At 40.3% G+C, this 144179-nt stretch overlaps 2 protein-coding genes across 2 annotated transcripts; both read left to right on the forward strand.

Moving 5' to 3' along the window:
* Positions 1-20213: 20213 nt before the first annotated feature.
* Positions 20214-105264, forward strand: LOC142143482 (alcohol dehydrogenase 1-like). The gene is made up of 9 exons (XM_075201357.1): positions 20214-20281; positions 29082-29183; positions 43934-44075; positions 54614-54701; positions 60870-61089; positions 68061-68321; positions 74616-74751; positions 85488-85626; positions 104991-105264. The coding sequence occupies exons 1-9, from the start codon at positions 20264-20266 to the stop codon at positions 105013-105015; spliced, it is 1131 nt and encodes a 376-aa protein (XP_075057458.1). The 5' UTR covers positions 20214-20263; the 3' UTR covers positions 105016-105264.
* On the forward strand, positions 48940-52784 carry LOC142104499 (uncharacterized). The gene is made up of 4 exons (XM_075189208.1): positions 48940-49137; positions 49343-49426; positions 50020-50259; positions 52645-52784. Exons 1-4 carry the CDS (start codon positions 48975-48977, stop codon positions 52782-52784), a joined length of 627 nt encoding a protein of 208 aa, XP_075045309.1. The 5' UTR covers positions 48940-48974.
* Positions 105265-144179: the final 38915 nt, after the last annotated feature.

The raw sequence follows: 144179 nt of genomic DNA on the forward strand, positions 1-144179 counted from the left end.
GAGGACAGATGGCATCAGAGGGGGACAGAGGGCAGCAGAGGAGGACAGCGGGAAGCAGAGGAGGACAGAGGGCATCAGAGGAGGACAGAGGGCATCAGAGGAGGACAGGGCAGCAGAGGAGGACAGAGGGCATCAGAGGAGGACAGGGCAGCAGAGGAGGACATAGGGCATCAGAGGAGGACAGGGCAGCAGAGGAGGACAGAGGGCAGCGGGAAGCAGAGGAGGACAGGGCATCAGAGGAGGACAGATGGCATCAGAGGGGGACAGAGGGCAGCAGAGGAGGACAGAGGACAGAGGGCATCAGAGGAGGACAGAGGGCATCAGAGGAGGACAGAGGGCATTAGAGGAGGACAGAGGGCATCAGAGGAGGACAGGGGGCAGCGGGAAGCAGAGGAGGACAGAGGGCAGCAGAGGAGGACAGAGGGCAGCAGAGGCGGACAAAGGGCAGCAGAGGAGGACAGAGGGCAGCAGAGGAGGACAGCAGGGAAGCAGAGGGGGGCAGCGTGCAGCAGAGGGGGCAGCAGAGTGACAGAGGGCAGCAGAGTGACAGAGGGCTGCAGAGGGGGGCAGCATGACAGAGGGCTGCAGAGGGGGCAGAATGCCTGGATGCAGAGGGGGCAGTGTGACAGAGGGCAGAGGAGGGGGACAGAGGGCAGAGGAGGGGTACAGCGTGACAGAGGGCAGAGGAGGGGGACAGCGTGACAGAGGGCAGAGGAGGGGGACAGCGTGACAGAGGGCAGAGGAGGGGGACAGCGTGACAGAGGGCAGTGAGAGGTGACAGAGGGCAGAGGGGGCAGCGTGAGATGGGACAGCGTGACAGAGGGCAGTGAGAGGTGACAGAGGGGGCAGTGTGAGAGGGGGCAGAGTGACTGGATGCAGTGGGGGAAGTGTGACAGAGGGCAGAGGAGGGGGAAAGTGTGACAGAGGAGGGGGACAGAGGGCAGATGAGGGGTACAGCGTGACAGAGGGCAGAGGAGGAGGACAGCGTGACAGAGGGCAGAGGAGGAGGACAGTGAGAGGGGGCAGAGGGGGCAGCATCAGAGGGGGCAACGTGAGAGGGAGCAGAGTGACTGGATGCAGAGGGGGCAGTGTGTCTGGATGTAGAGGGGGCATTTTTGCATACAACTAAATAAGTATTTCTGCCCTGAACTAAATACTTATTACAATTTTTTGACCTAACTACTTCTAAAATAGGACTGCTCAGTAATTATTTTGGAGGGGTGCCTTGAAAAAATTTGGAGACTCTAAGGGTGCCGTGAACTGCAAAGGTAATGTTCTTTTTTTAACATGACTCCTCTTCCTGCCTCATATGCTTCTTGATTACAATGGACTGGTCATAACTAAATTCCCTTAAGGGTTTCTATTCTTTCCTAGTCAACTTGTTTCCCTTACCCTTAATAATTAAATCCATATCTTACAAGTCATCCTTTATCAGTTATTGGAATATATTTATGAAGTTCCCTTTAACGTAAATAGTAAAAAATTTCCATATGGGTCTTAAATTCTTAATAAAATACTTTTTTTAGAGTTAACTTCCAAGTAACCCTGTGTAGGTCGATATATGTCTAAAATGTATTCACCCTATTTGTTGGTGCAAACTTAAGTCATTTCTGCAGAAAATAAATATGTGCAGAGTTCAAGTTAACATCACTAAGTTTGAAAATTCCATTGATATCTAGTTGGTGTGTGAGTGCATTTTGGGATTTCTGAGATTTTCTGAACTTATCCTCCCTCATGTTCCTCATCTAACCGAGAGACCCCTCCTTCATTTTAGTGATGTAATTCCTTTTATTGTCAGGTTTGGTGAAGTGTCCTCTATCAGGCTTACCCTTAATAAAGTGATAGAAGTGGTGTATCTAAATCATTATGTTGTTCATCAATATTTCTGTTTTGTGTGCTTTCTTGCACGTGTATTATAGGTGTAAGGAAATGTTGGGACTTAATGTGGGTATGTTTCCCTTTTGATGGTACATGTGCAACTTTTTCTTTAGAACTACATTATTTCCCCTTATTGTGGATCCCTTTCCTGAACTCCAATTTCCTATCCAATTATCCTAGTTAATCTGTAATGAAAAAACTATAATTGTTTTTATTTTTTTATTTCCAATCAGACACAGGGTTTGGCCATTACTAATTAAATCCTAAATATCTGTATTAGGCAAAGTGAATCAACCACTTTTCTTTGCCCCTTTGGCATATTGTATTTTCTTACTTGTGCTGACAGTTTAACTTCATTTATCTTTTAATATATACTTTCTGTCCTGAAACAAAGCTTTGACATCTATGAAGAGTTATACAAGGAAAAAAACAGAACAGGAAAAGTGTGAATAATTGAGGCACTCTGTGATTCACACCTAAATCTAAGAAAATATTAATCTTTATTGGTATACATAGAAAAATATTAAAATTGAAGGAAATCTTTATTCACCCCTTAACCTTTGGGCTCCTTAATTGACACATAATCTCAATTGCAGACTTATAGTGAAATATTAAAAATGTAATTTTGAAAAGGAACTGAATAGTAATGTTAACAGCTAAAATGGTAGAAAGAAACTGCCAAGCCACTTCGCTGTTACTCCTTATTTTTGTAATTATTTGTAATACAGTATTGCTGTTTATTTTACTGCTTTATATTAATAGCTTCCAGCTAACCTGTATGTGCATTCAAACATCAAAACATTATTTAAAGTCTATAGTGTTCTTGTCATTAAGCAATTGTTTGATTCCCTAGGTAATGTTCTTTTTTTAACATGACTCCTCCTCCTCCCTTATATGCTTCTTTATTACAATGGACTGGTCATAACTCAATTCTCTTACGGCTTTCTATTCTTTCCTAGTCACATTGTTTCCCTTTCCCTTAATGGTTAAATCCATTTCTTATTCTCCTCTCGGGGTTAATTGGTGAATGGTTTGGGTTTATCAACCTAATTCTGGGAAATTATGCCATTCATTTCTGACACATAGTCTTGATTCCCATTTTTATCATGCAGCTGGATATATGGTTATTATTAATCTACCAGCTTGAATATGACGATCATTCATATATGGCAGTCATTCAGCTAGAGTGGTTATTCTGAATAGCTGGAAATTCTAAATGTACACATATAGAATTCACGTTTTAATTCTGTACTTCATCCAGAATGAAGGTTAACTGCCTTTAGTTACATTTGATCAGCCTAAAATCAGGCTTGCTAGCCACCATCTTCAATAGCCCTGCATATGATATATAGCCCCTGAGTATTCGCTCTATGGAAACTTTGTTTACATAGTTCTGACTAAATCTATGTTTGCTGCACCTATCTCTATAATCATATAACTATAACTGAAGGAGAGCTGGTATTAGGAAATAAGATGGAGCAGAGCAACAGCAAGCGTGGTGGTACTCACATTTTGCTATGTGCTTAATAAGTGTTCTGTGGAGTGATGAATCGCGCTTCTCTGTTTGGCAGTCAGATGGACGAGTCTGGGTTTGGTGGATGCCGGGAGATGTTATTCTGCCTGACTGCATTATGCAAACCGTGAAGTTTGGTGGAGGAGGGATAATAGTATGGGGCTGTTTCTCAGGGTTTGGGCTAGGCCCCTTATCTCCAGTGAAGGGCAATCATAATGCTTCAGCATACCAAGTCATTTTGGATAATGCCATGCTTCCAACTTTGTGACAGCAGTTTGGGGAAGGTCCTTTTTCATCTCTGTTTCATACCCCATGCTAATATGTAACATAGCTTTCCTGGGGATTGTCACACAGATCCAATTTTATTATTAATAAATCCAATTTAAATTTACGAATGTATTGATACAAATTGACATAGGTCCAGTGTATTAGCTGAACTTATACGGATTTCCTCATGGCAGACAGCTTTATTTGATGTATGGGCTTCCCTTCTTCATGCTATTTATGAATATGTGGTTGATTACTAATTATATTTATTTTAAGCAGCATTTTTGAAAACTGAATTATATTTGTCTATATACAATATTGCAGGCCATGGTCACACAGCTCATGTCTCTTCGTGTGAGACTCCTGCTTAGGTGTCAAAAAACACTGCTTATGCCAGGATATAGTTCACCCCATGAGGTCTTTAAAGCTGTCCAGTTCCCTAAAGGTGACGAATGTATCTAGTAACACAGGGGTGTGCAGAGCCACTGAATAAACACCATTTGAGAGCAGGGCTCTGCACTGAAGTCATTTGCATTTAAGTTACAGAGAAAAACAAAGGATAAACGGCTTCATTTGATACACAATATTTACATTGCAGCTATGATTAGGCCTTATTCCCCACAATTATGTTATTTGTTAATCCTTATAATTGTAATTCCCCTATGTTCACTATAAACACATTAAGATATGAGGCATGGGCCTTGCAAGAGTGACATGGACAGCCTTGCAAAAGTGACAGTGCTGGCTATAGCTGACTCACTTTGGGAACCAGAATCTCTAAAACACTCTAGTTTCCCAGCAAAGAGGCAGAAGTGGTCATTTTGCAGCCAGGATCAGGTGAAGGAGTGAGGTCCCAGGTCCCCAGCAGAGGGGGAGCGCTGAAGATGCCACAAGGCCACACACTTATGACTCCAATAGGGTCTAGACCCCAATAGCCCCAATAACCCATTAGAATAAGGGGGGTGCATGGAGGGTTCCATGGGGGCACAATAAGTACCGCTACAGGCTACTTTTACCCTGCAATGATAGAAGTAAAAGATTAAATATCTGGGGTATATATCACCTCCCAGTACAACCAGCTATATCAAGAAAAATTCCCCAACCCCTTAACTAGAATTAAGCAAGACCTCAGGGTCTGGCAGGGATATATTCTCTTGTGGCTGGGGAGGATCTTTGCCGTCAAGATGAACCTGGTCTCTAAACTCCTGTATTGGTTCCAGACTCTCCCGGTGAAAGTTCCTAAATCCGTCTTTCGAGATTTACAATCTTCTTTCTTGAAGTTCATCTGATGTGGCAAACCTCCCAGAATTTCTGTAATAGTCCTTAAAAAACCTAGGATCCGTGGCAGCAGAGGCTTCCCGGACATCAAGTTCTATTACCTGGTGGCCTGGTGTTACCTACAAGAGCTTGTTGTTTACATATTTGTATGAACTACCCAAGTTGAGTCTATTTTTGTATTTTTGAACTTGACTGATCTTATCTTGTTGGACTTCCATACCTATCAAAGGCCACAGTCTGATGTAAGGACAGAATAGTTGCAGCATCACTCATCTAACTGTTGCATTTTTCTCATGCTGATGTTTGTGTAGGTAATCAAATACAATTTGTAAATACTCTTGCTACAGTTTACAGTTTATTTTTTTAATAAAAATGTTGCATTCCCAATAACAGTAAAATGTATCTCAATGTTCTGGCACTTGTAATAGTCTTTGTATTTTGAGCATACAGACAGAAAACAGATTAGAGTATTTTAATCTGCTAACTAGTATACAGTTCTCAAGCCTCAAACTTTTAAAAATATTTTACGAATGCTGATGAAACAGTCATACCAGCTTCTTTATTCATACTCAGTGCTGTAAGTATGACCTTATTGTTAGAATAATTGAGCTTGGAGTCATGTTGATTTCTGTATATTGTACAATATACTTGTTAAACTATCTCTATTTAATGCAAATACTGGGAGTATAACTGTGACAGGATGGAGTGGACCTCCTATGCCACCCTGTCCTGGCACTGGGGACCGGCTGGGCCTCCCTTGCCACTGTCCTCTTTCTTTATCCCCTCTAAATGCTATAGGAGGGGCTCTGCTGTCACCACTAGGCTCCTTCAATGCACCTAGAATCGCTTTCTTCTGGGTAACTCTTGCTGCTAGTGCACCCCCTTGCTGGGCACCTGGGCTGGCACCTCTGACTTCTTCCTTCAGATCAGGGTTGCTGTGGATGGTTCTTCCTGGCCTCACACTGGCCAGAGCTGCAAGGTAGCAGGCAGAACGTTGGTACTAGATGCTGGTCGCAAACTCAGAACAGCTGCATAACGCATTAAATTGGTCTAATCAGTAGGTCACATGAATTACAGCAGGTAAGTGTTTTGCGAGCGGCGGCTCAGGTCCGTCCGCTCTCAACTGTGTACCCGGTGTCATGACAATAGCCGGGATGTTACTTCCGGTAACACTGTCCCGGCCGTCATTAAGGCAGCCTCCGAGACACCTTTGCAATCATCATCATCATCATCATCATTTATTTATATAGCGCCACTAATTCCGCAGCGCTGTACAGAGAACTCACTCACATCAGTCCCTGCCCCATTGGGGCTTACAGTCTAAATTCCCTAACACACACACACACACACACACACACACAGACTAGGGTCAATTTTTGTTAGCAGCCAATTAACCTACCAGTATGTTTTTGGAGTATGGGAGGAAACCAGAGCACCCGGAGGAAACCCACGCAAACACGGAGGAGAACATACAAACTCCACACAGATAAGGCCATGGTCTGGAATTGAACTCATGACCCCAGTGCTGTGAGGCAGAATCAGCGCCGCGTCCCGGCATTTGTGGCAACCAGGCGCGTGCGCACACCAGTATAATTAATGAAGCATATTCTGGAGGGACGATTGGTACCACCTGAGTCCTTAAACTCTGATTGTCCACTTCATGTATTAATGGCAGGGAGGGCTGTGTGCTGCACAATCACTTCCTGTTTCATTTTTCAAATTGCTCCCTATCTTTTTAACAGGATAGGACACACAGGAGAAAAAAAGATAATGAACCCCTGCTGTATATTCAGGCTAAAAAGATGTCTTGATCACTGGGATGAAAATACTTAATTAGCATGGGATTTTCTTCAGCAAGGTTACAAAACATATTTCCTCCAGCATGGAATACTGCCAAATCAATACTTTTGCAATACAACAATCCGTACATTCTCAATAATATACTAATAACACTTAAAATATACTAATTTCTATAAATGTGTACAATAAGTTATTTATAAGTGATCAAGCTACAATAACGCAAAGTACAAACTTTTTTTATTTTTAATTTGCATTTAAAATGCCTTTGTAATGCAAGTTATGCTTATGAAGGTCATACGCCAATATGAATGGTTCTACTAACTTAAATGGTATAGTGGATTGTTGTCCTCCTCTCGTGACAAAACCTAAAATTGCCTCCCACCGCTGGCAGAAAAATAAATTTTTTGGTAAAATGGAAAAATGTTAAAGCAAAAGTACTTATATTTGATAAATCATTATCACGTTATCAGGTATTAGTGTTTTTTAACATTTTGTAACAAAACTTATCACTATGCCAAACTCCAAGGATTAACAAAACTGCTGAATTCACAGGAATGGCAGTGTGATCGCAAGCTTTTTTTTAATCCACAAATTCCTACTATTGCATTATTGCATATTGCATAGAAAGTAATGATGCATCAAGCTGTGCAGGTATTAGTTAAATGTGCTTACTTAAAATATATTCTACATAAATTTCATTTTGTTTGCATATCCTTTACCATTCGATGAATATTGTTTTAGGAAAGTAGGAAAAGAAAACACCTGGTACAGTTTATACACACATGAAATTACAGTTACCAGTATTTTTACCTTTATTGTAAATATATCCAAGAAACTCTCCCAATAATATTTAAATCAAGTGGTCGGTATGTAAATTTAGAAGTGGTAGTCTCCATAGCCAAGAGTGTGAGCTCCTCCCAGACAATGGTGAGGGTACAAGGTAAATAGGGTATTAAAATGCTCCATTAGCATGACAAAATATGGGCAGGGGCGCACTCAGGATTGTTCCCCCCTGACCCAACAAAAACCCAAAAAAACCACGCAAGACAGCTGCTGCGCATGTGCCCGTGCAGCAGCTCCGTTTCGGCAGTGCTGTCCTATACAGCTGCCGCGGCGCTGTCAAAGTAGCGTCCGCGGCTGCTGTATAGTACAGTGCCGCTATGGTGGGCACTTAGTTAGCGGAGGGGAGGGGGGTTTCTGGAGACCCAGAAACCCCCCTGCGTGCGCCACTGATGGGTGTGGTGTAGAACCACCCCCAAGCTACCAGACCAGAAATACGGTAGTGTTTTGTGTAACAAAGGAGGAAGAATGCAGATTTTAAGTGGCCATATAGGTTAAATGTGGGGTTACTTCCAGCTAGATAGGTTATTGGCAAATAATAGTAAAATAAACCAAAAGTGGCACTGCATCCCGCAGAGCAAAAACAAAAACAGATTTCAGCTTTTATTCTTATTATTTATCAATGTCTACTCAAATGTCATCCAAATCCATCCAGTGGAAGAATCAGAACAGTCTCCCCGGTTCAAAGTTCTGTCCAGCGTACTGTCCAGTGGAGGAGGCTACAGATAACAGGAGGGGACGGGGGACGGATGCTATACATAGGGGGGAGAACGGAAGCTACAGAAAGAGGGGGGAATGGAAGCTACAGTAAGGAGGGAGAATGGAGGCTATACAAAGGGGGGAGAATGGAGGCTATACAAAGGGGGAGAATGGAGGCTATACAAAGGGGGAGAATGGAGGCTATACAAAGGGGGGAGAATGGAGGCTATACAAAGGGGGGAGAATGGAGGCGAGAATGGAGGAGTTGACGAGGAGGGTGTTGGTGGTGTGTATCCAACAGGACCAAGGGATTTAGGTGTCCCTGGACTGATGACGGTCCTTGCCCCAGTTCCTGAACTAACCACTGAACTATGAAGGTTATTCAGGTGACGTATAACGGAGGATGTCCCTAGGTGGCCAAGATCCTTACCCCTGCTTATTTGAGCTTTACATAAGCTACATATGGCCATACATTTGTTATCCCGATTGGGGTAAAAATAACTCCAGACAGAAGAGGTGCATTTCTTGGTCTTCTGACCAGGCATGACGATGGGCTTTTTCATCCCATGGACATCCACTTTTTCCCCCCTGGTGCCTCATTTAAAATAACCACATCAGCATCCTCCTCATCAAGTTCCTCCACAACGCCAGCTACATAAATAGCCCCCTTGACACCTTGATTATCCAAATCTGGAGCGACACTGTGGGTCATCCTTACAGCATATGCAGAGGGTGTGCTGCAAATGGTGGATGGAGTCACCTCTTCCCGTACAGTGATGGGAAGGTCAGGCTTCGCAACCACCAACAGCCTTGGACTCGCCTTGGGGATTTGTGATGTCATCTGTCAATTTTCTTTTTTTACTAATTGTAGTGAACTTTTGCTTTTTGGATTTTACATGCCCTCTACTAGGCAATTGGCATTGGCCTTGGCAGACGACGTTGATGGCATTTCATCGTCTATGTCATGACTAGTGGCAGCAGCTTCAGCATTAGGAGGAAGTGGGTCTTGGTCTTTCCCTACTTTATCCCCCAAATTTTGGTACTCCATTATATGCAGCACACGTTGTATTACAGTACTATTTTTTAAATACTGCAAGAACAGTGAACAATTTTTAATAGATTGCAGTATTAATGTTAATGGACTGCAATAATTTTTTTTAGACTTTTTAGAATATTTTTTTATATTTTTTTAAAAGGATTTTTGTCGAATTATAATTTTTTTGGAAGATTTTTTAATACTTTTAAAATAAAGATACACTTAGCAAAACAAAGCACAGGACAAAAGCACCGCTGGACTCAGCAAGGACAGAGCACTGGACTGATGCACCACTGGACTCAGCAAGGACACAGCACTGGACTGATGCACCACTGGACTCAGCAAGGACAGAGCACTGGACTGATGCACCACTGGACTCAGCAAGGACAGAGCACTGGACCGATGCACCACTGGACTCAGCAAGGACACAGCACTGGACTGATGCACCACTGGACTCAGCAAGGACACAGCACTGGACTGATGCACCACTGGACTCAGCAAGGACTTTTTTGATTTTTTTTTAATATTAATTTAAAAGGATTTTTGTAGAATTTTTCTTTTTTTTTCTTATTATGGAAGAATTTTTAATACTTTTGAAAGAAATATGCACTTTGCAGAACAAAGCACAAGACAAAATGCACCGCTGGACTCAGCAGGACAGAGCACTGCCAAAAGCACCACTGGACTCAGCAGGACAGAGCAGAGCACAGCATGAGAAATAGCAGGACAGAGGACCACCTAACACACCCTCCCTCTTCCCTGATCAATGCCCGAGTGAAGATGGCGGCGGCAAGCGGGGAATTTAAAGGTTCCGAGTATCGCGAGATCCGACAGCGGGATTATGACTCAGAGCCTCGTTTTAAGTTTCGGAATCGGCGGGAATACCCGGACAGTGCTCGGATCTGACTCGGATCCGCAATGTTCGGGGGGGCTCGGATTCCAGGAATCATCCTTAATAATTACCCATGTTGGTCACAAATTTGTCTATGAGATCACTGAGCTCTATATGAGACCAAGAGAAAAATAAATTTAACACAGCTTTCCACAATATTTTCACATATTTTATTTCAATATTTTGCATTTTAGCTTTATTGTTTTTTAAGGATGTTCAAAAAGAGTTACATTTTATGGGTGTGTTAATACTTTTATTTAGTTCACTACATGGGGCAATTTAGTGGCGACTTGTATTCCCCTATTAGGAGTCAGGACTGTTATAGTTCATTCACATTTAGATGTTACAAGTGTTTAGGTGTGCCTCTCTTAAGTAGTGTAGTATCTTTATCTTCTTTGAGTAACTTATGCTGTATACAACTAATTTGCAAATCAGATTCCTATATATGAAAAATGACATAATTTAATGAATGATAATAGTATTATAACTTCTTAGTGCATAGGGTTTTGCACTTTGGATTTGCCTGAATGTGCAAGATTTGCTTTCTGATCTATTGCCCAACCAAACTACTGATTAAATACAATCTATTAAACATAACTTGTGTTAATTATTATACAGCTCTGTCAGAAACAAGTGTTACAGTATCTAACTGTGCCAACTTTTAATAGTTTAAAAAAAAAAATTAAATACACCATGCAATAATTACCATTTCTCTATTATTATTTGCTTTGGAAAATAGTGGTATGTAAAATGATAGTATATTTTGTTATTCTCAAACTACATTTTCTCTCTCTCTAAATATATATATAATTAGTGAGATTTTATACATAGGTGTGTTGCTGTTTCAATTATTATACTGTACTCAATGAGTAGATGGTCATATGTAAGCATAATATATATAATACAATAAAAAGTAATAACTTGTTCTGTACATGCTCATTTTAAAAAAAATAAAGAGCACATTCACAACACTGCCACCTACTCCTTGTATTTCCTGCCATTTTCTTTCCTTTCTTTAATCTTCCTAAACATAGATCTCCTCCTCCATCCCGTTCCCATGATTGCACTCTTCCTCTCTGTGACACAATGGTGGTAGTTCCATGACAATGCAGACACAGCACGCGCTACAACCACGTAGCTCACGAGTGGTTATATCACTTCCCTCCCACTATGAGGGGGTGGTCTTGGTTGGAGTGTGAGACATAGTGAAGGGCCCATTTTACTCTCTAGGCCTCAGTGCATGTACACTGCCTAGACTTTAGATAGTTCCCTCCTTATACTGTATATGAAAAACAATCTGTTCATATAATAGATTTAAACACATGTAAGTGCTGTGCCATCAATGAAACAAGAGAACTACATTGCCACATATTGCCACCAGTGTGTAATGAGGCTTGTCACAAAAATGTATTTCATGGTCTTGTGTTGAAATCCTCCTACTGTTAGAACTCATTTATTTCAGATGCTTTCAATGGTGTACTTGACTTATTATGAACGAAGAGGAACGGAGTATTGGGAGTGTAATAATAGCTAAAAGAGATGAGACATGACTGAATGTAACAGGGGAGAGGCCAGGGTAAGTGTGGGATCAATTAACATTTTGGAATGTTGGGCGGCATGAGATGGATGAGAGTAGACATGCATTTACTAGGGCTCAACAGCACAAATACAGCTTTGGGCTCACTGTGTGCCTGGATATGTACAACTGTGCCTAAATGTACCAGGGTGAGGGGAAAAGAGGTTAACAGAGCTAGATCAGACTTGCCAACTCTCCCGAAATATCCGGGAGACTCCCGCATTTTGCGAGAGTCTCCCGGGCTCCCGGGCGAGTGTGGCAATCCCCCGCATCTGGATAATTCTGCCCACTTCCTATTGAAGTGGGCAGAATTAAGTCCCAAACGCCGTGATTCCCGGTGAATCGCGACGTTTGGCCCCGCCCCTCACTGTCAAATGACGCATTTTGCGTCATCACGTCATGGGGGCAGGTCCAAAATGACGCCACTTGGAGCCCCGCCCCCCCGTTACGCCCACCTCCTCTGCAGGCTCCCGGATTTCACCAACAGAAAGTTGGTAAGTATGAGCTAGATGGGATTGTGATCTTCCTGGTGAACTGGCCACTCACCTTAGGATTGCTTCAAATTGTTTCTTGAACACATACACCAGGTTTTCACCAATATTAAGCTTTTCTGACGAAAAATAAACCTGTTCTTTGTTTTTGGGAGGACATTACCAAATACACATTGCAGATAGTGGATTTATATCTCTGTGTGTTTGTTATCTGCTTTATTATTGTTATTGTGATGTATAATATTAGATGATGAATTATAAAAAAATAAAAATAAAAAATATTTAGATTCAAACTCCACAATTTCAGTATTGATGCCCAAGTAAGTCTGTATCATATCTCTCTAAAGGAGCCCCTTTCTTTATATATTTTTGGATTCTTGCACTATTGTAATAATGTTGAAATAGGAGCAGATTTCATTTTCACTGAGATACAGTGGTGATCTAGTGTATCATAACTTACTAAGAAGACACTTATTTCATTGCCCAGCAATGCAGTAAGTGCTGCCCTTATCACCAGCCATGTTACATTACAAACATCAATTTAGCTTGATAGGTTTGTTACTATATACCAAACACACGTCAGAATATATGTTCATATACTGACAGAACCGAGATGTTTTAATCAATTCCACATGCAATATTCTTTGTTAAAAGTAAAGATTTCTGATATTTTGTAAAATCCTTGTGGAAAAAATAATGTCATATATTGCTCTATAAATTACATTATTGCAGTAAATTTAAAAGGGTCATATAAAAAATTGCATATGATTTGAATATAATGATGTCTACGATGTTTGTTCGAACATTCGCTACATAATTTGTAAAATAATAATATTAATAAAAGAAAAACCACTAACAGTGTATATTATACATATATTTGTTCACGTTCAGAACATTTTGTTCTTCAGAATAAAAACAGAAACTAATTACTAACATGTGCTAGATTAAATAATAAACATGAAAACAGATGTTTTCTTTTAATCAAATACCATAGTAAATTGAACCTGTTTTACTAATGTGACATATTTTTGGAAATTGATGTTGGAAAAGATTTCAAAGGGAAAAAAATCCTTACAAAACACACAGTTAGAATACAAGATGGGTTAAGCTATAATTATTAGAAAGACAAAAAATTGTTGGGCCCTGTTTGTAAAACAAATACTATTCACCTCTTGGAAAGCTGAGCAACGAGTAAACAGTGCAAGACTCCATCTTTCCAACCAGAAATTTAAATTATTATCATTTATGTTTAATGAATAGGTGCCATGTCCTTACTATTTCAGTCCTTACCAGGTGTCTTATACACCGCAGGTTGAATTCCCAATATTTGACAAAATGGTTCATGCACTTTTCTGCCTTAGGCTTTCTTATGTCTCCTGACATTGCTGTTGCAAAATTGCACCGTGAGCTTTGTGTTGCAGTAGTGCAACCTCTACGTAGTTAATAACCACTGCACACTTTTTCGTTTTCATCTATGAAGATCTGCTTCAAAGAGTGGTCTATTGACTTGCTGTTAGTAATTAGTTGCAGGCACCTGAGGCTTGTTTAAAACCTATATAAGCAGCTTGTTGAGAACCACACATTACCAGTTTGTTAAGTTTTGTCTTTGTGAACCACATGCTCTGAACCTGTGTTCCAGACCTTACTGGATTATTATCAGTATTTTGACCTTTGGCTTTGTAAGATTACCCCCTCTGGACCTTGACTATTTTGGCTGTGTCCAGCTTTCCTTCTGGCTCTTAGCCCTTTTTGGCTTTGGTCTATTATCATTCGGACTCTTAACCCCTCTCGCTCTGGATGACTACCCTGCTGGCTCTTATCCCCAGGCAATACTCTGGACACTTCTACAGACTGAGTTACTTTCTCCTATATGGAGAAAACATCTTGCTCACTAATAACAATGAATTTTCTCATGCTACTGAAATCCAACCAATTGAACAGAATAAACTGGCTAATAAAGATGATTCTGCATGATACAGGTCATCCAAAAGATGCAGGCTCAGATGTCTCTGATACAGGAAAACATGGCCAAACTGTTGCCTGATGATCTAATGGTCTCGAGTAAGAGTTGGAGTCCAGTGGCTGGAAAGGAAGGCAACCTATATAGGCTCAGTAGAATTAGAGCTAGCCATGTTTAGTACACAGTATACAGATCAATGCAAAGGGTTGAGAAGAGGTGAAGTCAAGGATAAGTAAAATATTCACTATTTACGCATATTTCACATAGATTTTTTCACTTGAGGTTAATTGTATATTTATTATGCACTTTATACATAATTGGAGATAATTGGAATACTTTAAAATAATCTGACTACCACTGTATTGTAATTTTATCATTTATATGTCTAAAAATATTAAAGGGTTAATTCATGGTAAATAATGATATTTATAATTAATTGTTTATAATTTTAATCCAAATTTTATTTATGCTTGCATAGACTTAGTTTCCTTTTTGCATATAATCTTTATCTTGATAATTGTTAGGCATTTATTAATATCCTAAACTTGTTATTATGAAGGACTGTACAAAAATCACATATTAAATCTTAGAATCCCCAGTACATATTAAACGGAAGAGGATATCTTAAGATGACACACGATCATTACAAAAGATATAGACAAATAGTAGCACTATAGCGGATCAATAACCAATCAGGAGAGATTGCATTTAGCAATCACCTATTGGCTAACCAGAGTTTAAAAACCCCGCTCATACAGAGTAACGGGTTTGCCGTGAACAAGCATATCAGCGAAACGCGCGTTGGTTTCACTGACTATGCCTAGGGAAATGTCTCAATAGATTCAGTAGCAGCTGCAGCTTAGATATAAGATCAGATCCTTTAAAGATAATTTATATGGAGCAATCCTCTAACAGAATATCTGCTAGTCATTGCTGTGGCTCTGTTAACATTTAAGTGGGTCAGTCCCGTTGGGGATAGCACAGTGATTCTAGCTTAAAGCTAATAAAAGTATTCACTACAATAATTGTTAAGATCGAGAGCTTCATAACGAGGACACATAAAATATGTGCTAATTCTATTGCCGTGGTTTTGTTGGCATAATATCCAAACGGATTAGTTCTTTGGGGACAATACATATAGATAAAATCTACAAATTAACCCAAACAAACCAACATAAAAACGACATACTATTTATAATCTTATACTAGCCTAGAGCCTCTACTTCATTGAGAATCTATTCATCCCTGTTATCTTTCAAAGTGATCTTAGTTTAAAGCCGTTAATTGCATTTTATTAGAACAATTGAAAAAGACTCAGGGCTTTACAGGGAGGATATACAAAATATGCAAAACGGGTTAAACATAACACAGAAGCATGTATAAATAACCCTGCCAAAGCACAGCCCTGATAGTAAACTCTGAGCTCGTACGGCACAATAGATAAACTGCCGTCTTTTTACTTCTCATCTCTCTCAGATGACTTAGACTTCATGCTGTTTGATACAATCTAGCATAGCAATTGTAACAAGTGAGAGATTTGTATCTATTTACAAAGTGGCTCTAAATCACAGTGTCAATACAATTAAATACGATTCCACATGAAAAGGATCTGTGTATAATCTGCTCAATAATCTGATTATAAGAGTGAAGCTGCAACTACACAAGAATAAAGGGGTTTTTGTACATTTGAGAAGAGTTAAACGCTCCATTATTATTTATCTATTAGCAATATTTATTGCACTTTATTCTACCCCTAGTGTTTGAAGAACAAGAGACATACAAGGCATAGCCAGTTTTTATACAATATTTCACTTTCACTATTTTAATCTGTTTACATATTTCGCTGTTTAATTTGTCAACCTATAAATAAAGGTTAAGTTTTAATAATTAGACATACTACTGGATAATTAATGCAAATACGGAGTGATTAGTGCATCATACTCTAAACCTCTTTTCTCTTTCCAGTTGTTCTAATGCATAGCATTTTGCCAGGCCTTTCTGTTAATTGTATTGACAGGGAAATAAATTCTTAAATGTACCTAATGCCTCAAACATCTGTGCTAACAAATATGGTTGCCTCGTCCATTTACAAATGTATTTCATTATTGCCAATTGCCTTGGGTGAAATAAAGATATTTTACAAAAATTGTTTATCTAATAGAGGGGTCTTCAACCGTTTAAGGCTACCGCCTACTTTTGTATCGTTGTTGACTGTAAAATTACCTTACCGCCTACCAGTACCGCAGTAACTCAATTTAGCGTAAGTGCAAAGTAATTTTTAGAGGAGGGTTATTGTATTTAACTATATAAGCAGCAAAAGCCTATTTGAAATAGTCAAACTCTGCAGTCTTGCATATACAGGTTACTGTATTCACTTATATACAACATGTGCAGGTTGTTGGTATGTACTGTAACACCCTGTGACATAGTCTCTGTGCAGGATACACTTCTTTTTGTGGTGGACAGGCTCTCTTATACTTATATTAAGTATAAGTATAATATACTTTTTAGGTGCCTCCAGGCTGTACTTATGACTATCACTGATTAAAGGGAAATCCTGCCAAAACTGTAAATTAAGTTAAAGCCAGTCATAAGGAATATGTACGTAGCAGCTACTAGATGCATCTGTTCACTGCAGGCAGTAATGCAAGACTCGGCGCAAAAGCCAAACTCAGGTGCATGTGCAGTAGCGCTTTTCAGACACTGGAGTCCTGCCCCAGTTCCGCCTACCACTAGACCACCGGGCTGCCATGGAAACGGAGTGCTACTGTTTCTAGTACTTACCAATGTAGAACATTGTACATTGTAAAAAAATGTAGAACATTGCTAAAAAACCCCACTGCCCACCATAAAAACTGAATCATCCACTAGTGGGCAGTAGGGACCAGGTTGACTACCACTGATCTAATATAACAAAGTCATTGATGGCTTTTCGTTACTCATAGTGTCTTTCGTTAGTCTCTTTAGGCTAACTTTCGTTAGTCATGGTCTCACTCTCACGAGATTTCCTCACTAAGAAGATTACTGCGCACTTACAGTGACAGCAGGCAGCTAACATAAATTAGATTTGCTGTTAGCTGCCTGCCAGCCTCTCTAACGTGACAGTCGGAGCCGGGGGCGGGACTGCCCCCGACCCAATGAAGAAACAGCCGGGTTTTTTGTTTGTTTTTTTAAAAAAAAAAAAAAAAAAGAGAGACCCATTTTAAAATCTCTAGGGCCCGAGGCCCCTGGCTGTAGTCCAGAAAGCCATTGGGTAAATCCGGCCCTGTATTTATATATCATCATCATCCATTTATTTATATAGCGCCACTAATTCCACAGCACTGCACTCATTCACATCAGTCCCTGCCCCATTGGAGCTTACAATCTAAATCCCCTAACACACACACACAGACCGAGAGAGACTAAGGGCAATTTAATAGCAGCCAAATAACCTACTAGCATGTTTTTGGAGTGTAGGAGAAAACAAGCACCCAGAGAAAACCCACACAAACACGGGGAGAAACCTGATTTTTATACTTTAAACTCTTATTAGGGGTCTATTTATGACCCTTCGTTTTTTTCACTTGATACTTTTCAATCCTTATCTCCTTGATAAGGATTGAAAAGTAACGGCAATGTATTAAAAAACTTCTAAGGGACAGCAGTGCCGATAACCTGCTGTCCCTGAGAAGTGACTCACCTGATGATCGCAGTCTTTTCTCACTTTTGAAGGCTGCGGTGATCTTCTCTTTTTTTCTTTCCTTTTATTTTTTATCTTTTTTGTTAGTGTCCATGCACTGACCGAAAACTTGGTGCATGCACACTAACATACTGGAAGGCAAACTGTACGATGAGTGACAGTGAGGGATCACATGATCCCTCCACACATGCGCTGTCCAGCTCTGCTCTTCAGAGCAGAGCTGGACAGCGCAAAAGTTTTCAGATATGTTAATGTACGCCAGCTTCAGATGGCGCCAGCTTCAGATGACGTACATTAACATGTAAAAAAAGAGAACATTTTCTCTAGTTAGCCTTTCATACATAGCGGTTCTAAGCACTTCACATACACTGCTATGAGGAGTGCTCAGAAAAACGACAGGAAATGCAAAGCTGCAGATATCTGAGATATCTGCTGCGATGCTTCAATAATACATAGTAATTTCACGGTAAACCCCCGAAAACAATAGTTTTCGGGGGTTTAACACAGAGTGAATGCTTGATAAATAGACCCCTTAGACAATTTAGACACTTATCTTTCTTGGTAATATATAATGGAATCAATAATATAGAAAATATACAAGTGATGAGGCATTTAGGGAATAATAGTCACAACTTGTTAACATTTCAGTAAATGTTCAGTTAATGTTCACTAAAAGTTTTTGCATGACAGCTGCAATAACTATATAGAGGGGCAGACTGGGCTGGGGGGGGGGGGCAGGTGGGCATATGCCCCCCAGGCCAGTCCCATAGTGGTCTACCTTGGACTGGCTCACTGGGCCACCTAAATTATTTTCCCTTTAAAATGTTCCTAATAAGCTGCTGAGTCGAGTCTTACCCCTCGGGCTAAAATTTGCCAGCCCTCCCCTGACTATATATTTTAAATAAGTAATCAAGTCAGAGAAGCATTGAGGTTTGTAGATGGGAAGGGCCTGATTCAGAATGGAATGCAAGTATAAGCACGACTTGCGATTGAAAGAGTTGTACGCAAGTGTATGCGTATGCATGTGCCGTACTCTACTGAAGATGAGCCAAAGATTCATCCATATCTGAATGAGAAGCAGAATGCACCCACTTGACAATAAACACATCCCTCAGACACTTATGTCCAGCTTGCTAACATGTACAAAAATGTTTTAGATGTTATGAATGCAATTGCTATAAAGCATCATTTAAACTTGAATAGCCTAGCTAATAAAACAGGCAAAACTTCTCAACATGCGTGTAAAAAATATATATATTTCACCTGTATTACAACGCGCTCTTCAAATCCTAATCTATAGTCGAACTACTACTAAAGTCTCAATAAACATCTGTGAATCATTTGCAAAACTCTAATTACAAGTTGTTCGCTAGTTCAGGTGTTCATCAGCATCATCCGCTACTTAAACCTACCCTTGAGCACCCGCAAATAAAATGGCTTGTTCAGCTGTGTATGTGACCATGTCCCTGACTGAATCCCTACACAATTGCTTGAACTCACCCTTACTGTACTTTGCCTATGATAGAACACAACTCCCACAACCACTGTCACGCTGCTTCAGGCGCAAGGAGTCGTAAGTGTCACGGGTTTGAATAGCCATAGTTGCGCAAGATCACTTTCTGAGCATGCACAGACGTCTATTTTGAATCAGGCTGTGGAAAAGTTACTCTGCTATAATCAGAAAGGCTTAATGGGATTTGTCTTTTTAAATAAAGACTGTTGCAACCATATGGCTAGGAATAAAAGGTAACCTATATGGTGCTTATAAATGGGCGAATATTTACACGTGGCTAAAGATAGTGGCGTACCATATAAGGCTCTATACTATTTACTCTTTGTATTATGGGCCTTGTACAGTGTAAGCAATGTAGGATTATTAACACAGAGCAAGATAGCAATTTGCTACATAAAGGTTTAGACAAAATGGCAAAATGGGCCATTACATGGATGATAACATTTATTGTAGATAATCACTGATCCCTTTGCCAGCAGACATCTGTCTTTCAGATGAGCATTAGAAAGTGCAATATTTCCTGGTGTTTGGGCCTAGGAATGCCAGGATTCTGCCATAGAGTCAATGACAATAATATTCCTATGTGAACAGTTATACACTGTAATGTGACCCTAATCATATTTTCAGCTTCAATGCATCCTTTTCTAATATACATTACTACTTAGTAAAGGCTCTTCTCAGGACAATCAGGACTTGCACAAAGCAGTTCAAGTATTTAAATCATTTACAGGGACTGGGAGTGGCCATACTGTTGCCTTACACCTTTAAGTTGAATTTGCAAATTACATTCTACTACTACATTCAATAGAAACTACTCGTAAGAGTCATCTGAATCGATATGGACACTACTGGGAAAGTAAGAAATACATTATAATATTTTGGGACATAGTAACAAGAATTGACAGACTTTTACAAAACTGTTTAAAGGAGTATTAGCAAAACATGTATTGTAGAACAGTGAACTTAAAGTCATTCAGGTAAATAGTGACAGATAACAACTATGAAGGATAAGCTGGTGGTGACTTTGTTCAGTACATGTAGATTTTGTTTAATATATATGTATGTGTGTGCACTATTATTTATATAATGCTGACAATTGACACAATACTGTAGAAATTAGACAAGATTCACACACACTTTCTTAGCTTATCTAAGGTTTCTATACTATAACTAAGAATTCTCTTGTGCTGGTGGTAGTATATGTAACATTTGAAAAATATCTGAAACATGTTCCATACATATTTACAGACAGATTGTGACCGTGGGTTGCTAAGTGAGTCTTGTATTTAATAGTAGATGTACTAATGACCATTGTCTTTAAACACAAGATTATTTAATAAATGATATGTGAACCTGATACAATGAATATTTGCTTTTGGCAACTGTATTTTGCAAACGTTATTCATTATATTGGTTAATAAATAAACCCGCACTTTGCACTATTTTAGAAGTAAAAAGCAGAATACAAATACAAAGAAATACAAAGAAAGCGCATAATGTATATCCAGAACCTGAGTAGTATTAAATATCTCACAGGACATCACACAAATATAGTAAAAAACAAAGAACCTTTAAACTACATTCCTAAAGTTGTTTCACAATATATTTATTAACATATATAAAACCACATTGGAAAATATAAATTTCCAGAATGGACTGTAATCACAGTACTCTCTTATGGATCATGTCACATACTCACAACACATGCTTCATAGGAGGATATGTCCTCATTACAGAGAACCAAGTTACTATAGCACCATATCAGTTCAAAAGGTAATGCTTGTCACAATACTTGCTCTAATAGCACAAAGTTGAACTCTCACTGTCATAAACAAGACAATACAAACGATGCAAAGCTTAAAGTGCATAATATTACTGACACATAAAATATAATGTGGGGAAAAAAACAAGATAAAAAGGACTAGATGAAGCAATGCAAAGTATTAGCAACCCAGAAGAAGTAATGAACCACTGTTCATTATGCTAGATCCACTGGGGTATAAAAGTTGGCAATAAGCTCCCAATAGAATTGAAAAGGTGTTTTACTACACACATCACGAAGGGTTTTAAAACACAGTTATCATTATTTATTTAATTAGATGATTCATTTTTTCCTTACTTATTTAAAGCTACTTCTCCCTTGAATACATCCATGATTTCTTAATCCTAATCATATCTAATAGCAGAAAACTGTTCAGAGAGGAGAGAACATAGCAAGACAGGCAAGAATGTGAGCCAATGGAACTTAGAAGATGACTATCAGCTCAGGGTAAAGATAAAGTTTGACTCCCCAAATTATGCTAGAAATTTTCAAACTAACTGACTAGTGCAATATACAATTAAAGGAAAGCAAAACTTATAGAGATCAATAAAAGGCACAGAAAATAAATCTGATCTTTGAACATCTGAACTTAGAATACTGACAGCAGATAAAGTCCATTTGATCCCTCTAGTCTGCACATTGTATTGTTTAGATTTCCCTTTCCAAGCCTTGCTGAAACCCTTGGGCATTACCACAATAGAGATCACTTTATTAGGTACATTGAACAAATAGCAAGCAACATTCCAATTTGTCTGAATTTGTTCAAGAATTGACACAGCAAAATATTAAAAGTGATGGCATGAACCGGAGGGCATGTGTACCTTGGGCCTTTCCTAAATTCGATGGTTTGGCTAGGCATTTCTGTAATCTGGGGCGCATGATGCCTATTGTCTTAAAGAGGCAGCGCAACCTCTAGCTGTATGTATGTGTGTCCTTGTCCCTATGTCTGTTACCACTTTATTCTCCTCCACCTCCCTACTTCCTCCTTTGACTGTGTCTATTACAATGCACCGCACGGTCCTGGCAGAAGGCAACATGAGTAGCTTCATCTGATTTGTGCTGGGACTGTGTGGTTCACAGTGTCAGGATAATGAACAGAGGTGAGATTAGAAACAGTGGCAGATTGAGGCATTCCAATATATCTCAACCCATTTTCACTGTTTACACTGGGTGTCTCGACATCACTTAACTTCTCTGACACTCAGGTGCTGTTTTCATCTGCTGTGCATTCTGCTTCATACTCAGGCCTGGTATGCGGTTCAGGTGTGTCTCCCTCTGAGTGTTTGAGTGTTGATTGGAGACCTGCATTTTATAAGCTCTCTACATGCTAGCATCTTTGTACCTGAATCTGCATTACACTGGGGCTCTTCCCATCTCTCATGGATGGTGCGGGTTAGGATAATGAGTGAAAGTTAAACGAAATTGATCAAGTATGTTGAACTACAAGTCCCAGCGTACCATAGTAGCTATTTACTACTATTTTTATTATGGACCTTGCACAGATTATTAACACATTGCAAGACTTAATACAGAAAAGTTTAAGCAAAATGTCAAAATGGGCCATTACATGTATGATAAAATTTAATGTTGATAATCACTGATCCCATTGCCAGCAGACATGTGGTGTTCAGAATTCTTTTTGTACAGTGCCTCCACCCTAGTAAGGGGTTCAGTAGGATCTTCGTGGAATAATGTTGCTGGAATTTCAACAGCAGAGGGAGACTAAGAAACCCTCGGCCCCCATGCATAAGACCACAGACACACACACAAATAAAGTAGCAATGCACCAGACTGGTCTGTAGAAACCACACCAGCACATCTATCAGTTGAGAGTAGACTCTTAAACTTTTGTTGGTTATGTTATCAAACATATCTCTCTCAATGTCAGTATTTTTGAGGTAGCTTTGAACACAGCAAACACAGTAAATATAAAGCATTTAAAGATATACTCTGCCTTATAGGAATGGATTTCTCAAACAATGAACACAGTGTGTATAAACATATAAGTTCAATTATATGGTTTCAGAAAATAGCACAAATTTAGATTTCCACTTCTAGTCCACAGAGCTAGCTGGCATTTATGTTGCAGAAGCATAAAATAACAGCATTTTTCTCTGTATCTCTCAACTTGACATAACATATAGGATTCCACCTAACAGCACTTTTTCTTTCCTTATCTCAAAAAGGCATTTATCCACTCCTGAAGATTTAATAAAGGACAATCCAATATGGGTGCAAGAACATGTGTAATACACACACTGTTCCTTCTTTTCCTCTCAGATATAAAATTCAGAGTTCCTTTAGTGAACACTGAAGCAACAACACACACTTATAATACTTTCCCACAGATAAAGACTATTGTCTCAGAGTTTGATGAACTTTTCCTTCTTTTAGACTCAGTCCCAAAAATCTGTCTTTCTCTGCACTACACCCTTGCCACTAACACACAATCCTGCAAAAGAGTCTCCCCACTAGTTATCTGCATAACTAACAGCAAAATACTCAGTCCAGGTAAAACAGTAATAAATTATATGTGGATTACTTACCCAACTGATCTCCCAGTTGCAGCACGGCTCCCTTCTGTAATGGAATACGGTAACTGATTCCACTTCTCTCTAAACGGTCTATTTCTCCCTCTCTTCCTCTCACTCCCTGGTGCTTCAGTCACCAGCTCTATTTCTCTGCTATAACCTTTATCAAAAACCTTTAATGGCTGTTTTAGCTGGTAGTGCAGTTTTTCTTACTTTGACCTATATATTAATGGGGTTTCTGCTGGGGATAATCCTGCTGGTTTTATGTATTTTCTGTTCTCGCCAGCTGAAACTTCCCCATAATCTTTCAGCTTCCCATACTCTGGGAGCTTTTTTGTCGATATTGGTGATACCTGATACCTGTTCTGCTAATGTCATTTCAAGATGGAAGTATTGGAATAACCCCAGTAACTTTAAGAAAGGATTCTAACATGGTCCTATATACCTCCCTCCCTACCATGGAAGATTAATTTGCGTAAATGATTTTTCTCCCAAAACTTTTTGCACAATTTAGAAATGTTGCTGCCTAAGAACTTGATAAAACATATTTCTTTTGAAGTTTTAGTCAAATGCCAAAATCACCAGCATCACTTCAAATGTGCTCATTTTAATAACATAAATTACTTTTCTCTTTGAAAAATGTCTACTAGTAAAAAAAATCCCCTAAAATACATTTAAATTCACAACAGTTATTGCAGGCATTACAAAATGGGATTATCCATTAATATCTTATAAATAGTTGTACGGCCCATTAAAATGTTATCAACATACAGATAGGTTCTGTCCATTCAGTTACAAAATACAGACAGATTGAGATTGACTAGGTATGTCACTGACTTACATCATAAATAGCTTCTGTGATGTCACTTAGTTTGTGTATACAATTTAGAACTTTGCACAGACTGCAAAGACTGGACTGGACAATACATAGTCTATGGTAAGCTTATTTTATAATATAACATATAATATATTTATCATAAGATATGTATTTATAACCAAGTAATTTAAGCTTTACAAATATATGAAAATAAGTCAAAGATGAAAAAATGGACATAGCTCTCAAATATTAGATATGTAAATTTTCACTAGTTTTTTTTAAAACGTGCTTGGTTTAAATCTAAATATACTTGTTATCATAGTGACTAACATACCCTTCTACATGTAGTCCCTTTTCCACAAATGTAATATAGGTGTACAATGGGACTCTGTTGTTTGGTTTCAGGTCGCAAATGAGTGCCGCTTTGTAATGGTACAACTACCTTCTGTTCAGGGTAATGATGGGCTGCATCAGTTTCATTACTGGGATTTGTGGGCTGGGATGTGGAAAGGACCATTGAGCATGCAAGTTTAATAGCCAGGCTGAATATACAACAGAACATGTTTGACAATTAAGTTTGCATCCCATTTGTGTGCCAGACCTTCTCTCGATAAAGTACACTCTTTTATTGAAAAGCTTAGCAGATACAAAAGGGTGATTACGTTCCATGTCATCACAGTTCCACTCACCAGATAAATCCACAATAGAAAAATGTAGCAACAGGCGCTAATTAAGGTACTGTATAGTATCATCTAGCTGCTACACTGCCGGGAGATGTTGCTACTCACTATAGTAATTATAAAACTGCACTAAAAGTCAAACAGAAAAATGTAATTGGATTTAGCACTTGCCTGAATAATTAATTGGTATAAAACCCAATAAAGCTTATAAAATAAATTAATAGTAAAAAATAAAAATAAATGGCAGAATACATACCATGGGATTGGTTAAATGAAGGGAATACATTTATTTGAAAATAAAAACAGCAATTTAAAAACAGACTATGCTAGAATATCACATCTATATTAATAATGCAGAAAAATAATACAATATGTTATCAGCAGATATGAGGACTTAAATTATTCTTAATGGTTAGTAGCATGATAAACTTTGCATAATAATTTAAGAAATGTCCTTAAGGAATTGCAAAAAGTCCAAAATATTTATCTACTCAGACACAGAAGTCGCGTCCACCATTATTTCTATGCAAACGGATAACAACTATCCTTATACATCAGATCCTATAGAGCATGGGGTGAGTTCTTTTTAGCAACGACATAAAGCCTGCAGGTGTTTCTGATACTCATTCTCACTCCTTTCAAGCTAAATTAAGGATCTCAGTATAACTTCACCAGAAGTTGGCTAGTATATTTTTTTGTCAAATAGTGAGCAATTAGTCATTAGGCTTGTAGGTATTTTGGCATGTTGTACAGAAGCCGGGGTTAGTAGATGATAGATGGCTTCCACCATCTATCATCTATGGCTGTTCAACTATACCACAACAAACACCTACAAGTAGCACTACAGGTCTACAGTCAGATAATTAGAACTCTATTTTTAAGTTTTCTAGATGGAGGAACTTGAGTTTGCAGCACATACACATACTCTCCCACAATAGCCAAGTGCAACAGTGGACCTATAACTGTAGGTACATATTTGCCTGGCATAGATTAGGGCTTGGACAAATGTAAATGCTATGTTTAAACATTGGGCTATGCTGTGATAGCATTAAAACAGTTAAATGAATTTAAGGATTCTTTTTTTTAACATTTTTTGTTATTTGACCATGGATATCTTATCTAGGCCAATCAACAGTGAAATCAACTCACTTGAAAAAAAAGAGACTCTTTGAAAGGAGCCTTATCTTCCTATTATATCTCAAATTGAGATGGAAGTTGCATTGTGGCTTCTTTTATTCAAGTTTCATTGCTTGGTCATGTCTCATGGTTGGTCATTTTCTTTTCCACTTTTATTAAAACTACACTGGTCTAGCACTTCTGAATAAGCCTTAGGGAAATAAAAATACTAAACTACAATTTGCAGTTTTCTTGTGTTTGATTTGTGGTTGGCAAACAGCGAAATTCATAAAACCTCTGGTTTTTAAAACAAGTGGATCTGGACCCACAATGCCAGTATACAGATCTGGCTAAGATACAATCATCAAACGTTAGTTTTCCAAACTACAGTTAAGAATGCAAGTATTGTAGACATGGTCCTGTGGTTGAGCAATTATCAGAACAGACAAAGAAAACCTCAAAAACAATTTACCCCATTTTCATCTAAACAGCTTTGATGTTTGCTCCTGAACAAGCATCTTGAATGTAATCTATATAAAAATCTAACAAATATATAATTAATTTTGTTTGCATTTTGTGACGAAACAAGTTTGATAACACCCTTACCAGTCTGTCCCTCATTTATCACAAAATGTGGATTATAGTATGTACTTTTTATAGCCCTTGCTTTTGTTCCCAGCTCAACAGAGTACAACTGCAGTGTCTAATTACATGTGGATAAGGGGACGATGTAGCTCATTGTAAATATGTATATTGTTTATTGTATCTTGGTGTTATTGCATGGTAGCTGTTAGGCATTGTCCTTAAAGTGTAGCCAGGTGGGATATGGGATCAGGTTGCAAGGTACTGGTGAGCGGGAAGGCTAATTAGTATCCATTGCTCTCACAAGACTACTCCAGACATTTGGTCTACAATCTAGTAGGGGAGATTCTGTGGAAGTACAGCTCATCTCCACTTCCCTCCCCAACCCCCCAGTCCAGAACTCACCAATGTTTAGCAAGGAAAAACCCAGGGGTTTGCCCAGGGAGGTAAAAACACTGAAAATTTGACCGTAGATATAAGGAGCCAATTCATGGGGGGAGGTGATGTTCATTCTGGGAATTGATAGCTGTTGGGTAGTTGATGGCTCTAGTAGTGAAATACATTGTCAAATCCATTGGTCGTCAATTCTTGACAGCCAGGTGACTGTAAGTCCTTAAGCTAGTGGGGTAGGGGACAGATGATAAACCTGTCTGGCATTTATTTGCTGTGTGTACATAATATTCTAGTTATTTGTTTTTGTTGCAATAAATGTACTGCTGTACTTTTCTAACTGTATTTGCCTGAGTGACTAATAAGAACCTTAGATGGTACTGGGTAGGCTTCCCTGGCTTAGGAAGGCACCCGTGGGTGGCCAGTCAGAGTGAAGGGGGTAGAAATGGGCCAGAAAACACAGTATCTTCACACATATATAATTAATCAATTTAAAAATCAGCATCATAGGGACACCCCCTGCCCAAATTCCTCAAACAGATGCAGCAATAAATAGCAGGAGCTAATTTCAACTACAACAGGAGGACCACAATTGTGGGGTCCCCTGCTACAGTGAAAACCAGCTGAGGACTGACTGTCTGTGCCAGTTTCACTATAGAGACCCACAAGTGCTGGGCTAGTTAGTGCCTCAGTGGGAAGATGGGGGTCTAAACATCAGTGGCCTTCCTTCCCTACAAGAGGTTACCAGCCCATCACTGAAAAGTACTAGGGCTCTTCTCAATACCAATGGGCTGTGGGGGCCAGGGTAAGGAAGAAAAATGGAACCCCTGGAGTGGCAACAAAGAAATTAGCTGTTTATTTTAACTTAATGATGTTGGGTGGAGTATCTTCACCCCAGATACAATAGTATAATATACCTCATCAACTGGATAATTTTAGCTGCCGGCAAATTTTGCATTGACTCGCCCAACATCTAAGAATAAAATTCAAAGTATTATCCTCACCTCTCTTGCTACACTTCACAAACGTCTACAGGACTTTCTAGACCATCTTTCTTGTCTGGAATTCTCTACATTGTTAGTTTGTCCCCCAGTTTCTGGGGCATTCACTTGGTTTGCAAGGGATTTTTAGTGCAAGTACGTATTATTATGCTTTGTCCAGAAGTTTCATAAAGCTAGTTTTTTTGTATTTAATAGTTTGCACACTTAGGCTTGCCCACTGTTCTGTGCAATGAACAAGCATTGAGTTAATAGTTTAGTATACACATACCTTAAACTTAAACTAATCTCTTAATATGAGGGTGAAATGATCAGTAAATGCCTCTACTAAGTCAGCAGGCATTAAATAAAAGTGTAGGACTAAGAGGTACAAGAACTGTTGGTTGTGGCTAGAAATGCCTTTGCCCCTGTGCAATCATCTAGCAAAAAAAGGCATATAGTCCAGCTGCAAGTTCTAGGCACACTCATTGTAGGAAACTACATAATTCTGCACACAATGAAAGTGGTCTTTATCTGCTCATTGCAATTGTTCACAGTTATGTTTGAATGGCTGTTATCATTACTTTCTAGTTAGCCAATTATGTATGTCCTTCTATGGAGGCACTATACTGAAATAGGTTCAAGTTCAAACTTCTATCCATACGGACACAATAGTTAACAATAACCTATATGCTATATATTCGTTTTATGGAAAGTATGTATTATATTTATATTTTCTAGGTAATTAAATGCAGGGCAGCAGTGCTGTGGGAGGCACATAAACCACTCAGCATTGAAGAGATTGAAGTTGCTCCTCCAAAGGCTCATGAAGTTCGCATAAAGGTAAGATATACTCCTTTTAATATATGTCTCTGTAGTTAATCACTGAAGGGACTGTCACAACATATTTGTCACAACAAAATGCCCCTATATATCACAGGTCTTACAGTGACATTTTTAACTCTGAAAGTTTATTTTCCAACAAATATTGGCTTATTAGGAATATGGATTTAGATGCTTTGATTAAAATTAGTTATATAGTTGTTACACTGTGTGATATAAAATGAATAGTTGTTATTGTTTTGTACACAGATATAAGAAATGGATGATTTTGTTTCCAGAACATGACAAAAATACTACTGGGTGTTACACACTACAAATAATCTGGGGTCTGATTCATTAAGGACCTTAACTTAAGATATTAAAGTAATTTTATCGTTTTCAAATAAGCATTGCCCAAGCGATTATATTGTGTTTCTAACGCACAAAGTGATTTATTTTAGCAGATGTAAATAGTCAACAATTCAATACATTATTATATTATGATGAAGTACAGTACAGCCAATACCAAAAGTTACATACATACATACCGCGCTCTTATCGCATTGCGCTCGCTGCGCAACCACGGGACCCAATGGACAGTATATCTGCTTAGAATACTGTGTCAGAAGTGACTGAGGCTGGTGGGGAATGCAGCTATTATATATGCAGTCAGTGTTTCATTGTGAACAATAGAGATGACGTAGCTTGCTTCTATAGGTCCAGACATTGGGTGGGTTCAGGGTAAACAGATCATAGGCTGATTCAATCTAAGGAATCCAAAGGAGGGGGTCGTCTCTCCAGGGGGTCTGCTCCTTTCATAGCCGGCATCATACAAAGGTTTATTCTCTAATATCAATAACTAAAGTATGCAATGTGCGATCTCTTCGCCGACTGCACCGCATAGCTGCTGCTGAATAGGGCTTTAATATGACACCAGGCGTGGTACCTTTCCTATAACCTGAACCTTGAATATCACTGAAGTGTACATATAATCACTATATATATATATATATATATATATAGACTAATAATAAACCAAATACTATCTGCTCCTAAATTACACTGTGATGGAACCAATATGAATTATATAAATAACTAAATGTTGTAATGCGAGTGTGTGCGTGCGTACTTTACCGTGCGATCGCACCACGCCACGTGTTACGTGGCGTACGGATCGCAATCGCACAGCAAAACAATATTAAACCAATATACTTTCGTTCATCCAATTATACGACTTCGACAGTTCCACCCTTTGATAGTACAATAAACTATCACCTTAAAGATGTTATATGCAGGATCTCAGTACCACGTTTTGTTATGTAATACAAGTCCCCCTTGGTGTATGACCATGCTGTTTGTAGATCTAAACAAGTTATCATAAAAGAGAGACTTAATCCTCTAAACGACTTATTCTTTTACTATAGACCGTACATTTCTGGAGCTTGGAGATAACCTTTTGTATGCCCTTCAAGGATGCAATAAAACACGTAATACAATATTAGGAACGGTACAAGGTACAATAGAACACATGTATCAGCTATACAGAATTCTCTACTACAGTTCTTCAAGCTTAACAGGTTCATCTGTCCAACGCATGTCTTTAAGCTCAGAATACATTTAAACACTTCATGTTCATCAATAGCATCATCCTATGTCTATCAATAATGCCATATACAATCTCCTTCAGCTTGCGTTAATATACACACTTCTAATAATGTCATCAGTTCTTTTCATTAACACTTGTGGACGGGCTATTGTCTGTTCGTTCTTCTTAGTCTTCCAATACTCAGATTTAACAGTGATCGGCTTGCAAAGCATTGGGAGACTTCAGACTAAGGGACCTAGGTGTCGTACTTTTTCCCCTAGTGACCTCCCACCTATAGTTCGGGTACCTCAAGAATATTTGGTGGAAAGAGAACTAATCCTACTTGATATAATCACTGAGGCACGTGTGAGCACGCCCAGCACTTTGTTTGGTCTAAAACCTTACCCTCCCAAGAATGATAATCATTCTCAAGGATGCCTGCTCAAGTCCGAATATTACTGAACTGGCATCGCTGGGTGTACCTCTTTTTAACCATGGGGTCGCTGTACTTACAGACCTAATGCAACTCAGACAATAGCCCCTCGCACTTTCTCCAAGCTCCAAGGTTTCCAGATTTTCCTTTACCCCTGAATTAAATAGAGTAATTGGCTGGACCGATTATGCTACTAACTTCTCCTTCATCCCCAATTCCTCAACATCATTACCTGAACCAGTCTCTGTCACCTGCTAATAATTAAAAGAATTGACTGTCCTGAGAAGAGAATGAAATGAGAGAACACAAAACAGGAAAAACTACAACTTCATGCTGGACAACTGTCTTAGCCTTTGGCTCAGGTGCTACTAACTGCATTTGAGGCCTTCCAGAACAGACTCATGAGTGCCCTTGGACTCTTCTCTGAGTGTTGGTCCCTCTGCAGTGGGTGGAATGGGCACCAATGTGTCTCTGCTACCCTTGAAGCTGTGATGCTGGTAGCCTACACCTGGTACCTGTCTGTCAAATAACCTGAGCCTAAGAAATTACTGCTCCACAACTTACTCTCCCGATCCAACATCCTGACAGTTAGTGTGACTTTTCAGGAAACAGTGTTTTGGACGTTCTCGGTTGCTGTCTCACTATTTACCTTCTCTGAAGGTCTGACATAGCCTCCCAGTTACAATCTCATCTCACGAGGGGTCAAGAACATTTCAAAATCGTCAGGTTAAGAGGCTACCCAGGAGTGATCTCTTGGTGGCGGGGAAGGACTAGTAGCCGAAGCTATCAGTCCCTTCAATCGAGTTCGAACTCTTATTCTATTCAATTCATTCTACCTAGTACCACTACTTTATGTTCACACTGGTTTATTTCTAATTGAAAGTATGTGATTTGTTACCACTACTCATACATTATACCTCTATTATCAATAACATGAATACCCCTATCATCTATTATAACTCTAGGACTATCACATTGAATAACAAAAGCTTTGAGTATGATACAGTAATACATTAGACACATTTCAATACCCCTTTACCCGGACATATTTCATTGGTACACCAGTGTATACTTGAGGATCCTGGATGGTGGTAATTGGATGACGTGGATTTGTTTTACCTGGAGGAAAACCCATCAGCAGGAGGGATATGGGATGGCTCTATTGGTATCATTTTCCTGACATTCTCTCAATCAAGATAGGACGCTGCCGTCCTACTAGCTTGAGACAAAATATCTGGTGCACCCCAATATACTCTTACCAGCTTGCACATACCTTCTGCACCCAGCTAAGCCAGACCATTTGCTGCCTCCTCTGGGTCTGGGAGATACACCCTGGGAGCTACTGGTTTACCTTGTCCATCTCTCCAGGGTCCGCCAGACTCCTCACCACATCTCTTCACCTTCCAGACAGTTTATTCCTCAGGTAACACAAATCTTCCTATATTAACCAATATGTGTATGCGTGCATGTGTGTGTGTGTGTTCACATTGTAAAACTAAAACAATACAATGAAAAACAAAACATAGATTTGTTAGCTGTCACATAAAACCCTGCTGTCTTTTTGACAGCTGTGTTCGCCCTGGTGTGATAGCCATGTATGGTCGTGTGTAAGTGTGGATTTTACTAGCAGCTACTTCAGTTGGTAACTGTGTCACTGTATAAAGTCCTCTATGTAGTGTCCTAATCATGTGCTGGTTTTGCTATAAAACGATTTTCCAGTTAACTCAACATCGCCCCCTAGACTAGAAGAATGCTGAAGACCAATGTATATCAATCGATTTTTTTCTCTGCCAACTCACATGCCATTCTCAGTACCTCACATTCAGCTACTTGACTAAGTGGGAAAGGCAAAGGGGTCTATTTCTATAACACTTTCTTCAAATATAACAGTATCCAGTACATGTCTGTCTAACAGTGAAAAATATAAAACACGAAAATTCTACATTTTCTAGGGTTTCACATTATGTCGTATCTTGTGGTAAAAATCCTATTCCAATATTCTATACAGAGATGCATATCTGTATGTCTAACCTCCAGCAATCTCCTATCCACCCTTTGTGCATCCATATAAAGGCACAATTTTGTACAGGAGGCACGAATCATAAAACGAAAAAAAACAAAACAGATATGCAATCTATAAAACATGAATCGTATTTCCACAAAAGAACCTTTCTGCTTAAAATCAGCAGTTTCTATACGCATGAAAACAAAACCCCTGACTGTTTCTGTAACTCATGTTAATCTAGTGTGTGTATCTCTGAACTTGTCTTATGTAAAAAAAATAAAAATATGTCTTAGCCCCATTGTTGAGACTGTGTCTGATTTTATCTCCACCAGAGCAGAGAGAGAGAGAGGGAGAGAGAGAGAGAGAGAGAGAGGGAGAGAGAGAGGGAGGGAGAGAGGGAGAGAGAGAGGGAGAGAGAGAGGGAGGTACTAGCGTTTGTGTAAAGAATGAGAAATAGGAAAGCAATGAATGATGGGAATACAAAGATTTGAATAGAAACATACATGCAGAAAGGGAGATTTTTACAACAAAAAGACAGCTGGATTGGACTCTGACTCTATGGGGAAATGGCTGTATTCATTTAACTATGATGGATTCCTTAGGATGAACTAGCCAATGATTGACAACCCCTTGGACCTTCCTGACACCTGGACCAATAGATGCAAGCTATACCACCTTCATTGTATTACTGTATTTCTGTGTGTATATAAGCAGCAGCTTCACATCTAGTGTTCAGACATCTTGTCCCCAGACTTCAGGATTGAATGCTGCACACTGGATCCAGAGCGCCTGCGATAAGTAACGGCTGTATTTATTATCACTTTGCTTGAGCATATTATTCTACTATTTGCGAATAAATCTTTGTGCGTTGGAAACACAAATCGAGGTTCGACAATCGTTATTGGTTAGCGACAATACGCACATAACAATTTTGGGGGCTCGTGAGCTTTGGAGGTTTCGTTGCCGATGATATGCAAGACCAACGGATTTCGGTTCCTCAACAAAGGGTGGAGACGCGTCATATACGGGTAAGAACGCAATGTGTTCAAAACCTGAATTTTACTCTGTGTTGTGAAACCGAATGTCCGTTTTGCATTGTCTAGGGCACGCTAACTAGAACCTAGGGACAAAAGAGAAAACTGTTTCTTTTTACTGTCCTTGTGCGTTTTAACTGTATTGCATTGCTTAGCGTATGTGTATTTCCTGCTGTGCGCACGCGAACTTCCGGTAAATTTGCCACGTGGTTGAACAATCGTATTGATAGTTATTATATGTGCATAATATAATTACTTGTGAAAGCCTCTGAGATATTATTACTGTTGTTGGGAACTTTTGATTTTCTGCGCAGAAAAGGTGTATAGTGTGTGATTTTGTAACGTAGATACACTGTTTATTATTCATTGTGCTCAGTTGCTGTCTGACGAGGCGGAGTGCCCAACTGAAGGACGGTATACAGGGCAGGTATACCGAATGCGAAAACCGGGCTTTCGCAAAAGCGCTACCAATAGATCGCAAGGTTTGCTAATAATTAGTATTGGTAGGCAGTGCGATCTAACCGCACAGTTAGTGCGAATTGGTGAAGCAGCTAGGAGGAATTATATTGGAAAGGCTGGTTGATTGTATCGACTTTGTTCTCCCAGTTATAATAAACTCAACAGATTTTGTGGTTTAGCCAGAGTATCGAGGAGCTGATAGCCCTTGGGTCCCACAGTAATATTTCTGTGTTAGGGATTCTTGTTCGGAACAAGAGAAAGCAAGTGAACGTGGCTAAAGGAAATACGTTCACCGAGCAATAGAGATCTCTAGCGGTGATTGTAGCAACAGGTTTGAAATTATTGGCCGGAAGGAACAGAGCATTGCAGTGTGTTTGTGTTCCGTGTAGAGTGGTGTTGTTCAACATGGGTGCTAAGCATACGCTAGAGATGGTAAGTGTACTGCCTAAGGAAGGTCCTATTGGTTCAGCGAGGTTTCTCATGTGTAAAAAATATGGTGCATACGCAACTGCGTATTGCGACACGTGGGTCAAGATGACCAAAGATTGTGATAGGCCTTTCCCAGCAATAGGAAGTTTTAATGCAGAGGTACTAAATGCTGTAAAGGATAAAGTATGGTTGATCAAGTCAACGAAAAAGAAAAATAGACATAATGATTGTTTAAAATTGTGGCAAATGTAAGGTAACACGTGGCAGAGCAGCGAATGCAAACCGGAAATAGGCGGGGCGAAAAGCGCGCGCACGGCGGAAGTGCCCGTTGAGAAGCGTGGCGAACTCAGCGTAAGCGCGCCCCCGCCACCTTATGTGGCGGGAGCGGTAAATACAGCCGGTATTAAAACTGAAAAAAGAAAAATTGCTAAGTTGTATCCTGTTTTAAGCGAGTTTAAATCAAGTGTATCTGAAAATGAAGATGAACCCACTGTGATTTCGGCCATTGCCCATGCTGTTAGTGTACTAGAGGCTCAGCGCAAGTATGAGAAAATGGCTGAGATAGGTGAGAGTAGTGTGATCACTAGGAGTGAAAGCGTTCTAAATCTTGAACCAGCAAATCCTGTAGTGTCCCCTGAAGTCAGTGAACCAGAGGGTGCGTACCCAGTCCGCACAATATCAGTTCCCAATGGGAAACCTGATAAGGATGGTGTAGTTCCTTTAAGAAATGTTACAATGCATTGTCCCTGGACTAGATCAGAATTACGTTCCATTATGACTGAATTTCCAGATCCTAGAAAGGAGTTAGCTAAATGTCAGAAATTTGTTAAAGACTTAGGAAATGCCCACGAATCAACCTATAAGGATTGGCGTGTAGTGTTGAGGGCGTGTCTTCCTCCCAATACTAACATACAAAAATTTATTGAAGATTGTTTGTTGGAGGAAGATGACACCTTGACTGATGAGATTAACCAAAAGAATATAGAACAAATTGTCAAACACTTAGCCATCTATTTTCCAGTAGTAGTAAATTGGAGTAAGATTTTCACTATTAAAGAAAAGGATAGTGAAACAGCAGCAGATTACTTCATTAGAGCTATAGCAGCGATAACACGGTTTACTGGGATATCCAACATAGGGGAGGACCCACATCATAGGGAAGTAGCTGTAGGAGTATTAATGGATGGCCTTAGAGAAAATTTAAAAACCAGAGTACAAACCACATTACCTAATTGGAGAGGCATCACAGTAGATTCTCTCAGGGAGTCTGCTGTGGAGCATGACAAAAACCTTTTTAGGAAGAAGGAAGAGAAAAGTGATAGGTTAATGACGGTGAGTATACAGGCTCTAGAGGGGATGCATACACGACCACCAGCATACAACCCATATAACAAGAAACCTAAAGTGATCAGGTGTTTCAACTGTAAAGAGGAAGGACATTACATGAGAGATTGTAAAAAGGAAAGACTCAATACACAGAGGGGTGGGTCACATAGATATCCTCCAAGGAGGGATTCACATGGACTAGAAGACTCACATCTACCCGCGCTTATTACGGCAGCAAATGCTGCGCGGGAAATCAATAGTCAGCGCTAGGGGTCAGGTCATACCTGTAGTCTACAGCCAGTGAGATTAACTGAGAGTCAGAGTGAAGAACCAACAATGATAGTTGACATAGCAGGTAGGAAAGAAACTTTTCTTGTAGATACAAGGGCGGCCCGATCTGTGATAACCTCTCCTTTCAATCTACAGATGACCAGTAAAACAATTCCAGCCATCGGTGTAACGGGAAAAGTGTTGCATTATCCACTAACTAAACCAGCTGAGGTTACTATCGGGCCCCTGCATATCAAGCATTCGTTTCTCTTGGCTGCGGCGGCTCCTATTAACTTGCTAGGGAGAGACTTGTTATGTAAAATGGGATGTGTCATATACTGTACTTCTGATGGTGTGTTCTTAGATATACCGGAGAAGGTCGCACATGAGGTACAGGAAATATTGGACACCCCTCAAAGGTTAATGTTACACTCTCCTGTTATAGAACAAAGTCCATCTCAAGTAAAGGAGATGTTGCTGGAAATACCAGGTTCACTATGGACCAGAGATGGACAGGACACTGGACTGATGGCAAACGTAGCCCCTGTCATGGTCAATCTAAAAAGTGGTAGGATAGCTCCAAAAATCCCACAGTATCCATTAAAACCGGAGGTGGAACTAGGGGTATATCCTGTTATTGAGAGGCTGGTACAACAAGGGATTTTAATTCGTACAGCCAGTACAGCAAATAGTCCCATTTTCCCTGTGAAGAAGAATGGGGGGAGGGGCTATAGATTAGTCCAGGACTTAAGGGGAATTAATAAAGTTGTTGAGAGCCAATTCCCCGTAGTGCCGAATCCAGCTGTCATCCTCATGCAGATTCCACCGTCTGCCAGTCATTTTACTGTCATTGATCTATGCTCTGCTTTCTTCTCAGTCCCTCTTCACCCTGACTGCCAATACCTTTTTGCATTCTCCTACAGGGGAGTGCAATACACATGGACCAGACTACCCCAGGGGTTCATTGACAGCCCCAGTATTTTCTCCCAAGCCTTACATGACTGTTTGCAATCCTTTCAACCCCACAATGGGGCACAAGGTGGCCAAGGATAAATTACAGCCATGTCAGACTAAGGTCAAATACTTAGGACACCGCCCCACTAAGGGGCTAAGACACCTGACAACCGACAGAATTGAGGCCATACAACACATGACTCTGCCGCAGAGCCAGAAGCAGATTCGTACTTTCTTGGGGATGTGTGGATACTGTAGATCCTGGATCCCAGGTTTTTCTATTCTGGCATTACCATTGCAGGAGCTAGTCTCTTCCTCAAAACCAGAACGTGTTGTACACACAGAAGAGTCAGAGCAAGCGTTCTTTAATCTTAAAGATAGTCTGACTAGAGCACCTTCATTGGGAATACCTGATTATGAAAAGCCTTTTGAGCTATTTTGTACAGAAGCTGATGGTTGTGCAGCAGGTGTCCTCGCACAGAAACATGGTGACGCTAGCAGACCGGTAGCATACTACAGTGCACAATTAGACAATGTGGCAAGATCACACCCAACATGTCTCAGAAGTGTAGCAGCTACGGCTCTTCTGGTAAGTAAAAGCGAGGACGTAGTATTAGGACATAATTCAACTATCTATACACCCCATGCTGTATCAGCTCTGTTAAATTCAGCCCAAACCAGACATGTTTCTTCAGCTAGATTCACAAAGTGGGAACTAGCCCTGATGGCACCCTCAAACATCACCATCAAACGATGTAGCACCTTAAATCCAGCTACATACCTTCCGTATGTGTCTCTAGAGACACAAAGGGTGGGAGGTGAGGAGACCCTGGTTGATGATGAGTTAGGCAAGAATACTGACACGCATGACTGTATGGAACACCTGAATCAGACCTTTACTGCAAGGCCCGACATATGTGACACCCCCTTAGAAAATGTAGATTTTACGTTTTATACAGACAGAAGTTGTCATAGACAGACAGAGACGGGAGAGCTATGTACTGGTTACGCTGTTGTAGACGATCAGGATGTGGTAGAAGCTGAACCCCTTGGCCCACCTCACTCAGCCCAGGTGGCGGAACTAGTAGCACTAAGGAGAGCGTGTGAATTGGCAGAGGGCAAATCAGCCAATATATATACTAGGTACGCCTTTGGGGTAGTGCACGATTTTGGGGCCCTTTGGTGTCTTAGCAACTTTACGACAGCAGCAGGTACAGCAGTGGCACACTCACAACACATAAAAGGACTTCTGACAGCGATACAGTTACCCAGAACAGTAGCCGTCATAAAGTGCAAAGCCCATACCTTTGAAGAAGACCCAGTGTCATTGGGCAACAACAGGGCAGACGAAGCTGCTAAATAGGCAGCAGGGCAACCTATGACTGTATCGACCGAGACTATGATGGTTTTTCAGACATTAGACACGCAGAAATTAATTGAAATGCAAGATTTGTGTTCCCTGCAGGAAAAGGCGGTCTGGAAGGCGAAGGGATGTGGTCAAGAGTCCTCAGGACTCTGGAGGGATGGACAAGGTAAGCCTGTAGCTCCCCGAACATACTATCCAAGCCTGGCTGAAGCAGCACACGGCCTGACTCACCTGGGTAAAGAAGGTATGTGCAAACTGGTGAGAGCATACTGGTGTGCTCCCGGATTTTCCTCTCAGGCTGGTAAGAAAGCAATGTCATGTCTTACTTGTTTGAGGAAAAATGTTGGGAAAACTATTCCAACTGAGCCATCCCACATATCTCCTACAGACGGACCTTTTCAGGTAATACAAATTGACTATATCCAATTACCACCGTGCAGGAATTTAAAGTATGTGTTAGTTTGTATTGATGTGTTTTCCGGTTGGGTAGAAGCATATCCGGCAGCCACTAATACTGCTGTGTTCACTGCAAAGAAAATTGTATAAGACTTTGTGTGTAGGTTCGGTATCCCTAGAATCATTGAAAGTGATAGGGGTACCCATTTTACTGGTGATATCTTCCAAAACATGTGTAAACTCATGGGAATCGGTAGCAGACTTCACACCCCTTACCGACCACAAGCCAGTGGTAAGGTGGAAAGAGTAAACGGTACTATAAAGAACAAGCTTGGTAAGATAATGGCTGAAACTGGGTTGGCATGGCCTGAGGCTTTGCCATTGGTCCTCCATAGCATTCGGACCACTCCTAGACCTCCTCTTAATCTGTCCCCCTTTGAGATACTGTTCGGACGACAACCTCATTTGATCGTGAGTCCACAAGACGACTTGAAGTGTAATAATGAAGTGACTGTACAATATCTTATAAGAATGAGTAGACAGCTAAAACAACAACAAGAAAAACTAAAAATGCTGTCTCCTGGTATGCCAGAAACGAACTGTCATGATGTTGAACCTGGAGACTATGTTATGATCCGCAATTTCTTGCGTTCAGGTTGTTTAACAGACCGTTGGGAAGGCCCGTACCAAGTGCTGCTGACCAGTACTACATCACTGAAGGTTGCAGAGAGAGACACTTGGGTCTATTCCACCCACTGCAGGAGAGTCCATAATCCGGAGAAAGTGCAAGATAAAGCTAAGACCAACGACATAGATCTGTCACTCGTGAGTCTGTTCCGGGAGACCTAAAGCCTGCAGTCGAGACACCTGAACCAGAGACGTTGCCCCAGAACTATCCTTCCAGCGATGGAGTGGCAGTTTTTGTTTTTCTTTTGTTCCAGGATTTTCCTTGTTTTTATTTTTTTAGGACATTCTATTTTTGTGAAGGAGGATGGAGGACGGAGGAGAGTTCTGGAAGTGATACGGATGAAATGGAGGCAGAAGAAAAGTTATTAGGATACTCAGAGCAGCCCATTATCAAACGTGGTCCGGGGGTTATGAAAAGGTCTGCTTGCTCAGGAACTCGGTGGCAGTGTGAGGGGCTATTGTCTGATGAGTATTGTATCTGCAAGTTCTGCGACTCCCTAGTTGAAGAGAGATGCATCCAACGATGCCAGTCCCCCAGTACTCTGAATATAGGCGGGCATCCTTTGGAGGATTATCACTCCCTGGTGGGTAAGGTGTTAAACCAGACCCAGTGTTGGGTGTGCTCTCACGTGCCGCAAGGGCAGCATAATATAGGACTAGTGCCATTCCCTCTAAACATATCCGAAGTACTTGAATTGAGGGGTGGGAGGCCCATAGACGGGAGGTACAATAACACTAGGTCCCCTAGTCTGACGCTTCGACAATACTCCATAGGCAGATCTTTGCTGTGCCTAAATATATCTCATGCAAAGCGCCTGGAGAATTGGGAGGCTGACCTATCAGATCAGACAATGGCTCGCCACACACATTTTAGAGGGAGACTCACAAGGTCACTACTAGGCAGGAATGTTGATGGAAGTCACAAATTAGGGCGTATAACCAAACATAAGAAGGTATCCATTGGAAAAGTCTCTACAGATAAATGTAAAAATGTCATTAATGCCAACACGTGTCTAGAGCAAATGGAGACACTAGGCATGGGTAGTTTTATCAAAACTCTGTGTGATATAATTCATGGGCATACTGTTCCTTATGTTCTCCCTGATGATGTGTATTTTGTTTGTGGGAGGAAAGCTTATTCCTGGGTAACTCCGAGTTCCAAGGGCTTGTGTTTCTTAGCTAAACTGGTTCCTGAAATCATGACTATTACTCATGAAGAAATGGTTGGTATTCACAAGACTACATCACCACCATACATACACACACAGTATGAACACCGTGGCAAGAGAAATATGATTCCTGGTGAGGAACCCATAGCTACAAAATTGATTAGTGAAACTGCTGGTTTCCAAGTTATGGTTGCTCTAGACCTCACCAGGACCGCTCGGGGAACATTAATTGTTAAATATATCCAAGACCTAGCTAAATTAATAGATAATATCACCGAGATGTATGATGACACTTTCAGGTATACTGGAAGGGAGCTACAAGCGTACAAGAAGGAGTTGGTGCAACATAGACTGGTACTAAATTATCTCACCTCTATTACTGGTGGGTACTGTGTGACACTGGCCACCCAGTTCGGTGTCAAATGTTGCACGTACATTACTAATAATACAGATGACCCTAAAGAGGTTGTAGACCGGAAGATGGATGAAATTTTGCAGCTGAAATGGGAATTTCGAAAGAGCCATAATTCTTCGTTATATGAGGTCGGGGAAAAGGTGGCGGGTTGGTTCTCGTGGTTGAACCCTGTGAAATGGTTCTCCGGTCTGGGGGAGTGGGTACAGGAAATGGTTGCTAGTGTAGGTAAGCTCCTTCTCTTTATACTGGGTGTGATCTTAGCAATTGGTTTAGTTGTCAAATGTGTTCCTACTGTGTTGAAGTGTGGAAAATGGTCTCATAGGAGTAACACTGAGAAAGAGACTGAAAGGGTGGTACCAGATACCGAGATCATGGTCTGTGAAGAAGTATTGTATAATCCTGAACTTGAAACGGTAATTGGGTGATAGTTTATTACACTATCAAAGGGTGGAGCTGTCAAAGTCAGCAAATTGGATAAAGTCACTTCAATTAAAGTCGAGCAAACTTGGTTGTCTTTGTCTGAAAAGATGCATACGGTACGCTACGACGTACAAGGGCACACTACGGCGTGAAAGGGCGTACGCATCCACTATAGTGGCAGCAACAGTAATTGGTCTTTTACCATACAGTCGCACAAACACGCATACTAATAAAATAGTACACATTAATGGTTATTGCAACACATAGTCAGTTATGTCGAAATATAGTAGTATTTATATGTTATATTAGAGTTACATGCATATTAGTGAAATACACGGAACAGGTTGAAGGAATCATATCATGAGTGGTATCATAATAAACCTCTTTACATATCCTACTGTTTGGTTCACTCTGCGAGGGAATCGCAGAGTGCATACACAAGTTATGAATGATAGGGAATTATGAACTACTTAAGACTAAGGAATCTTGGCGGGAAGAGCCAAGCATACCCCCTGGAGAGGTGACCCCCTCCTTTGGATTCCTTAGGATGAACTAGCCAATGATTGACAACCCCTTGGACCTTCCTGTCACCTGGACCAATAGATGCAAGCTATACCACCTTCATTGTATTACTGTATTTCTGTGTGTATATAAGCAGCAGCTTCACATCTAGTGTTCAGACATCTTGTCCCCAGACTTCAGGATTGAATGCTGCACACTAGATCCAGAGCGCCTGCGATAAGTAACGGCTGTATTTATTATCACTTCGCTTGAGCATATTATTCAACTATTTGCGAATAAATCTTTGTGCGTTGGAGACGCAAATCTAGGTTCGACAATGGTTATTGGTTAGCGACAATACGCACATAACAAAGCTTAGAGTTTTCCGTCGGGTTTGAAAAACCAATCAGATTCTAGCTATCATTTATTTAGTACATTTTACAAAATGATAGATAGAATCTGATTGGTTGCTATAGGCAACATCTCCACTTTTCAAACCCGCCCGAAAACTCTTAGCTTGATACATTTACCCCCTAGTCTACAGATCTACAGTAATGCAAGTTAGAGAATGGATGCAAATGTCTGATTGGTAGATCATGATATTGCATGCTTGCATTTTTTTTACCAAATGATCCGCATAGTCTGGTAGAAAATTTGACATAAATATGGTTTTTACTATTATGACTGGGCATTTAAAAATATTTATCATTTATTATAAATATAGCATAAGTTAATTAATTTTAATGTTGTCACCAAACTTGCAAGCTCTCATGTCTAAAGTTGCCCATATACAGGAAGATATGGCTCTCTCCATCAGATTTGACCATTAACATATATGCATGTGTATTGCCAAATCTGAAAAATCATACTATTCAGTACTTGGTCTAAATGGTTGGGTCATATCATCAGATTGGACTTGCTTTTAATCCATGGGCAAAAATTGTTCAGATGTTCATTGCAATTGCCAATTTTTTGTACCCATAAGCCCAGCTAATTATGCTCTATTCGATCTAAATCAACCTAATTGCCTGTAAATAATTTAGTTTATACAGGCAACAGTGGTCGAAGTGGTCTGGTAATGGTATATGGTGGTATGCGATACCGCTTCTTCTCTTACTGCCTTCATTGTAAAACTGTCTTCATAAACTCATTTCTAAATTTCCATACCGCCACTTCTAAATTTACATTTCGACCACCGATGGGCACATTAACATGGCAAACATAACATGTTATTTCTACTCACTAGTGAATCAAAACCAGAGAAGTACCATGCAAGTCTTCCTGCCTCTTGATGAACATATTTTTGCATTCTTTATAAATAGATATTAGCTACTGGAATATGTCGATCAGATGACCATGTAGTAGAAGGAGCCATTGCAAACCAGAAGTTTCCAGTGATTTTAGGTCATGAAGCAGCTGGTATAATAGAAAGTGTTGGCGAAGGAGTAACTTCAGTTAAACCAGGTAAGCATAACAATTGTAATAGGAAATCATAGATGAAAGTCAATGAAAAGAATCCTACCACCTATTGTTATTCTGGGAGTCTTAATTATGAAGCACAACACATGAGTATGAGAACAATAAATATTATGAAAACATGTATTTTACTGTTATTGACTGTTTTGTCTATGTATGCATGGAAGCTCAAAGAACTATCCAAAGTAAATATGCAGCAATCATCATCAGCTTCAGGGGCAGCACGGTGGCTTAGTGGTTAGCACTTCTGCCTCACAGCACTGGGGTCATGAGTTCAATTCCCGACCATGGCCTTATCTGTGTGGAGTTTGTATGTTTTCCTGGTGTTTGCGTGGGTTTCCTCCGGGTGCTCCGGTTTCCTCCCACATTCCAAAAAACATACGAGTAGGTTAATTGACTGCTATCAAGACCCTAGTCTCTCTCTGTCTGTCTGTGTGTGTATGTTAGGGAATTTAGGCTGTAAGCTCCAATGGGGCAGGGACTGATGTGAATGAGTTATCTGTACAGCGCTGCGGAATCAGTGGTGCTATATAAATAAATGATGATGATGATGATCAGCTTCAAATCTGCAGTCGTCTTGTATACAGGTAGATTTTGCCCTTGGTAAGGAATGCATGTAACACAAGAGGATATGCAACCCAAAGAGACAAATGTATGCCTTAGCGTACTGCATTTTCCTGTGCACCCCTAATGCACCTCTTAAAATGTAAAGAGCTGCTCCAAATTTTGGCATATGTTGCATTGTGCGCATACACAGTGCACCAGGTTTTGTGTGATGTGCGCAAATATGACGCACAAACGCACTTGCATCCAACTCCCCCAAAGACTTCAATAGGATCTTTGTTATGAATTTTATGGAACTTGGATGAATTGAAATAATAAATGTGTACATATACTTATGCTTAAAGAGTTAATAAGAGTGAAGAGGATGCAGAAGGAAGTCAAGTTGGTTTCTAACAAAATGTTGAATAAGACACATTTTTGTTTTGCTTGTGCCTGATTATCCCATCTTCGAGAAAGCCAGATGAAACCAAATGAAGCCAGATGTATTGTGCAAGGTCAAACTCTGTATAGAGGGATACAATCTGCCCATTAACAAGAAAGATATATAAGACTGTGTAAATGGGTTAAACGCCAAAAAGAAATCCTGCGCTGAGCTTTAGGAAAGCATATAATTGTATAAGCAGCTGAATAAGAGGAAAGGGTAAGTGTCAACCCTTAAGATAGAAAATCCAACAAAATCGAAACTTACAGCGCTAAATTAATATGGACCCAAAAGGAAATGTCTAAACTTATGTTGTTTATTAAGCTACACAAAGTAGACCCACATTTTACCAATACATAGTGTGCATTTAAAATAGAATTCAAGAGACCGGTCTCAGGGAAAAAACCAATATGTAATAAAAGTAATTAAATAAATAAAATAGAAGTTGATAATTAAAAAAATGTGTAAATGGGTTGTTTGATATTCAGACTCTTGTTACAGTGCTGCACCCATGCTAACAGGATTGAATAAAGGAGCACACATTTGGATCTTTGGCTTAAGACTGACTCTTTGGCTACTAATTTAACATTATTTGGGAGTCATTTATACCAACTGAAAAAGGAAATATCATTATTTACTTACATCAATGTATGTATGCTATGTGCGTTTTGTGGAAGTGACATCACTACCGTCCACTTGCCATTCAGGAAATGCTGGCTGGCAGGAAATACCTGGCAGCCATCTTCAGTTCCCAGTATATATTCCACACAGTAAAGACATGTTCTCACAGTTCTCCAGCCTTTGATTTTGATTTGAACTCAGACAGTTTTACATGGTGTCAGAAGGTTGGCTGTGATGGCACAAGGTCTCTGACGCATACATCCACTTGTTTTTGACGACACCATCTAGGACGCATATTGAAGAGGGAATGGCGTGTATACTGCTATGCTGGTCTCTCAGACAAATTAAAAAAGGTACAGGCATACACCTTACTCAATTTAGCTGGTGCTGAAGCTGTAGATAAAGCTGACACGTTTGTCTATTCAGAAGGGGAGGATCAGAAGGATCCAGGCTCTCTAATAAGAAAATTTGATGAGATATGCTTACCAGTATTAAAGTAATTCTATAATTTTCAAATAAGCATTGTATAGGCGATTGTATTGTGTTTCTAACGCACAAAGTGATTTATTTTAGCAGATGTAAATAGTCAACAATTCAATACATTATTATATTATGATACAGTACAGTACAGCCAATAGCAAAAGATACATACATACCGTGCTCTTATCGCATGCGCTCGCTGCGCTAACCATGGGCACCCCTGGACAGTGATTCACCTTTGAATACTGTGATCAGTGAAGACTGAGAGAGTCGTGGGGGTGCAGCTATGATTATATATGCAGTCAGTGTATAGAGTGAACAATCGAGATGACGTAGCTTGCTTCTATAGGTCCAGACAAGGGTGGTTCCAGGGTAAACAGGCTGATTCAATCTAAGGAATCCAAAGGTGGGGGTCGTCTCTCCAGGGGATGGGCTCCAGTTACAATGAATTCATTAGCATTTCACATTCTGATATCACTCTGGCTATTTATTCCCTAACATCAATAACTAGAGTATGCAATATGCGATCTCTTCGGCGATGGAACCGGACAGCAGCTGATGAATAGGGGATTAGTATGATTTCAGACATGAAACATTTCTCATAACCTGAACCTTAGATAACACTAAAGTGTACATATAATCATAATATATAAACTAATAATAAACCAAATACTGTCTGCTCATAAATTACTGTGTAATGGATCCAATATGAATATGAATTACATAAATAACTAAATGTTGTCATGCGAGTGTGTGCGTGCGTATTTTACCGTGCGATCGCACCACGCGCTGTGTTAGGTGGCGTACGGATCTGTGTTACGTGGCGTACGAATCGCAATCGCACGGCAAAACAATATTAACCAATATACTTTCGTTCATCCAATTATACGACTTCGACACCAATGAAAAATGTCATAATGAACAGACATGCATTTAACACTGCTGTGCAGAGCCCCTCTGAAAGCATTTAGTCATATGCTGCCAGATTGAAACTATTAGCAAATAAATGTGAATATGGTGACTTATCAAGTGAGCATATCAGGGACAGAATTGTGTGTGGGACTTATGATGACAGTGGTACGCATCTCCTGCGGGAAAAGGTACTGACACTGGACACTGTTATACACATATGCAGGTTACATGAGCAGTCCTGCAAAAGTGCAACCGAATTGAAAAAAGAGTCTGATATATGTGACCTCCAGCAACACGAGCAGCGGTTGCGGCGGTTGCCATTCCTATGGACATCACAAATGTCCTGCTTTCAATAAACGCTGCAATGCCAGTGGTAAACAAAATCATTTTGCTTGCTGCTGCAGGTCCAAGCCCAAAGCTGATGACAGACAACACTACAGTGCACGTTCCAGCAGCCCACCGCACCGAGTCCATACAGTAAATACACCGTCAGAAAACAATCCTGACACCGCTTTTCACTGTGTGAGTGTTGAACTCAGGGTTGAAAAGGGTTAATTATTTACCATAGTTGTTAAGGAGACAAATAACACCATCAAAATTAAAATTTACACTGGTGTCAAATACAACGTCATGTCACGTCAACTCCTCCAGCGCACAAACCCCAAGACAACTATTGACTGTTCTCACACAGTGAATCTAAATGCTTATGATGGCCAATCAGATAATCAAGACTGTGTGTATGGCCACGTTTCACTCCACAGGTGTCCCGCTGCAGTTTCATATTGTGGATAGTAATGTCAAATCTTTGCTAGGTCTTCCGGACAGTATAAAACTTGGGTTAATAGCATTAAGTGCTGACGTGCACATGCTGCAACAGGATATTCCAGAATTAAGAGACTTAGGGCTAGATTTACTATCAGGCGTGATGCATGGCGGCTTCAAACCGCCATGCATCGCGGCGGTTTTCCGGCGTGTTTGCATTGCAAACAGCCGGATTTACTAATGGGCGCATTTCAGCTTCAATTTGAAGCCGCCGGCGATGTAACGGCGGGATGTAATGCTCAAAGCCGCCGGCGGCTTTGAATAGAACATGGCGCTTTTGCTTTAAATGACGGCGCTTTTGTGTAAAGGCGGTTTTTTTGAAAATTACACCTGTCTCCTGGCCTGTTACTATTGGCTATTTTCAAACTCAGGAGATTTGACATCACAAGCCCTATATAAACCACTGGCCTGACACTTTTTTCTCTGATAGGGTTTAGAGGAGTTTTGTGAGAGGAGTTTGGAGGATAGTGGTTTGCTGAGAGTTGGTGTTTGGTGGATTGGTGGAGCGATATCTGATTGAAGTGTGAGTAGTCCTGTGGTTTTTTCCTGTTTTGTACATTTATTTTCTCATTTATTTTCTGTCTTGTATTTTTTGTATTTGACTTGTCCTCTGTCTGTGTTACTTGTGTGTGACTGTGTGGAGAGTGTGTCTGTAGGTAGTGTAGTTTGTTCTTTGTGTTTGTAAGTCCTTCAGTGTTTTGTGTTTTTCTGTCTTCTGGGTAAAAATGTCCAGAGATAGGAGGGGAGCAGAGGCTGAGGAGAGGGAGATGGAGGTTGAGGGGTCAGAGGAGGGAGAGGGAGAGGTTGAGGAGACAGGACAGAGCAGGAAGACCAAGACAGGGAGGAATGTGCGCTTCTCACATGATGAGAATTGTGTGTTGGTGCACAATATCATTCCCTGCTACGAGGTGATCTTGGGGAACCTGGCAGCCCGGACTCCGCTAAGGCGGCGCCACCAATTGTGGGGGAGAGTGTGCGACGCTGTTAACGCGGTGGGCCCACTAAAGAGGACAGTGGCGCACTGCCGCAAGAGATTTTCGGACATTAAGAGGAGGTTGAAGGAAAAAATGGCCCAGGAAAGGAGGTCCACAAGACGCACGGGTGGTGGCCCCCCTCTTCGCGTTGAATATACCAGCTATGAGGAGGAGCTGCGGCAGATAATGCCCCGTGAAATAGTGGAGGGAATTAATGTGCAAGACACAGATTCGCCCTCGTTTGCCCAAGGAGTTGGTGAGTGATTTGTCCTTTTTAAGCTAACAATATTGAAAATGTTTTTTTATTGTAAAAGTGTCTTTTTTACTCAATCAGTATGTAAAGGGCAATAATTTTGTTTATAACTGTTTTTTAATGTGCAAACACATGTCTTCCAAAGATTTATTATTTGTAAAAGGCTTTTTGCTGCAAATACATTGTATGCTTTTTCTAATACATCCAGATTCACCTGGACCACAGTTGAGTCCCATTCCTACAGCTACACCTCCACCTTCAGTCAGAGATTCGGCCACAGAAGAGCAAGCAGGTGTGTGATTTATGTTTTTGTGCTAAATAATGGAGTTAATTGTTTTTCTGTGGAAATGTTGCTGGCAAAATTTTTTTTATTAAAATATGGTGTGCTATGCGACCTTAGGGCTACATTTACTAAACTGAGATGTTGGCTAGAGCAACCAATCTGAATATACCTTTACTTTATTTATTGCATTCTACAAAAAGAGAGCTCAAATCTGATTGGTTGCTATAGGCAACGTCTTCACTTTTTTACACACGCAGTTAAGTCAAAATACCCAGCATGTACTACACAGAGGGAGGACTGAAATAGGATTTGTGTACCCCAAGGCACGGTCTAGCCAGATATTGCGTAATAAATCACAATATTTGTAGGTTACAAATACTATGCTTTTTTAGCCCCCTCAACCATACATAGTTCATATGATACTGGGTATTAAAAGGATAATAAGTGCATCCTTAAGCAGGTAGCATAGGACAATAAATCATTAATGCAAAAATTGTGAAACAATCTGTAGTTTGTAAAGATTATTCTTTCCTATCAAGTGTTCAGAATGCAATATACAAACATATTATATCCTATATACTTACCGTCATTTTCATACACAGGGCCCTCTTCATACCAGGCACCTCAGGTGGAGTCCCTCCAAATGTCCCCTGAGCCAGATGAGCAAACCATAATCACCCTGGAAACAGTGGATGCCCCTGTGTCTGGTTTCCAGGATGTTGCACCTGGCCCTGCTGAAGCCCCAGCACACCAGCAGCCGGCACCTCAGAGTATGGACCCAGCCCGTGAAATGGCGCAGTCTATTGGTGCTTTCCAGCAGCAGCAATCAGTCTTCATGGAGAGCAAAACTCACAACATTTCCCAAATTGCGGCCCAGTTGAGGCGGATACACCGCACAAATAGCCAAATTCCTGCTGCAATCAATCGTCTGGCTAATGCCTGGGAGCAATCCAATCTGCAGATGGCCCAAATGACTGGGGCTGTGGAGGCATTAAATTCCTCCGTTCGCGAGGGGAATGCGAACCTGACCCGGCTGGCAGGCCAACTGCAGCAAGAACTCATTGCCCGCTTGCCTTCACCCTTTTCCTCGGCCACCACAAGTACCGCTAGTACGCCAAGCAGATCGGCACAGAGTACTCCTCCAAGGAGAGGTGCTCGCACCAGGGGTGGGCCAGGGAGAGGACAGAGTGGGGCAAAACATAGCGATATGCAAGCAAAAAGGCGTCGCTAGCGCTAACACATGACTATTGCCTCATGCTTTTTTTACTTTGTATAAGCATTATCCTTTATTATTTATTGTGTTGTACTGCAATAAATGCAGTTAAATTTCTATGGTGTCAGTGTTTATTTTCTGCTAATTAAACAAGAGTATAGTGATGTTTTAAAAAACTAGGCACTCAAATCATTTACACATTGCCCTCTGACTGTCACAAACATTGCACTCACATCAAACACATTTTAGAGAAATAAATGTTTTTCCTATTGTGTAGTAGTTTGTAATGAGACGGACTCTAATCTGCCTTCCGCCCTCTGTGCTCTGCACATCACCAGATGTGACACAGACCCCTTCTGCTTCAGTGTGTACTGCACTAATCGGTGGGGTAAATTGATGTAATGCTAGATTATGTATAAAACAGCCAGCCAGGATAATATCAGACCCCTTTTCAGGTGCATACATAACCACCCCACCAGATTATTCTAGTAAGCTGAACCTGGTTTACCAAAGTACAAATGTACGCTATAACACACCTCTACTAGTGGGTTTGTGCCTGAATTTGTGCTGTGCAGATGTGTGAGGATGCAGCAGAGGAGTCATCAGCCAGAAACCCATTCTTTATTGAGTACAGTTAAAATTGCTTTTACACTCTGTTAAGGGATTTGTTGCAATATTAAACAAATGTTGAACTTAGTAAAAAAATTGCATCGTGGGAAAACAGAAGAGAAAAAGAAACCCAAATTACACTGCCATTACAACACACTGGCCTTTTAACATATACAATCCCAAAGGGACAAACTTTGCACATGAAATGGCCCTTTCCCTTCTGTTCAGATTGACCAAATACCTGAAACAGCACACTGTTTGAACAATCTCGCCGCTCACAAGCAGCGCTTTCATTTTGGTCTTTTGAATGGCGGTTTTCCGGCGCCTTTATAAACCCCCTAATAGTAAATCCGGCTGTTTGTATGTGGAGCATTGTTGAAACCGTCACGGCGCTTTATACAGAGGCGGGTTTGAAAACATCATTTCTGGCCGTTTGGATGGCGGGTTTAGCGTTAGTAAATCCGGCGATGGCTAAACCGCCGGCAAACCCGCCGAAAGTCGGCGGCTTTACAAACACGCCTGATAGTAAATCTAGCCCTTAATCTGATCTGTTCAATTGTGAGACCATTGGAAAACTCCCTGTCACATACCACATGCGTCTTGATGAGTCTGTTCCTCCTACAGAGTGTGCTCCCAGAAAGGTGCCTTTGGCCGTCAAAGATAAGGTGATAGCAGAAATAATTTGTATGACAACATAAGGTGTCATTGCTCCAGTGGTAGAAGCCACCCCTTGGGTGTCGGCCATGGTTGGTGCAGTTAAAAAGGATGGTTCAGTACGCAACTGCATTGACCCTGTGCATCTGAATAAAACTCTGATAGACCGCATCACCCCCTCAGAACCATGGAGCAAGTCATTGCCGACATGCCAAATGCAAATATATTCACCACTCTGGATCCCAAGTGCGGGTTCTTGCTGATCAAGAAGTCATCCTTACTCACTGCATTTATGACACCTCTGGGCAGACATGCATTCCTCTGAATGCCCTATGGCATCTGTACTGGCAGTGAAGTGTTCCAACGCAGCATGGAACACCTTTTTGATCGATACCGTTGTGAAATAGAGGAACATGACATGCTCCTCCGCAAAGTCCTCCACAGGATTCGTGAAATCAACATGTGGCTAAACCCTGACAAGTGTTGTTTCAGAGTTACTGAGATCCCATATGTTGGCCACCTTCTAACCTCAGAGGGTGTCAAGCCGGATCCAGTCAAGACATGGGGCATCCAGCAAATGTCTAACCCCACAGACAAGCTGAGTTTGCAGCGATTACTAGGTGTGACAAATTACCTTTCAAAATTTCTGCCTCACTACTGTGACATCACAGCTCCGCTCTGCCAGCTTTTACACAATGACATTGAATAGTGTTGGTTGGACTGTCATGCTGATGCTATTGCTCTCCTCAAGGTTATGATCATTCCCAGCATGGTCTTGGTGCTGTCTGTTTACAGTGCAACAAACCCATCAATTTTGCGTTCAGTGCCCTTACAGACACTGAGTTACGATACGCTCAGATAGAAAAGGAACTGCTTTTGGGGATGAGTTAACTATCTCAGAAGGCACTCTCTTGTGTGGTCAGCAGTGTGTAATCCCATATGCTATCCACAATCTAATGGACTAGCAGAAAGGACAGAACGTTCTGCAAAGCACCTGTTAGACAAATGCTACAGAGATGTTTCAGACGTATTCATGGCGCTCCTTAATTTGAGAAATACCCCAGGGGACGAGCTCCTTTCTCCTTCACATCACCTTCTGTCCAGGCGCACTCGCACTATCATTCCTACCACCAAAGCCAAGCTTACACCAACCATTGAGATCAATGTGCAAAGTGCTCTGGAGAATCCAGATTACAGCTCAAAGCCAATCACGACAACTGTGGCTTACTTTGAATTTCTGGGGGCAATTGTGGCATACTATGACTTTCTGGGGCAGCTGTGGCTTTGTATTAACTGGGGGCACAACAATGTGGCATGATATGAATTGTGGTCACAACTATGAGGCATAAGATGAATTGGGGACACAATTATGAGGTATGATGTGAACTGGGGCACTACTGTGCAGGATAACGTTTTTTTCCCGTTCCCGTACTGTTAATATGATATTAGCCTCATAAAATGAGACATAATTTTATATATATATATGTACATATATATATATATATATATATACATATATATATATATATATATATATATATATATACATATATATATATATATATATAAAATTATGTCTCATTTTATGAGGCTAATATCATATATATATATATATATAATATGGCTGCCGAGAGGGGGGTGGTTGGATACAATTTGCCCAGGCCTGCCCGGGCCCCACTGGAGACCTATCTTTTAAAAAAATAATAATTTAAAAGTACTTTTTTTTTCTTAAGTGCAGGGGGGATCGGTAGTGGTTAAATCCCCTTCAGCTCAGGTACCTTCAGATGCCAGGTCATGTGACTGCAGCAGTCACATGGTGCTCAGTGCGGGCAGGCTGCTAGATATCTTCCCATGCTGTGCAGTGGAGAGTAAGGTAAGAAGAAGGTGTGCTGGAGAGGGGGCATTTGTGACTAAAGGTGATGGAGAGGGGTAGGAGTGACTAAAGGTGCTGGGCAGAGGGGGGCAAGTGTGATTAAAGCATGTGGGCAGAGGAGGCACGTGTGATTCAAGCATGTGGGCAGAGGGGACATATGTGAGCAAAGCTGCTGGGCAAGGGGACAGGTGTGAGTAATGCATTTTTCTGTAAGAGGGTGGCCTAGTGCTTTTCATCTGCTAGACACGCCCCCAATGATGCACTGCCACGCCCCAATTGTACGACCATTTGCAGTTTTGTGCCGCCGCTCAGCTGAATATAAAGTTACAATACATACTAAGTATTATTGACTTTTATAATCAGATAATCTAAAGTTACGATAGTCGCACGTTTACAAACATAACTTAGTATTACAGGTCACAAAGCACTAATAACTGAGCAAGCAACTGAGCACTTCCAATTGTAGTAGTTAAAAAAATGGCTAGTTAGTAATATTGTGTGAACCTTAAAGGGAGTATGGCTTAATAAAAATTTCAATATGTTCTTGTGCAATTTATTGTCTAAGTAGTTCAAGTAGTCAAATTAACAATAGTTGTACACCTTTATACTGAATATTGTTTTACTAAATATTATGTGTGATAACTCTTAAAATGTGACATTTCTCGGTACATAATTACAACATTGTTTTTAGGACTGCAAGACTGTGACTAATCAATAATTAAAGGCAACATTTTTAAACAGTGTAAAACTATTTCTGGTGAATATATGCATAAAATGTTCTCACTGTTGTGTTTTGTTAAATATATGATATATTGAACCTATTAAAAAATTCTTTCTGTTTTCCTAGGAGACAAAGTAATTCCGCTGTTTCTTCCTCAATGTGGAGAATGCAGAAGCTGTGTTGAACCCAAGAGTAATTTGTGTTACAAAGCTGAGTTAGTTTTTTTTTAATTATAACATATATTGCATGCTATTGCTGCTTGAGAAAAAGTACCGTTAGCTTAAGTTGTGCCTCTCTACAGTCTAGATTTATAAATCAGGATGTTTTGGGCCATGGCTTTAGTCTTTTTATTTAAGGACAATATTATTACCCACTTATTATTGGGTCACAGAATAATAGAGTATCTTGTCATCTACACAAAATTGCAAAGTAAACAGATGTCTGAACAATCAACATATAGCTAAACAATTACTGTACATTAAGTCATATAGTTAGTCTGTTTACAATTATTATATTTATGTGTATTAATGAGATTATGAATATCATATGTACTGGCAGGGGCATGCTCACTGTGCTCCAGAGAAATGTTCTGTTTCATCATCAAACTGCCAGCTTTCAGCCCATTGGCTCCAAATAATTACATGATATTAGTGTCCCAACAACTTATGCGTATACAAACAGCTGATTTATATAATGCACATTTTTTACTTTGCAGCTGATTTTTCTCAAGAGCGGTATGTGTGTTACTAACTGTATATTATAATACGGCTTTTTCTTAGGCTGTAGTATTAATGTTAGATATTTCAAAACTGTAAGGTATCTTTCTGGATACTTTCAATAGCTCCAAGTTCTGTTTTACAGTAGTGAAAAGAGGTAGTTTATTCTAGAGATGCTCACTGACCCCCGTGAAGCGGTTTTGGTTTTGGATCTGGTATAGCTTCGTGTTTTGGTTTTGGCAAAACCATCCTTGTGTGTTTTGGTTTTGGTTTTGGATCTGTATTTTTTTTAGAAAAATTGCTAAAATATGCTAAAATCACATAATTTTGCTGTTTTTGATCCCACATTATTATTAACCTCACTAACACTAATTTCAAGTAATTTGCAGTCAGTTTTGACAACCTCACAGGAGGTCAAATTATTATTTTCATACACTTTTGGACCAATACTGCTACGACCTGGCTGGATGGTAAGTGACAGAGCAATGACTCAAACACACTGCAGTTCCTAGCACATCTAGAACCCATTGGCACACAGCAGTGGCAGAAAAGAAAAGTAGTGCAAGATGGAATTGTCCTTGGATCATGAAATCAGTTATGGTTCATTTGATTGCGCCACCCGTTCCTTGGATAACTGGGGTAATTCTACAGCTAATACATGGACAGAGTGAAGCAGGCGATCATGCACAAGGAGAACCTCAAAGGTGGGAAAGGGATCCTGGATATCACCACCATGCGGCGCGCCTTCTTTTTGTGCAACTGCATCCGCAGAACTCTTATTGCAAAGAACATTTGCTCTGCTGGGAAGTACATGTCTAGTTTTTTCCTTCTGCCTCTTTGGAGGACCCTTGGTTGGGACAAGTGGGACAGCTCCTTCACTTACAACTGGACTACACCTTGCTTTTACCTGGATGTTGGACAATTTGTGAGGGAGCACCATCTAAAGGGACTTAAACCAGACTTGTGGGAGTCAAAACTGTCTATAAGCTCATCAGCACCCAAAGACATTATGGAGTCTGTTCCAGGGCTCCCTGCTGCAACAACAAAACACGTGTGGGAGAATGTGGCCCTTAAGAGGCTGACTAATAGACATAAAGACATTGCATGGATGGCTATCCATTGGGGTCTGCCTCTCAGGACATTCATGCACTCCCGAAACCTGTGCCGATATGTCCACTGCTCCTTCTGCATCACCAGAAGGGAAACAGCATATCGTATTTTTTGGGAGTGCCCCACTGCACAGGCACTGTTGGAAGCCTTGGAACATGAACATAAGGGCAGTGTGCCCAGAACTTGCCTTTCATACCATTCGGTATTTTATGGATTATTTCCTGGGACCCACATCATTGGGGCAATCCAGGAGGCCTGGAGCCTAATGAACTGCTTTAAGGATGCTATTTGGCTTGCCAGGAATCGCCTCATCTTGAAAAGGGAGAAGATGACCATCCAGTACTGTCACAAACTGATCCACAGCCTACTAAGAGACTATAACACCATTGACAGTCCTGAGGAAGAGGAAGATGATTCATTTTCTGTCTCCCTCTTCTCCTTCTCCCCCTATGTGTCTGTTTATTCAATATAACACTGTTGAATTTGCCTGCAAATTCAGAAGACAAGCCTGCTAGCCCTCCTATTTGTATATCAGCAATGACTCAGCAATGGAGCACTCCTCTTTTTCTGTTACCTATATAACGCAGTAGAAATAGCCTGCAAATTCTACAGACAAGCCTGCTTGTCTTCCTATTCATGAATGACTCTTAGCAATGGAGCACAAAAGGCTGCAAGGACTTGTAGATTAGTATTTCAGCAATGACCAAATTACCAAGGCAGCTCTTCTATGTGGGTGTATATTAGACCCTACACTTATTAGTGCAAATACAGAAAAAAAACCTGCAAGGACTGGTATATTAGTATTTCAGCAATGACAAATTCAGCAATGGACCTCTTGTCTTTGGGTGTCTATAACACCCTACACTTTTTGGTGCAAAATCAGAAAAAAAGCCTGCAAGTACTTGCATATTTGTATTTGTATTTCAGCAATGACAAATTCAGCAATGGACCTCTTGTCTTTGGATTTATTTAACACCATACACTTTTTGTACACTACACCTACTCTCTTTCTCAATCTATCCTAACCCTTCTGTATCCCTCTCTCAAATGTCGCTAGATCGCAGTGGAGGACAATATTTATATATTCCAAAACTTGCGACATCCGAGAGCTGACAACGTCACAATGACGTTTGCCTCGATTTGGATTCCAAATTGGCGCGAACGTACCGAGCCGACTCGGCTCGGTACTCGGATCCCCTTAGTTCGGGTGGGCTCGGTTTTCGGGAAACCGAGCCCTCCCATCTCTAATTTATTCCAACCAGTTTCTAGGTATCCGATTTAGATGAAACCCTCATACAGTCAGCCAAATGGAACCATGGGGGAAAAAAATTAAAGTTTTCACATTTCTGATTTCCATCTAATCAGAATATGTCAGCGTGCACTAGCTGGTGGTAAAAACAGAAGCAAAAAAAAACAGAAAAAATAAATACAGTGAAAAAAGACTTCATGAAATGAAGGTAGGACAAGTAAAATGATTTTAATATGAGGTGATGCAGAGTGTATTTATTGAAAGTGTCACAACATCTCCAGATGTGGACCCACTAATTCACTACAGATTGGTGCTGGTTAAATCCAGTGTGTGGAGTCTAAGAGGAACTCCAATCCTGACCAGGGGTTCCATCAAGAAAATGATTGACTTCACTGCAAGAAAGTCACAAATTCTAGCCCCCAGACTAAGCTATATAGCTGGCTGATGACAGAAAGAAGAGTGGTAGATACTGGTTGAGGTTGGCAACTGAACTGCAAAAATGGAGCACAAAGATCAGGGTCAATATTCAAGCCCGGTGCCTAATCCACTAAATAGAATAACAGGTTATGGAAAACTGTGGACTCCAGACTGTGAATAACTCTTAATGTTTTTCTAGTAACAATCATTTGGGAGAGTTACTACATATTTTAAAATAATTAACAAAATCAGTAGTTTTATCAGGGAGCATAGAAGACATTGGGTAAATGCAAAAATTGAAGTAGCTTAAGTCGGAAAGAAAAGGGACTGACTTGCCTAATTTTTTCTTAAGGGTCATGAATAGTGGAGCAAATTTATTATAGGTTACTTTAACTGATGTTTAGAGTAGAAATAAGACTTTACCTACAGGTTTTATTTGATCAACAGATCTTCAGTGCCAATGTGCCATTCTTTTATGATGCATTTTAGCTTTGCATATGGCTTTCCAGACTTCATACCAGACAATTGGTTACCATGTAATCAGCAATAGGATCTCCAGATAAAGGATTGAAATGATCTGGGCACTTAGAATAGCTACAGATACATTGAATAAACCATTTTTTTCAGTGGAGTAATGAACATGATTATTGTGAGCGAACTCAACCCAAGAAGTAATTATCGCCAATGGTCTTGATGATCTAAAATGTAAGAGCTCAAATATTATTCCAAAATTTGATTTATTCTTTCGATTGGACCATTGCAATAAAAGTGGTAGCCCAAAGAGAAATGTAATATGACTCCCGGTTTCTTGTAGCATGCTCTCCAAAATTTGGCCTGACAAAATTTCATTAGTCAAACTATGTAATCGAAAGATTTTCCTACTGAAAAGTTCTGCAAGGAGAGGAGCAGTAGGGTCACTCAAAAGGTATAAAATGTGCCATTTAAGAAAACTGGTCAGCTACAAACCAGGTGACTGGACATCCTCTTGAAACAAGTGAATCAGTGATAAAATCCATTGAGAGATGAGTTTTAGATGCATAAGTATGAGAAGTGGTAACAAGTGTCCTAGAACGTGATGAACAAAAACTCATTGTTTCAGATAAGTTCCGAAGTTAGAATTCTGAGATATATGACATATTATTAGATATCAGTGAGTGCATAAAACAATATATCTGTTGTGATAGCAAGTATTGTATTGCCTTTAGTATTTGAACTCTTATGTAAGTAATGATAAGTACAGGAACAACAGTACTAAATTTAAAATTAAAGATAAAAGGAATGAAGTCATCATTTGTAATAGGGGGAAAACCTTACACAAATCTACTGGACTGACTGGAAGTGTCTGGACCCCATAGAGTCATATCCACCACAATATCTGCTCCATCACCAGTCAGTGCCATTAGGGCAGATTACTAATTAACATTAGTCTGAATTATATATACAGTAATTTTTTTTCCTTTTTGCGGTGCATGCAAGACTAGGGGCACCTGTGTGCCTACTCTGCAATTTGCAGAGTAGGCACACAGAGCGTGGTAGGAATGGGCCATCCCTACCGCCTGCTCTTGAGTTACTAGCCTGCCAAGTCAGCACTACCTCTACAGGCGAACAGCTGGGACAACATTGGACGGTCTGCGCATGTGCACATCACTGGTGACGCCGCAACTACAGCTCCCACGGCTTGGATACAATGCCGCCCTCCGACTGATGGGGAGGTAAGGATGAGACTGTTTTAATAGCTCCGGATCTACATTGTCACGAATGAGTAAGTCCCTTTTTGCTTTCACTCGGAACTGTTCGGATTTTGGAACTCAATATCGCACTGGATTTGAACTGAACTTATACTGCCTGATTTAGTATCATTGCAGGCTTTGCATATGTGCTCTTACACAAGATTACTCATATCTCTAGCCAATTTGGCTTATTGTGGACTTCCTTGCATTATACAGGGCAGCATGGTTGCTTAGTGGCTAGCACATCTGCCTCACAGCACTGGGATAATGAGTTTGATTCCCAACCATGGCCTTATCTGTGTGGAGTTTGTATGTTCTCCCCGTGTTTGAGTGGGTTTCCTCCGGCTGCTCCGGTTTCCTCCCACATTCCAAAAACATAACTAGTAGGTTAATTGGCTGCTATAAAATTGACCCTAGTCTCTGTCTGTCTGTCCATGTGTTTGTATGTTAGGGAATTTAGATTGTAAGCTCCTATGGGGCAGGGACTGATGTGAGTGAGTTCTCTGTACAGCGCTGCGGAATTAGTAGCACTATATAAATAAATGATGATGATTATACAGAGTATATGCCAAGAGTTCAATCTACATCTATATCCTTCACTGCATGAGTATATGTTATGTAAACCAATAGGTGTTCTTTATAGCGCCAAGGAGCTTCTCCCATCTGTATACACTACAATAGGGACAGGGATCACCTACCTATCCGCCTTTTGGCAGCTTTTCTTTACATATCCACATAGGGAGCACAGTTGACCATTCCACTAGCTATAGCGCTATGCTGACTAGCCAGTTATTGGAATACATATATAGGTTGCAGGAGGTCACAATTCAATTTATTTAAATTACTATTCGTGGAGATTAGTACTTTCATTGTCAAAGTTCACATGCTAAAACTATCCCTGACCGAAATTGCCAAATACATTTTACAGTGTAATTACCTGGTTTGTGTAGTTGCTGTGCCAAATTTTGCCCACAGTATAGGCCAAGGAAGGCATTCAGTCACTGTACTGTATGTAGAGTATTTCTAATTAAAAAGTAAACTGCTATGTAAGTGTTTAAGCTTCTATATTCAAATTGTGAGAAAAGACATCACAACATTCTACTTTAAAATGAAACATAATCACATAACTGTAATTTTATAACTCTTTCTTTCTTTAACAGTATTGGAAAGCATTTTGGACTGATGTCCGACAACACAAGCAGATTTACATGCAAGGGTCAGGTGGTTCATAATTTCATCTGCACCAGCACTTTCACTGAATACACAGTGGTGGATGAAGCATCTGTGGTGAAAATACATGATGATGCCCCACTGGATAAAGTCTGTGTGATTGGCTGTGGCTTTTCCACAGGATATGGATCTGCTGTTAATGTGGCTAAGGTAAGCGCTGCACTAATTCACATGCAACCAAAGGCCATATTTATAGGCTAGGAAAATAGGATACTTACATTATTAGAAGCACACATATTGTATGATATCAGTTTGACTGTTGTGCTATCTGTATATCAGTCATGTTATAAATAACTTAATATATTTTAAGTTAGTTACAATAGGGATGAAATCAGTAAGAATAAACTAGAAGTAATAAATTAAGAAACTACTTTAGAGTTGTTGTTTTTTTGTTTTTCCATTCACATTACAGAGTATTTTGTGTTTTTCAGTGAAATTAATTCCCGAATAAAACCGTGCTATAAAAAAATAAAATGTGAAATTGTCAAATGGTGTGAATATATTTTATAGCCATTGTAAATTATGTTTAAGGAGTAAGCAAGTGTTGAGCTGGATTTAAGGCAAAAAAGATTTTGTCAGAGTGAAGCTTGATGGAGGTTTTACCTTCTGCATTTTCACTGGCTAGTAGTTGCTGCATCTGGAAGCAGCAATGTTTTAAAGTAAGGAACAATGCCACAACGTGAGGAACTATCAGAACCAATTTTTTATTTGATTTGAAAACTACTGTGTTACTGTCAATTGCAACTAACCATTTTTCATTTTTGTCCCTGTTTTTGTGAGGGCAATGATGTAGAACAGAAGACGTTTTTTAGAACATGAGTCTTTGTCTCCTCGTATGAGGCTGGCACTAGCACAGTTTCTTCACTGCTTAATGGCATTTTGAGTGGTGAAGGAGACATAATTATTGGAGATACTGACTCCATTTCCATTGACCCTAGCACTATCTCTGGTAAAGTAGAGGTGGATCATGCACTGCTTCCCCCTGTATTTTACTACTCAGCTTGGATAAGTATGTTTAGTTCCCATACTGGGCTTGCTGATATCGTCTTTCAGCCTGTCCCTTAGCTTGACACAGCATGGAGAAGGTAGCAATCCATGTGCAAAACATCCTTCATGTGGGAATTCTTCAAGCTACCATATGGTTGCATGATGTGTTGCTCTGTGTCACTTGCCTCATCTGCAATGCCTCAGTGTCATGGGTTAGTTCAGATCTAGTCCTGATACCATTAAGTGAATGTTTGTCATCTGACCATCAGTTGTGATCTTAAACTGTATGGGGATTTCTCTCAAAATGTTGTATGCAAAATAGTGCTCAATTATGTCTTGCTGTGTGATAATGACAAAGGCTTGGTGCTGCTGCCAGTTTTTGTTGTTGCTGTTCTTTTGCCAGGTATGGTCACTTTCCTGTTTGCTTTTTGCAACCTGCAGTAGATACCCAGTGAACGAGATTTTGCTGTTTTGCTATAATGTGGACTGGTTATTGTGTCCAGCTCTGCAAAGGGTTTTGGAAAATAGTAAATAGCATCTGGCTGGGGATGATCCATCTAGTCTTTAATACCCCATCAGTTCTCAGAAAGCTAAAGATTCCACAGACTTAAAGGGCAACACTTATGGTCTAACATATTGGAAAAATTTTCATTCAGCAAAATTGTCCTCTTATGTGAGTTATTATGCTTTTTTTTCTGAAAAAAAATCAGTCACTAAAGATTGGTGAGTCAAACTGCATGCTTTTTAAACAAAAATTAAAGGATGAGGATATTGTCTTTGAGGATGAAGAACTACCAGTTGTACAATCATCATCACTTAATGGTCTTTTTTTTTTATAACTTTTTATTTAACATCAATCAGATAGAATTGATAACAAACAGTTTTAAAAAATTGCAGTTTTATAATAAAAATGCAAAAATGAGTTGTATATCTATACAATAGAATTGGTAGAAATAACAAATGTATTTACAACCAATAGAATATATGAAATGAAATATAGGTAGAGAGGAAAGGATACAGGGGATGAGGAGATGGGGAGGGAAGGGGTCTAATATTTTTACATTACATAAGATTTAATATGCTTTGAAGTAGGAACCAAAAGTAAGGGGGACACTAGATCAATTGGGACTGAGTTTTCAAATTAAGAATAAGTAGATATTGGGGCAGGTTGCAAGGGGGGAGATTGGTGAGTTAAAGTGGATTAGATAACTGTATAGGTTTACTTTGATAAATTAACCAAGGGGCTCAAACCTAAGTAAAGGTGTTGTCTTTGCCCTGGAGATTATAAGTTATTTTCTCCATGTGTCTGATGAACCAAACATAAGAAATACATTTTATGAAATCCTGAAGAGCTCTGGTGTTTTGGGAGTCTCTTTTATTAGGGGCGATATCCGGTAGAGAGGATCTGTCTGTTGTATTAAAGAGGACAGCATTGAATTCTCCCTCTACTATTAATCTCCCTTACCTCTGATGAGTTTTTAGCCTAGTTTCTTTAAAAAAATGGTGTTATTCTTTATTTGGGGCATATATATTTACAAGTGTGCATAGCAAGTTGTTCAATTTGTGTGGTTTTGTTTATCCCCTTAACATTATAGGAAATTATCCCAAGGGCCATGTGTAAGGGGTAAGGCTAATGTGAACCAGAGGGTCCGGGAAGACATAGATAGCTATGTAGGTGGCAAATGTGTACAGAGAAATGGGGTGTCTTTCAGGAGAACCATTTGGTGGTGGGTTTGGATGGAGAAAAGTAGATATTAGACTATGAGAGAAACCAGGAAATGGACTGGGGGTGGGGGTGGGGATGGGCGAGTTCAAATAGGGGTCGGTGGAAAATATTGTCTGGCTCTAGTACATAACACCCACATATACAACTGGTACTGGTATGGAAGTGGAATGTTGCCGGTGACATCATTCCATGTAGCAAACAAATCGCTTGGATTTTACACTAAAATAGAAAGTTGATCATGCCCTATCCCAACTATTAATTGTCCCCAACTTTTAAATTTACCTCCCACGTCAATGCAACATGGTTTTGTCAAAGTGTAAATTTACTAAATTTTTTGCTTTACTTTCCTTAATGAATTAGGCCCATTGTGTTTGTCAACAGTAGTATTGTCAACAGTCACAATGTCTGCATTAAATGACCAAGACCTGCAGGCACAGAATAATTTCAACACATAAGTAAAAACAGTAATAAAGCTTAACCACCCCTGCTCCCAAAACACATAAAAAGTTGTGTGCCCAATCAGATTAACCCTAGTTCTGCCCTCATTTTTCTGTGGACCCCATCTTCCTAGGAAAGCCAGCTTTGTACTGACCAGTCTGGGGCTGGTTGTCATTATGGCAGTGGGACCCCACACTGCAGGTTCCACTGCTATAGTGCCATCAGCCCTGGCTGGCAAAGCCTATTGCTGGTTCTAGTAAAATCAGGGGGACTTCACGCTGTTTGTTCTCCTTATCTCCCTCTTCCCTATATGTGCTCCTCTGCGCCTGTTCCCTTCATCTGACTCCCTCTTGTGCCTGCTATCTGTTTATCCTCCCTTTAGTATGTAAGCTCTTATAAGCAGGGCACTCTTCCTTCCTGTCTCTACTCCAGTTCTCCTTCTCCAATCTTCACTATACTTGCTATGCTTGGAGCATTTGGTCTTGGTTTTACTTGTTTTCTGTTCTGTTCTGGTTTACCCTGTATGGTCTATTGTCTGTATTATGTACAGTGCTGTGGATACCTTGTGCACCATATAAATAAAGCTAATAATAATCTTTTCATGCTTCAACCTCCACTTGACATACAAACCAGGTCATATGAATAAAAAGGCAGACATCCTCTCCAGGGCCTTTGATTCCATTCAAGACTCCGACAAGTCCTTTGTGCCTCCCTTCTTGGATCCCAATTGTCTTCTTTCCTCCTTACTGTCTTCCTCTACTATTCCTCCTCTGGGCAAGACTCTTGTTCCTTCTCGCAATCGGAAGAGTTCCATGCTAGCCGTTTTTCCAGTCATGTTGGCTCCCTCAAGTCCTTCGAACTCATCTCTTGGAATTATTGGTGGCCTACCCTCCGTACCGATGTGAGAGACTTTGTCGCTGTCTGTAATTTCTACGAACAACACAAATCTTTGCATCAAATTCCTTTGGGTTCTCTTTTGCTTTTTCCTATGCCCTCTAGATCTTGGTCACACATTAGTATAGACTTTATCACTGATCTTCCTCCCAGCAGAGAATTTGACCCTATCTGGTTGATTGTAGATTGATTTTCGAAAAATGGCCCATTTTGTTACTCTTGTTGGCCTTTCATTCTCTTTGGTTTTCGCCTGGCAGTTTGTGAAATAGATTTTCCACCTTCATAGTTGTCCACTCAAAATACTGTCTGATCGTGAAGTACAATTCCTCTCTGAATTATGGTGAGCTCTGTGCAAGTTCTTCAACATCCATCTAAATTTCTCCTCAGCTTATCAAACAGAAAAAATAGAGAGAGTCAATCAGGATCTCGAGACCTTTCTCTGGATTTTTTACTCTGCCAATCAAGACAGTTGCTCCGGCCCGTTACCTTGGGCTGAATTTGCCCACAACAACTTATTTCATGAAACCACTTCTGCAACTCCATTCTCTGTGGTCTATGACCAGCATCCTCTTTTTACCAAGTTTACTGCTGTTGATTCTTTTCAACAGGACTTTACCTCCATCCGGTCTCAAGTTGTGAATTACCTCAGAAAATCTTCTGATCGATACAAATATTTCTCAGACAGGTGCCGGTCTGTCCCACCACTTAGAGAGGGAGATAGGGTTTGGCTCTCCACTCGGAACATTTGCCTTAAACTTCCTTTCATGGAGTTCACTCCTTGTTTCATCGGACCCTACAAGATCCTGAGGGTTATTAACCCTTTTTATTCAACTAGCAACTCTCTGCCTCTCTCGACATCTCCAATGCATTTCATGTTTCTTTATTCAAGCCATTGGTCATTAACCATTTTTTCTCGGCTACGACTTCCCTTCTGCCACCCAATATTCAACAAGAACACGAGTTCGATATTGCTGAGTTTCTTGACTACAAGAAGTCCAGGTGCGCGATCAAATATCTGATGGCACTGATTGATATGTAAGAAATAATTAGAGTGAGGGCCAGACCGCAGCTGTGAAGGATTGGTAGATCGTAAAAATGTATAAAAGATAAGAGAGAATACACAGCGCTAAAACTAGCAATATTATGATACGTGAAAGAGGTAAGTATGTAAAAAACATTTATTAATACACAATATCATAAACAATTGCACATAATATCATATAATGATGTCTAAGACTTCACAATAATGCAAAATCTTCCTATCATCAGTGCACTGATATGTCAATAAAAGAGGCTGAAATCCTCTACTCGATCACGCAAGTGATCATTTAGATAAACAAACACCTTCCTTCAAAGTGCATAGGCTAATAAATAACCTCTATGATACTAGCTGCTTCATAGCAGTAAGGAAGTTATGATAAAAGTCTTAAGAGGTTGAGTAGGTGTTATGGGATGATCTTAAGTCATCATCCTCCCCTTGCCAGAATTATCCTGCAACACTAGCCCATGCCAGGTGTATTCAGGTGGATAATATAGCTTGACAGTTTCTCTCACAGGCTGGAGATCCAGGGTCTCTCTGGTAGGCTGATCAGGATCTTGCAGCGATTGGCTGTCTGCAGTGACACCTTTGTCAGTGGCTATATCTCCGACCGCTGTTCCTCTTGCTCGGGTGTTCTCTCTTTGAGCTCTGTGATGCAGGAGTTGTTTGGGAGCAAGTACTAGGGGCATTCTATGGAAATAAAGGGTGATAACTTACATTGGGACCTTAAACAGGAACCTATGAGCAGGAGTTGGTGTCAAACACGAATGCACCAAATGACTGCAAAGCCACTCCCTCCCACTTAATGGACTTTTAATAGTTATATTTACAGTGTGCTGTTCTTCCCCAGATGCAGCTGAGACTCAACTCTGTTGCTGTGTCACTTAATCCTCCTCAAAAGGTTTCCTTTTTGCATTTTTCCAATGTGTGTGGAGGGGGCGGAATTTAGGTCATGTTGTGGATAAGTGAGAACCCATTTTACCAGCTACAGAGAAGACACTTGGAAAACCAATCTCTATCAATACCAAAATACTAAAGTTTACTGCAGAATTTGTATTAGGAAAGGAACATGATATAAAGACTGCATGATGGTAGTGAAGTGTCTTCTTAGATACCTTGGTGGTGGTGGTATTTGTAGTGGTGGCGGTGGTGGCATGTTTCCTTGTCATTAGTGAGCTTGAGGGAAACGGTGTGCTCCTGCATTTGTGCAGTGGCATACACATTTTTGTGTATGCCGCAGAAGTGGCACTATCTTAATCCAACCTGTTAATTGTAGTTGATGACTTCTCTTAACAGCCATGCTAGGGACATGCACTTTTTCTGTTTCAGCATGTTTAAAGAACAAATAAAAGGATATATCAAATGAGGGAAGTAAAACAGTGACTGCCCAATATAGTAAAATTAAGGATTGCAAAGCTAATATTTACAAAATGTTACAGAACGAGGACAGAGCAATTCTCATTGATCAACAGGTATATTATCCACTAGCTGGCCGACAAAAAAATTACAAACAATAGTAGATATATAAATTATGGTACACCAAATCAAGACTAAATGCTATGTATTTCAGTGTTTGTACTGTTGTGGTGCAGCTACTTCAATTATGCTGTCTTGAACTGGCACCATTAAGTTGCAGTACAGTGCTGTGCATGCCAAATTAAGATCAAGTTGTATGAATTTCAGCTGCTGTATAGCTGTGCTTATAGCTGTACCTATGCTGGCCTAATATTGCTGAAACTTCACTCATCTTTGCTACATACTATTCATTATGTTTTATTGTAAACTATATTGTGAAACTGGCCAACTTCAATTCAATACTGTAATCAGTTAAAAGTGTCTGGACAAAGAGAAATTGCATAAAATCGTTTTTAAGAGCAACTGGCATACCATTCTCTAGTTTCTTAAAAATTTTATAATTTTGTAACTTACAAAATATGTATATAACATGCAGGTAGCAAAAAATGTAATAAGATCATTATAGCTGGTTTTATGTACTTTTATGGACTCTATTGAACTATATTGAGCCTATTGTTGCAGGTCGAGGCTGGATCCACGTGTGCTGTGTTTGGATTGGGAGGCATCGGCCTTTCTGTGATTATAGGATGTAAAGTAGCTGGTGCTTCCAGGATTATTGCAATTGATGTAAACAGTGATAAGTTTGCGAAAGCTAAAGAGCTAGGAGCCACTGAATGCATCAACCCAAAAGACCATGAGAATCCCATTCATGAGGTGCTACAAAAGATGACTAATGGTGGAGTTCATTATTCTTTTGAATGCATTGGAAACACTGAAGTCATGGTTAGTAACTGAGAGTTGAGTTTTACTTTAACAATAACTAAATTTCTTTTAATTCCTTTAAGCAAGGAATTCAGTTTCATCATGCCGGGGTAAGTAGTGTAGGGATTTCAACAGTCGTTATATAGTACCCAACCTGCAGAATCTACTGTGGTCCATATAATTAGAATAAAAGAATGAAGCAGAGAAGCAGCTGATATTGTTCAAACACAGTGTAATAACATTGCTGTAATATATTATCTTTGTCATTTTTGTATGGGTGATGTGTATCCTATAATGGGCACTATAGTGCTCCCTCCCTCCATCAGAACTTCCCCTAATCTGTCCAGTTTCAAACGGGCCCTAAAAACCCACCTTTTTCTTAAAGCCTTTCTGTCTCCCACTTAACTTCCTACCTTATCTTCTGCCTCTGTCCCCCTACTCTCCCTCTCTCCCCTGCGTCTCTCGGTCTGTCCACCCCTCCCCTTAGATTGTACGCTCCTCTGAGCAGGGCCATCTCTCCTCCTGTTTCCACCACTTCTAACTCTGCTCTCCAGCTACCTAGCCCTCCTCCTCGAGGGTCCTCCACCCCACGTCCACTCTCGCTCCCTCCTCCCCCCTGGGGGTCTCCCTGTCTTCCGCGCCCTCCTTCTTGGGCCCCGTCGTTTGCGGATCCTCCCTCCCCCTTCCCCGCCCTCTCTAGCTGTGCATTGAGCGTACTGAGTTGCTGTGTTTTCTGTACTGTGCTGTCTCCCATTGTATTGTGATTTTGTTTGTCTCTGTACGGCGCTGCGGATGTCTTGTGGCGCCTTATAAATAAATATTAATAATAATAATAAAATAGTGATATATGTTGCTATATTTTCACTCTCTGGCATTCACTAGTCACTAGGAATAACATTCCTTTTGCATTTCATTCCGCAAAGGTCTCGTGCATTGGATATGCTGACAATTTGTCTTTCTTTTCTAATCATAATTTGACAATTTATGTAAAAATTTTCTGACTCCTAGATTTACAACTTCCCTTTCATGCTGTCATCAGAATGGGGAACTAAAGCAGAGTCTTCACAAAAGATAAACTTAAAATAAGATAAACATTTCTTTGCACCTGGTTTGTGATGCTTCCCCTTTAATTTAACTAAGCAAAGATTTGTTTTTGCATTTAAGACTTCATCAATGTTCAATAATTACATTTTGTGTCAGAGAATATATTTGAGTTTAGCATCCCCACAAATAAACTGGATACTAAAAATTGAAAGACAAAATCGTATGGGATTAATTTATTCCAGCTGTGTTTTCTTTCCATGCAAAGCAAAGAAACATAAACTTCTGCAAAACAATGATAGCCAGGGCGTAGTCTGAGCTCTTCATGTTACTGTGATACAAGTAAAGAAATTGCAAATTTCAAGGTCATTTAAGGACCTTCATCTCTATCTGACATACTAGTATTTTGCATGTCTTGCATGTCATTCTTTAAAATGGACCTGTCAGCAGAAATGTTTTGAATACTGTGGATTGTGTAGTAAAGTTTTTCCCTAATAGTTTGCACCCATGGCTTTTTCCCAGATAATTCATTTATTATTACTGTCATTTCCCACCTTGTATTAAAATCTCTACATTTAAGCATGCTAGTAGCCTCTGAGGTACATTGGGCAGGACTTATGTTTATCCTCCACCCTTCACCTCTGCAATGCTCCAAAACTGATTACTATCACCATAAATTCATTCATCTGACAACACTGCCCTTTCGTTTGTCAAACTTACTCAACTACGCTAATATCAACCCAGTCAATTAACCCCCGATTCCTCTTTGTCACCTTCAACTAACTTTTCTGCTTTGTGCACCTGCACCCATCCTCCTTTCTCCCTATTAAGTCATGATTTTTTCAATGACTTCAAAGACAAAATCACCACAATTCACCAGTACATATTTTAATGGCAGACCCTGCACACCACACTCACCTGCCCCTACACTCCCCATTCCATACTCCGTTCATTCTGCCCTGTAACCAAGGTTCAAATCTCTGCACTCATCTGATTGTCTCACCCAACAACCACCCCAATGGACCTTATTCCTTTCCAACTTTTCTGATCCCTCTCCCAAAGCCCACATCTAGCTCTTTATTGGCAATTTTTCCTCCTCCTTTAAACTCATGATCTCTCCTCTCACTCCCTTCTCAACTGCCCCCACCAAACATTTGAGCCTATTTTTAAACGCATTTCCATATATATATTTCAATACTAGTGGAGTCCACATATAGGTGCTGTTTACAATTCCACAGAGCCAACCCTCAAAAGTTGCCAACAATCTACTTATAGCAAAGTCTAAGTGTCACTTCTCTATACTCATCCTCCTGGACCTCTATGGCACTTGCGACAATGTTGATGACCAACTAATCCTACACACCCTTCCCTCTACTTCATGGCACAGATCTTTCCTGGTTCACCAACCCAGCTCCTCCTTCAGTGTCATCTAACTCTGGTACATCTTCCTCTCCACTCCAACTATATCTTGAATTCCCATAAGGCTCTGTTCACTGTCCTCTGCTTTTTCCACTGTATACCTCTTCTTTTGTCAAGTAATTCACTCACTTGGTATCCAGTACCAACTCTTCTATGACAATATCCAAATTTATTTCTCCATTGACCTCTGTCCTTCTCTACTGCTCTATGTGACCAATTGTCTTTCTGCTATTTCCACATGGCTGCCCAATGCTACCTAAAATTCCACCACCATCAAAAACAGCACAGAGTCATCAATATCCCAAGCCCATTGCCTTGGTTTCACACTTATCTCTACCCTCTGCTTTACTCCTCACATACAGTCTCTTTCACAGTCTGGTCACCTTCATCTTTGAAATATTGCTAGAATATTCCTTTTTCTTGACCAAGAGGCAAAATTATTATCCATTCTCTTATTATCTCCTGCCTTGACTTGTGCAACCTCCTTCTATTTAGCAATCCCCTCGCCCATTTGTCCCAGCTTCAAGCCATCCAAAATGCCATGGAAAGACTTCCAGTCTGCATTTACTTTGACTATCTTTTATGGTCCTATTTTTACATATATGCTCTTTTCCCCACAGACCACTGCTATGGAGCACTTGGTGCTTTACAGATCAATACCAACAGTAATAATAATAATGACAGCTCTAAGCCCAAGTGTAATGTCATCTGTCTGTGATCATGCTCTAACCAAAATAAAAAAAAACTAGAACTGTTGTAAAGATTTAGACACTGGACAGATAACTAAAAAAGTACAAGATAAACACGACGAGATATTAATTATGTACTCTAGTAATTAGTAATCTAGCTTTTAACGTATAAGCGCAAAAGTTATTTTTCCATGCGTTTTTATGTTCATTTATTTTCTGATGTTTGGCTCTTTGTATTTATGTTCATGCCTGGAACTTCTACTCTACTTTTATCTAAGTTATGTGCATGGAACCTAGGTGTAGCTATCATTCTTTCTGGTTAAATGGGTTTGACTTCTGTGTCTGCGTGTCTACACTGGTTTCTGAATCTTCTGGCTCGGGATACCCATCTATGATTCTATCTAGTGTTTTAATATCTTGCTGTATTTTTTGCACTCGCACATGTGCTGCCTCTGCTTCATGACTATAATCTTGTGTGATAACCTGTTGTCCCCTCGTTCTCTATCAATAGTCTGGTTGGTCATCACAGGATGATCTTGGAATAAATAAGTACTTGTGGACTATTCTGTCTTAAAGGAAAGGTGTGTGCTATAGGCAATAATAATGCAAAATCCAGGTTCCCAGATATTTCTAAATTACCTTCAAATGACAAACATTACAATAAGCCACCCACTAGTCACTGTCTTTTAGGAAGACAGATATGGCTACTTACATAACTCTTGGTGCCAGGTTAATTATTAATCCCAAGTGGCAGTGGTGGTGGAGAATAGTATACCAGTTACGCTTAGCTATTTCCAGGTTTTACACACCACCATAGTAAACATATTATTATTATTATTACTTGTGATTGGTCCTCCCTCTCACATCACCCAAGCACCTCCATTTTAAAGTGATGAATGGCATTTATTTGCCAGTCCTATATTGCAGATCCCATAAAAAAGGGCTACAAGCTTCCAGGGCTCCAGCTATGGGGAAAAACTAGGTACTAAATTTTACAATCGGTGATATTGCAGCTTTAAGCCTGTATTTTGAAACCCACATTTCATTATTTTATTACTTCTACATGGGTATGTGTGGTTTAACTTTTGACTGCTCATTTATATCCTCCCTTAATTGATTTGCTTAATTTAGATGATTACTGAATCATTTAAGTTCATGAACAGCTTATTTTAAATTCTAATGAAATGCAAAAAGAGAATTTATTGTATATCGGAAGCGGTTTTACAAATATATAAAAAAAGTGCCTTAGAGCAGGGCCATCTTAACAACATTATGGGCCCCCGGGCAAAGCAGTGCACCGGGACCCCTATATATGTAAAAAAAAAAAAGTGTGTATGTGTATATATATACTCATGCATTCTAGTCAAATCAAGCTACTTAAGGTGTTAAAAAGGGTATTGTCATGCATTTGGGCCTAGCCCAGGCCTCCTCAGGGGAAGAGCGTTACTTCCCGATGCAAGCGCCCTTTTTTAACGTGGTTTTGTCCACATGTCACCACCTCATCATTCTTCTCCATCACCTCATCCTTCATTTTCATCACCACATCTATCCAGATGTCTATCCAGACACAGGGATCTCTCTCAGCGGTCCTGAGTATCACACTCCTCTCACTCTGTCACCCCCGGCAACCACCAACCACTCCCCACTGTCACCCCCGGCAACCACCAACCACTCCCAACTGTCACTTCTCCTTCAAGAAATATATATATATATTTTTTTAAATCTTTATAAACACTTTTAGCAATTAACAAATTAAATTAACAAATTAAAAACATCTTAGTATACCAAATTTCAGCCCTTTCTGAGTTGTTTTTTCCACACACACTAAGAATTTAGTAGGTCAGTGTATAACTCCGCCCAGCAGGTGGCGCTGAAGCTTGGTTTTATTTTTTCCACACACACACAGACAGACTAACACACGCCCCTAGACATTTATTATATATTATAGATAATGTATATATGTATGTTGTTAAGGTGTCCCTGCCCAAACTGTGGGGGTCATTGATTCCAAGGCCCAAGACATTATTGACATTCATGTGTGTGTGAAAAACAAAGAAAAAAAAGTGATTATATATATATATTGTGGCAAGAGCCCGCTACTGGTGAAGCACACGCGAACAACTTCTTCCTTTTTATGGTTCTTTATTGTCAGGATGGTAATAATATTTTGATACTGTATACTTGCACAGCAATTATGGAGATCCTATACGCTTACTATACATAGTCCAGCTCTCTGTCCAGATCAGCCAGCTAGCCCAGCGTTGATCTCCCTGAACAATGAAACAAGCAGGGTTTTATACCTGACACTCCTCCCACAGGCCTAGCTTGATGGGCAGGTGACACACCCACCTTCCCTTTAAAAGGAAACGTCCATCCCTGGCTCTGTTTAGACTAAGACACACCCTGTCTGTTTGCTGAGAGGAAGCAGCTTTTAAATCATGTAAGTTAACACACTCCAAACTACACATATGTTTTTACCTGGTTTAATCTCCACCTAGGTGCATAACTGTGCCAATGTTTTATTCTGTTTGTATACTTTATCTGCCTCTTGTCAGAAAAATGCCTCCCTTTGTTACAATATATAATCACTTTTTTTTTTCACATCCCCCTTAACTTACCCTTAATCGGCTTTTTCTCCGATCCTCTTCTCTTCTTTTTTCCGAGTCACTGCTGGCTGCTGCTAGTTCTCGTGCGCGCTGGTGTGACTCCTCCGTGCTGCGCTGCACAATGGAAATGTTGGGCGTGATGACATCACACCCGACATACACTGCGAGCGCAGCACAGAGGAGGAGACCAGAGAGGGAGCCGGAGCCGGATCGCCAGCTGACGTGACCGCAAGGTAAGTATTTTTTTTTTTTTCAGGATTTTATCTTTTATTAAGAGTGCTTCCCCGGACGGGCCCCCTTGCCCATCGTGCCCAATGGAAGAGACGGCCCTGCCTTAGAGCTTTCTGAGGAACAGAACTCCCAGGTGTATGACATTAATATATTTGTAATCAAGATGCTCTTCTACTTTCTTCCATGTAGTTAGAATAAACATGGGGGGAAAAAAAAATATTTTCCTTTTCTTAACTTTGTATTACAATCCTGAGCCCTAAATAGTCAGAATAGATAGCATAACCAGAACCAAACCTTTTCTTCAATACTCTGCATTTGTTTTCATTCAGGTTTCTGCACTTCGGTCCAGTCACTTTAGCGCTGGCACCACAGTTATCGTTGGAGTGGCTCCATCCTTTTCAAAGGTCTCCTTTGAGCCAATGCTGGTTCTCACTGGACGTACTTTAAAAGGAGCTATATTTGGAGGTATGTAAAAGTGAAATATAATTGCAAATGACAAATGCTACTTTTGGCACAGATATTTTTTTAGCGATGAATATGAATAACCTGGATATATATCTCTAAATCACTAGGCGCAAAGAGGTAATGATGATAATCAAGAAAAAGCAATATAATACAATACTAATGATACAGTATAATATCAATAATGAGGAAAACGCTGGCTGCTGCAAAAAGTAAGGCCACCACAACCTCCTACCATAAATATAGAATTCTAAAACTTTGCAGCACTCTCTAGAATCCCGATATACAAATAAAATATAAAATAAGTTTGAAAATAATTTTATAGAAATATATATATTAATAAAACACATACATAAATGCAATGCAATGCAGAAATATCTATAATATAAAAGCCTAGCGGCGTGTGTTAGTCTGTGTGTGGAAAAAAAAACAAACAAGCTGCAGCGCCACCTGCTGGGCGGAGTTATACACTGACCTACTAAATTCTTAGCATTATCTAATATATAAAAGTAAAAGCCTAGCGGCGTGTGTGTGTGTGGAAAAAACAATTTTCTCAGAAAGGACTCATCCAATTGACCTGTAATTTGGTATACTGACATTATTTGACAAAAAAATTAGAATAGTGAAGTCAGTTAACTTCCATCATCCCCCCTTCCCCCCGTGGGAGGGGTAGTAAAGGCTAAATTTACGAGTTGAGGGGTCAAACTCATTTTCGTGAGGTAATTTTACCTCATGAACACACATTAAAAAGGGCCCTTGTGTCGGGAAGTAATGCTCTTCCCCTGAGGAGGCCTGGGCTAGGCCCAAATGCATGACAAGAACCTTTTTAAGACCTTAAGTAGCTTGATTTGACTAGAATGCATGAGTATCATGCATGGGTTAACTTGTAACTAATAAAACCACATAGACTCTTGGAGAAATTCTAAAGGGGAGTCCCCCTGCAAAAAAAATCTGTATTAATTGATTTCAATTGTTTGTATTTTTATTCTGTATTTATTGTAAATATGGTATTGTATTAGACCTGCTACAAATGAACTAAGAATTATTTATTAATCAGGTGTTTCCTGTTTGTATAATTGTTAGGAACCCCTCAGCCAGTACAGCAAAATCGGGAGTCTGCTCCGAACGTCTGGTGTTCACTGTTGCCCCTAGTGGTGGGGACAGACTTCTCTGCAGACAAACAGAGGGTCGTGAGATGTGCACTGGCTGGGGAGAACCCAGGAATAGAGTTACCAAGGCAGTAGAGTAGGAAGTGCAGGAGGGAGTCCGGTGAGACACTGAGTGGATGGTGTCAAGACTGATATATCACTCGTGGCCACTGGAATAAATAAGGAACAGTTGATAGAGAAGTATCCTGCTACACAGCAACTTCTGTACCGGTGCTTGTCCGGAAAGGAACGGAACTTGCAGTGATAGGTAAATATTATGAAACTGAACGTAGGCGGTTGCCAGGGGTAACTGCAACCAACAGTACTGGTGAGAGTCCGGAGATTTAGAGGTAACAGTTCTTAGGCAGTTGCCAGGGGTAACTACAACCCACAGTACCGGTGAGAGTCAGTCTGGAGATTTAGGGGTAACAGTTCTTAGGCAATAGTCAGGGGTCACTACAACCCACAGTACCGGTGAGAGTCCGGAGATAGGAGGAAAACAGTTCCTAGGCAGTTGCCAGGGGTAACTACATTATAGGCATATGGTGATATAAGTAAACAGTCAATAGTACCTGTGGCAAGGTTGAGTCCGGAGCCAAAGTAGACTCATCAGGGGAATAGCTGGATTCGTACATGGGGAATCCAATAGAGAATAGTCAGGAACTGAAACAGGTCTGGCACACGGGTAACCACACAGAAGAGGAGTCAAAGCAGAGCCGACACAGGGAAATCCAATGAAGAGTTAACAGGAACGGAAACTGTCTGGTACACGGAGATACCACAAGCTGGCAGGAAACAACAGGAACATGTAACGGAACAGGGAAACCACAAGGGAGCAGGAACACTAAGGTAAACGTATTACCGGCAATCCTGCAGAGGATTAGCCTGCTCTTTAAGGAGAGCAGAACCAATATGTTGCAGGTGATAATGAGGAAGCCAGGTGAGTGAGCTAAGAGAAACAGGCTGGCATTACATAGAAAAGACAGCATGAATTGAGGGCAGATTCTGACAGAGAACAGACCTAACTGACCCTATCTAATACCTATCTAATCTATCTAGTTAATCTATCTGCCTATCTAATCTACCTAAACTAATCTATCCAATCTATCTAAGAACTAAACTAACTACCTATCTAAACACCAAGTGGCTATCTAAACATACCTAACTACCTACCTACCTATCCCTATCTATCTATCTATCTATCTATCTATCTAGTTACTCTGAGAGAGAGCCCGGCGAGTCATAACAATAATGAGGACTGGATAGGAATGGTTTGATGACTGACTAATTGAAGACAATATTTTCAACCATGAGAAATACTATTTAAAGAGGCTTAGAATGTAACTCCACTATTCTTTGAGAAAGTCCCCGTTATAGGGCCGAAACATGTCACCTGGTGTTAGTGGAGAAAAATTTGATGAATGACAGGAGATCGTGTTCAGTATCTTTATTGCTCTCCAAGGAATAAGATTGTGCAGGACTCTTAATGGTGCTTTCTGTCTTTGGTACCTTTTGACCTGGAAGTGGTGTACAGTGAGTTATTAGGAGGAGAATTAATCCCAGCACTGTGAGAAGTTGGACAGATATTAGAGGCGTAACTAAATCACATGGCCTCACGCTACTGAAGAGAGGACTGAAACAAAGTATACAGATAATGCACAAGGAGTCCTGTTACTACGGAGTACTGAGCTGCTTTTTAAAGTCCAGAGGAGAACAGTGTGGTAAGATGTGCCATCAGTTACATGTGCTGTTTTAAGGTACCGGTACCGTTTCCTATAAAAACATTGTGTTTGGATTGTTTTGGAGCGCATTTGAGGCTGATTATCCCAAATTTTTAAATAACACAAATGAGAAGACTCTAAATAAATAGAGCTGAAGATAATTATTCTGAGGGATGTTTTGTAGCTCATTTTGGTACTTGCCTGTTTACTTTCATATAACTGTTTTGGAATTGAAATCAATTAATAAACATTTTTTCTGCAGGGGGACACCCCTTTGGAATTTCTCCAAGAGTCTATGTGGTTTTATTAGTTATATTTCTGCATTGAATTGTATTTATGTATGTGTTTTATTAATATATATTTTTCTATAAACTTATTTTATGTTTTATTTGTATGGAGAGATTCTAGAGAGCGCTACAAAGTTTTAGAATTCTATAAAGATGAATAATCTGAGCTTTCACAACAGATCTACCATAAAATCTCTTCCATTTAATTCTTAGCCATGTTGCATCACACACACACACGCACACACACACACACTCGCCTACTCAAACACAATCAAACACATACACAGGCACTATACAGCTGTGCAGAGGTCTTGTGAGAGAAGAAGATCCATAGGGTGACAAGATTTTTTATTTATTCCCTTTTGTAATCTAACATTAAGCAGATATAAATAAATGTTTTCATATAAAGATTTTTTAAGTGACCCCTACCACTAAATCTGTATAGTACATTAGCTGCTAAATATATGTGAGCTGAACTCAATACATTTTTTTATGGTAAACTAATTTACCAGTCTCTGAAATATTTGGACCTCGATGTGTAATTTTTTTTTAATTTTGCTGCCACATGAGGTCCTTTATGAACAGGGGAGGGCTGGCAGACTTTAGCCCGGGGGGCAAGCACACAGCAGTGGTCCATAAGTAGCGCGGGCCAGCCTTAAAGCTGTTTTTCGGTACAATATATATTTCATAAGATAAAAAGAGGCTGTTTTAGTGTTACTTAATCAGCAGTTCTTTATTATTATAAAATATAAATACTGAAAATAAATAATGTAACCAAAAACATATATATGCATAAACAAACTTTACAAAAAATGTTGTGAGTGGCAGACCAGTATTAAAATATGGCTCCAAATAACAAATTGTAATAATAGGTTATGGAAATAAGAGTAAACAACATTATACGGGTTCACACTTGCAATCTTTGACAATACAATACACTGCATTGTACTTAAACACACACTCAGAATCAAGATCAGGCCCATATATATGGGGCAAATGCAGGATTTTTAAGGGGGGGTTCTAAATGTTTGAAATCAGAACAAAGCCACAAAAAAAATAATTCCACAATAAACCTTCAACATACACTTTTTAGTCTAGTCAAATTGTTTTTCAAAATACCATTGATACCGCACATCAAAACTAGCAATGATACTGCACATCAAAACTAGCAATGATACCGCACATCAAAACTAGCAATGATACCGCACATCACAACAGCATTGATACCACACATCAAAATAGCATTAATAACGCACATCAAAACAGCATTGATACCGCACATCAAAATAGCATTAATAACGCACATGAAAACTAGCAATGATACCGCACATGAAAATAGCATTGATACCGCACATCAAAACAGCATTGATACCGCACATCAAAACAGAATTAATAACGCACATTAAAAATTAGCAATGATACCGCACATCAAAATAGCATTGATAACGCACATTACAAATACAATTGATACCCTACATTAAAAATAATTGGATAATTCATGTCAGTTCAACCAGGGTTGTCCACCGCCCATCTCAGATTTCTACAAAAAAAATTTTGTTAAGAGAGGATGTCAAAACAACTATTTCTGCCAAATATCTTGACTGTCTGACAATTAGTTGGTTATATATTGATTTTTCAATTTATTAAATAATTTACTAATCGCAGCTTCTTTATTCAGTTTATTTGAAGTATTACAGGTGTTTATTAAGGAATCTACACAAAATTTGGATCCTTAAGTAATAGTAATATGGCAGACTGTATGTAAAAGACTACCAAATGAGCAGCTGCCATGATTGACTCTTACTGTGTCTCCCTCTATCTTTCTCTGGAAAGTTTCAGTTTTGGTCTCTCTAAAGGGAATCCCCTTCCCATCAGTTTCTGTTTGTTTCATTTCCTGTATGGGAGTTTTATCCCATTGTCTCAGTTTAGTTCACTTTTTTGGTATGGTTTTTAACAATGTGTAAATTAAGTATGCTGTACAGCAGTAATCGAGCATCAACTTCATTATTTTTTTTTCTCCACTATGAAACAGAGTACCCGGCTGATTTTTTTTGTGGCAGTAAATTATACCTTTTTTAAACACCCCCCAAAAAATGGGATACCTAATGTCAATTGAATCTAGCGTTTTTAATGATATTCAAAAACCGTGCGTTTTTGCCGTAACGCAAAACATGAGGCAGATAAAGTAATTTGGTTTGGATTTTTGGATTCGGGAGGAAGAGTTACCTTAGGGGTCCAAATTTTGTATCTATTCCTTAATAAACACCTGTAATACTTCAAATGAACTGGATAAAGAAGCTGCGATTAGTAAATTATTTAATAAATTGAAAAATCAATATATAATCAACTAATTGTCAGACAGTCGAGATATTTAGCAGAAATAGTTGTTTTGACCTCCTCTCTTAACTAAAAAAAAATTCAAAAAAATCTGAGACGGGTGGTGGACAAATCATGTTTTTTTGGGTGATCTGATATGGAATGACACAATTTTGATAACGCACATTTAAAATATGATCAATAAAAAAAATAAACAACCAAAAACATTGACACTATGACACCAGTTTTTGATTACATTACATAACATACATGTTTACATGCCTTTGCCTGCTCGTCCGTGAAGGGGGAGGGGGTTTAGCAATAAATTATATAATAATGTTCTATTACAGTACTGAACCCAGGGGCTGATTTATCAAAGTGCAAGAAGCCATTTTGCTTTAAAAAACTGATTTTTTGCGAGCAAAATGGTTTGGTTTTGCTCCGTAAAATATTAAAGGGGTTATCACTGGCGATTATTTATTTATCAAGCACTAGTAATAGATCATCATACAAATAGCACTACACTATTTGTATGATTATCTATTCGCTCACATACACAAAAAAATGCTATTTTTTTTGCAATAAAGATTAAAAAGATAATATTAAAAAAATGAACATACACTTACCTGATTAAAAGTGATTGTAATTTCTCTCTTTCTTTCTTCTTGCTGTGCCTTGCTCTTCTCTTCAATAATGGCTGCAGGGGTGGGTGTTTTTCATGCCCTGCCTAAATGGGAGCCTCCGACTGTATTGGAAGCTCCCATTGTATTGGTGGGCAAGCCACCAGGATATAAAATATATATATATATATATATATATATATATATATATACACACATTTATTTATTAATATTTATTTATATATTAACTCATTTTTACCTACTTCATGGGAGCCTCCTAGTGAGATTGAGGCTCCCATGTATTTGATTGATTGGGGCTGCCCCAATCATATTCAGGGTGGGCTGGTATTGGGGAGGAGGAGAGGCAGGGCACAGAGTGTCAATCTGACACCCTGGCCCTCTGTGATTGGCTGCACAGGGCTGCTGTGGGCTATTGCAGGAGCCCTGTAGCACTTGGCTAATGTTTTTTTTATACTGTTTACATGGGTAGTATATAGAGAATACTACCCATGTGTCATGCGGCCGCAGACCAAACCCCCCCCTCCTGGGGGTGAATGAGTCATCTTCCTGCAGTGACAGACAGCGCGCTGCGCTACAACCCCCCCCAAACCCACTTCCCACTTCCCCAGTCTGTGGATGGATGCGGCGCCGTCCGCATACACTGAGTATTACCCAGCGTACAGGCGGCCGCATCACCTGACACTCCATGCGGCCGCGTCATTGGATGACGCGGCCGCATTGAGTGTGATATGATGCGGCCGCCTGTGCGCTGGGTAATACTCAGTGTATGCGGACGGCGCCGCATCCATCCACAGGAGGGGGGGCGGCCCGAATACCTGTCTGATCAAGCAGCATGGGGGGCAGATGCCCCCCTGCCCAGCCCGCCCATTTATGAAGTACACTTGTTTTGCACCAGTTTGTTTAGATATTCCATCCACTGCACTTCAAGGTGCACGCCTACTCTATGCTCTCAGGGGATGCCTAACCAAACTAGAAGTGGGCAGCACAGTGACCTAGTGGTTAGCACTTCTGCCTCACAGCACTGGGGTCAAGAGTTCGATTCCTGACCATGACCTTATCTGTGTGGAGTTTGTATGTTCTCCCTGTGTTTGCGTGGGTTTCCTCCAGGTGCTCCTGTTTCCTCCCACACTCCAAAAAAAAAACCATACTGGTAGGTTGACTGCTATCAATAAATTGACCCTAGTCTCTGTCTGTCTGTCTCCCTTTCTGTCTGTCTGTCTGTCTGTGTGTGTCTATATTAGGGAATTTAGACTGTAAGCTCCAATGGGGCAGGGACTGATGTGAATGAGTTCTCTATACAGCGCTGCGGAATTAGTGGCGCTATATAAATAAATGATGATGATGATGATGATTAAGTGCACCTTGATGTACGGAGAGGCCAATACATTTCCAAAGACACACAGTGCAAGAGTGTTACTATCAAGTCCAACCTACTTCCCCTTTAGTACCTCCACTTCCAATAAAATAAAATTTTCCTTGTTTCTCCCAAAATATAATTATTACTTTAACTTCATATAGCTTAAAGTAATCATGAGACTGAGGGGACATGGGGCTGTCTTCACCAGCTTTGAACTAGAGCAAAATTCAACTCCTTTTGCAGAACTGAAATGAACATGCACCCTTCCACACAGCAAGTATCACCCCATACAATCGCCCCCACCACCCTTTTATCTAAGTTTAATAATCTCACTCCACAAATGGAAACATTGTTTCTGTAATGCTCCACAAAACTATTTTGTATGCTGGAACGCTTCAAGGGCAATTAGGGGTCATAAAGTCAGCTCTTAACATACAGTGCTTTTGGGTCTGTATATCTGTCAATCATCCATATCAATTCTCATAGCCATGCAACTGAAGCATTGCATATACTAACTTCCAGAGCCTACTGCAGACAGATAAGTACCATCACTGTACAAAAGTATCACCTGATTGGGTACAATTTAAAAAAAATTACATTTTACAATGCTTCCCATCTACTGGGTGCAAAGGCAAGGTGTGGCAGGGTGAGAAACTGCCACATCTGAGGAAAGGGTTTGCCTCCTGATGGTCAGGAGGAAGTCCCCCCGATTCTTCATAGGGGAGGAGTTTGGGCCTCTTTAAGGGCTCAAATTCAATATAGTCTGTGCTGGTGTCTGTGGAGGGTGAAAATCTCACACCTCTCCACTGAAGGAGCCAACATATCAAAAATCAGCAAAAATCATTTATAATAATAATAATAATAATAATAATAATTTATAACCATTAATTCAATTTTCTCAATTCACAGTTAGCTTTCTGTTCAACTACAAATTCACCCTCTTCCTTAATTTGAAACATATATTAATAGTAAAATGAGCAAAGTCTCTTGTATTATATAGGCCAATCAGCACTTATGGCATTTTCACTGATAAATGTAACTACCTTGCATTTTATTACTATGCATATTGTCTTGCTGAGTATACAGCTATTATTTTCTGTAAAGACCCTAGTGGAGTCACAGAGTGACACACTCACATAAACCCACTCATGATGCTTTATGGTTTATGCCTTGCAAAGCTGTAACAGGAGTTTGGAATAACTCTTCCTTAACAGAATGTTATAATCAATGTACCTTTAATTTATGAGGCAGCTTGATGTATCAAAATTGTAATCTCTTGTATTGCCATGCAAACACTCTTGATAATTAGAGATGCTCATACTCGGTTCCCCGAGGACCGAACAAACCCGAGCATAGCGGATCTGAGTACCGGACCAGCTCTGTATTTTCGCAGTTTTTCGGTTTTGAAAATGAGGCAAAACGTCATTGTTATTTCTTCGGATCTCGCGATTTTTGGATTCCTTTTTAAAATCCAACATATCAGTTCTAGCCCAAGGACAATTCCATCTTGCACCATTTTTCTTTTCTGCCACTGCTGTGTGCCAATGTGTCCTAGATGTGCTAGGAACTGCCATGTGTTTGTGTATTTGCTCCATCGCTTACCTTCCAGCCAGGTCGCTGCAGTATTTGTCCGAAAGTGTATGAAAATAATATTGTGATCTGTGAGGTGGTCAAAATTTACTGCAAATGACTTGAAATTAGTGTTATTGAGGTTAATAATAATGTAGGAACAAAAAAAGAGCAAAATTATGTGATTTTAGCATATTTTAGGATTTTTTCTAAAAAACTCCAAAACCAAAACCAAAACACACGAGGGCGGTTTTGCCAAACCAAAACCAAAACACGAAGCTAATCCAGATCCAAAACCAAAACCAGTTCACAGGGGTCAGTGAGCATCTCTATTGATATGCACTTAAGTAAATGTTAACTAACACAAAACTACCCTAGTAATGTGTCTTTCAAGGGAATATCTGTAATTCTGTTGAACTTTTTAGGTGATGTTCCAAATGAATTTATCATCATCTAGTAAATCTGTGGTCCCAGAAGAAATCCCTTCATCAGTATCCATATTTGCTGGTTTGACATACTATATATGGTAGCTTGAATCCCCACATTTTGACTAGTTCAAACATGCTATGATAACCAATCTGGAGAGGAAATTAATAAGATTTAGTTTCACAATTGTAATGCACGGTTTGTCGCTATCCAATAACGATTGTCGAATCTCGATTTGTGTTTCCAACGCACAAATATTTATTCTCAAAAAGTAGCAGAATAATTCAAGCGAAATAATAAGTACAGCCATTACTTATCGCAGGCGCTAATAAGTAACAGTCATTCAGGTCTGAAGTCTGTGGTCAAAGATGACTGTCCACTAGATGAAAAGCTCCTGCTTATATGCAGACAGAAATACAGTAAAACAATGCAGATGGTGTGGCTTGCTTCTATTGGTTCAGGTTTCAGGAAGGTCCAGGAGGTTGCAGATCATAGGCTAGTTCAAACTAAAATATCCAAAGGTTGGGATCATCTCTCCAGGGAATGTGCTCTGATCTTCCCGCCAAGACTCCAGTTTCAACTAGTCCGTTAGCATTTTATAGTCAGTATAATTTTAAAGATTTATTCCCTAACATCAATAACTAGAGTATGCAATGTGCGTTCTCTTCGCCGAATGAATCGGGCAGCCGCTGATGAATAGGGGATTAAAATGATACCAGACATGACACATTTCCCATAACCTGAACCTTATGTTTTAATAATATGCATATAACTTATAATATTGTACATAAATACTACTATATTTTTATATAAATAAGTTTAATGTTGCATCTACAATTAATGTGTACTATCTACAAATGTGTGCGTCTGTGCGAATGTGTGCAAATGTGTAAAAACTGTCATTGCCACGTGTTGCGGCTGCGTACGCCTTTCCACGCCGTAGCGTGCTCTACGCATCTTTTCAAACACAGGCAACCAAGTTTGCTCGATATTAAATGAAATAACTTTATCCAATTTGCTGACTTCGACACCTTTGACAAGCACCAATCCAGTAGAGTTATGACGTTCGTTTCAGCTAGACAGCCTCTTTGCTCTGTAGGTTTGATGCATTCAGTTGATTTACAGCTGCAGTTCTCTGCCCCCCCCCTACTTCTGTTTAGAGATGTCTGTTTTGGCAGTTGTCCTCTCAACTATTCACCAATTTCCCTCTTTTTTGTTTTGTGGGCCCCGTTTTTGCAACTTCATAAATTACCTTTATTGTGTTTTATTTCTAGGTTATAGGAGCAAAGACTGTGTTCCTCAACTAGTTTCAGATTTGATGTCCGGAAAGTACGAAGTGGATAAATTGCTGTCTCACAAATTGCCTTTTAATGAAATAAATAAAGGGTTTGAACTTCTGCGCAAAGGGGAAAGGTACGTTCCATTTTTTTATTCAAGATATGTATATACAATAGTATAAAAGTATTGCATTTGACATATGGGCCTCATTAAGAGTTAAATGTAAACCTAAATCTCAGAATTCCATTTTGTTTTACCATACCTTCCAACAGTCCCATTTTTGGACTTGGGATGCAGATGTCAACATCTCAAAGTGGGGACGTGGCCACATCACAAGGGGCATCGTGATATCATTAGTACTAGGCCTCCCCCAACTACCTTTCCTCACCTGAAAATACCCTTGCACTGCTGCATGCATCTGCCTCTAGTGCAATGAGCAGGACATTCTCCCATTCTATTAGATAGAAATAAGTGATTGTCCAATTTGATCACTGTGGTTCCAAAGCACAAAAACTATTAAGATGCTAAGGGATGACACACTCAAAACGAACAGATTTTACAATAATGATCAGATGCATGAAAAAGAAAAAGATGAACATAACAAAAATATCACCAAGACCGACCTGCGCAGCTAGGTAGCACAAGAGCTTCCAATACTCTGTCTTCCAATAGGTCAGAGTAGTGTAATATATTCACTGAGATAGGGTCATAAATTATAGTGACACATGCTCAAAAAAACTCGTTGGCAGGCACACTAAGGTCTGGATCTTACCCTAGCGCTCCCTGCCATGTCCTCCTCTAGTGCCGCCAATAAAACAGAGTTTCTTCTTCTTGTCCGGAGCTGGCATTCCCTGATGTTAGCGTTCCTAGGTGTGCTAGGGTAAAATCCAGATCATAATACTTTTCTGTGCTCCCATCGCAATGTGCCTGCCAATTGTCAGGCGCCGTCCCCGCTGTTCACCTGCCATACGGGTACGGACGTCTGCTCCCTCTGGCCGGAGTGCTCTGTTGCCTAGCAACAGATGCGCTGCGGCTTTCGCTGGAGCTCCCTGTTGGGCGCATGCGCCCTGCTCTGTCCCGCTGCTAGCAACGGGACGCTACCTCGGCACGTAGCGTGCCTCCCTCTGGCTCCTCCAATCTCTTCCCAGCTTCCTCTATTTAAACCAGGTTCTGGCGCCATTAGGGTGCCAGAGTAACAGGTTTCTGTCTCCAGTGTTCCAGTTATTGTTTCCTGTTGTGACCCGGCTCTCCTGACCATTCTCCTGTCTCTTCGCTCTCCTGTTGTGACCCGGCTTGTCGACCATCCTCCTGTCTGCCTGTCCCATATTGTTCCTGCGACCTTGGCCTGTCTGACTACCCATTTTGGATTCTCCTTTTGTACCTTGCATTCCCGTTTGGCTTGACCCGAACCGTCTGACCCTTCCATCACTACACCGGAAACTGACTAGTAGGACCGCGACCTGCGTGCCCTGTGCAGCGCAGTCCAAACCTCCTTGCGGGGGTGCCTGGCGAATACCAGGGGTACGTTAGATTACGCACCTGCTAGTTCAGTAGTGCTAATACCGGTTAGTGGCCTTCTTCAACTCCAGCCTTCATCAAGGCCTGACAGTTTACTCTGGCCATAACGGACGGCTCTGGGGAACCCTCTGCTTGTGACCTCCTCCTCCATTTGGGCCAGCGAGTGGAACAGCAAGAGACTAACCAGGCTCAACTTCTTCAGTGTATACAAGGAGTGATATCCCGCCTGGATTCCCCAGGCAGTATCTCCGGCCGCACCTCCTCCTAGTGTGAATGCCGCTACATCCAGGAGCCTACATATACCTACTCCTGAGAAGTATGATGGTAACCCCAAGGGATGTCGAGGATTTCTTAACCAATGCTCCATCCAATTCGAACTCGCACCAGAGAATTTCTCTTCTGAGAGAGCCAAGGTAGTTTACATCATATCCCTTCTCACTGGACAGACCCTGGCCTGGGCTTCCCCGTTTTGGAAACGTAATGATGTATCTCTTTACAATTCCTCTACATTCATTTAAAATTTTCGTAAAGTATTTGATGAGCCCGGCCGAGTGTCTTCTGCCGCTTCCAGTCTTCGTCAAGGATCCCTCTCCACTGGGCAGTATGCGGTTCAATTCCATACCTTCGCCTCTGAACTTGGGTGTAGCGTGGAATGATGAGGCCTTGACAGCTTCCTTTTGGCAGGGGTTATCCGATCCTATCAAAGATGCTCTTGCTTCCCGGGATCTTCCTACTAAACTGGACAAGCTGGTCTCACTTAGCATCAAAGTGAACATTTGCCAACAAGAACACTCTCTGGAGAGAGACCAAGGCCGCCACCTCACTCGTTTGGCTCCTCGCTTCCAGTCTCCGGCTCCTCCGGCCGAGGAGCCTATGCAGATTGGCCATTCTCGTCTATCCCGGGATGAAAGAGAACGGCGGATTAAGAACAGTCTCTGCCTGTATTGTGGGGAGTCTGGTCACCTGCTATTAACTTGTCCTAAGAGGCCGGGAAACTCCACCTCCTAGGCAATAGAAGGGAGGTTGTCCTAGGATCCAGTTTCCATACTCCCTGTTCTCTTAAGAATGCCAATTTCTTGATACCAGTCACTCTCAAGTCTACGAATGTCTCCCTGGAATGCTCTGCCTTTGTGGATTCTGGATCTGCAGGAAACTTCATTTCCACCACTCTTGTGTCTAAGCTCCGTATACCCTCTCATCCATTTCCGCAACCGTTAGTCCTCACCGCAGTGGATGGTAACCGAGTCAGAAATGGTTCCATCACCTGTTTCACTAGTCCAGTTTGGTTGCAGGTAGGGGTTCATCACCATGAGTGGATCAAATTCCTGGTCATTCCTCAATCCGTCAACTCTATTATTTTGGGATTGCCCTGGCTCAGAATTCACTCTCCACAGTTTGATTGGCTTCATGCCCAGGTGTCCTCCTGGGGCGCTTCTTGTTTCAACAGATGCCTCTCTAAAGTCCACCCACCCACCCACCTGCCTTGTCTTTCACTTGCCTCCCAGCATAAGCTTCCAGACCCTTACCATGAGTTCCTTCATGTTTTCAGCAAATCTGCCACTGAGAGTCTACCTCCACATTGTGCATGGGATTGTCCAAGTGAACTCATGCCCGGCAAAACCATCCCCAAGGGTAGGGTTTACCCGCTATCTTTACCAGAGACCAAAGCCATGTCACAGTACGTCTCTGACAATCTTCAGCGAGGCTTTATCAGGAAATCCTCCTCTGCCACGAGGGCCGGATTATTTTTCTTCAAGAAGAAGGACGGTTCCTTAAGACCCTGCATTGATTACCGTCGCCTTAACTCAATAGCTATCAAGAATCGCTACTCTCTCCCCCTTATTACAGAACTGTTTGATCGCATTCGGGGTGCCAAGATCTTCTTCAAACTTGATCTCAGAGGAGCCTACAATTTGATACGCATTCGTAAGGGCGATGAGTGGAAAACAGCATTCAACACTCGTGATGGGCACTACGAGTACTTGGTGATGCCCTTTGGGCTCTGTAATGCCCCCACCGTTTTCCAGGATTTCATCAACGAGATCTTCTGTACCAATTTGTGATCGTCTACCTAGACGATATCCTGGTATTCTCACCTGATCTATGCTCTCATCGTGTTCATGTTAAGACTGTCCTCTCCCGTCTCCAAAAACACTTCCTGTATTGTAAACTGGACAAATGCCTCTTCGAATGTCCCCAGGTCCCCTTCCTCGGCTACCTGGTTTCCGGCACTGGTCTCCAAATGGATCCAGAGAAAGTGGAGGCAATCCTCAACTGGCCTCTACCCACTGGTCTGAAAGTCACTCAACGCTTCATAGGGTTTGCCAACTACTACCGCTAGTTTATTAAAGAGTTCTCATCCATCATCAGTCCCATTACGGCCTTAACTCGCAAGGGAGTCTGCTGTGAACCATGCCCCCTAGATGCAGTTACGGCTTTCAAGACTCTTAAGGAGGCGTTCATTTCTGCTCTCATTCTCAAACAACTGGATCAAGGGAGACCTTTCTTTCTCAAAGTCGATGCCTCCTCTGTAGGAATAGGGGCTGTTCTGTCCCAAAAGTCCTCATCTGGCCCCTTGGAGACATGTGGATTCCTCTCCAAGAAATTTTCCGGTTGTGAATTGAATTATGGAATTGGAGATAAGGAGCTCCTAGCTGTTAAGATGGCACTGGAGGAATGGTGTTAACTTCTTGTGGGTGCATTACAGCCCGTGACAGTAATGACCGACCACAAGACTCTAACCTACCTCCAGGAGGCACAATGTCTCAATCCCCGCCAGGCTCGCTGGTCTCTTTTTTTTTTTCCTGTTTCAACTCATCCTTACCTTTCATCCTGGATCTAAAAATTGCAAAGCCGACGCCTTGTCCAGATCTTTTGACAATGCTGATTCCCTGGTTCCTTCGGACAACAAGACCATTCTTAACCCTGTTTAAGTAGTGGCACTTACTAATTCTACTACAGTCTCTCCTCCTCCTGGATGCTCCTTTGTAGATCCACATCTCCGTCCCAAGTTGCTGTGCTGGGCACATGAATCTAAATTCGCAGATCACGCCGGCTACAAGAAGACTAAAGAATTCCTCTCCAGATACTACTGGTGGCCTTCCCTTGGTTCTGATGTATGCAAGTTTGTGTCGGCCTGTTGTGTATGTGCTTGCCACAAGACTCCCAGGCAGAGTCCTTCTGGTCTTCTACTTCCTCTCCCCATTCCTGACTCCCCCTAGATCACCATCACGATGGACTTCATCACCGATCTTCCTCTAAGCCACGGCTACAATACCATCTGGGTCGTGGTAGATCGATTCTCCAAGATGTCCCATTTCATTCCCTGTTAAGGTCTTCCCTGAGCCCTTGAGCTCGCAAATCTGTTTCTAAAGAATGTGTTCCGTCTCCACGGGTGTCCTCAGGAGATTATCTCCGATCGTGGAGTACAATTCGTGGCTAAATTCTGGAGAGCCTTCTGTACCATACTGGGTGTCAAACTTAAATTCTCATCTGGCTATCACCCTCAGACTAATGGACATACTGAACGAGTGAATCAGGATCTGGAATGTTTCCTGCAATGTTTTTCTTCGGAGTACCAAGCCTCCTGGAGTGACCTTCTCTATTGGGCTGAGTTTACACATAATAACGTCTTACACTCGTCCTCGGGCTATTCTTCCTTTTTTATTGTCTACGGAAAACATCCTACACCTCCCCTCTTATCAGCGGCTCCGGTATATACTGTGCCCGCAAGCTGATTCCCTCATCCACGACTTTTTGCAAATCTGGATCAAGACTCAAGCAAAACTTTCTATGTCTACACAACGGTACAAGATGGCTGCCGATCGCCATCGAAAAAATCTTCCTGTATTGAAGGTGGGAGACCGCATTTGGCTGGCTACCTGCAACCTCCGACTCGGAGTTCCTTCCATGAAGTTGGCTCCTTGTTTTAGATGTCCATTTGCCATCTCTCAAGTTATGAATCCAGTCTCCTACAAGCTCTCCTTACCCCCTTCCCTCAGGATCCACAACACTTTCCACATCTCCCTGTTGAAACCTCTAGTCCTTAACAAATTCTTCAAAGAACCTGTCTCTCCTCCACCCATCGAAATGGTTTTTCATCCAACTCAAGCAATCTGAAAAGAGCTATAATCACTAACCCACTGTGGTATCCGTGTAGTATATCTATTGCCTATGTCATACCTCTTGTTCATTTTATTCTTTATTTTATATCTCAAATTACAACACAGATACCACATCAAGACAATCAATGCAAATCAGTGAGGTTGCCTATATCTGCGCTTCTTATTTTTTCTGTACTATAGCAATCCATGATTAGATTATAGAAGCAGCATTACACTCACAATTAGGGAGCACTCACTATTTTGAATATATTAAGACACTAAATCGGGGCAGCACGGTGGCTTAGTGACTAGGACCTCTGCCTCACTGCACTGGGGTAATGAGTTCGTTTCCCGACTATGGCCTTATCTGAGTGGAATTTGTATGTTCTTTCCGTGTTTGCGTGGGTTTCCTCCGGGTGCTCCGGTTTCCTACCACACTCCAAAAATATGCTAGTAGGTAAATTGACTGCTATCAAATGTACCCTAGTCTCTCTGTTTCTGTCTGTGTGTATGTTAGGGAATTTAGATTGTAAGCTCCAATGAGGCACGGACTGATATGAGTGAGCTCTCTGTACATCGCTGCGGAATTAGTGGCATTATATAAATAAATGATGATGATGATGATGATGAAATGAGCTTGAATGAGCTTAAATGTATTGCAGCCAATATAACAATATATATCAACTTGCTCTCTCTCTCAGTTGGGAGGATTTAGTCAAATGCATGCAGCTCTGGGTAGCTGAATTTTGGAAGATTATGAATGGGTAGATGTTTGGTCTGCAGGTTCTGCTGATACTCATTTCAGTTAGAGACAGTATGGTGTAACTCACCACTGATGAAATACTGCATTACATTTATTATATGACACAGAGTCTTCATTGAATTCTGATAATAGTTTGGTAAAAATGCAATACTTTAGTAAGCTCTTTCTTCCATTTGCTTTGTACAGTTTTTGCAATTGACCTTCTCTGAGCTGAAATATATGATTTTGTTTTGGACTGATCTCTTCCCCCATGGTGAGATGCCCTAAGGTTTTATTGTTGGTGATGATGGTTGGCTCTAGTAAGACACTAAAAACCTTGATCACCCTGTTTTTCATTTATGCCACAAAGACAATACCCTAACCCTACCTCTATTAATTTCTGGAAGTAGCTCATTAACTCTGTACTGTTGTTATGTAAAACCATGTCAATATTGTGGATGTCCAGACAAAATTCACTAGAAAAACCAAGCACTAAAGTGCCTTAAGCATGATGAGGCCACCACTGATATTTGTCATTATAGCGATACCTAAGGTGAGATGTAACCAGCTGTATTCCAGCCTCACTCACCCTACTTTCCCCCTCCCTCCCCTTTTCCATGTAGGCCAGATCACCTGAAAACTGGGCTCTTTGATACATTTGTTCTTCATGGATGCTTCTGTGATTTGTACATGTTTAAATGAAAGACCAAAACAAAGCATCTATTAATAGAAACAAAACATACATGATGTGTGTACTTTGGATATATTACTTCTCATTGCACTTTTGACCAACATAAACAAATGAGGACTACTATGCAATCCTTGTTCTTGAAGGCAAAGCATCAAAGTTGATCCAGTTGGGTCCACTTTTGGTTCATTGAAATGCCAAAATTTCTGCTACCCTAGTATGCCCATTGAATAGACACATTTTTATGATTTCTTTGTAAATACCACAATGTTTCATGCAAATATGCTGCCTTGGTTGCATAGAAAGTTCTTATGTGTGTTCCTTTCCCACACTAAAACATGATTTGATTGTAAAGTTGGCATCTTAATACCAGTTACAAAAGATAAAAACAGACAAACTAATTCTATAATTCTGCATTGAAACGCATGCCAGACAAGGTGTTTGAACTTGTTGGTTAAGCAGTTCTTTTTTCACATATCCTTTAGCACTATGAACATAATCCTGGGAGTATTGTTTTCCAGCAGCTACTGGATCTGGGAATTCTTTCAAAGCCATCTGTGCGAAGAGACTCTGTCCACTTTTAAGAAGTTAATAGCTAATTATACACCCTTTAATTAAACTAGTTATCCGCTGCTGACTTAGCCAAGTTGCATGTTATTCTGAACCAGAAATGACTCACAGTTTAAACAAGGTTACAAAACCTTGAATGACTTCTAAAATTTCTAGCATACAACACTTGGGTGAAAACCTATGCAGGGTGCAGCATTTGGAGTGGCCATTAAGATAAACATATCAGTCCAATGCTTGATGTTTTTGTGTGAAGCCTAATTTTTGTTGTTGTGATGAAGTTTTTATCTTCCTCTATACGCTCAACAGAATGGGCTGGTGAGCAGATATGAAATAAGCCAATGACTTGGGCAGCAGTGCTTGGGGGACCTTATGGCAATCACCCTTCTCAAATTACCATCCATTGCCTCCCATGGGTAACTGTGACATGAAGGTAAATGGCAGCTGCAGCCATTTCACTTAATGCAATTCCTTTCCCCTCAAGCAATAGTCACAGCTGTGCAGGGAAGCAGAGTCATGTATCCCAGTGTTTTTCACTGACCCAACACCTTGGCTTTCAGTTAACTATGTGGGACAGCTGTTACTATGAGCACCTCTCTACTATTTACTATACATAGCAGATACTGAGCAATAGCAGCAACTGTCTACTTAAGCCTCACATAGTGTCACACGCCGGACCTGCGGTCCCCCTAGCCAGGGTCCGGCAGCCTTACCTGCTCACCGCCGTTGCCCTCTTCGGCGCTGAGTGCCGTGAATTACCGCTTCCAGATGCCATCTAGGATTCGGGTCTGCACATGCACAGATCCGATCTCCTTCTATTACCTCTGTCTCTCATTCATTGACCTGTCAGTCACTCTGACAGGATATTGAAAGTACTTGTGGCAACTCCCTGGTGCCTGTTCTTTGTGTCAAGCTCCTGTTAGTAAGAAGATGTGGCTCCATGTACTCTACTAGTGTCTCTCTGCTATATTGTATGCTGCACCATTGTTCAAAGTATTTGCTTTCTCTCTGCTGCTCCTTTCAGATTAGCTCTGCTATATGACTACCAAGTGGTCATAACCTGTCTGCACACCATCACATCTATTGTTCGCAGTGGTAATCGTCTTTCTGCAGCTCATTGCACCATTGAATCCAACTCCTCTGTTCGCAGTGGTTTTTACCTCCTGCAGACTATCGCATCCCTGCTACCTGCTCCACTGTCCGCAGTGGTAATCATCTCTCTGCAGCCCATTGCACCATTGTACCCAGCTCCATTGTCTGTAGTGGTTACTGTCTATCAGCAGACTATCGCATTCCTAAATCCAGCTATCCTCCCTGTCTGTTATCTTGGACATTTGAGTTCTCCCTATTGGTCTCGCCTAGCATTGTTTAAGCTCAGGGGACCACGACCTGTGGGCAGTGGCCTCGAAGTCCATTCCTTCTTGCAGGGGTCCCTGGCGAATTCCATCTGCCTCGTTAGACTCCCCATCCCTGGGAAGAGTAATACTAAGCCAGGCAGATCTTAAGGGCGCCTATCTTAGTTACTGTGACACATAGTTAGTTAATGTGTGTAAGGTTCCAGTAAAACAACACCACCAAGCTCACCGCCTCACATATAGGATTCTACAGACAAGCACAAGGTATGGCATTGCATATTAGAATAGGCACCAGATAAGGCCCTGTATATTAGACTGGGCACCAAATAAAGATCTGCATATTAGAATGGGCCAAAGTAAGGCACTGCATATTAGACAGGGACACCAGAAAATGCTTTGAAATTAGATGTGGATTATTACCCTTTCCTACCTTCGGGGCACCTAGATTTTGGACAAATTTGTAGAGACCTGTTTATGATGTGCTTCAGGACCCAGTATCTCTGAAGCATCTTCCAGGTCCAGCTCTGGAAGCTGCTTCCAGAGCCGGACCTGGGAGCTTCTGCTTAATGCAAACAGGATTTTTATAAATCATCCAAGTTTTTTGTATTCTGTACCCCTTATTTCAGTTTATGTTTAAAGGGGTGTGATCAAATGCTAGATAGGGCTAGATGGTGCTTAGGGCTTCAAAGGTTGTATGGTTACAGGCTCCAGAGAAGTAAATCCAGCCCCACTCAAGTGTTGACTCTTTAAAGATTTATTTATCTGATCAATCACTGTTTAGTAAAATTTCCTGATAAAAGGAAATATCACTTCACATATGTAGCACAATTCCTCATGCTATCTGAGGGCCTGAGTCATTAAGGAGAGAAAAGCATAATAAAGGAGTAACTTTGCACCTGGGCAAAACCTTGTTGCATTGGAGGGGAAGATACATTTAAAATGTGAGGACAGATTTATAGTTGGGTAGGACATGTCCTAGATCAACTTTAAAGTTCAGTGTAAAACTAAAGCTATCAAGTATTTGTGTGCTAGATGAAAAAACAGCCAGTATTTAACTTATGTGCAAAATAATAAACTAATGTGCACCCATTGCATTGTAACATGATTTGTCCTGGATAACATTTACTCCATTTTTTGCCTTACTTTCCTTAATGGCTCAGGCCCTGAGAGTGTTACTAATTCAGTTACACAGTATCTGAAATATATTGGTATTGTGAATGGACAATATCTGAAGTCACTTGGGGCTAAATTTACTAAGCTGCGGGTTTGAAAAAGTAGGGATGTTGCCTATAGCAACCAATCAGATTCTAGCTATCATTTTGTAGAAGGTACTAAATAAATGAAAGCTAGAATCTGATTGGTTGCTTTAGGCAACATCCCCACTTTTTCAAACCTGCAGCTTAGTAAATCTAGCCCTTGGTGTTATTCAGATAGTTTAGGCACACAAGGTTAAATTATCTGATTTTCTAAGCTTGTGTTAAGCTTGAAAATTGGCTTTTTGGTTCATTCTACTAAACAGTTATTGACTTTGCATTTACCATTGAGGACTTCACAATGTCTATGCAACATTCAGTCGTGCAGTTTTTCTTTTCTGCTTTAAATCCTTCATTCACTGCACAGGTGTTTAGTCTAGCTTGCAGCACTGCCTAAGTAGATTTACTAACATAAATGAAGAGATTCCACTTACCCATTTCTCATTTTCCTAAAGCCACAGATCAACTAATAATCGGTACCCCATAGTGCAGACTATACTAATGAATGCAAACAACAAGATAAATTCAGCACACATATATGATACAAATAGCAGTGTACTCCAATTTGAATAAACAAAAACCTTATAAGCATAAAAAAGTCCAAAACATAGTTCAATCTGTTTGAAGACAATAATTACATCTCCTTTGCAAGATTAAAAAAAGGATGGACATGCTAGTATGACTTCTAGCCAGTGTGGGATTCTCTTCTTTTCGCAACATGCTACTTCGCATTTGCTGTGGAACACAAATGGAATGCTTGGCTATCTTCTTGTTTTTTAGGTACCAAAGCATCACTGGACCAATCCCCCTAATTCATTTAGTCTGAAACTACTTTATCAAGCAGATGATGTCAGGTTCCCTTTCTTTGCTATGTATAGCACTCAGATTTGGGCAATAATAATTATTTTAAAACAGCAGTACATAAGATTGCATTTATACTATTATCCTTCAAAATCCAGTTCAAACAAGTGGACTAATGCAAATATTAATGAAAGGTAAAATCAGTAATGCTCAAAATACATTACCACACCAACATAATACTATATAAATACCATTCAAAATTAATTCATCATCTGAAATTCATTCAAACTCAGCATTTTGGTGCAAAGTACCAAATAATACAGTTGCTAAAAATTTATTAAGACTAGGTAATGCACAAACATATTACCACATAAAAACACATGGCACCATAATATAAAATCTAATATAAATAGGTATCAGATAGAATTAGAGGTAACAACCATGTCAACCATTTAATCCTACTAAGACAAACTTTTAAAAAACAGTCATAAAACAATATCACTTAGTCAAAGTATTATAAGCTACAAACTCTTCATAGAGCTACACAAAAAAAGACACAAAGCACTAAAAATTCAGTACATGTCTCACAGTTCTGCTAATTTCCTATTTTCTCTAATTGGGAAACCATTCTAAATGCTTGTTAATAATCATCAGGCTACCTATCACGTCAAGTTAGATCACTAAACTTACCTAAACAAAATGCCAACTCAAAGTCAGTATTAGGACCTGTGGGAGTCCCTAAGTTAAATAAGCATATTGAAGTGGGAGTCCCTAAGTTGAATAAGCATATTGTCTCCTCTTGAAAAATGCTCCTTTCAAAATGCCCTCCCCCTTCCCTTTCAAGAACCTTTCTACTCTTTTAAATAATATAAATTTAAGGAGTTTGGGATTCTGCCTATGTGCTTTCACAAAATATGCTGAAGCATTGTGGGTCAAAAGGCCATTCTTAATATTACACCTTTGTTCAAATAGTCTCACTGTAACACGCCCAACCTGGAGTCCGGCTCACTCCTTCTATTCCAGATCCAAATTCTCTGGTAACCAGGCAGCCTTCCTTTCTACACACTCTCCCCTAGTGGGGGCACGGCAGCATTGGTCTTTTTTAAACTGCTGTCATGTGACTGCTGACATCACTATGCCCATCTATTTGAAACTTCTCTCACTATTTAAGGAGACACTGAGCATGTGAAGGTGCCAGAGTATTGCTCCAGTGGATTTCCTGTGCACCATTTTTTCCAGCTAGTTTACTATTTTGAACCTCTGTTTGAGAACCTGACCTTGGATTGGTCTCACTATTCTTGTTGCCTACTGATTTTGTATCTTTTTACCACCAATCATTAATTTACCCAGCTTGTTCTGACAATCCCATTGGCTGCTGTGTTTCCAGCCTGCCACGCCTGGAACCAGGGCAGTATTCTTATTTTCTATTGTGAGTGTAACTCTAACCATTACTTTCCTAGTGATCCATTCAGTGTACTGAAGGCAACAAATTGTACCACAGGGTACAATTTGTCTTCATGCTTGTGGTCTGTGAGATCCTACAACCAACATGGATTTCCCGAAACCAAGTTTCTATAAACTCATTCACCTTAAATGGAATGAAACTTGACACTAATATTTCTTTCAAATATTTCCTTCAAGTTGGGCCCTTTTGACCTTTTGACTTTCACCATATCATAATTCCTTTTTTTTTTTTATTTGTCCATTAGTACTTTTCCCTGTGCTACATACGTGTTTATATTTAAGCAATTCCTTTGAATCCTTTTTAAATGAATGCTTTTCAGCCAGCCAATTATTATAATGATTACTCGTGGTTTGGATAAAATTATTACAGTCCACTGGTTTATGGTACATCCTTGTGCATGTGTGACATGATCAACATAGATTTCCAAATCCAAATATTTTGGTTACTGATCTCAGCTGTAAATTCCATGTTTAGACTATTTGAATTAATATAGTCTATAAAATTATTCAGCGCCTCTTTTATTCCCCCATATGATCAGTATATCATCAATGTACCTGTACCATTCTTTTATGTCTTTCTAATAGGAGTTGTATGACTGGATAATATCTAGTTCCCATTTGGACGCGAACAAGTAGGCAAAACTCAGTGCAAACTTTGTGGCTATTGCTGTTGATTTTATTTTCCTGTAGAACTGGCATTTGAAACATACATAATTGTGTTTTAAAATAAAATCTATTCTCTTAATGATAAAATTCATTTGTGACATGTTCATAGTTGACAGTGTTTCCAAAAAATGCCTGCCATGCTAACATCCACTTTGATGACTAATGCGAGCATACAAACACAGCGTGTTTCAGTTTTGATTTGTTGCGACATATTACACTATATTCTTTTCTTTATTATTACTTTGCATTTGGTGGTATGTGTTGCGAAAATAAAGAAAATTGATACTTTTGAGAAGACATTCAATCAAATTGCACTACAATTGTTTCTACACTTACACTCTAGTATTGTGTTCACAAAAGGGGAAGGGGTATGTTTCCATAAAGACTTGATTTCAGTTTTTGACATACCTATAATTGAAGATAGTGTTTTAATATATCTAGAAGGTCCATTATTAACTTTACTCAGTTATTGTATAAATTGTTATATTGGATTTACACTGGTTAAATTATATCTGCTCGAACCATCTGGTATCTAGAACAAAGTTTGAATCCTCTTCTTTTTTCAAAGCCTCAGAGGAAGAACTTTATGCACGTGGACTTTGTAATTGGATTTACATTGTGGTTATTACATCACTAGCGACAACACTGTTTCTAATTTTGGCATTTGAGGTTTGTAATTTGGGGATTAAAGTGTATAATATTCCACGAGAGATGGGCTGCAAGTGATTGGTAGCACAAGAACCAAGTACTTTTTTCTATTTTGGTATCATCTGAATGTACTGATGCTTTAAAAGACTTATTATTGCCTGGGTCCGAGTGCTATAAATAGCAAAGAATGGGGACTTGACCTCAATCCTTAGATGAAGACATATCTGGTGAAACACTTTGGGGGGATTGGTCCTGCGTGGCCTTAGTACCTAAGAAACATGAAGAGAGCCGCATATTGTATATGCGCTCCAAAGTGAACATGGAGTAGTCTGTTGAGAAGTGTGTTGAGAAGGATAGGGAATCCCATGCTGGTTAGAAGGCGTACAGTATGTCCATTGTTTTTAACCTTGCAAAGGTGAAGTAATTGATGTCTCCAAAAACAATGTAAGTTTTGGACTTTTTTTTAGGTTTTTTTGTATTCAATCAGTAGATCATATACATGCCATTGGACTCTTATGAATTTTTTGTTTCATATCTGTTTTAGTAACTTTGCTAAATCTTAAATCACCCATAAACTCATCTCTACATTAGATAACTGAGGTGTTTACCTCTCATACAATCATATCAGTATACCTATATATGTGCTAAAATGTACCGTATTTCCCCATGTATAAGACGCACCTTTTTCCCCAAAATTTTGGGTCTAATAACTGAGTGCGTCTTATACAGGGGTAGTAGCACTTACCCTGTCAGATGACTCCTCTGTCCGGTAGAGTCTTCTCTCCGTCTGATCCTGATGCTGGAAACCCAATTAAGGTCCTCTCTGCGATGTCCGGATTTCCTTTCAGGACCTTGACAATGTCCTGAAAGGCATTTTTTCAGGACCTTGAGGTCCTGAAAGGATTGTCAAGGTCTTGAAAGGACATCCGGACATCGCAGAGAGGACCTTAATCGGGTTTCCAGCATCAGGATCAGACGGAGAGAAGACAGAAGACTTTACCAGACAGAGGAAGCATCTGACTAGGGTAAGTCAGAATTCACTATAGCGTAGTCTCTCCGCTGTATAAGCTGCACAAATACTCTGTGAAAAAATTGAGGATAATGTTTATCCTCAATTTTTTCACATGATTTATATAGGTGCGTCTTATACAGTGGAGCATCCTATACATGGGGAAATATGGTATTTTGTTTGTTGTATTGCAATTTATTCCTAAGAGTATGTAAGGTTTTATTTTTATTGAGTGAGCACTATGTGTGTATTGTGTTTTAATGAAAGCAAGTGTCCGATGGGTTGCTATGAATTTCTCAACTGTACAAGTGTGAGCCTGTTACAGTAACTAATCCATATTTCAATAACAATGTCCATACAGAGTTGGAGGTTACTGAGGCGATTACATTATTGTTGCTGGCTTTAATTCTACTGGTGTTAAGTATCTGCTTTTGCATGGAGGAGCCTATATACAATGTATAAAGTTTAGACTAATGTAGAAATTTATCTGCCCTCCCATGTGCATGGTGTATATAATATAACTTATATTTTATATCTACTGCTCTATCTTTAGATATAAACATTCCAAGTAAAACAAAGCTGTTATTTAATTAATTTCTTGTATTGGCAGTGGAAGTAAAAACTTGGCATCCACTGTCACACATGTGCCAGGGCAGTAGAGCAGAGCGAGAACCTTCAGAAAGATAAATTACTCAGCTCAGCTGCCATAGCGATAACCTAATAATAAGTCATGGCAAAAGTATTTTTTTTAATCTCTGCTGAATGGTGCAAAATTAAACGTATTACCGCTATAAGCTTTAGATTAACATATATGGCACCTATATATGTTATGTCTGTGTTTTAAACATGCCAAATACAGTCATTTCAAGTATTTTAAATAGAAATGTATAGAAATTTTATACTACAATATACAAATACAAACAACTTTTACTTTGGCTGTAATTCATTTTGAAATGAAATCCAATTTTTCTTGACAAAATAGTTATAACTGCAAACCATTGTTATTTACTTTATGAATCTACATAGATCCATTTAGCAATATTGTATTTAAATATACAAGTGGCTGCCTCCATTAGAATGGGTACTCGCTGGTGCTTGATTTGAATTTATAAATGGAAGGTTAAATGCTAGAAAAACCATTTTTCAAACACAAATGCACTTGTTATGTTGCTAATCAGCATTTTAGTTGTGTTTGGATGGTCAAAGGTAGTCATAAAAGTTAGATGCATTGAATGGAGCAAGAAGCGTTAAATATAACACTAATGCAATGCAACTAAAAATCAAGTGTGGAATGTTGACATTGGGAACAATAGGTTCCATTGTTAGATACCTTTACATGCATTATATTATCATTAAAAATGCACGTATGCACATAATTTAACACCAGTTGGGTTTGAGGCCTGATAGCTATATTCCAATTCTAGTTAAACTAGTTAAAAGCCCGTCAAAATGACATAAAAATATGAGTGTTCTTTAATGTTCAAACTGTTCTTTCATTAAGTGCTTAAAAACAGGGGCTGACCTTATTGCACCCAATTTGACTTCACCCTTGTGGCAGCATTGATTGAATAGTTTGTCAGATGGCTGCTCAGCCGCAAAATGCCTAGCGTGGCTAAATTCACAAATACTGTTCATGGGACCACAGTTATGAGCATTCATATTTGTTTCATCAAAGTTAATGACCTAAAGGATGGTGTGTCATCTTGTTTGCTGACTTTGCATGGTGATGATGATCATGTTCGCGTTATCTTTGGTCATCAGTGATAGTTTTTTGTTGGGCTTTATCCCACTCCGCCAGTGACGGGACCACTATTGGTGCAGCAGGTGCAGTGCACCGGGGCCCATGAAGAGAATGAGGCCCGATGCATGGCAGATGCAGGGGGTAGGGGGCCTCAGTTCCCTCATCCCCACCTTCTTGCACTGGGGTCCACAGCTCGCTAGTTCCGCCTCTGCATTCCGCCATTCATCTTTTTGCTGCTTCTTGCTGTGCAGTTACTCCCACAGCAGACATTTGCTTTTTAGGTGGCATTGCAGTTACACTTTCTTGCTTCAAATTAATTATTATATTCCTATTAATTTAACCCTACGTGCAAATAAAACGAATGGCTCAAAAATTGAGTCAATTTGGAATAGCAAAGGTCGTTATAAATGGTAATTGCCACCCAAAAAACTAAATTAACCAAACCAAAAATGCCCAAGAAATTAGGAAAATCTAGGTCGTAGGCAGCATCGGACTGGCCCACCGGGGAACTGGGGAAACCCCTGATGGATCCCACTTCCTGTGGGTCCTTCACTTACCCTAGATGAGCGGGGAACAGACTGTGTACTGCTCCCTGCAGCCTGAATACTAACCGCAACGATGCGGCAGTGTGATTTGATAGGTCACATGTATGTCAGCTGAGCGGAGCAGGGGAAGAGAGAAGAGACGAAGATGATAGGTAAGTAAACTAACTCAGCTATTAGAGAGACACTGAGGGTGGGGGATGGCAGTGTAATGATAACTGGAAACAGCATGTTAACCGGTCACCATATAATACAGATCCATCAACTGCTCAGGTTGTATCCTCTCCCTCTCACTGTTCCTTCAATAGTCTGCAATCAGATGGACATCCTCACGGATATCTCCATGGAACAGTATCTAAAGCTGTCTGTGTATGGTGCCTTAGACGGTCTCAGGTCGTATACAACACAAGCACTCTGTCCCTCTCAGCCTGTGGCCACTGTCTCTCTCTCAATATCAGTCTCTCCCAGGATGACTCAGTCTGTGGCCATTTGCTGCTGTCTCACAGGATGTCACCCGGTCTGAAGCTAAAGCCTCTCTGAGGATGTCTCAGCCTGTTGTCACTGTCTCTTCTGCTGCCATCTCACAGGATGCCACACATTCTGGGCTCAAAGCCTTTCCGACTACATCTCAGCCTGTGGCCACTGTCACTCTCAGGATTGGTCTCTCCCAGGATATCTCGGTCTGTGGCCACTGTCTCTTTCAAAATGACTCTCAGCCTGAGGCCACTGTCTCTCTCAGGAGGACTCTCAGCCTGTGGCTACTGTCTCTTTCAAAATGACTCTCAGCCTGAGGCCACTGTCTCTCTCAGGATGACTCTCAGCCCGTGGCCACTGTCTATTCTGCTGCTGTCCTTGAGTATGTCTGGGGCCAAAGTTTCTCTGTTTGTGGCTGCTGTGTCTCTCAGAGATTTTGATTATCTGAGGACTTCTCAACATGAGGAAACTGTCTCTCTCAGTCTATTTCTTACTCTGTGGCTGCTGTCTCTCTCTCTGTCACTCTCTCAGGATATCTCTTGATCATTCTCTCAGGATGTCTCTCAGTCAGTCAGTCTGTCTCAGGATGTCTCTCGGCAACAGCAAATTTAATATTATATATTTCATATACATTAAATTCAACTGACATGTACTCAACACACACTGCTACCTTCCCCTAGTACTGGCTCGGGATAATAGCCAGCGATGCTTGGTCATGCCGACTCTGGTAGTATGGCATGGAAGCCCTCCTGTAGAAATTCTGCATTTGCCACCGGCCTTCCTCCAACTTGCCATAAGTCCCATATGTTAAAGGAAATAAGAATCACTGCCCCAGTCATCTGAGTGATGACTCTTGCTTTCTGACACTGTGCCAGAAGGAGAAGAATCACTCAGGTAAGGTGACTGGGGCAGTTATATTACTTTCCTTCCACCCATCTGGTGGCTGACCACATGCCATCAGGCTTTGCAATGGAGCACACACTCATAGGCCCTTATCATTTCATCCCCCCAGTGAGCCCTCTATGTCCCAGTCCGACAATGGTTGTAGGAATAGTCAAGTACACAAAAGAGTCACTTGCAAATATTTTACCAAATTTGTTTGTGTGTGTGTATTTATGTATATATATATATATATATATATATATATATATATATATATATATTGTCAAAGTAAAATTTACTGAAACTAACAGAAATACATACGAATTCACATATAATACTAATATATAGAGAACCAGTGTATTATAAAGGCCTGTAGTATTACTCAGGTGCTGTACTTTTAATAAGATGAACTTTATCCTAGTTTTAGCAGAAAAACAAGTTATGTAATATTACTAATGAGACACAGGTTTTTAGTAATTTTCCATTGTTGCACACTTCAGGAGAAAAACAGATTAGATCATGGTCATATGATTGTATTGAGCAACCATCTCCGGATATGTCCATATGCTGACCATCCAATAGAACATGTTATTGTAATGATAAAGTGCCAGTAGTGATGTAAACTGGGAAGGTGTGTTTTAAAGTAAGAAGGAGTTTCAGTATCCTATAAAAGAATACGTTGAACAGATATAGGGGGTCAATTGGCATTTTTGAGACCCTGGATGTACTGCTTCATCCAGTATGGCTGTATCTATGTATTATATCTTTTTAATAAATTATATGAATATTATATTTTGGAAACCTGCTCATCTCATTTATTATTTAAAGAGACGGAAAGAAAATAACTTAGACAATATATATATATTTTATATATATAATGACATTGATATTATCAGCAAATAATTATCAGCAAATAATTCAGCATAATGTAAAATGCAATTGATTGTGAAGTGCAAAAGAAGTGATTAGACAGGAACAATTATGCTGTCATTTTCTGCTTGTTTTGTGTGAATGTCTTTAAACTGATTTTTTTTTTAAATCTACAGCATACGCACGGTGCTGCACTTCTGAAAGTCTAAGGTCTTCAGTGGAAATTACTATCGATGATTATTCTGAAGTTGAAATGAAGAAAGCATCGATTGATGCAATTCTTTGGGAAAATATATACATTTATGCCATTTTATTTTTCAAAAATAGTTCTTTAACATTTTAAAAACAATGTGTTAGCAGAAATTTTGAACACATGTGTTAGTATGTTGTGTATATAAGCTCTACTTAACAAAATACTTAAGATAACAGCAGGATTTAACAATTTAAGGCCTTGTACCCCCATGCATTAAATTTAAGTGTTCCATTCATGTTCTTGAAGCATAATTAATGTACAATGACTCCAATAACCAAACAGCTAATTTAAAGTTTCCCTACAGCAGCTATAATAGAAAAAGCAACTTTCCAGGTGTCAGACTTGTCTTGATGCTGTAAATATGTATTTTGTTGGATTCAGCAAACTATAATTCCTTACAAATTAACATTTTGCATATTGGAAAAGGGTCAATACAAAATGTTTCCAGGTTAGAGTGTCAGTGGTTTTATATTATCCATCAAATGTGAGATTCATGCATTGTTATGATCTACACATTCGTTATCATTAATCTCAATCCTCCCCTCCCCTCTAGTAAGTGTATCTATTCTCATCTAGATATTGCTTGTGGTTTATGTGTAACATTTATACTTCTCATATTGACCTTCACTTGTAAAACAAATCAGAACAAATAAAACAAATACCAATATACCATGTCATAACACTTGTTTTTTTTTTTTTAAATTAAGTGTTTTTATGTTAAACTAGCATTGCTTGCATTCATCTTACAACTATTAACATTGGGGATAGTTAACACATATGTAACCAATCAGATGTTTCCTTTTATTTCAAAAGTGAAATAGAAACATGACCTCTAGTGACTGGTTGGTGGTAATATAATTACTAAAGTGCTTTGAAATAATCTGTTGCATAGCATCACTCATTATAAGTAATACAAAGTTAAAGCAACGTTTACTCACTATCATAATGTCCTCTGATAATGGAATTGTATCCCCTTTTGAAATTGTACTGAAACTCTTGGGGCTAGATTTAATAAACGGCGGTTTTGAAAAAGTGGAGATGTTGCCTATAGCAACCAATCAGATTCTAGCTGTCATTTATTTAGTACATTCTACGAAATGACAGCTAGAATCTGATTGGTTGCTATAGGCAACATCTCCACTTTTTCAAACCTGCAATTTAGTAAATCTGGCCCTTGATGTCAATGTTTATATGGGGCCCCATCCTGGGGATATTATGAAGTTTGAATAAAAGTTTTTACTGTTCATAGCTACTAATACTCTTCAACAGACTACTTTAAAGTGTTAGAGTAATTGCTTAACAATTCCTAAGATCTTTTAGTGTATTGTGACTACACTACACATTTTCTACTGAATGGATTCTAACTTTGCAAGCACAGATGTTGGATTACAGTTCTAAATTCCATAAATATCACTCCTTAGGTAGATATTAAAAGGTTTTAGTTATTAAATTATTATTAATTTTTAAACTTGTCAGAAGACCAGGCTAATTTCATGGTACCCTCTCAGTTACATTTTGGGAAGTGTAGAACTCTCATAAATTAGGACTCTCAAGTGACATGAATTTTCCCCACTCTAAAAATGCAGTTCCATGTTTTCTTTCAGGGCCAAATGTTTAAGAAACAACTATGGGATCACACAGCCAAGTGTTTTGCTAATTTAAGTATTCTGATTGCTTTCAAAATATGTATTCTGATGAAAAGGACTATCATGTACCTTTATAATTGCCATTTGTATTATACGCCTGTATTATCTAGTTAATTACAGGCAGCACGGTGGCTCAGTGGTTAGCATTTCTGCCTCACAGCCCTGAGTTCGATTCCCGACCATGGCCTTATCTGTGAGGAGCTTGTATGTTCTCCCCGTGTTTGCGTGGGTTTCCTCCGGGTGCTCTGGTCCTCCCACACTTCAAAATCATGCTAGTAGGTTAATTGGCTGTTCACAAATTGACCCTAGTCTGTCTGTCTGTGTGTGTGTTAGGGAATTTAGACTGTAAGCCCCAATGGGGCAGGGACTGATGTGAATGAGTTCTCTGTACAGCGCTGTGGAATCAGTGGTGCTATATAAACAAATGGTGATGATGATGATGATGATAAAAAAAGCAATCCATACATTGTTTGCATACTAGCATGGAACATGTTAATAAGAAAGTGTATACAGTATACAGCAATTTTATATCATCATACTGGTATCGCTAAGGAAAAAAAAATCCATTTTTGAAATATTGAAATTAGTTGATATCTTGTGAAGCTTAATTACAAATGGATTTTTCCAGTTGCTCATAAAGGAAATACCCAGACACAGGCATGGCCTACTCACTAAGCATCTTCTTAAAAGAGCAAAAACTAAACTTAAAGAGGGTGGAGACTCCTATAAGCATTGTGATTTATTGTAATTGGCAGAGGGAATCCACAATCATGGGAAATACCTGGCTGAAGTAAGTTACCCAAGATTCAGTGTAAGTGTCATCTCAGCCTAGAATATCCTCTTTGGATAGGTACACCCTACTGCTGCCAGGTCCTCTAGCTAAATGCAGCTGGGGGTTTCTATGCTCAAAAATGTTCTTAAACAACAAAACGGAATTAATTATGACTAATACGTCTTAATTTCTTTGTAGTAGGGTTGCATTCCTCTTGCCAGGGTCTAGGATGCTATCCCATAAAAGTTGGGAATATTAAGTAGACCTTTTTGTGGGGAGTAGGTAATAATCATTAATTTAAAGTAACATGGCAAATAGGAAGATTTTGATTTTCAACTGTTTCTCTGAGGAATAAGCTTTCATCCCTTCCATTGTGTCCTTTGGACGAGGCTGCATCCAAATTTCAATCCTAGTTGGGCTTGGCAAAATTGAATCAGATACACTTATACCCAAATTTTTAAACTTTTTGTTTTGATAGGAAAATGCGCATTCACTATTAGGATTTAATAAAATAAAGCAAAAAAAAAACCTCTTGGATACAACTCTCTTAGTCAGTAAATACAGAAAAAAATCTTGCTAAAATTCATTTAATATAGACAATATCAGTGATCGAAAATACCTGTCATCTTCAGCGGTGAATCCGCAAGCATCCAATCGGAAGTGGTTAGCTAGTGCTGGTGGCTATCATCATCATCAGTGTGTACTTGCATCTGCCCTTAGGGCCCCCCCCTCAATTTACATTGCTTTGTCAGGCATATATATATGTGTCTCTGTGCAAGTCCACATCTGTTTGCAATTACCTGAACATACTATTACTGCACACAGCCTATGTTAGTCTTCCCTCCCTGTCTATCTAACCAGTGGAAGCAGGTGCAAGTGTCAGATTTGAGCAAATCTACATATGCATATGACCTGTACTATTTGTGTATTTTATTCTAACTGCTTTGCTCTGCAACAGACTCAAAATAATTTGATTGTCCCCCTTCCAAGAAATGATAAATACATTTATAATCCACTTAGGGGAATTTAGTGTACTTTTTGATCTTCCCACAATTCACAATTTTGAATAATTGGGGACGAGGAAGTCTCCTTCACACAGCTCTGCATATGGATTTGGTTTCATTTTTGGAACTTAATGGACAATGAATACTCTGGTTTTCCTACCCGTCAAGCACTTACTGTCATCACTCTGGCTTCCAAATTCTTGTGCATGCCCATAGTGCTTTATTAGAGTAGGCTTACATCATAAGCTGGCTCTCACAAATACTGCTGTTCTTGCAAGAGAGAAGCAGTGTCTGCCCAAAATTGCAGCATCAATCATTGTAGCATTGCTAGCTTGGCGAGAAAAATGAAAATATCATGAATACAAAATATTTTTTAATTATGGTGTTGTAGTGTAGAACTACTGCATTTTGTTAAAAAATACAGTTTTGGCCACCTTAAATGCCTGTGTGAACTGTGTAAATTGGTCCTTTCTAAAATATGTGGGTTGTGTGGCACCCTATCATAATTTTTTTTATAAACATAGAACATAGTTCTATAGAGAGTGAGTCCAGTGTAGTCTAAGACCCTGTCTTACCAGATCACCATCCCTAACCATGCTATTGAAAAATGTACTATCAAACTGCAACAGGTCTCTGGTAACACTCCTACCTTTGAGCCTAGATAAAATCACAACAAAGATTCTATGAGTTGCAGTACAAAGAAAGTGTTTAAAAATTACATAGGGTCTTTTCCTATCTGACTTCTTCAGAGGTCTAAAGATGTTAATCCAACAAAGCCTTTGTCTCTTCTTTACAGCATCAAGGATTATGCACTTGCCCAAGTTTTTTTCCCTATCCAGTCTTATACCCCATCCACACCGCCTAAAAAACCCAGGTTTTTGCCGGGGAGAGCTCCGACAACCTGGGTTGTGGCTCAGTGTGAAAGGGGGTTAGTACAAAATTATACCTGGGACGGTGCAAATCGGGTTTTGCAACCCGGGTCTCTCAGAAAAAAAGCTGATTGGGGGGATTAGGGATGCTGGAGGATGACGTAATATCAATGCTGCAGAGAAGAGAGATAGGAGAAAGCATGGCACACTGGCTAGATGACGAGGTGCGTGAGCTGCTGGCGATTAGAGGGGAGGAAATCAAAAAACAGATCACAGGCACTGTAAAGGATGCAAGTGTAATATAATATAGCCAAAATACTTACAGAGCGTGGGATAAAGCGTGAGCAGCAACAGGTAAAATAAATTAAAATCACTTTGAAAACAATACTCCAAAGTACAACCGGAGAAAGAGTGGTGCTGCCCGTATGGAATGGAATTTTTTGATCAATGTAACTTGGTGTGTGGCATCTCTGCCCTGGCAAATTCCATTGCATTGTCATCATGAAGCTGCCGTGATGCTCACAGTCCAACAGCTGAAGGCAGTCAGTCAAGTGTGCCCTTACTGATGATTAGCGATTATTCGCTGGAAGAACATGGTGATTTGGAGTGTTCAAATGTGAATGAAGAAACCATGAATATGTCAGCAGAAGAAATGGCAGACTCACAACCTTTGACAGGGGCACAGTCTTCACCAGACACACAAACATTGCAAGAGACACAACCATTGCCAGCGACACAAACTTCACCATCAACGCAGACCAAGACGTTACGTTTAAACAGTAAGTTTATTAATCTTAATAAGTAAATGAAATAAATAAATATATGAAAGTTTAACATTGCTAAGCTAAAAATGAAACAAAACTACAAAACTACTAAACTAAACATAAAAACATATTAAAACATGAACAGCTTACAACACTGCTATTTAATTTTGCAGCAATATTCATTCCTTCTCGGTGGCCCTCATGTATTTCCTTTCTTTTTCCCATTTGTAGTTTACAATGCTCGTTAAAGGAAGAAGAAACTAAATAAGATGGAACAAGCAACAAACGTCATGACCACAGTAATGGTAGAACAGCTCAAGGAAATGGATATGGCTATGGCGACCCAAGAAGACGCTTGTCTGCAATGCTCCATGGATAATGAGCGCAAACTGCAAATTTATGATGGCTTACCTAGTTTGCCTGATGCCAAGACTGCAAGGACTTGCACAACCTCAGCCACAAGCTCCATACCACGTTGTGGGCCCTTATCCTTTATATAACGGAGGGCAACAAATATTTCCTCCTAATTTAGGTACGCCACTAAACACCCCACGTCATTCACCACAAATGGCTCCACATAACCCTGAGTACCCTGCTACTCCACAAAACTCAGAGTACCCACATTACCGTTAGTTATATGTACAGTACACTTATAATATTTGGTTGTGTTTAAGGCAACAATATTTTAAATGTTTTCTATATTTAAAATGCTTCTAATGTAAGCACATGAAAAAGTTTTATCTTGCACTACTGTATTGGCACATATGTGTCTAAACTGTATATTTGTATATATTTTTTGGTAAATACTATAATAGACAGACCTTTGTGAAAACACACACACTTTTTGATTGATATTGGTACATATGACATAATATGTAACCTTTACAAAAGTATTTTACATTTTGAATAAAAATATTTTGTTCAGATAACCCATTTGTCCGCTCTACTTGATTATTGATAACAGTTTGGCAGTGATGGTGGTACGAATGAGTTCTGCAGAGGTATTTGTACATTCTCCCATGTTGTAGAATCCACAGACATGACATATAGCTCAGAGTCCTGTACGTTCCACTCTGGTAGAAAATGCTCTGTCTGCATTTCACAAATATTGTGTAAAATACAGCAAGCAACAACTTTGTGTGGCACAAGTCTGGTATCAATGTCAATGCGCTTCAATAAACACCGCCAACGTCCTTTCAATCGTCCAAAGGCATTTTCTACCACCATCCAAGCAGAGCTGAGGGTGAATCTAATTTGTTGCGCAAAAAGTTGATGGTGCTGGGTGAAGCCCTTCATCAACCATCGCTGCAAAGGGCAAGCTGCATCTCCCATTGGGATCTCCACACCATTCATGATCTTGGATTTCTGCAAAGAAATACAGCAGATTCAATTTCTGTAGTACAGAGAATATTGGAACTTGGACAACAATCACTACACCTAGAGATCTTGCAATCTATAATGTCTAGCTCCAAAAAATAACAAAACATATACATGCTACCAAAATGTTGGTTACAGAACACAATACACCTGCTGGTATATGTTTTAATTATATTTGGAAAGCTGAACATATACAGATGGACAGAGACAGTAGACAAATAATGAATGTATTAGCTAGCAGAGGAAAACATCATAACAGATATAGACATTTACCTGTTTAGGGAACAACCAGCAATCTTGCCTCTCCTCTGCAATCTGGAACTGATCCAAATTGGCCAGAATTCTGGCGTCATGGGAACGTCCAGGCCAGCCAATAAACACATCTGTGAAACTAAAAATATAATATATTTAGCTTTGTTTTACAATACACATCATAAGACACAGTCACATTAAAATAAAAAATGATGCTCACCAATAGTTGTGGTCAACTACAGCCTGTAGAATTATGGAATGACAGCCTTTGCAGTTGTAATAATCCGCAGGGTTGTCTGTGGGGGCAATGATAGGGATGTGTGTCCATCTATGACTCCTGTACACTGTGGATATCCACGTCACAGGAATCCGGTGATGGTGTCATCCAGTCGCTGTCCTTCAGGTAAGGAGATGAAGCGATGGTAAAGGGCTCCCAGCAATGCCTTGGTGACTTATGCACTAGAGTGCAAACCGTGGATATCCCCACTCCAAACAAGCAGGAGATTGTGTGGTATTCGCCAGGGGTAGAATACCACCACAACACAATTGCTAGTCTCCTACTTGGTGCAATGGGGTTTCTGCAGTTTGTGGCCTGTCTAGAAAGTGCTGGGGTGATAAGGTCCAGCACATACTGAATTGTCCCACATGACATACGAAAGTGTACCATCCACTGCTGGTCCTCAAAAGCTTCCACAGTAAACCAGAAAGCTTCTCCGTGACTGTGTTCTCTGGCCCACATTGTTTGGTTAGTTGCTGGAGGAAATGCTGGACCTGACAAAAGCTCTCCTCCTGCACAAATAAAGACGTTGAGTATTCTCCCTCTCTACCATAAATTTCTCCTTTCTCCTCCTGAAATGACACTGTGCAAGATAGCACAGTTTTAGCAGCCGCATCAAGCTCTCATTTGCTTTATAAAAGAGCCAAAAGACGCAATAAAACAGGAACTCCTGGTCTAGACAATAGTAACTCGTCGGCCATGCATAAAGCAATGCTGTGAACAGTCACCACCCACTTTGGCCTCATCTTTGTGTGCAAAAAAAAAAAGTCCCCTTTAAATGGCCTCACCATTTTTCAGCCAATCTAAGCTCCTCTTGTGATGTCTGACACTTATTGCCAGGGCAGACCCAGGTTCATTATGAATGGGGTTGGCCCGGGAAATTCCCGGGTCCAAGGTGCAGTGTGATGGGGTCTCTGAGCTGGGATGATCTGTGACACTGCAAAAACATGGGATATTGCAGGGGCGGCAATGTGAAAGTGGTAAGAAGGGGGCCTCTTAGCAAACCTATGTTACCTCTTTCCTTTTTCTCAGAAATGTCAATCTCATATTTCAATTTGACACCATCATAGCTGCTGGCTTTATTATATATTGTGTTTTTCTTTACCTTCTCTTTAGCCTCTACCCAGACGGCATCGGAGAGGTTAGGAAATTGCCCAGGAGATCATCCTGTTCAGGAGCAGGAACTCATCTTGGGTCTGAACTGTTTATAGTTTCTGACCTTGGAACACTTGAGCTCAGACAAGGCATGTTCTCATTGTCTGGCAGCAAGATAGCAATGCTCACCCACTGCACCTTCCCATAAGAGTCCCTTCTGAGTGTTTACTGTGAAAGTACTCACCAGGAAATGGAACCAACAGTCCTTAAAACAGCATTTAGCTAACTTTTGAAAGAGTGAACTGCTATTGAATCCCCACAAGATGATGAGAATGACATTTAGTGCTGCTTGAACATTAATATTGCTAATTGCACAACAGTGCAACATAATAAGGCATAACAAATATACTTTCATTTAATGTTTTGGATTTACCAATCTATTTACTTATTTCTATGTTGGCGGAGAACAGATGTTAGCTATATTTGTGTACTTTGGAGAACAGAGAATTATTTGATTGATGAATACTGACGTACAAAAAAAATCTTGAAAAGGCAGATTGTGGAATTGGCTGTGTCTATATTTGCACTATTTAGATGTTCATAATTGAAAACACTATCACAAAAAATGAAAGGAAAAGTCACGCCCTAACTCTTCACATAGTTTGGCAATATTTACAAATGTGCGGAGAAAATCTTGTGATACATCAGATGATGGATCTTTTGTTTTTAGCATGGTTTGAAAATATGTTCATCCAAAAAAAAGATAATGGGGCTTATTTGGATACATGCATGCTCAGGACATAGGTATGCAAAAGACGCACATATAAAAAAGCATATTTAAATGCATGTGTTGAGTCAGATGGATCGCAAGATGTGTTCAGTTTAAAAACAGTAGCGTTTGCGCCAGCAGTATTCTAGCATAACCAGTGGGTATACTTAAGCTTTGTGATATAATACAGATGGCATTGAGAATGTAGAAGACAAATTTTAACTGTCCTAGGAGTAGGGGTGCCTCTGATTAAGGGGTACCTAAAATCCCTATACAACAAACTCCCAAGGCAGTATTCCAGTTGGCGCTAAGAATATTAAATACCAGGCAAAAGCTGCTGTCAACCAGGGATAGTGGTATTATCCCCAACAAATATGAAGACAAAAGACAAATGGTGACTGCACTATTATATGGTATTAAAAAATAATAATCACGGGCCTGATTCATTAAGGATCTTAACTTGAGAAACTTCTTATTTCAGTCTCCTGGACAAAACCATGTTACAATGCAAGGGGTGCAAATTAGTATTTTGTTTTGCACATAAGTTAAAGACTGACTGTTTTTTCATGTAGCACACAAACATCAAATTTAAATTTCAGTGTACAAATAAGCTCTCAAGTATTTGTGTGCTACATGAAAAAACAGTCAGTATTTAACTTATGTGCAAAACAAAATACTAATTTGCACCCTTTGCAATGTAACATGGTTTTGTCCAGGAGACCGAAATAAGAAGTTTCTCAAGTTAAGATCCTTAATGAATTAGGCCCCACATTCCTTTTACAATATAAAAAAAACACATTTATTCATGCATAACATACACAACATATACAAAAATATTTTGAAACAATTTAAAACTGATATTAATATAATGTTAAAACAGCATTGTTCGGCTCCAATAATCCAAATAATTATTTGGAATATTAGAGAATGTGTTGAGATAGCGTAGATATGTGGCTTGACAGTGTAAGTGACTAAAATGAAATTACCCTATTTGCACACAATATAATAATAGGATGAACTGTCCTATACACAAGGGAGAATATTGTCTTGACAGTATTATTAATAAATGTGACAGTCCCATGTTCCATACACAATGCAATTCAATACAAATACAAAATGCACATACAAATTAAATTAAAAATACACACATCTATTGCTTGCCACTTTAAATATCAAATGGGAATGTTATTTATGTAATCCGAATAGACAGTCGTGACACTATATAGTATAGCCATAGATTGTAAGCTTGCGAGCAGGGTTCTCTTATCTCTCTGTCTATATGTATTACCCAGTATTGTTTTATTAATATTGTTTTATTAATGTTTGTACCCAATGTCGAAGTCAGTAAATTGGATAAAGTCATTTCAATTAAAATCGTGCAAACTTCGTTGTCTTTGTCTGAAAAGATGCGTATGGCACACTACGGCGTGGAAGGGCGTACGCAGCCGCAACACGTGGCAACAACAGTATTTACGCTTTTACATACATTCGCACCAACACACACGTTTGTAAAATAGTACACATTAATGGTAGTTGTAACACATAGTTATTTATGTCGAAATATAGTAGTGTTTATGTGCAATATTATAAGTTATATGCATATTAGTTATACATATGGTTCAGGTTAAAAGAAATGTGTCATGTCTAATATCATATTGATCCCCTTTACATCAGCAGCTGTTCGGTGCATTCGGCGAAGAGATCGCACATTGCATACTCTAGTTATTGATGTTAGGGAATAAACCTTTAATATGATACTAACTGTCAAATGCAAATGGACTGATTGTAATTGGAGTGTGGCGGGAAGAACAGAGCAGTTTGGTGGGAAGAACAGAGCTCATCCCCTGGAGAGACCCCCACCTTTGGATTCCTTAGATTGAATCAGCCTATGATGTGTAACCCCCTGGACCCTCCTGACGCCTGGACCAATAGAAGCAAGCTATACCACCTGCATTGTTTCACTGTATCTCTGTTTGCATATAAGCAGTAGCTATCATGTAGTGTTCAGTCACCTAGACCACAGACTTCAGGACTGAATGACTGTACACTGGATCCAGAGCGCCTGCGATAAGTAACGGCTGTACTTATTATTATTTCGCTTAAATATATTCTGCTACTTTTTGAGAATAAATATTTGTGCATTGGAAACACAAATTGATATTCGACAATCGTTATTGGATAGCGACAAAACGCTCATAACACCAATTTTAAAGCGCTACGGAATTTGCTGGCGTTATATAAATAAATGTTGATGATGATGATGATAGCCATGATGCTAAGGAATTAAACCCTGAGCTGTGTATAGCAATGTATATGACATTTTCAACATGCTTTACAATAATGATAATTAGTGATAACAAATCAGAATTATTTTTTACAATTATTATTTTACAATACAAATGTTTTTTAGAAAAACATACTTGCAGAAGACGCAAAAGACAGACATTCTGTTACAAGCCTTAAAACAACGGTGATGAATCACATCAAACCCAAAAAATCGTGATATTATGTTTCTCGTTCAAGCCTCACAAACTGGAGAAAGCTTTATCTTAGAAAATCTTATTTTACCCGACTAGAATCATTGGTGATAGTCAAGGAACTCCTTCCACTCATGGAAGCATTTAAAAGTAGACCACGACTGAAGGGAATCTGATCAGGGATGAGGTATACAAATCATATGTAGTAAACATAGTGGGTGACAGTACAGTAGAGGGGGTCCACAGAAGAACTTGATATCGGTCAGCCTTGTGTTTCAAATGGTGGAACAACACAAGAAGCTGATAAAGAAACTGTTCTTCCAGAAGTATGTACTTCATTTTGGTACCACTCTCCTGATTCCACTGGTGTATAATACACCTCACACCTGAAAAGGCGCTATTTATCAATGTGTTTTCCTAATTTGTAAACAAACTCAGCATCAACTAACCCAATCCCTAGGAAGAAAATATCCAAATAGGTACATAATTTTCCCTATATATATTGGACTGGATGGTGGCAAAGGATATAGCCATGGAAGAAGGAAGAAAGGTACAATAATTTTTGGGGTGTTCACATTCCCTGAACAATTCCTACACATTCTTTATTATTGTTGCAGTTTAATAAATCAAAATATGTTTCACAATGGTGAGTTATGATAAGACTTTTCCTACTATTAGTTTAATATAATATGCCAGTTACAATGTACATTAAAGGAGAGTTACCATGTACAATGGGATCATCAATTATTTCCAATTGTTCTGTATTTTATTTGTTACTAGGAATACTAAGAATCTGTGACTAGATCACCTTTCTAATAAAGTTAAGAATTATCTGTTTTGCAAATGACTTAATATGGAAGATATATTGAAATGAATGCTCCATGAACCACCACTACCAAATTAATGTGCTTGGACAAGTAATGGTACCACTTAAATTTGATTATAACCAACTGCTCCATCTTGTCTGTTTAGACAATTGTACTGTACCACTCCAGATAATATATATATATGAATATGATAGCCATCATAATATTTTCTCACTTAATATGTTTATATATTGCACTATGGGGATAAATACAGTAACTGTATGAATTAGAAGCTCTACATATAGTCAGCTATTATACACATGGATCAGGATCAACAGATGAGCAACTTGAAGAAATGGATGGAAATAAATAACTTTGTAAGAAGAAGCACTCTGTTGTGTCCTTGCAACTGAACAAATTGATTTCTTTGACCAGATCCAGCTTCTAGACCTCCTGTGTGGACCCCCAGTACAGGAGGAACACCCAAGGAAGAGTCTAAAAAGGGAAGTGTAAAGTAGTTGTTCAATTGGATTCATTTGAATTTGAAATCTATATAAATTTTATTAAGGCCATCTGAACATTTTCACAAGTTGGCTTGATGCAGTGAAGGTTTAAAAGAAAGTAATTTAAGGTGGGAGATTGTAACACTAGAAAAAAAATGTATCAGATCAATTAAACTCTAGAGGCTTGTGCCTTACAAAACACTGTCATTTAACAGTTCAACAAAAAAAATCAGAAGAGATGGTTTAACCTATTTTGAATTCCTGTTCATTCTCCTTGATGAATTTAAATATAGAAAAGAGGATAAGAAATTTATGAAAAGTAGAAGAAGAAACTCAATATTTAAAAACATTCATTAGTCCCTTCTATGATTTAAAAGAGTAGAGTATAAAGTGAAGAAAAATTAAAGGTAGTTCATGAATAGAATGCAGAAAAAATACAGACGTGATATAAATGACTTATTGCCTTGGAAATATTACAATTTACCTGGCAATGTAATAGATAAAGATTTAAAATGGACAGACAATCCATCAAAAAACATTTATAAAAAAACATAAATGAAATGAAAAATACTAGACTTATATTAATAAACCATCAAAGAGAGAAGAGTGAACGGGAACATATATGACAATATATTACATACAATAATACATATAAGACAAAAGAAAATCATTATTATACCTACAAAATAGGAAAGTGAAGAAGAGAGAGAGAAAAAAAAATACCCTTTATGGCAGCGATTCCCAAAGTGAGCGCCGCGGCTCCCAGGGTGCCGCGATGTTGCCACAGGGTGCTGTGGCCAGGAAAACAAAAAAAAAAACTTACCAATCCGTCAGCGCCTGGGACCCGGCATCCTCTTCCCTTCTAGCATCTCACTGAATGTCGGGCATGACGTCTTAACGCCTGACATATTCAGTGAGGAGCAGCAGGAAAGAGGAGGATGCTGGGTCCGGGGCACCGCCAGATTGATAAGAAGACAGAAGAGAAGACAGAAGAAATAGAAGAAAGAAGGCCAAGTATGGTAAGTAAAGAAACGGAGGGGAAATGGTGATAAGAAACAGCAATAGAGGGGCAAAAGAATGAAGAGGGGGCAGAGTGAGGATGCAGATGAACAGAGTGAGGATGAAGGGGAACAGAGTGTGAGGATGCAGGGGCACAGAGAGAGTGGATGAAGGGGCACAGAGTGTGAGGATGAAGGGGCACAGACTATGATGATGAAGGGGCTCAGAGTGAGGATGAAGTTGCACAGAGTATGAGGGTGAAGGGGCACAGAGTGAGGATGAAGGGGCACAGAGTGTGAGGATGAAGGGGCACAGAATGAGATGGTGAAAGGGCACAGAGTGTGGATGCAGGGGCACAGAGTGTGTGTATGTAGGGGGACAGATTGTGTGGATGAAGGGGCACAGAGTGTGTGTATGTAGGGGGACAGATTGTGTGGATGAAGGGGCACAGACTCTGTGGATGAAGGGGCACAGAGTGTGAGGATGAAGGGGCACAGAGTGAGGATGAAGGGGCACAGAGTGTGTGGATGAAGGGGCACAGAGTGTGTGGATGAAGGGGCACAGAGTGTTTGGATGAAGGGGCACAAAGTGAGGATGAGGGGGCACAGAGTGTGAAGATGAATGGGCACAGAATGTGAGAATGAAGGGGCACAGAGTGTGAGAATGAAGGGGCAAAGAGTGTGTGGATGAAGGGGAACAGAGTGTGAGGATGAAGGGGCACAGAGTGTGATGGTGAAGGGGCACAGAGCGTGAGGGTGAAGGGGCACAGGGTGAGGATGAAGGGGCACAGAGTTTGAGGATGAAGGGGCACATAGTGTGATGGTGAAGGGGCACAGAGTATGAGGGTGAAGGGGCACAGGGTGAGGGTGGAGGGGCACAGAGTGAGGATGAAGGGGCACAGATTGAGGATGAAGGGCCACAGAGTGAGATGTGAAGGGGAGCAGAGTAAGGATGAAGGGGCACACAGTGTGAGGATGAAGGGGCACAGTGTGAAGATGGAGGGGCATAGTGTGAGGATGAAGGGGCACAGTGTAATGGTGAAGGGGCATAGTGTGATGATTTTTGTACATGTTGTTGTTTTATTTTGTTTGATCTTTTTTCTCATAAAAGTAGCTGTATATTATTGTTTGTCAGAAATATAATTGAAAAAAAATATATAAAAATACCTTGTTATTATGTGTATTATATTTACAAACAACTTACTAAGCATTTCTGTCCTGACCTACAAACTTATTACGTTATTTTGACCCAACTACTTATAAAATGGGACTGCTCGATAATTATTTTGGAGACTCTAAGGGTGCCGCAAATTGAAAAAGTTTGGGAACCATTGCTTTAAGGAATAGGACTAAAATATTAGAAGAAGAATCCACTGATAATTGAAGGGAACCTATACTGACATAAAACTGTAATAGTATTTTTAATGACAATGTTAATTTTTGATTCAGCTTTAGAAAGGGATAAATATCCCCTTTTTTAAACCGCCACAAGAAAATCCAACAATACACATAAATTATAAGAAAAATTATAAAAGATATAGGAGAAAATGGAGTGGGCAATGGAATAAATTTAAATAAAAGAATGAAAAAGTATCAACGTTTTAGAAGTAGTATATATACATCATAAAAATGGATCAATTCAGTAAAATGATAGTACATAACTAAATACTAAAATTTATCATGTAAGCTCATATATTTTAATGGAGGAGGAAGAATCTCTGTAAAGGAAGGGTCTCAAATTTGCCCCAACTAGTTCCATGGACTTGCTTGATGTATAATTAGATATCAAAAAGTTTCATTAGTAAGTTATCTCTAATTAAATTTTTTGCAGCTCCAATTACTATGGAGTGTGAGCTTTTCAGGGAAGATAAGTACAAAAAAATGTATTTAATTTTAAAAATAAATCTACTCTCAATCCCATCCATACGCATGTGTGTTTTATTAACACCTATGCCAAACTTGGCATAGAATGGATGAATTAAACCAGTTAGATTTTATGAAAAAGTAGCAGAAAGCAATAAAGTAATTGCAATCTAATAAAATATTATTATAAAACCTACCAATAAAGGTGGGTCAATAGCAATTATGAATGTAGAAACATACCAGGAAGAAGTCTATAAACTATTAAATGATCATAAAACATATATGACTTTAAGAGGTGTCCCTACGGTAAAAATAAGAATGGTATTGTTTGAATTAGTAGATAAATATTATAAAAGGGGGCATTTGGGGAGGATGAAACTAAATATTTGAATATACTAAATCACACTATACCTGTGGTGTACATCTTTTGTAAGTTCCACAAAAATAAAGTACATCTGCCTGGTCTTCTAATTATAGCAGGAACTAAGTCAGTTACCTCAAACTTACCTCAAACTTGTCCCAAAAGATAGATCACTTTTTACATCCCATTGTGATCAAAGTGACTGAAGCCTATCTAAAGGACACCATGGATATTTAAAAAACAATGGATAATCTGGTATAGGAAGAGGGTTTTTATTTAGTTTCAGCTTTTTTCAGCTGAGCTCACTATATAAAATCTTTGAGCATGAAGCAGATATAGAAGAAGTGGAGAAATGTATGAATCAAGAATTATATAATGAAGACCTAAAGGACTTTTTGAAGGAACATTTATTTTGAATAATAGCTATTTTCATTTTTAAAGACATATTTTTTATGCAATGGTCTGGGAAAGCAATTGGCTAGATGCTCCCCAGCTAGGCGAACATTTTTATGAGTCACTGGAAGGATATATATATTTTGGGTGACCCAGAGCTGGGAACAAACCTAATGCTCTAGAACAGGCATATTGATATTCTGTTCATATGGAGGAGAGATGAGAGGGATCTATAGAAACTCTGTGAGAAGCTAAATATGAACTCATTAAACCTCAATTTGACCTACTCGCAACTATCCTTTGTTCCCCACATCAACTCTATATTTACATCATTCTGCATACATCTAAAAAACATTTCCAGAATACGTACATATCTCACACAAGTCACTACAAAAACTTTAAAATATGCACTCATCATCTCCCACATTGACTATTGTAATTCCATCCTTACTGGTCTTCACAAAATCTGACTCAAGCCCCTACAATGTATTTTGCACGCAGCAGCTAGATTGATTTTCCTTGCAAATCATTTTTTAGTCTGCCGAGTCACTCTGTCAGTCTCTACATTGGTTGCCTGTTTCTCAAAGAATCCAATATAAAATTCTTCTACTAACATACAAGTCCATCAACAAAATTGCACCGACATACATTTCCTCACTTTTCTCAAATATCTTCCAACTAGACACCTCCGTTCTACACAAGATCTGCGTCTCTCTTCTACTCTCATTATTTCTAATCTTAAAAATAAATTGATAAAGAGTGACTTCAAGAGTGGAGATAAAATGAAAGGTCAAATTAATTCCAAAGGCCTTTATAGGTGTGGATCATGCTTTGGTTGCAGAACCTGTAAAGAAATTACAGGAACAAAAAGAACAAGCTTTACATCATCCACTACTAATCAGGTTTTGAGATAAAGCAATTCATGACCTATAATAAAAAAAAATGTAGTGTATCTTATTGAATGTCATTGTGGGAAACTGTATACTGGTCGTACCTCATGCTCCTTAAAACTACACATCGCAGAACACTTAAGGAATATAAAGAGAGGTTTAGAAAACCACTCATTGTTCACCAAATCATATTGTCGAAGTCGTATAATTGGATGAACGAAAGTATATTTGTTGATATTGTTTTATTGGTCGATTGCACTCAGTATGCCACGCTACACGTGGCATATTGTGATCGCACGGTAAAATACGCACGTACACACTCGCATTACAACATTTAGTTATTTATGTAATTCATATTCATATTGGTTCCGTTACACAGTCATTTATGAGCAGATAGTATTTAGTTTATTATTAGTTTATATAATATGATTATATGTACACTTCAGTGTTATTTAAGATTCAGGTTATAAGAAAGGTGTCATGTCTAGTATCATATTAAACCCCTTTTCACCAGCAGCTGTCCGGTGCTTTCGGCGAAGAGATCGCACATGGCATACTCTAGTTATTGATGTTAGGGAATAAACCTTTAATATGATACTGCCCATAAAATGCTAATAGACTAATTGTAACTGGAGAGTCAGGCGGGAAGAACAGAGCTCATCCCCTGGAGAGATGACCCCCACCTTTGGATTCCTTAGATTGAACTAGCCTATGACCTGTTTACCCTGGACCCATCTGATGTCTGGACCTATAGAAGCAAGCCACGTCATCTCTATTGTTCACTCTGTAACACTGACTGTATATATAATCATAGCTGCACCCCCACTAGCCTCAGTCTATTCTGAACACAGTATTCAAGGGTGAATTACTGTCCACTGGTGCCCGTATTTAGCGCAGCGTAGAGCAGCGGTATGTATGTATCTTCTGGTATTGGCTGTACTGTACTGTACTGTATCTTAATATTATAATGTATTGAATTGTTAACTATTTATATCTGCTAAAATAAATCACTTTGTGTGTTGGAAACACAACACAATCGCCTATGCAATGCTTATTTGAAAACAATAGAATTACTTTAATAATATTAAAAAAAATTGTGCTATAGAACAGGTATCAGGGAATTGGAGAAATAAAGATATAAATGCATCCTTAGCAAAAACAGAAATGTGCTGGATGTATACATTAAAAACCTTACATCCAGAAGGTCTTAATACTGACTTTGAATGAAAATGGTTTTTATAACTTGTTTTTAATAATATATAACAATTTTTTATTGATAACCTGCTTTAGGGTACATAACATTACACACAATCCTTATTCTATATATGTGTTCCCCATTTACAACTTGATATATTTATTTAATCTCCTAATGTGTAAGTTATATTATGTATGGTACATTGAGAGTTTGATTGAATACCTTAATAAGAGCACAGTCATTCTTTACCCCAGAGGTTTTAAAATTATTTTTAAAGTATCATTCATTCGACAATTGAAATTTGTATGTAATTGATAGAGGAATGTAATAGAATTAAGGTAAAATATAGTAATTGTTTGTTTTGTTTAAAATATCATATCTCCATTTGTAACATTCTTTAAAATACTACCATTCTCCCTGCAATTACATTAAGTTCAGTACAACATATTGTACATTCATTAAAATGATAAAGGAATACAATCTTATTTATTTAATGTAAATAACCACTCTTTAAAGTTATTGCAATGGTATCTATAATAGTATTAGAAACGAAAGTAACACTAAGCTACTAGTTCAATTGCAGACTAATGAACTTCATAAAGGCATTATGCCTCTAGCTGTTTTAGATCAGCGCTATCAATAACTATCCTTTAGATTGCTTATTTATAAAGAATGAAATGCTATAAAGGAAGAATACAACAACATCCTTTCCTGAACATCTAAAGAAGGAAGAGAGAGGGACTGCCCTATATATAATTAGCACTATATTAAGCTTTCTCTAACCCAAGCCTGTTTAAACACTGCTCTTGGAAATTCAATGAAACATTGTTATATTGTTACAAAACAAATAGCAAATCTCAATTGGAGTCAGCCATCGATGAAAATAGAGATCTTAATGAAACCTCTGATGTCTCTAAGGTCACTATTTGAGAGGCACATAAATGTTTTATAAGAGGCAAGTTTTTCTAACAGGACACCTGCCTTAAAAGAACAAAAGGAAGTCTAAAAGAATGTCAAATGCAGAATATTAGGACTCTCAAAACCACACACAAAGCCACTCTCTCCAGATATACGTATGCAGAGTTAGTGGCGGCAAGAACTGATCTCATTAAATTCTTAAAAGACAAAATAAAACTATCCTTCCATAGGTGTCACAGTAGATTATTTCACTGGGCAATTAAAACAGTCAAAATGTTGACTAGCCATTCAGGGCTCAAAGAGCTTTGTCTTTTATTCACTCAAGGAAAGACACCATGAAACAGGTGAAATTTCCTCTGCTTTATGTTCTTACTATTCTACATGACACAATATAGCAGGTAATATGACGCGATCATATGAAGCAAGGAAAATTGAAGCTATTGATGCCTATTGAGCTACATTTGATATCCTGGGACTTTCAGTGAAAGACAGAGATCACCAGGAGAAACCATTTAACTATACAGAGCCACAGGAAGCAATAGCCTTTTCCCCCACTGGCAAAAGCCCTGGGTCTGATGGTTTTATAATAAGTTACTACAAAGCTTTTAAGGATAATCTCGCCCTCCTCCATCTCCTGTCTTGTATTTCAATTTCAGATCAACAGTCTTTCTGTTATTAATCTCTTGAGACGCATGTTACTATCATACCTAAAGAAGGGAAAGAGCTTTAGGTTTGCCTCACCTATCGTCCAATCTCCCTGATTAATATTGCTGTTAAGCTGTTTGCCAAACTCATAGCTCACTTCTGGTACCAAAGCTGATACATAGTGATCAAGTTGGGTTTGTGCCGGGTCGCAAGACCTGAGACAAAACAATGAAAGTGTTAGATTTCATCCATCATGCTTTAAAATCACCTGCACAATCCTCCTGTTGACCAATGCCAAAAAAAGTCTTTGACATAGTGGATTGGGGATTTTGGTCAAGGTTTCTGGGGTATATGGCCTGATCTGCACCCATAGAATATTATCATTGTACAACTCTCCCACAGCTAAAATTATAATTAATAGATCATTATGTTCCCCATTTACTATCAGAAATAGTACCAGGCAGGGATGTTGTCTCTCCTAGATGATTTTTGTCCTCTGTATAGAAAACCTTGCACATTTACTTTGGAAGAATCCAGATATATCATGACTTTATACGGATAGCAAAGAATATAAGCTAGTGTTCTTTGTAGACAACCTACTTGCGACATGTATAAATTTGAAACACAATTAAAACTACTCTCTTGCTGGTGTAGATACTCAGATGTCTTGAATAAGATGTTTCCAGTTTCCAGGGCTGCCCAATTCCTGCAAAAGGTGGGATGCTTTGCTCTATCTCTCTGAGGTATATGCATCAATAAGATGCGGTACCAGCAAATATGCACAGCTGTTTCCGCATCTTTTAAATGCCAAATATGCTTGATGCATAGACCCCACAGTCCATTTATTATTTGCACTATGGTGTTCCCGCTGTCCCCGCTGAGGATTCGGCTTCAACTCTACCCTCCGAGTTACTGTTGATTCAAGTTTCTGTGAGTCTGATGATATATACATTGCTTGAGACTATGTTTAACATTGATGCAAGATCCCATTTGTAATTTGCCAGCTATTACTATACCAGTAATAAGTGATCTTGCATCAATCTTGCACAGCAGTTGTTTCAGTGCTGTCAGGGATGGATTGGCCATACAACCTACCAGACTGCTGAATTTTTTGGGGTTTAAAAATATATTTTTTTCTACTCAGCCCGTTTAGGGGGTGGTAGTGAGTGCCGAGTGCCGCAACCCCCTCCCCTAGGACCGTGTGCAGGCAGGGAGGTGTCAATGTGGTGCTGAGTGGCTAGCCCCTCCTCTGGGACCAGCCACTTCCACTAATGTGGCCTCAGATCCATAAGTCCGTTCCTCCCTCCCTCCTCCAATCCCTGTAATGCTAGATGTCACATGAGATGCGCACTGTGTTACACGTGCCAGCCCATGTGAGCAGACAGAGAAGTCTCCAGCAGCTGCAGTAACTGGGTAAGTGTGAGAGAGAGAGGAAGGGGAACCTGCTTTAATCTGTGTGTGTGTAAGAGAAGAGGGGGCTTGCTAGTGTGTGTGCATGAGAGAAGGGGAAGACTGCCATAATGTTTGTGTGTGAGGGAAAGGTGGGGCCTGCCATCCTGCGTGTGTGTGAAAGAAAGGGGTTCCTGCCATACTGTGTGATTGTGTGTGTGTGTGTGTGTGAGAGAGAGAGAGAGAGAGAGAGAGAGATGGGGGGCTGCTATAGTGTGTGTGTGTGTGTGTGTGAGGGGGGGGGCTGCTATACTGTGTGTGTGAGAGATAAGGGGGGCCTGTCATACTGTGTGAGAGAGAGAAATGGGGGATGCCACACTATCACTACATAATGTGTGAGGGGGCTGTCTTAATAGTACAATGGTGTGAGGTAGGCTATTAATTTAGTGGTGAGGTTTAGGTGGGGCTAATTATTTAATGGGTGCTGTATAATTTGTGGGGTGGGATAATTTAATTTATTGGTGGGCTATTTAATTTAATAGTGGCGCCTATTAAATTAGGATGGGTTGACGAGACCTTTGATTTAATGCTGTTGATGTTAAATGCTATTTATTTTTGCTAGAGTTGGCTGGAGGGAAATAGGTCTATTTCAGTGGTTCCCAAACTTTTTCAGTTTGCGGGTTCATCCTCACACTGCGTGCCCCTTCATCGTCAATTTGTGCCCTTTCATCTTCACTCTGTGCGCCCCTTCATCCTCACACTCTGTGCCCCTTCATCCTCACACTCTTTGCCCCTTCATCCTCACACTCTAACCTCCTTCATCCTCACTCTGTGCCCTCGTTCATTCTTTTGCCCCTACATTGGTGTTTCCTATCACCATTTGCCCTCCATTTCTTTACTTACTATACTTGGCCTTTTTTCTTCTATTTCTTCTGTCTTCTCTTCTTTCTTCTTATAAATCCAGTGGCGCCCGGGACTCAGTATCCTCCTCTCTCCTGCCGCTCCTCACTGAATATGTCGGATGTTATGACGTCCCGCCCGACATTCAGTGAGAAGCAAGGAGGGAGAAGGATGCTGTATCCCAGGCGCTGCCGGATTGGTATGTTTTTTGAGTTTTTCCCTGGCCACAGCACCCCCGTGGCATCCCTGGGAGCCACGGTGCACATTTTGGGAACTGCTGGTCTATTTATTAAATGTGTGTACTATTAATTTAATGTCAGGGCAGGTTGAAGGGAAATAGATCTATTTGTCAAATGTGAGTACTATTACTTTAATGTTGGGGCTGGAGGGAGGCCTAATTATTAAATGTGGGTGCTATTAATTTAATGGCATAACTGGATTGAGTTTTCTAACTTTTATTTACCCATTGTTTTCCCAAATAGGGCCTCCAGCATTCCAGGATCCAGACAAGCAGCAATTAAGTTAAAGACACCAACAGCCACAGGTGGTGAAAATGACAAGACAGGTAGGAGAGAGCAGGACAGTCTGCCAACTGTCTTGAATATGGTGGGGCAGTCCTGAATTTGGGTGACTGTTTTGCTTAGTCAGGATTTGGTCCGACTGCAAAGATAGTTGGGAGGTATGGAGGTATGTGCACCTAACAGTAGTGACACAGTATTGTCTGTGTATTTTTCTAAAGTTATAACCCTCGGGCCCCCCGAGCCTTATTCCAGTTCTGATAAAATTTTAGTGTTTTTTGCATTGATTCAATTGCCTGCTTTCTACCTTGCAAAAAACAGTTGTCAGCGCTTATACTTTATACTGCATATCTGTGTGTATCTAGCAAAATGAACACATGAGGTTCATATTTTGATCAAAACATTTAAGCCTGCATCCTAGTGTCAAGGGTACCTCATTATATGCAGGTCCTACACTGACCTATATGCTTTAAACACCATTAAAATGCAGTTAAAATCAGATGCACTCACCTCCCAGGTATAGAGGTTTACATCTAACAAGAGCTGGCTTGTGAGCCACACCCAAATGTGCCTTAAATAGGCTTGATAGACAGTTGCTATGACAAGAAGGCAATATTTTGAAACAAAACCAGAGAAAAAACAAGCCCGCGCTCGGTATATCCCATATTGTATATGGTACCAGCTGCTTGGCAATAAGCCCGCGCTCGGTATATCCCATATTGTATATGGTACTAGCTGCATTGCATTATAAATGCCCATATATGTATACAAAACAAAAATACAGTTGTCAGCGCTTATCCTTTACACTTCATATCTGTGTGCATCTAGCAAAAGGAAAACATGAGGTATTAGTTCATTTTTTGATCAAAACATTTAAGCCTGCATCCCAGCATCAAGGGCACCTCATTATATGCAGGTCCTACACTGACCTATATGCTTTCTACCTTGCACTGGTTCCATTCTCAGATCACTTTGTTGAACATATGGCCACCCCATTGCACTTACAATATCATTAATCCTTCCTCCTGTGCACTTACTATATCACCAGCAAACCTTTGGAATAGCTCTCCCCTTCACTTATGCCATTGTCTACCAACCCTCCCTGCACTGTTATTAATTCAAACCCCACCAATCACTGGACACTTTTATGGCTACTACACAACTGTTACAAAAGAACTGTTTTCTTGCAGATGCTTGAAGCATTTCACCTTTGTAATGATTGCGCTGGATAGCCATTTATTATAAGAAGTATTTTTAAAGCATTTTTTGAAACACACAGTACACATATTTATATATTATATATAGAGAGAGATTTGACTGGTAGTTTGCATCTCAGAACGTCAGGGAAAGATACCACAGTGTGAGGAGGTGCTCATATGCTACTCTGGCAGACTGATCAAATAGGATTGTGCCAACATGTTTTGTGAAATATATTGCGTCTGCAAAGCTAACATATTTATATATTATATATAGAGAGAGATTTGACTGGTAGTTTGCATCTCAGAACGTCAGGGAAAGATACCACAGTGTGATGAGGTGCTCATATGCTACTCTGGCAGACTGATCAAATACGATTGTGCCAACATGTTTTGTTGGCACAAAACATGTTTATCTGACTTTAAATAAAGTCACATATGTTTCTATGAAGAGGATTTTGAAAGGTGTGTTAGTAACAACTAAACGAGTTTGAGCACAGATGTATAAACCAGTCCCAGATCATGCAAAAGGATTCATGCAATTTTATGATGCAGGACTGGCAGCTTTTGCCATGTATTGCTTTAGAAATGACCCACTGTGTATTATCACATCTAATTTTTCCTAAATGTGACTACAACCAAATTACAGTAGTTCTAAATCCCGCCTATTTTTGTATTGGCTCCTTCTACAGTTGTTATGGTCCCGTCCACATGAGGTCACATCAATAATTTTTTCCAGGGCCACTTTATGTTCTCAATCCATCCCTGGTTGCTGTACTCTGGCTGGAGATTAGGGGGTAAATGTATTAACATGCGGGTTCTTCAACACCCGCGAGTTCAGTGTCTTCAGTGATTAAATTTAAAGCGGCGCTGCATTGTAAAGGGAAACTTCCCTTTACAATGCAGCGCTGCTTTAAATTTAATCGCCGAAGACGCTGAACTCGCGGGTGTTGAAGAACCCGCATGTTAATACATTTAACCCTAGATGTTTAGTGAGACTTCACATTCATTAATGTGTTCATATTCAGTGGATTACTGCATGTGTGCTGATCTTCAGAACTTTCATATATCTGTGAATATTGCTAGTATTATTGATTTGAAAAGTTGCTTACTGCTTTTTGTTTTCCTCTCTGAACAAGTCCAGTAATTTTAGAAGATTGATGTTATAGAGTGGCAGTTCCCAAAGTGTGCGCCGCAGCTCCCAGGGGTCCCACGGCGCTGTCACAGGGGTGCCGTGGGCCAGCCATTGAAAAATCAAACAACACAAAAACTTACCAATCCGCGCGGCGCCGGGACCCAGCATCCTCCTCTCTCAGCGTGACACAGCGTGAGAGGGGCAGTCGAGGGGGACACAGCGTTACAGGGGCAGTGGAGGGGGAAAGCGTGACAGAGAAGGAGGAGAGCATGAGAGGGACAGTGGAGGGGGACACTGTGTCTGATCCTATTGACAAAGTCCTGACAGGCACCTCTCAATACCACTAGCCAGTGAGTGCTAGGGTAATAGTCTTAAATAAAATAATAACAGCATTTTTGTATATGGAACTACTGGTCCCAACCAGCCCTAGAGAGAGAGACTTAATTTTAACAACTTTTGCTGTGTGGTAGTGGTTCAAGCAAAAGGTTGCAAGAGTAGTCTAGGTCCAAGGAAGAGATCAATATAGACTTCGGTTTTGGGAGTAGTCAGTATCCCAGACAGTGATCAGAGCAGTTTGTGGTCAAAAGAGTAGTCAGTATACCACACTAGGGTTCAGGGCAAGCAGTGGTAAAATAACTGTCGTTATTAAAGGATGGCATCAGCGCAGGCTGCAGTCAGAGAATAATTAGTATCCAAGACAGTGGTCAGAGCCAGAAATCTAGGCTATGACAGACTGGTCTTTAGCTGGCAAGCTTGCTTTGGCAGCACATATAATTATTTTGAAGCAAACACTTAAAAAACTGATATGGAATGTTAAATTATCACTTTTTAATTTATGAAATACAATTTGCAATACTTTTAACAATTACTGTCAATATTAGTGTGCCCCTACAAAAAGAGCCTATTTTCTTTTTCTTATGTATCAAGATTTTTTTGGAGTGCAAAATTATGACAGGTAGAGGTATAAACTTAAATTAATTTTAAAATAATAAAAAGTAATTGTTCTCCAAAAGAAAAAAGAAAAAAAGAAAAGAAAAAAGAAAACATGACAGAAAAGTATAGGAAGGTTTTAATCTTGACGTATTCCCATGTTAAAGGCTGAAGACAATGAACCATCCTTGGGCAGGAGTTTGAGGATAACAGAGTAGGAGAGACACGGATCTCAACATATGCATGTGTGGCAGCCATCTCCCCCTCCACCTGCACATCTTCACCTTTGCTAGCAATCGTTCATGCTTCTGTTTTGCTATACAATTCTGATTTTAATTACAACAAAATGAGTGAAGATCGACATGTACCCTTAATCAGTCTCATGTAACTATTGAGATTAAATGATCCCTAAGGTAAAGTCAGTGTTAGCACAGACTAATACACTGCAAGCCCTGGAAGTATGATGAATGTTCATTGTACTCTTCTTGGTGTTTTCAATGCTTGAAAACTGACAGTCTGTACACTGTGTTTACAATAGAGATTGAAGAATTTTCAATGGTTACACTGTCCCCAACTGTTCCTTAACTGCACATAACTACCCTGGCTTTTTTCAAAATTTACCCTATTCTGGAAAATAAAACTGCATTGCAGCTTTCAGAAAGCAACAATAGTTACGACATGCAACACACCATTTTCTTACCTTCCTGTCACTTGCACATATTTCGTTGCTATACAAATTGGCATCAGGTATGGCACAACATTATAATCAATAGTTGTTTGGGTGAGCACAAGGTCAGTTTCAACAATTACACTGCACCAATCTGTCACCCGCCAGGGCATCGGGCAGCTCACCCGACCCCCGGCAAACTTACCTGGCTCCCGCGGTCCGCTCCGTCCCAGGGCGCCGCCATCTTGGATTAGAGGTCTGCGCAACTTATGAAACCTATGACAGCCTCCCTATTGGCCAGGCAATCCTGGCACCAAATACAAAAGGCACTTCCTCCAAACTCTCAGTGCCTGTTCCTCGGTTGCCTTTGGGTACCTAAGAAGTGACTACCCGTCTGCAAAGCTGACACTCTATCAGGTATCCTGTCTACTCGTCTGCAAAGCTGACACTCTACTCAGGTGTCCTGTCTACTCATCTGCAAAGCTGACACTCTACTCAGGTGTCCTGTCTGCTTGTCTGCAAAGCTGACACTCTACTCAGGTGTCCCGTCTACTCGTCTGCAAAGCTGACAATCTACTCAGGTGTCCCGACTTCTCGTCTGCAAAGCTGACACTCTATCAGGTATCCTGTCTACTCGTCTGCAAAGCTGACACTCTATCAGGTATCCTGTCTACTCATCTGCAAAGCTGACACTCTACTCAGGTATCCTGTCTACTCGTCTGCAAAGCTGACACTCTACTCAGGTATCCTGTCTACTCGTCTGCAAAACTGACACTCCTATCAGGTACCAACTACTCTACGTTACTTGTCTGCAAAGCTGACACTCCAATCAAGTTCCTTCTACTCTACTGTCCCTTTGTCTCCTGACTTCCCAATAGGGTCTCGCTCAGTACTCTGGCAGGGGCCGCGACCTGTGAGCAGACGCAGCTAAGACCATACTGCTTTGCGGCGGTTCCTGGTGAACATCGTCTGCTTGTTAGACTCCGCACCCTGTTAGTGTAGCATTAAACTGTACAGATCCTAGGATTCGCATCGTAAATACCTGCTATTGCTTGAGACCGTGACACAATCCCAATAAATTGTTTTATGTTTTATTCCAATCTATGATTGCAACATTGATGGTAAAATGTATCAATTTACATTTACATTTCCTAGGTAGATGCCTAGTTGAAAATGACGCTCTTTTCATCTTATTATCTTTACTGCGTCACTCTTTATACAGTGCAGGCCATGTTTTCACTATATGTGTGTTTATCAAGAATGAAAGAATAAAAGAAAGAAAATGATTGTGAATGTTTATATTAGTTCTCAAAAATATGTTCAAAATATTATGATACATACCAAAATAATTAAAAGCAAAAGGACCCTTCAAGCCTTGCTGGCAGTTGATACAGTGTATGCCTCTGAGCAGCAAATTGTTGACATTAAATAATCCAGCGTTTTTCTGAGTTGATTCACATTCTATTTTGTAGCAATCCAAAACATTCTTGTAGTTCACATCATACAAGCGGAAAAGTGTATTTTGCTTTTCTCTCTGGAGGATGTATCCAAGCTTTAAAAGCTTTGATAAGCTTTAAGTAAAATACTGCTTCTAAGAAACAAAATAAACAAAAGCTTCCTGGTCCAGTTTGGGAGTGGATTTTCTTTAGATTAAAAAGCTTCTTGGACAGAAGACATGGAGGAAATTGGAACACAAACTTTCTCTCTTAGTGATAACAAGATTAGGTAGTGACATATAGGGGCAGATTCAATTCGGCCACGTTAGTCTAGGATTAACGTGGTGTTAGTACTATTACCTTTAATATGATAATTTTAACCCGGATTTTTAGTCACGCCCCCTAAAAGGTGTGAGCAAAAATCAGCGGTAATACTGCGCACTTTTACCATACTAACGGCTATAGTGTGCAGGCCACGTTACTCCTAGAATAACGTGGCAGAATTGAATTGGCCCCATAGTGTTGTAAGTCTTTTTAATAACTATAATGAAAAAGATAATGATGAGAAAGAACAATATCTCTCCTTGTGACGAAGACAATGAAGAATACAACTTTCAGTCTGAAAATAAATTTAATAATATTCAGGGTTGCAGTCCCAATAAGAATATTTTTGAGAATGAAGACAATGATGTTGGTAGTCCTAGCATAAGTAATGTTTGGTAGAAGGACATCAAATAGTGTGGGAACCTCTTGAATAAGCACAAATAAGTGAAATAGATGAGGTGAGGAGTAGTCCTGGCAGTGTGGAGCAGTTTCTAGTCAAATCTCTAGCTCTTGCAGCCTGCAGCACTGGTGGTTAACACTTTGTACATGAGGTACAGTATGTAGATAGTTACTTACACTTGCTGTGGACATTGGCCAGTTCTGGAAACCTGAACGGCTCTTGGAACATGGATAACAGCTTGGATGGTTCTCCACTGACTCTCCTCTAAAGGCTCTGATGTAGCAATAGGAGAAAAAGCAGGAACCTGGAACAATTTAAGCGGAACAGAGTAGTCTGCAAATAACTGAAACAATTACAGACTCCCTCTGGACCTCTGTAACTATCTGGACTCAGATTCCCTTGTACTGGACCTGGACTCTCTCTGGATGTCTGGCAGTTTACTATCTGACAATGGCAAACTATCATGTAGAATTATATAGAAATAGAGAAGACTGCATTAGAGAACTACATAAAAGTCAATACATGCAAAATTAACAGTAATTACATTTATTCAAATGTGGTAACCATATAAAATTTATAAAAAGTACACTTAGTACAAAACTAAATTCAATAAAAATAATTGATAGCAAATTCATCCAATTACAATCACAACTATTATGTGAATAAACAGTAACTATTTGAAAATCATTAACGATGCAAAGATAATAAATTCTCACGCAAATTGTATTATTCCATATTGCATTAAATAGTATGAAAAAATGTTTGCCCTATAATATCATCACTGTGTCACGAGAAGCGGCTTTACTACAAGCCGCCGTGGCTCACTTCTTCTCACTGCCCATCGTCCCGTCCCTAAGTCAGCAAGCTTCCGATAGTTTTATTATTACTTTTATTTCCATACATCACCTTATTTATCATATCACTTTTCCTTTCTGCTTCTACTGCAATTCTTTTTTCCTTCCACTGTTTGATTGAGTCACTCAGAACTATAAATTGTTAAAGCTGTTTTTACATTTAGGATAGATTCAAATTAATAATTTGCTTACATACACAGCAGTACATTTGTAAGTCAAAGAAAAACATCCTGAACAGTGTAAACGTGAGTTTTAAGAGAAAGAAGAGCAATCTAAGAAAACAAACACGATAGATGCATGTGACAATCATAAGCACATCAAAAGCACTTTGAATTAAGTCCGGATAAATCAATGAAAGGTGCAAATAATTTTTTGAAGTGCTTTTCATACATTTTGATGCTCTAAGCAGGACTCCATTCAGATAATTAAATGGAGTCTTGGTCAATACATAAAAACTGCACACAGACCCTGGACTACTGTTCAACCACAATAATCTGGCAGTGCTTTTTGCCATCTTAAATAGAAGTGGTAATTATTGTTATAAGACACAGCTGTCTGTTGGTGGAGTTGAGTTTTTACATTAAGCATGCTCCAAGTCTTTAATCAATTATCACTTGAGAGCGTGCACTAAGCATGCTCAAAGTCTTTTTTCATATATATAATTTTTTATTTTGAGTTGTCAGTCAGGAAAATACATGTGTAAATCACAACAGCTATTGGGGTATATCGCATACTTTAGACAAAAATTACCAGTTTTTATCATTTTAAAGAGAAATATAAAAAGGGTGTAGGAACAAAAGGGATTGTGTGTGTGTGTGTGGGGGGGGGGGGGGGGGGTGACAACGAAGATAAGCATTGTAAGATTTCAGAGCTTAATTAGGGTGTGTTGAGCCCATAGCAGGGGGGATGTATGTCGGGAGGAGTTATGGTCATCGCACATGGGTCAGGTCGGAGGAAGCGATGGGTTTAGGTGGAAAGGTGTGTTCCACGGCTAGCAATGGGGCCCATACTTGATTGAAGACATGGCCTCTTTTGTCAAGGTAGTACATAATCTCCTCCATAGAGGCCACATGCCAAATCTGCCTTTTGAGGTATTTTTCCAGGTAAGGGCAATGAGTGATTTGGCTGCTGTCAGGATGTGGGCAGTTAGTTTCTTGGAGAATTTGTTCAGGTCTTGGGGAGGATAACATAAAAAAAATACCAAGGGATCTTTTGGAATGGGGGCTTCAAAAAGGGTATTTAGGAAGCTATGGACTGAGTCCCAGAAGGAGGTGATCATCCGTCAGGACCACCAAATATGAAGCATTGTAGCCCTGCGGCCTCAGTCCCGCCAACAGTAGGGCGAGGAAGAATGAAACATTCTATGGAGTCTTGTCGGGGTATGACACCAACGGTAATACATTTTGTAAGAGTGTCACTCACCGGACCGTGAGTGCCTCTGCGCTGGTGCGTGGTTCTCTAGCCTTCCTGCCGACGCCTGTCCTGAGCCGCGGCCATCCGCCATCTTGATGGACTGCGCATGCGCAGCATCAAAGAACTTATGACCTTTGCTTTTAATCTAATTGGTGGATCAGGCAACTCTCCCTATTTAAGGCACCTGTGCTCATTATATCGTTGCCTGATCTTGAGTCTCATTCCCTGTGAGTCTCTGAAGGTGTCTCCTGTGTCCTGCTAGTGTCTTCAGCTTCCTGCTGATTACCTGCTCTACTCATCGCTGGTTCCAATACCCGCTACTGATTCCTGTATCCTGCTCGTGTCCTCAGCTGGCTTCTGGATTACCTGCTCTGCTCATCAGCGGTTCTCATACCCGCTAAAGACTCCTGTATCCTGCTCGTGTCCTCAGCTGTCTTCTGGATTACCTACCCTGCTCACCTCCGGTTCCCATACCCGCTACAGCCGTTCAGCGCTCCTGCTGTGCCTGCATTTCCTCGTTGGACAAGCTTCTCTACTCATCAGCGGTATGCTTACTTGTTATTGACTATCAACTGTTACTTTGCATATCCGCTTAGGACAAGCTTCTCTACTCAGCAGCGGTATCCATACCCGCTATAGACTATTAGTTGTTACGCTGCATATCTGTTTGAAACAAGCTTCTCTACTCAGCAGTGATATGCATACCTGTGATTGACTATCAGTTATTATCCCGCATATCCGCTTTGTACAAGCCTCTCTACTCAGCAGCGGTATACATACCGTTATAGACTATTAGCTGTAAACGCTGCATATCTGTTTGGAACAAGTTCCTCTGTGCTCTCATTGTCTTCATTCAGTTATTGATTCTTTTCATGCTTCCACTTATCCGCACCTGAACAAGTCCTCACTTACTAGCAGTGCTACAACTTGCTATACGCAGACCACTGACTTCCCCGCTACCTACCTGCACCTGGACAGGTCTTCTCATCACAGCAGTGGTACAACTTGCTATACGCAGACCACTGACTTCCCCGCTACCTACCTGCACCTGGACAAGTCTTCCCTTCACAGCAGTGGTACAACTTGCTGAACGCAGACCACTGACTCTCCCGCTACCTACCTGCACCTGGACAAGTCTTCCCATCATCAGCAGTGGTACAACTTGCTATCCGCAGACCACTGACTCTCCCGTTACCTTCCTTCACCTGCTCACGTCTACTCTGGTCTCCGTGGTTAAAACCTGCCTTTCCACTATAGCTGCAAGTCGCTGACTCATCTACCAATATAGCTGCAAGTCGCTGACTCATCTACCAGTATAGCTGCAAGTCACTGACTATCATCAACTCCATAGGCATCCTCTCTCCATCTGCTGTTATATACGTTCCACTATTCACCCTACTACCAGAGGACCGCTGTGCAAACTCCGCCCCTCTGGTAAGCATAGTCAACTGGTGAATCCTGGGCAGAACTCCTAGTGCCCGTGACAGTAAGATCAGGCCATGACAGACCCAGGATCGGAACCAACAGCTAAAGAGATGCTGCAGTACCTGGTTACTCGGATTGAACAACAAGATATTCTACAGCAACAGTTGTTTCAATGTTGTCAGGCTTTAGCCTCCCGAGGAATTCCTGAGCAAAATGTAGCAGCTACTGTTGACCCTCCAGTACCTCCTTCTTCTTCCCCAATGCCATCCCAGGTGTCTACCGCTTCCACGCTACATCTGCCTACTCCTTCTAAGTATGATGGAGACCCCAAAACCTGTAGGGGTTTTCTTAACCAATGTTCCATTCATTTCGAACTCCAACCTCATAACTTTTCTACTCATCGTTCCAAAGTGGCCTATCTCATCTCTTTGTTTTCCGGACAGGCTCTCGCATGAGCCTCCCCTCTGTGGGAAAGAAATGACCCCTTACTGGAAGATAGTGCCATGTTTATTTCTTCGTTTCGAAGAATTTTTGACGAACCTGGTCGTGTTATCTCTGCGGCTTCCAGTATTCTCCGACTACGCCAAGTATCTCAGTCTGTGGCTCAGTACGTCATCCAATTTCGGATTCTTGCCTCCGAGCTCCAGTGGAACACTGAGGCGCTGCTAGCCGCCTTCTGGCAGGGGCTTGCCGACAAGATCAAAGACGCACTGACCTCACAAGAGTTACCCTCCTCCTTGGACGATTTGATTTCTCTATGCCATCGTGTAGACATGAGGTTTCGTGAGAGAGATTCCGAAAGAGTAACTTTCTGCAAAGCGCCTGTTCGCTCAGCATCCCAAGTTCGTCATCTTCCACCTCCAGTAGAACCCATGGAGGTAGGACGCTCTAAACTAACATCTGAAGAGAGGGAGCGACGAGTGAAGAATAGACTCTGTATCTATTGCGCTGACTCTACTCACATGCTGAACTCATGTCCTAGAAGGTCGGGAAATGCCAGGCCCTAACCAGTTCTGGAGAGGTAAGGTTAGGGTCCCTGGAGTCCTCTCCATGTTCCTTGTATGCTAAAACCTGTGCTTTTGATGTTACCGTTTCCTTTGCTACCAAATCATATATGTCTCAAGCACTTCTAGATTCTGGAGCTGCTGGAAATTTTATCTCTAGTTCTCTAGTGAATCAATGGTCCCTACCAGTGATTCTTTTAAAAGCACCCATAGCTGTCACTGTTATCGATGGTTCACGCATTATTAATGGACTCATCACTCATTGTACGGCTCCATTGACCATTCAAATTGGAGTCTTACACCAAGAGAAAATTTCCTTGCTGGTCCTTCCTGTTACCACCAGTCCCATCGTACTTGGCCTTCCATGGCTACAACTTCATTCTCCTCAGATTGACTGGAATACTCCTCAAGTCACTTCCTGGGGTCTGGATTGTCATCATAGATGTTTGTCTCAAGTCGTTTCACTCAAAATAAATCAGTCTTCCATTACACCCTGCCCACTGGGTCTTCCTCCACAGTATGCTTCCTTCGCGGATGTGTTCGATAAGATCCAGTCTAAACGCCTTACTCCTCATCGGACGTGGGATTGTCCGATTGACTTACAACCTGGCAAGAACCCTCCTAGGGGTCGTGTGTATCCACTCTCGCTACCAGAAACCCAAGCAACATCTGAGTATATCAAGGAGAACCTCCAGCGAGGATTTATCCGACCTTCCACTTCTCCCGCTGGAGCTGGGTTCTTTTTTGTGAAGAAGAAGGATGGATCATTACGACCCTGTATAGATTATCGTGGTCTCAATGCCATTACCATCAAAAATCGGTACCCTATTCCACTAATTACCGAGCTCTTTGATCGCATTAAGGGAGCCCGGATATTCACCAAACTTGATCTTCGAGGCACTTATAATTTAATCCGGATCAAGTCTGGAGACGAATGGAAGACAGCTTTTAACACCAGGGATGGTCACTATGAATATCTAGTTATGCCCTTCGGGTTGTGTAACGCCCCCGCTGTCTTCCAGGGTTTCGTGAATGAGATCTTCCGGGACTTGTTGTATGTCTGTGTCGTCGTCTACCTGGACGACATATTAATCTTTCTCAGGATCTGCCCACTCATCATCAACATGTGGCAGAGGTCCTTTCCAGACTCCGGAGAAACTCTTTATTGTGCAAGTTAGAAAAATGTTCCTTTGAGCTATCCCAGATTCCATTCTTGGGATATATTGTGTCCGGAGTTGGTCTAAAGATGGATCCTGAAAAGGTGAACGCTGTACTACGTTGGCCCCAGCCAACTACTCTCAGAGCAATCCAACGCTTTTTAGGTTTTGCAAACTACTACAGACGTTTTATTCAATGTTTTTCCTCCATCGCTTCTCCAATAGTGGCTCTGACCCGGAAGGGAGCTAACACTGAACAATGGTCCTCCGAGGCCCTTCAAGCTTTCCAGTACCTCATGAAGTCCTTCTCTTCCGCTCCTGTTCCTCGACAGCCTGACGTGACCCTTTCTTTCTTTTTGGAAGTAGATGCCTCTAATGTTGGCCTAGGGGCCATACTATCTCAAAGATCGGAGCAACAAAAATTCCATCCTTGTGCCTTCTACTCTCGAGGTCTTCTACGTGCGGAGAGAAATTACACTATCGGGGACAAGGAGTTGTTGGCCATAAAGGCAGCATTAGAGGAGTGGAGATATCTGCTGGAGGGAGCTCGTCATCCTGTAACTATTTTTACGGATCACAAAAACCTGTTATATTTGCACTCAGTCCAATGTTTGAATCCGCGTCAAGCAAGATGGTCACTTTTCTTTTCCCGTTTTGAGCTTATCATAACCTTCAAACCAGCTTCCAAGAATAGAAAAGCAGATGCCTTATCTCAGGCGTTTGTGGCGTCCTCTGACGCTGAAGATTGTCCTAATCATCCCATATTGGATCCCAAATGTGTGACTCTGGCCACTTCTTCCACCAAGGTGCTACCATTTGGGAGAACCCTCGTGCTTCCATCTCTACGCAGGAGAATATTATCGTGGTATAATTCTTCACGCTTTTCTGGACATTCGGGTGAACGCAAGACATTAGAAGTCCTTTCTCGAAGTTACTGGTGGCCCTCTATGAAGAGAGATGTCAAAGAATTTGTGGCCGCATGTGAGGTGTGTTCCCAGTTTAAAACCCCCCGCAGAACACCCGCGGGATTACTTCAACCACTACCCATTCTTTCTAAACCTTGGACCCATATTAGTATGGACTTTGTCACCGATCTTCCTCCTATTAAAAAGTGCAATACCATCTGGGTAGTGGTGGATAGATTTTCGAAAATGGCACATTTTGTTCCTTTGACCGGTTTACCTTCCTCATCTACTCTGGCTGACCATTTTATTAAGGAGATCTTCCGAATTCATGGATGTCCATCTGAGATTGTTTCGGATAGAGGAGTGCAGTTCGTCTCCAGATTCTGGCGAGCCCTTTGCAAGACCTTGGGTATCCAATTGTCACTATCATCCTCCTACCATCCTCAATCAAATAAACAGACCGAGAGTGTCAACCAAGATCTTGAGACTTTCATAAGGATGTTCTCCTCAGCCAATCAAGACAACTGGGTAGATTTACTTCTATGGGCTGAATTCGCCCATAACATTATGTATCACGAGTCATCTTCAATAAGTCCATTCTTTGTGGTATACGGCCACCATCCGTCTTTCCCAGAATTTCCTGCCCTCTCTCCCACCCAAGTTCCTGCAGTGGAGAGTGTATGTCAGAGTTTCAAAAATATCTGGTCTCAGGTTAAATCCTGCCTGAAGAAGACATCTGCCAGATACAAGTGTTTTGCTGATAAAAAGAGGCGAGCTATTCCACCACTTAAAATTGGAGACCGCGTATGGCTTTCTACCAAAAATATTCGCCTGAAGGTTCCGTCCATGAAGTTCGCTCCCCGTTTCACTGGTCCATATAAGATCACTCAAGTGATAAATCCGGTGTGCTTCCAACTACTATTACCAAAGAACCTTCGTATCTCAACGCCTTCCATGTGTCATTACTTAAGCCTCTTATCATCAACTGTTTCTCTGTTCCTCCTTCAGCACCTCGGCCAGTACAAGTTCATCAAGAGGAGGATTTTGAAATTACTCATATTTTAGATGCTAAAATTTCACGAGGAGTTCTTCGCTTCCTTGTGCATTGGAAGGGCTTTGGTCCAGAGGAGCGTTCTTGGATCCGCGCAGATGATCTCAACGCTCCAGCTCTTCTAAAAAGATTTTACTCCAAGTATCCAGGCAAACCCGGCTCCAAGTGTTCTGTGCCCACCTTTAAAAGGAGGGGTACTGTCACTCACCAGACCGTGAGTGCCTCTGCGCTGGTGCGTGGTTCTCTAGCCTTCCTGCCGGCGCCTGTCCTGAGCCACGGCCGTCCGACATCTTGATGGACTGCGCATGCGTAGCATCCAAGAACTTATGACCTTTGCTTTTAATCTAATTGGTGGATCAGGCACCTCTACCTATTTAAGGCACCTGTGCTCATTATATCATTGCCTGATCTTGAGTCTTATTCCCTGTGAGTCTCTGAAGGTGTCTCCTGTGTCCTGCTAGTGTCTTCAGCTTCCTGCTGATTACCTGCTCTACTCATAGCTGGTTCCCATACCCGCTACGGATTCCTGTATCCTGCTCGTGTCCTCAGCTGGCTTCTGGATTACCTGCTCTGCTCATCAGCGGTTCTCATACCCGTTACAGACTCCTGTATCCTGCTCGTGTCCTCAGCTGTCTGCTGGATTACCTGCCCTGCTAACCTGCGGTTCCCATACCCGCTACAGCTGTTCAGCGCTCCTGCTGTGCCTGCATTTCCTCGTTGGACAAGCTTCTCTACTCATCAGCGGTATGCTTACTTGTTATTGACTATCAGCTGTTACCTTGCATATCCACTTAGGACAAGCTTCTCTACTCAGCAGCGGTATCCATACCTGCTATAGACTATTAGTTGTTACGCTGCATATCTGTTTGAAACAAGCTTCTCTACTCAGCAGCGATATGCATACCTGTGATTGACTATCAGTTATTTTCCCGCATATCCGCTTTGTACAAGCCTCTCTACTCAGCAGCGGTATACATACCGTTATAGACTATTAGCTGTAAACGCTGCATATCTGTTTGGAACAAGTTCCTCTGTGCTCTCATTATCTTCATTCAGTTATTGACTCTTTTCATGCTTCCACATATCCGCACCTGAACAAGTCCTCACTTACTAGCAGTGCTACAACTTGCTATACGCAGACCACTGACTTCCCCGCTACCTACCTGCACCTGGACAAGTCTTCCCTTCACAGCAGTGGTACAACTTGCTGAACGCAGACCACTGACTCTCCCGCTACCTACCTGCACCTGGACAAGTCTTCCCATCATCAACAGTGGTACAACTTGCTATCCGCAGACCACTGACTCTCCCGTTACCTTCCTTCACCTGCTCACGTCCACTCTGGTCTCCATGGTTAAAACCTGCCTTTCCACTATAGCTGCAAGTCGCTGACTCATCTACCAATATAGCTGCAAGTCACTGACTATCATCAACTCCATAGGCATTCTCTCTCCATCTGCTGTTATATACGTTCCACTATTCACCCTACTGCCAGAGGACCGCTGTGCAAACTCCGCCCCTCTGGTAAGCATAGTCAACTGGTGAATCCTGGGCAGAACTCCTAGTGCCCGTGACAAAGAGGTTTTTTTGAGTTTTGTTGATATAGAGCTTTTAGCCTCTTCCCCCTCCAGGGATTGGTCGTTTTAGGATATTGGCTGAAATTCTTGGAGGTCTATGATTCCAAATAAGCGAGTGAGTGCCTTCTGGATGTTGGCAAGGAAAGAAGCAGGGACAGTTACCGGTAAGGTTTGGAAAAGGTACAGCCATTTGTGGAGTATGCTCATTTTGACAGCTATGATCCTGCCCAGCCATGAAATAATAAGGCGGTTCCAGGAGGTCAGGTCGGATTGTGTCCTGGAGATAAGGGGTAGGAATTTCTCACGAAAGAGGAGGTCTTAACGAGATGTGTGAGGAAAACACCCAGGTACTTAATATTCCTATTCTGCCATTTGAAATTAATGTTAGTCCGGAGGAGCTCGGTATCCCGAGGGGAGACGTGAAGCAGCATGGCCTCTGATTTGGTGGTTTATCTTATAGCCCAAAACATCGCTGTAGCTCTGAAGGATGTCATATATGTTGGGTAAGGAGATCCCAACGTTCGCTCCCTTATCCTCTCCTCCCTCTACCTGTCCTCTTGATCCCATCCCCTCCCACCTCCTTCGCTCTCTTTCTCCCAATGTCGGCTCCTACCTCGCTCACCTCTTCAACTTATCTCTCTCCTCCGGTGTTGTCCCCTCCTCCTTTAAACACACCCTTATCTCTCCTTTCCTTAAAAAAACTAATTTAACGCCACCTCTCTCGCCAATTATCGCCCTATCTCACTCCTCCCCTTTGCCTCCAAATTACTTGAGCGGATTGTCTGCTGCCGCCTCGCCAGTCACCTCTCCGACTTTTCCCTCCTGGACCCCCTCCAATCCGGCTACCGTCCTCTCCACTCCACCGAAACTGCCCTGGCCAAGGTTACTAACGACCTCCTATCGGCCAAATCCAAGGGTCACTTCTCCCTCCTTATCCTCCTCGACCTCTCCGCAGCC

The sequence above is a fragment of the Mixophyes fleayi genome, chromosome 1 (assembly GCF_038048845.1).
Source record: "Mixophyes fleayi isolate aMixFle1 chromosome 1, aMixFle1.hap1, whole genome shotgun sequence".
NCBI classification, from domain to species: Eukaryota; Metazoa; Chordata; class Amphibia; order Anura; family Limnodynastidae; genus Mixophyes; species Mixophyes fleayi.

Excerpts from the sequence above, each read along its gene's own strand:
- LOC142143482 (XM_075201357.1), top strand. Across the intron at positions 44,076-54,613 it reads AGTAACTTCAGTTAAACCAG|GAGACAAAGTAATTCCGCTG; the intron begins GTAAGCATAACA and ends CTGTTTTCCTAG. Across the intron at positions 54,702-60,869 it reads AATTTGTGTTACAAAGCTGA|TATTGGAAAGCATTTTGGAC; the intron begins GTTAGTTTTTTT and ends TTTCTTTAACAG.
- LOC142104499 (XM_075189208.1), top strand. The coding sequence starts at position 48,975 with ATGGCCCAGGAAAGGAGGTCCACAAGACGCACGGGTGGTGGCCCCCCT. Across the intron at positions 49,427-50,019 it reads GGCCACAGAAGAGCAAGCAG|GGCCCTCTTCATACCAGGCA; the intron begins GTGTGTGATTTA and ends TTTCATACACAG. Across the intron at positions 50,260-52,644 it reads GCAATCAGTCTTCATGGAGA|GTTATGATCATTCCCAGCAT; the intron begins GCAAAACTCACA and ends GCTCTCCTCAAG.